The 106,586-nt window shown below is 42.7% G+C and overlaps 1 protein-coding gene across 2 annotated transcripts; it reads left to right on the forward strand.

The window, feature by feature from the left end:
- The first annotated feature begins 20,517 nt into the window (after positions 1-20,517).
- Positions 20,518-62,047, forward strand: LOC147625070 (uncharacterized). 2 transcript variants are annotated; one of them, XM_086818324.1, is made up of 4 exons: positions 20,603-21,054; positions 21,258-22,676; positions 22,838-23,096; positions 61,365-62,047. In XM_086818324.1, the coding sequence occupies exons 2-4, from the start codon at positions 21,616-21,618 to the stop codon at positions 61,521-61,523; spliced, it is 1,479 nt and encodes a 492-aa protein (XP_086674450.1). In that variant the 5' UTR covers positions 20,603-21,054; positions 21,258-21,615; the 3' UTR covers positions 61,524-62,047. The 2 variants fall into 2 exon arrangements, with proteins under 2 accessions (XP_086674449.1, XP_086674450.1); XM_086818323.1 differs by having other exon boundaries at positions 20,518-22,676.
- Positions 62,048-106,586: the final 44,539 nt, after the last annotated feature.

Consider the following 106,586-nt stretch of genomic DNA (forward strand, 5'->3'; position numbering starts at 1 on the left):
ATCGTGTGTTGCACCACCGAGGGTGGAACACCCTTCATATCATGATATGTCCAAGCAAATATGTCCTTGAATTCTTTAAGAAGCTTCGTAAGTGCAGCTTCTTCTGCCTTGGTGAGGTCTTGATGAGCAATAAAAACTAGTTTAGACTCCTCACCCGGATCTGCTAAGTCTATCTCCTTAACTACCCGCAGGGCCATCGTAGACACCGCTACTCCCATTGGTAGGCGTTCGTTGGGCTTTTGTGTAGACCACTTTACGTTCCCCTGTGCTAAAGGATTTGAAATGCTCGGGTGCGGGGTGTAAGTCTATTGGTTCTTGTTGTGCCAGGCTTTTTTCTTTCAATTCCGCTTCCTTTTGTTGTCGAGCCAACTCTTGGTTTTGCTGCCTTCTTGCAGTACGACTTAGTTTTGGCTTCTCTTCGATTTCTAATTGGGCGACGTCATGAGGTTGCGGAATACACCACATGACACTTTGGAGGTATTGTCCCCAATTATCCGCTAACTTTCGATGAGCATCAATGGCTCCTACATAACTAAGCCATTCTGCAGTCGATCTTTCCTTGTTTATTGCAGTGCGTACATTAGCTCGATAGCGTTGGCGCTTATGTCTCGTTTTCTTCTTACCAAGTTTTTGATTTTTGTTTCTATCAGATTCGGACTCACTTGGTCGATCTTCACTTGTGTCCCCCTCACTTTCGGATAAACTGCAAGAGGTCACTGTCCTAGGCCTTGAGCACCTTGCTTCCACATTTGGGTGAATATTTGATTCATCCCCCCCATCAGGCTCAGAGTTAGTTTCTTCTTGAGATTCATACTCAGAGTTGCATTGGTCAAAGTCTTCACTACTTTCAGTGTCAGTGGAGTTTACCACTTTTTCGCCATCAGGAGTCAAGTGCATAACACCTATCATGTTTATTGGCACTAACGGTGGCATATCTTGCCCCTCAGGTGTTACCCAACTTGTGCCTCTATTTCCCCATGTGTCTATGGTTGCCGCTAGGTAATCCACGTTATCTGACTCAGTCATACCCGGTAAGACATCCATATAAGGAGAATCTTTCCCATCATCAGTCTCTTTTTTGCATGTATAGCAATACCTTAATGGGGCGGAGTGAATAGTGGTATCTGATCGATTATCAATGATGACCTTGCTTCCTAAAGGATGTGCACGACCATTCTCAAGATCAACTCGAATGACAGAGTCCTAGAATTGTAGATAGACATGGTTTTTCGACCAGTCATGCACCATTTGTGCTTCCCTCATGAAAGGACGTCCTAAGATCATTTGATACGACATAGGATGCTTGGAGAAATCCATTACAATGAAGGTATGTTTTACCTTGTATCCCAGAACCTTGATCTTAAGGTCCCTTAACATTCCAATAGGTTTAGCAATAGTTCCATTTGCCATCTTAACCACTATGTTCGTGACTTCGAGGTGAGGTCTCCCCATGGATTCCCAACAGTTTTTAGTCACAATGCTCACTCCAGCACCACCATCAAGGATTCCCTTTAAAGTTAATCCCTTGGTAGTAATGGGGAGGGTTGCATTAGACTCGTCACCTTCAAAGTATTGTCCCAACTTGTTCACAGGTATTTCAACGACCGAGTCTTCATCTAGGTTGGGTTGTAGATCCCAATGTTCCCCTTCATCTTGAAGCGTGTCGGGTCTATCCATATTTGCAAATTGTGGTAGCCCTGCCTTTAGTTCTCCATTGAGAAATGCTCGAAGAGCTAAGAATAGCTCAGGATCTCCATATAATTTGGATATGATCGTGGTTCTGATTTCAGAGGACATGAAATCCATTAGCTTAGACACATTCAACAGTACTTTTCAAGACATCGCCCCTTGACTAGAGATTGGTGAAGATGGAATCACTTCCTCTTCAATGGGGTCGGGCATTCCCTCACTAAACATTCTTTCAAGCAAAAAGGGTGTTTGCACACTTCCTGATGTCCTATCCTCACTTTCTTCCCGAATGATACTAGGTATAGCTAACGATTTATGGTTCCTGCGAGGCTGAACTTGCGTAGGAAACACTGAGTCTGGAATTTTGATTTTTCTCGGGTTTGGCTCCAGTTCTTTTTGTGTTTCTTCCACCAAACCCCTTAAGTGTTGCACTTGTTCTCAATCTCCTCAACTGGGTTTGGGTAAGTCCCAATCTTTTTCTTGAGGGTTTTTGGCCCACGTGGCTTGTCTTGGGGAGTCTCAGTCAGTTTGGGTGGTCAAGAGGGCATTAACTGACTTGGTTGTGGGGCCGAGGAAGTTTCCTTCTGTTTCCCCTTATTTATGTACTCGCTTGATTCTCCTTCATTGAGCTCCCGAGTGGGTTCCTCCCTTAAGGTAGTGGCTTTGGTCCCCATGGTTTCTACTGAATCGGAATCATCTTCAGGATCATTCATATACACGGGGTCGTCTCCTATCCCTATGTTAGTCTTTGAACTAGGCTTGGAGCTCGTGGCATTAAGCGATCTCTTCCGCCGTGTTTTCTTTTTCTTTGCCTGAGCGATTGATGCAGTATCTCTCTCTTCAAGAATGTAGTTTTGATTTTGAAGCATTGACCGTGTAACTACATTCGCGGGTACAATGGGTGTGGTTCCTCGTGCTTGGTTGGTGACCTCAACCAAATTCAATGGCGTAATCTTGGGTGCATTAGGATTATGTGGACATTGAGCGATCAAATGATCTATGCCACAACGATTACATGTAAGTACCGGCATTCCCGATGTACTCCCTTGATTTGGTTGCATTTGAGTAGCGATCTTCTGTAGCCTATTAGGGCACTCCGCTACACGATGCGGTCCACCACACTCGTAGCATTGAAGAGGTGGTCTCCTCGCCAAGGCATTAAGGTTTTGCCCTCTTGTGGCGAGAGCAGCCGCTTGGTATACAGGCTTGACTTGCCCGAAATGATCCTCCATGTAGTACTGGGGAATCAAACGTATCAATCCCATATGGAGCAGTGGGGTCTATCTCCTCTTCATAATCCCCACACGCACTATGTGACTCACAACCCATCTGGTTTATAGGGGTAATCATTGGATGTGGAGGTTGTGGTCCTAGCACTGGCGGTGGTAACGGCATAGATTGGACTACATTCGGATTCCTTGGAACTATATGCTGTGAGTGACGGTTGCTCGACAGGTTGTGCAGGCATTAGCGCGGGTACTTGAGGTGTGTTTGACCAGGCCAGTGGTGCCTGATTTGCCAACATTCGCTTAAGTACTAGGCAATCTTTAGATTGATGGCCGTACTTACCACATGCATTACAATTTCCATTGAATTTGACTCTGAATGTGGGACATTCACTCGTCGTGCTATGTGGTCCTAAGCACCATTGTTGCTCTCTCCTTGGGTACATATGGCTATTTTGAGGAGCCCGATTACCTCTAAAGTATTCTTGGAGAGCCTTAGTAAGGTCGGTCTCACAGACATTTCAGATATCTTGGGCTCCTTGGCAATAGGTTTCACTGTCATTGGCTCCTTGGCAATAGGTTTCACTGTCATTGGCTCGTGCCCAGATACTTGCAAACTAACGGATTTTGTCTCCGAAGACACCTTTTTACCTGCAATCATCAAGTTGTCTTCTAACTGGATTGCATTGGCAGTGACTGCTTCCCACGTTGTAAGACCTCTAATGACTAGGCCATTGTAAATGTCCTCGTGGCGCAATCCTCGGATGAATCTATCGAGCATCGGGAGTGCAGCGAGAATTTAGATGCTTCAATCGACTTATAAAGTCTCTCACTGACTCCCCTTCCTCGCGTTCAGCTTTTTGGAGTTGAGATGCTACTCCCCAAAGCACACCCTCACGTATGTATTCTTTCAAGAACAATCTCTTGAGAGTGGGGTAGTGAGTGCGCTCTTCAACCCTTAAGGTTCGATACCAATCTCCGGCCTTTCCACTCAAGGTTAAGCCTAAGGCTTTACACTTATGCAGCTCATTGTGCTCTTCCAAGGAATCACACACGTGCTCAAAGACTTCAATGTGCTTCCTAACATCCTCGTTACCACTGAAGTTTTGAGTGAGCTTAGCCACTTGTACTGCCTTGCTTCTAGGTTCTCTCTCAGCCAGGCATACCCCGCATGTTTTCCGCAATAGATCGTCCGATCGTCTGAGCAAACGCTGCGAGATCACCTAGGTGAGCAGACATAGCTGGTGGAGGCACTTCTGGGATAGCTTGGCTGATAGGAGTTGGCGTTGGTCTGAGTATGTTGGCAAATGACGTAGGATATGATATGTGGCTAGGCCTAGCTCCTCTTGGATAAGGGTTGTGATAAGGCGGTCATGGAGCATACGCCATTGGCATACTAAGAGGCATAGGAGCTACATGAGCATGAGTAGCGATAGGTACATATGGTCGATAGGCACTAGCACGCGCTGTTTGTAGGTACTGTTCCACTAGGTAGCAGCGTCGTACTAACTACAGCGGTAATAACAGGTGCACCTTCCGTCATGCTCATCATTGGGGTAGGCATTGTGGATTCCTTAATGGAAAGTTGAGCCAAGGTTGGAAAACTAAAGTTACTGCTCGTGGGCTCAACCTGCATTGAGACTCCAGGCGAAACAACATAGGAAGGGTCTATGGGACTCACCGACCAATTGTGATAGGGTTAGTTATTTGGCCTTGCCCGTATCCAAAAATCTCATAGGGCCAGTGGAAACTAGATTCACTCCCCTATTTTGCCTCTCAATTTGGATAATTCTATGAATAACCTCACATATCATTTGCTGTTGCTCCTCTAGATTAGTGGAGCTAGATGTAGATCGTAGGACTTCTAACCAACCTACATGGTATGTGTAGCCCGTGTATAGGTCAGTTAGAGTCTCTGTGTGTAGATCATATTTCCAATTTTCATTGAGAAATATCCCATCTAGACTTGGTGTGCCAAACGGTTCTCTTGAAGTGGACGCAATGTCACTTCTTATGGATTGGCTTCTAGGGACCTCTACTTTAGGAAGAGCATCGGAATGTGGTAGCTCAGTAGGGCCCTCATTAAACGAAGTGGGTAGAATATCCACATGGACACTCTGTGGGAGGGTAGGGTCCACATAAGATGTGAATGGCGAATCTACTACCCCTCCTTCCTCATTTACTTCGCTTGTCGTATGTTCAGAGCGTGTAGCTCTACCAAAGGTCTCTATTAAACGACTAAACATGCTAGATCCGGGTTGTGGGGCCCACACTGGCATGTTTTGGCTTGTCTCCTCATGGTTCTTGGTAGGGTGCCCTTCCATGGCTTCTGAGTCAGAGGACGAGTCACTATCCACTATTTGTGGATCTTGGGTTGCACTCCCTTCCAGCCGAAGGCCAAGATGCCAACGTGGACGTGGAGGGATGGTGTGAGCCTGCGTAGACTGAAACGCTTTCTAGTGGCTCAGGCTCTAGCACCCAACCAAAGCGTAGATGCATATGATGTGGGTACCCTACGGGCGTTGGTAACTACCCTTACACACCCACACAAGTGGTTTCTTAGGTATTTCGTACCCCGTTTTCACTTGTTTTTAGATTGTTTTTAACTTGTTTTTAGATTGTTTTTAACTCGTTTTTGACCCCTTACTTACGGTCGAACTTGGACTAGGGCGTGTGATAGCTCGAAACGAGCGTATCGTTTAAAAGGTCCTAGCGTGCTTTACAGCACCGTGTTTGCCTATCCGGAACTCTCGTGGTCCTCAAAACAATCCGCCGTTTCCCTATGGGGGAAGGGGCAAAAGCCTATTTGCTTGTGGAGGAAAGGGTGAGGGCTTTATCCCACATGCTCACTTTACTCCTTGTTGGGGAGTGGGCTACATATAGGGCACAACTTCCCATAAGCTCTCACTTGAAAGAAAGCTATGGAGGCTCACTCTCCTATATATATATATTAAAAGACCGAGGCCGGGGCCGTGGGTCGTGGGTCAATTGGGGTTCTTTCTTTTCAAAATTTTTTTCTCCAATTAGAAAATCTTTCCTCTCCACACGTTTGGTTCTTTCTTTAAAAATAAAATTTAATTTTTTATTTTTTATTTTTTTTATTTTTTTATTTTTTATTTTCTGTTTTTTTTTGGGATAACTTTTCTAGGGTTTCTTCAGTGTTAAGCCTTGGCCGCGGTGCAGTTCGCACACAGCACAGATCTGGGGATTCAAAAATCCCCCTCGCACGCAGATAACCAGATAACAGAACGCACGCTCACACGCGGAGCGGAAAAATAACAAAAGAAACAAAAATGCAGAAGACAAATTGCAGAAACTGATTGCAAAACACAGAAACACCTCAATAACAAACACACAGTCGCTTTCCTACAGTGTAGATTAAACTTCACGCAGCAGCCGAGCTGCAAACTGGAGCTTGGTGCAGGGCAACTCCCCGGTAGCGACGCAAAAAATGTGCGCTTTTGCCGCACAGGTCGTAGAGCTGGGGACTTGCTAGACACCGTATGCGAGCCACGAATGGCTGCAAGCATACAACCACGAAGGCAAGCTCAAAACAGAATGCAAAAGGTGTATCACTCACCGCTTAACTGCCGACTTGAAGGATTCCCGCGTCGCAGCTGTGAAAAGGAGGAGCCACCGTCGCCACTCTACCGCCTCACCGCCTCCGCCGTGCCGCTACACAGTGCGCTCGATCGCTCTTTCACTCTCTCTCTCTCTCTCTCTCACACACACACGCAGGAGAAGGAAAACAAGGAGATAAGGCAAGAGCACTCTTGTCTTCACAACACATGAGAATGAGGATTTTAGGGTTACATTTGACTCTTATAGGTGACTTGGCCGTTCACACTTGGGCGCCCATACATGGCCGGCCGACCCTAACCCTTATCCTACTGATATCCAAGGTGCGCCTCTCATCGACGATCACACCCAATCCCTTCATCCTTAACATATGGTGCCGACAAGCCCGGCCCATGACTCAGAATATTTAAATTAATGACGTAAAACATAGTACGTCTTAATGTCCGTCATAGGTTAACAGAACCAACTGAAACAAACATTGGAGACCCCAAGCATATGTCAATAACCACCAAACGTATTAATATTTATAATGGTATCACCCATGATATTAACATAATTTGGCATGATGCAAAGATAATCCAAGCGTCCCCAAATTATCTAAGAGGGTAGAATAATATTTTTAAGAGGGCTTAAAATATATTCCCATAACAATATTGCAAAGATATAGAAATTATGATCAACCAACTACTACACCATGCTCCAGTACTCAAAGCTAGACCAAGAGACTTAGGCCATTCTCATTTAGCGCCTAGAAAATAGTTGACATGGTATGAAATTTGTAGAAGCAACCACACAACCCATAAACACCCAATCCTTAGAGAGAGAGAGTGAACCAATAGTGTGGATATTGCAAAGATATGAAAAATTGAGAAATAAAATTTCATGTCCACATAGATGCTTTAGATTTTGCGATTGGTTGCGTATTGGCTCAACCCAGAGAACATAAGAGGGATTTTCATGTTAGCTTTTCTAGTCACTAGTTGAAAGAAGTAGAATGAAATCACACCACCACCACAGAGACAGAGAGAGAGAAGGGTGGCCATGGTATATACAGTCAAAAAGTTGTCGTTATCTTTTGGCACAACTAAATTCATTTTCTTTGTAGACCACTAAGCTCTTCTTTACCTTGTGAATAAGCCTTGCATCATGGGCATAATCACAAGATGGCTCTTGATTCTATTAGAGTTTGATTTTACCATCACAGTGCAAAAAGGTTCCCAACATGTGTTGGCTGACCACATGTCATGCATTCCCAATGGAGAACCACTAGTAGGGATCGATGATGACTTTCTAGACACTCCTCTATTCCAACTATGCTTGATTCCAGAATGGGGAGAGGAAGTTACACGTTTCTTGGCTAACGGCCTATCCACCAAAAAGTCAATCAACAAGGTTCAAGAAAGATGCCTTATTAAGAAGGCGCCCCTTATCAATTGATCGTGGGACAATCTTGAGAAAGAGGATTGAGAATGACTATACTGGCGGGATTTACCCAAAAGTTAGCACTTGTTGACACAGGAGCTAATCATAACTTGATGTCCTATGACACGTGGAACTCTCTAGGCCAACCTACTTTACTCCACACCCAGGCCACAATCACCAGAGTCGCTTCAAATTGTGTTCAATGCCTAGATGTTATTTTACAATTCTATTTCACATTGGGAATAACCCCCTAGATGGGAAGTTCTATGTCATGCCCATAGGGACAATTCAAGAATAAATCCTCCTTGGAAGAGGATGCATGGGCCATAATAGGTGTCACATAGACTTGGAAGCAAGGATGGCCACACTACAACTTGCCTCAAGACAGATTACCATCATTATGACAGACGAAGAGCTGCACTTGTGAAAACTACAGTAGGGCATGTCATCCTCATCAACGATCCTAGCCCCCTAGACAAAAAAGAACAAGATAAGACTATACCACCGGCCAATACTCTACTCTGAACCCTACAATGCTCAACCCCTTTTCAATAAAGCCTCATCCCCCGTGTGACAAGATGACTAACTCCACTGAACATCAAGCTTGGTCAATGTCACCTGCCGCTAACTAAGATAACTCTGCTAGCACTACTAACCCACCAGCAAGTAGAGCTTGAAAGGCTCCACTGAACACCAAGCTTGGTCAATGTCACCCGCTAACTAAGATAACTCTGCTAGCACTACTAACCCACTAGCAAGTACAGCCCGAAAGGCTCCAAAAAGGACCCCACAACCAAACCCATACACCTAACACAATACCTAGTGGTGGGTACCAAAGGAGATCCTTGTATCATAGGGATACTATGAGGGTAATAATATAGTGTGGATTCCCAAAAGATCCCAACCCACCTCTCCAACCTGACACCAAAGGCCACGACACGTAGATTCACCGACCATACCACATGGAGCCAACTGTCAAGGCAACCACAAACCTAGGGGGATAGGAAGAACATAATTTGATGAAAAACAACCGCCGATGAGCAACTAAAAAGGGAAACCTAAAGAACTGAAAGCCCAAAAGTTTTATGAGGGAAACATGCACATATGGCTACCAAAGCTACAGATGCCCAACGTACAACACCACATATCCACTACACCGCACAAATTACAATGGTGGCAAAAGACGAAAACATGCATCACCACTCAAAGTCTGTTGGACAAGGGCAAAGAAAAAGCACAAGAGGGAGCCAAGGTGTTGAGTACCACTAGTGATTTCATCGGTGATATACCCTCAACCTTGGCAACCCCACTTGCACCCATAACATGACTACTACCAAGCTCCAGCTCCACAAAGCAAACCATCCCCGTAACACTTACTGTCAAGCCACCCCCAACCAGGTTGCGACATAGTGAGAGGGAGAGTTGAAAGCCTCACCAAAGCCCAATTGGAGCCACGAATTATAGTAATTGTGAATTGGGTTAGGAATTAGTATAAACCCACAAATGGGGTGCTGATCACCTAGTGAAGAGGCACAAAACCTATAAATAGGGTGCCAAGAAAAACTCTAAGGGCTAAGGCACTGCCATTCACTCAGGCCAGCCATAGCGGTTCAGTCAGGCCAACCATGACTATTCACTCAAGCTAGCCCCACCATGTTCACTCAGGCCACGATCATTCACTCAAGTCAGCCACCATGATTGTTCATTTAGGCCGAGCGACCACATCCATTTACTCTTGCTTATGCCATGGCCATATCACTATAAATCCATGACTATTCCTCTTGCCTTTTGTGTAGCCGACCGCACCACTTCCGACCCATGACCATGCCACTTTAGAGCCACAGACATACCTCCTCGGGAAATCTATAAAAGGGCCAACCCCCTCTCATTTTTCTCTCTCTCTCTTGATCTCTAGCCAAACTCTTACCATTTGAACTCTCGAATTTCAGTAGCATCTTGCCCTCACCTCACCTCCTACTCACCCATAACTATGGCTAGTACAAAGAACTCTGACTCTTCTCTCATGGTGGTCACCCACACCCCTGAGAAGGATAATAGACAAGTAGGTCATCACTATAAGGAATATGGCATCCACCCCACCCAGCTCTACCATCATCTAGGTGAAGCACTCCCTCATGAAGCGGGTCAATAGCTATGTGATCCATAGCTTGATGAAGAACACGCACAAATTAGAGCATAAGCTCATGTACTACATCGAGCACTGTTACCGTGCAATAGCTAAACTAGCACTGGTAGCATGCCTAGAGCAAATTCGGCTCAGAGGATTTCCCACAATGGTGCCTTGGGGACCTGACCTCCTCAACTGCCTATACTTCATGTGCAAGCCAAGCTATAGGGTAGGTCATCGATTCAGAAAGAGCCTCCCTCATGATGAACCTCAGTCTGGATGCGATCAGAGAAGCTCAGCAACTCCCCCGGATCAAGCAGCCATACGTTCGCCATAGCCATGTCATGCGACATGTGCATGACACACTCTAGGGACCCACAACCAAAGATGGTGTGGAGTGGCATAACATCACTTAACAAGAGCTCATAATTCTAGCAAGGATGCTTTCTTTCCTTCTTACCACACATTGGGCAAACTGATTCAACCACTGCTACAGTCTCTCCACCCTAGCTTGAGTACATCAGGGAGTGGTAGTAAACTGTGTCGAGTATCTCCACAAGGAGCTCCATGCCATTTACACCAACCCTCAAGGCAAGCTGGGGCAGCTTCCTCTCTTCTCACAAACATATTGTATCATGATGCAAGGTGGGATACATTACCCAACCCCATCCATTTAATAGGTGGAGTCCACCATCCCTCGCCCAATGTCTCAACCTCAACCTCCAACAACGAGTCATGAAAAATGTTCACGAGTCGTGAAGAGTAGTCATTTCCAACAGGCTATCTTGATTTTTCACTAGTCCTAAATATTGATCACTTTTACAATCTTTATTATAGAGAACTTTTTTTATAACTTTTGCAAAATAAGCATAGTTTCAAACTTCTTTTAAAAAATGTACATATTGCTAATTAAAAGGTAAATTATTTTTCACTTTTCATGTCAAATAACAAAATGGAAAAAACAAGGTCAATGAGAAGATCTAATATTCTTTAAAACTACTAATAATTCACGCATGTCTATGTAATCTATAATACATTCTTTACTTAGAATTACAAAAATTTACTTTTTCTTCTACAAAAATTTAACTAGCTTCATCCTAATCATTGCACTTTATCCCAATCATTGAATTAGAGCATATATTTGATATTAAGATAAGAAGGTATATGGAGTCCATGGCTATAGAAGAGGCTTATTGAAAAGAAACGATTTCTCTAGATTCAGATAGAAAACCAACAATCCAAACGGTCAAATTTTGGATAGTTAGTGAGTACTATAATTTATCAGTTTACTTTATTTTAATCTAATAATTCGATTTAGAGTTATATAGTCTTTGCAAAAACACAATTTGTAGTTTATAACATTTACATTTTGAACCATGAAAATGACAACAGTTGTCGTTTTGAAAAATTGATGGAAATTTGGATTCTAGAATCCACTTTGTTGACAAAGTAGATTCTGGAATCCAAAAGATTGACGTTTCTATCATGACAGTGAAATTTTCGTTCGTAAAAGAGAAATTTTGGTCCATAATGAATAAAAATTTCACTTTTATAAAATGAAAAATTTAGTTCGTCACTCACGATAAAAATTTTTGTCAATAAAAAAAAGCCATCTCGATGGGAAAACAAAAATCTGTCAACAACGAGAATTTGGATTCCGGAATTCAAGTGAATTCTGGAATCCAAATTCTCATCAACGAAAATTTCAATCCGATGACGTAAATTTCAATTCGTCGATGAAAATTTGGATTTTAGAATCCAAATTCTCAAGATGTTTAAACAAAGTAAAAAAGGAAAGAAAAGTGCAATTCGTCGTGTGGACATGCTTAATTTATATGATATAGAAATTCTTGTGTATAGATTTAAGTTAAAAAATTATGGACACTTGTGCCAGAAAACAATTGATATTTTTAAGCAAAAGGTCCAATGACTTTTCTAGTTGATTGGAAGAGTTTCTTCTCCTTTGTAATTCTTTTTTCAAATTAGACATTTTTGGGTTAAGAGTAAAATGTAAGTAATGTTTTATGCATTTTTTTCCACAAAAGTAGTGGTTTTTTTTAAATGTTTGACATGAAAGTATGTCTTTTGTCTCCATAAATTTGAAAAAAGGTACTTTTTTTGGTTTTTTTTTTCCAAAAATGGAGTTGAGTGAACGTTTGCATGATTTTGTGAACATTTTTCATGACTCGTTGTTCTCTCTCTCTCTCTCTCTCTCTCTCTCTCTCTCTCTCTCTCTCTCTCTCTCTCTCTCTCTCTCTCTCTCTCTCTCTCCCCCAACACTCCCCCCTCCAAGTGCCAGCACGTCGAAACGCAGGAAGAAGAAGACTAGTGTAGGGTTACAGAGGAGGAGGAGCTCCACAAGACCTCTCAATTCTTGGAGGAAACCCTTTTACACTCATTACTTAGCACCCCTGGAGGCTAGCACTTCCCTCGCCCTCGATAGCCCACCCCAATGAAGGTCCTTTTGCATCACCCTCCCAAGTGGGTGTTTCCATTTCTCACAAGCATTCTCATAAGGCATTTACACCTCCCAAGGGACAATCCCAGATTTTGCCTCAAGTTTCTCAAATCTAGCCAAGGAGTTGGTAACTTCTCCCAATGACCAGGCCATGCTCATCGTGGACATAGTCAACTTTATATAGTGCCAACATGACCTCCAAGCTAAACGCCAACAAGCTATAAGCCTCACTTGCCATAGACCAAAAAACCAACCTATTCGAGGCCCCGAACGCTGTGGATCATCTACAAGCTCAATTACGTAGCAAAGCTAAAGAAGAGTGTGGGTCAGCTAAGGCACTATGCTCTCTAGCTCGGAGGGAAGCCAACAAATTGCATTACTCAAGTCGCATAGGAGATTTAGGAGAGCATCTCTGCCACCTCCTAGGCCTAAAAGCAAGTTACAAAACAAACTCTGGCATAGAAGGAGGAGTAGCTTACAGGTTGTTAAAGAGAGAGCCATGCAAGAGTAACCAACAGCTCCGAGGTAGGCATCAACCATCATAGAATGTAAATTAGATACCTTGATGGATGCTACCATTGAGCATATCCACCCTCACCTACCCACCCCAAAAACCCTACCTCCATCCTCAAACTCCCCTATCGTTCCCTCCAGCTTAACCTCCTCCAACATAACATCTTTTTAGAGGAGCCCATCACCACCTCTTCCCTCTCCTACATTATCACCAAAATCCCTCAATATGCTCGCCACCTTCTTCTTCCAAAGCCAAAATCCCTCTGCCATCCATCAATATGCTTGTCACCTTCTTCTTTCAAATATCTTTTGACACCCCCACTACGCTCTTCACCCTCCCAGTCCATCCTCTTACAACCAACCTTGGGCCCACATCCTAGAACATGGACAAGCCATAGAATTTGATGCCTCGATCGAGCTAATCGTGCCCCATGGCCTCTATCCTTTTTCTTATGCTTCTTCAAAATCTCTTACCACACTGTCTTGGATGGAAGGGAAGGGGTGGAAGGAACTCACATGGCCTACAAAGCCCTTCAGTGTCAAGCATCCAAGGCATACTCCCCCCAGGGCCTCTAGCTAGAGATCCTTGCCGCCCACTACCTTAGGAAAACCATTTTTCTTTTCACAATTTAAGGCTAATAAAATAGCTGAGCTAAGAGAATGCGGTCGAAACATATTCACCTCTGATCAAATTTTAGGCTTCAAACCTGCTATGAACTTTCTTCTTTGATCCTTGGTGCGAACCTTCTTGATTACGTGCATTTGTAAAATAAAGTTTTCCAAAACCTTTCCACATAAGCCGATATATTCTCTTTGTCATCTCATAAGTGGCTCTTGGCACTAGTACCTAGAGTGTATGTGCTTCTGGGATAGGTGATAACCAATAGAAGTGACTCCTAGGATTATTTGTTGGCACTTGTGTTGAGGCAGAGCATCACGGTGGTCTAGAAGTGTTCAGGATCATTGGTGCATATCATCCTAGTCTAAGGATCACGGCCATCATGCAAGGAGATTTATGATGATATGTGCCACTGATGTTTTACTTGGATATTTGATATGTAATATGTGACATGGACATATAATATATGCATGTTATGAAAATTAATTGTATGATGTATGCTTTCTTTTGAAAGGATTGTTTTTACAAAGGCGTGCATGTGTTAACTTGTTTTTAAGTGGGGTGTGTGTGTGTGAGTAAAATGGCAATTTTTAATTACAAGTACGTGAGTTTGCACTAGCTTCATAGGTTTAGTGGTGGTGGGTGAAAGGTTAGACCCATGGGATTCGATGAGGCTAGGTTGAGCCTATGAATTTGGTCGAAGTAGTAAAAATATTAAACACTAGGAAGTGGGCAGTCGGGTTGCGAGTACTTTTTAAATGAAACTAAATTGTGTTATTAGAACAAGAAAAACCTGGGATAAGTAGTTTAGTTAGCAAATAATAATAAGGATAGAAGAGTTTCCTTCATAATCAAGGAGTCCAGACATCTTGTGAGCCTCGACGGGGAGTCACTTGATATGACCTCCTTATGAGATTTATAAAGGGAGAACATGTGGTGGGATCATCCACCTTTCTTGCCTAAGGATTGTTATGGTCAAATTGAGAGGAGTGAATTGAATACCCAAGCATTAGGACATTGTGATGTGAGGCCCACGTGGTGGGATCATTCACCTTTCCTGCATAAGGATTGTTATAGTTAGACTCAGAGGAGTTAACAAAATACCCAAGCATTAGGACATTGTGATATGAGGCCCTGAGTGAGTCGTTCTACCCTTAGTGCAATTTTGCTATCATAGATAGAGAAGTATGGGTCTCATATCAATTGAAGATTAAAGTCGCAAAGTGAATGCAACAACCAACTTTCACACCCTTCTAGATGCTAATGACAAATTTAAGGATTGAAACTTCCTTTCAATACTTCCTCTTAACCTTATTAGCCCATATCTAAATTCTAACAAGAGAACTTGTAAATGAGAGACATTTATAGCAATATATATATTCGTATCCTTAGCACTTGGCTGCTTATTGTTAACATTGATTAATTTAACATTCAAGGTGAAATAGGTTCATTTCTTAAATTTTGATTTTGTCATACCTTTGCATTATAGTAATCAACTAATAAGACTGTTGAGAGATGTGGTGTCATGTAGCACAAGGAAGATAGGGAGTGAGTCACAAGAGAAGGGGAGGAGCATGCACATTAGAAAAGGATAGACTAAAGGTAGATTGGCAAAGGTTGATTTGTATGGTCATTTGTAAAAGGTGAAGTCAAAGGTCAAAAAGGTAGCACATTGAAAGTGAAAGGAGGCACATGTAGTGTGAGCATTTATGGACACATGGTTGGCATAAGGGTGCACACATCTTGTGAGATGGGAGCTCCATGAGAGCTATAAAAGGATGTACTTGGATCAACTCTATGACAATGACACTATTGAGTTTATGTCATTATTGTGTGATTGCTTAACCTCTAGCACAATCTTGTATTAATATTTTTCTTAAACTTAACCATGGATTTGATTGCTGGCTATCTATGAGCCACCCTAGATCAATGCTCTTTCAACATGGTATCAGAGAGCCACCTAGGGGTTGGCCATAGCAAGTGATTAGCCTTCACTTGCAAGTATTATTATTGATTAGGGAATCATTAAGTTCTTCTTTATTTCTCTTGGAAATTAGCGTTCTATTAGGACTTTCCTCATTCTTGTTTTTGTGTGGAAGTAGCATGTTGTTGCATAGACCATAGCTGTGCCCAAGGTTATATTAGCTATCTACAACATTGAGAAAAAAACAAAGCAAAGAAGAGAGGATTGTTGCTCACAACAACAACAAAAGGAGAGAAGTACGACATAATGTGCCACTCAAAAAGAGCGCAGTTAGCAACATAAAGTATCATCAAAGGTTGACCATCTAACTCTCAACAAAGAGAGACAAGAAGGAGCACAACACCCTATTGAGTGGTCACCCACGATCAAAAGCAGAAGATGGAAACAGTTTAAAAGGCAGCTCACAACATATCACCTTGCACATCGAACATCAATCGATGCAGTGGAAAAACATCAATGGCCTCTCTAAGGCATTGCGACCAGCGCCACCCACAATAGCAGAGGCCGAGAAGAAGACCCGAGAAGAAGACCCTAAAGACAACCAAGGTGGAAAGCATCTCATAGGTAAAAAGTATGTAGCAAAGAAGAAGCCTGCTATAGTCGACAAGAGAGAGAAGAACTGCACTGAGCAGTAGGAAATGTTGCATTCTTTTAAGTAGAAGAAGACAAGATTACAACAACGTCCAAGTAATAAGCATAGCAGCAACTTCTTATGAGCACAGTTTGATGCCTACGACAAAGGTCTCCAAAACAACCTTGTGCACCATCACTACCCCCCCTCAAGTGCGTTAGCAAGATCCCCTCTCCCTGGTGGAATTAGGCAATGCCTCGTTGAGATCAATCACAACTCTCGACAGTTGTCATCCACAAAAAGCAAGCATAGGAGTCCTTCACGATAGTAGTGTAAAAGAAAGATAAGGTTTTTTTTTTGAAGCCCTAATAGCTTTGGTACCCCTACACATAATGGAGTCAAAGGCAGGAGCACCTACTACAGAGGTACTCGCGCCATCCCTTTGGTGTAAAGGAGCCTGCATAAGAGGCTATTCACAAGGGCAATAAAAGCCTTGTCTCCATGGACTTCTTTCACATAGGATCATCAGTTCTAGGTTACCCTTTGCCTTTAACAAAATGGGCTTCAATGATTTCTTCAGTAACTTGTGCATCATCACCAAAATAAAAAAAAGCTTGGGCATCTACAACATCATCGACAAAATGTTTTTACCAAAAATTTATAACATTTGTAAATGCCACCAATATGAGCAGGCAAAGTCTCAACCATGAGTTGGAAAAACAAAAAAAAGCATGTAACCTTTTATGTAAAGCAGCCAAATGAGCACGTAAAAAAAATTCCTCACTACCCAAACCAAAATGTTGTAACACTCAACCACCAGAGAGTAGCCAAAGTAGCACCCTCAGCAGGGAGTGAAAATCAACCTGACTACCTTTAAAATAATCTATGAGCTAACTAAGACAAAAGAGCCTTTGAGTTACCCAACCAAGTTAGAAATGAGGGGGGGGGGTGATGATATGTTGTAAACCTCACATCCAACCACCTTGTAGTAGCCTAAAAATATGGCACCAAGGGGGGGTGTTGAGAGATGTGGTGCCATGGAGCACAAGGAGGATAAGGAGTGAGTCACAAGAGAAAGGGGAGGAGCATGCACATTAGAAAAAAGGATAGAGTAAGGGTATATTAGCAAAGGTTGATTTGTATGGTCATTTGTAAAAGGTGAAGTCAAAGGTCAAAAAGGTAGCACATGGAAAGTGCAAGGAGGCACATGGAAAGTGCAAGGAGGCACATGTAGTGTGAGGCTTTTATGGACACATGGTTGGCACAAGGGTGCACACATCTTGTGAGATGGGAGCTCTATGAGAATTATAAAAGGATGTACTTGGATCAACTCTATGACAATGAGATTATTGAGTTTATGTCCTTATTATTGTGTGATTGACTAACCTCTAGCATAATTTTGTATTAGTATTTCTCTTAAACTTCACCATGGATTTAATTGCTTGCTATGAGCCGCCCTAGATCAAAGCTCTTTCAACAAAGACTAGAACTTAGATATATAACATCATAATCCTTTACATTGTGGAAATCAACTCATAAGGCTAGAGCTTAGATATGTAACATCACAATCTCTTTTTTATAGAAGGTGATTAGTAGTATGGTTTCACATAGCATTAATGGGGCATAGTGTCATTTTGTCACCTTCCTTTAGGATGAACAATACAGGAGCTTTGTTATGATATATCATTTATTTAATTTTCTTATTTACAATACTTTTTTACTAATCATGAGCTTCGATGGTGATTTTATCCTTTGTTTATTTAATTTTGAGATTATAGGCACATAAAGATAAGGCACAAAGCATACATCATAGATTGCATTTGATCAAGAACTAAATCTTGACAATTTTATTTATTGGATATGCAAAAAGTGAAATGGTAATTTATATAAGATCCCTTGTTGGAGCAAAGAGATCAATGTCACTAGGGGATGAGCCTTTGTATAGTCAATGTCTTGATTATAGAAAGTGATGTGCACAAATACAAAAACTCTCTCTCTCTCTCTCTCTTGTCAGAATGTTTCATATCACAAGCATGCATATAAGAGGGTTTTTATGTAGCTCCACTAACAATGCATGCACAAAATAAAAATAAAAAACTCTCTCTCTCTCTCTCTCTCTCTCTCTCTCTTGTCACTCAAAAGAATGTTTCATATCACAAGCATGCATATAAGAGGGTTTTTATGTAGCTCCACTAACAATGCATGCACAAAATAAAAATAATATATATATATATATATATTGGTCTTTAGTGTATTTGATTTGAATTTAGGTGTTAGATTGCACCTTGATGTGGGGAGAGATGATTTGAATCTGGGTGTAAGCTTGCATCCTTTATGTGGTGCTAGATTTATGTATACCTATGAGAGATGATAATGTTAATTATGAAACATGCTTTAACAAATTGTTCTTTTCTATCACCCTTTACATGCAAGTAGGCTCTTCCACTCCTTCTTTTTCATTCTCTCTATTGCTTTGTCCCCCCTCACTCTTTCACTCCTTCTTTATTCTCTCTATTTCTTTGTCCCCCCACTCTCCTTTGCTCCCTCACTCCCCCCTCCTTGTTCATATGTGGGGTGTGTGTGTGCACGTAGTTGCATATACATGCTTTGATTATTAATATCATTTTGGCTTTTGTAAGGGGGACATGACAACTAGAATTCTTGATATTCCATAATTCAAAGTAATCGTTTACGTTTGGATAATGAACAAACAATTCTTTCTTGAGTAGTGTGAGGAGTTTTTAAGCCTAACTTTTGGATATTAAGTGCCTTAAAACTTTAAAGTCACAAAATAAGGAATGCCAAACTTAGACTTGACTTATCATGTAATTGAAAACAACTTGAAAGTTTCTTAAAACTTTAAAGTCACAAAATAAGGAATGCCAAACTTAGACTTGACTTATCATGTAATTGAAAACAACTTGAATTCTTCTCAAAACCACAAAAATTAATAAAGATTCATAATTAAGAAAATATGGTGTCATGTTTATCTAAGTTTGGGCTATGAATATGTTTAACAATGGCAATTGATTATCAAATCTATACCTAACCTTCACCTTACTTCTCACATTGTGTTACATTTAATGAGAGGATTGATACATCTACGAAGGTTTTGTGCTTCACGCAAAATAGTGGTTTCCTTTTATCACTTAATGCTTAGGGTTAGGGATGAACTGTTTGAAATCTCTTTGAAATGCATTACCACTCTTTCCTTCTTATGCAATCCACTTCACAACCTAGCAACAAATTCAAGCTATTCATGTGGACCAGTTGTGTTGGTGGACCAGTTGGTAGTGGTTTGATGCCTAAAATTGTGGCCGTGGTGGTTGACTTCATCAACAAACCACCTTGAAGATGCATGATCGCATGGACCACCAAAGTTGATATTACACCATGGTCATACTTTTGTTACCTCCATCTAATTGGAGCTCCACTTTTAAGTTGCATGTGGAAATGTAGAAAATTTTGAAGTCAGTTTCCAAACATATTCCTTGTGTGAACATGCCCTAAGAAGTGGAGCATGGAGGCACAATTGTATGGGAATTTGTATGGAGTCAGCATTGAATAAGCAACCTCCCTTCAACATGAGAGCCTTAGGATATTAGAAGGTTTTGCACCTTGGATTTTTTAAAAATATCATAAGGTTCTCCACCTCCTTGGCTTTTTTAAAAAAGTCAAAAAACAAGAAGTGAGTGTTTTAGGAGATCCCTCTGCATGCACTCTCTCTCTCTCTCTCTCTCTCTCTCTCTCTCTCTCTCTCTTTGCTTGAACTTTCCTTTCTTTCACCTATACAATGTATCATGGCCCTCTCTCATCGAAGGAAGAGGGGGGGGGGATAGTATTGGAGAGGAAAGCCATAGGAAGGTGACTCGATGGTGTAATAAAGGTGGCCTATGATTAAAGGAGGAGTAACGAAGGATTAGGGATGATCTCCCTCGAAGGATCAACATTTGGTGAGAGTGAGATGTGATCTTAGATAGTTTCATTAAGTAAATTGAGGAATGTACTATGATAACTTTGTGAATATGAGAGGTTGTCACACATACAAGATTACTCTTCCTCTTTTTAAAAGAGCACGTGAATATGAACGAACGTCACGCATGCAAGATTTCTTGCCACAAGCCACTCTTCCTCTTTTTGAAAGAGCATGTGATTATTAATTAAATTAAGAGAAGACTCAAAAAGTGATGTTGGATATGTACTATGAAAGATGAGATCAAATGGGCCATGTCATTATCCTAGTGGTATGATTGGAAGTTTTTTGAAAGTACAACACATACAATTATCTCGATATACATTATCTATCTTTCTTTGCCTAATTTTGAAATACATTAATTCTTTAGGCATGTTACTATGCTTTCTCACAGCCTAATTAACTGGGCTGTGCACATTTAAGGCCACCTTTTCCCACACCTTTGAAGTGAGGTTGGATGATATGCATTGCCAAGTTATAAAAACAAAAGTTAGTTGTGCTGATTTTAGCCTATTTAGCATTTGGCTTGGTGAAGTTTAGTGACAAGGTTGCCATAGCAGGAGCAGGAGAAGGAGAAGGAGCAGGAGCAGGAGCAGGAGCAGGAGCAAGAGCAAGGGAAAATGGCTTTACACGAACATGTTTTCTAGGGCATTGGTATGGTAGGGAGATGGCCTCATAAGTCAATGTGCTGCCTTAAATGGATTTTATATGAAGGGGATCTATACCAAATGATAGGTGTGATTTGAAAAAGAGGGTCGTGGCAAGGAACGCTGAAATGGGTGTAATGAAACATTATATGGGCTGCTCTTATGCTTATCTGATATATGGGGGGCGGGGTTTTGCCGTACACCTGAAGGCCGGGAATCCGGGATTCTGGTGCGTTTCTCACCAGGTGCTATTTTTAGGGTGCATGCGTGAGTGCTGGGAGCCTGCGTGGGAAGGGGTTTTGTTTGCCCTAATCACAAGTGGGTTGGCTTTTAATCTTCGTCTTATCGCTAGATTACGAATTACCCGCCCTTAACCTCTGGCTTTCAGCGAAATTTGATGTGGGTTTTGCCTAATGTATAGTGGGTTGTCCCCTAATTTCCTTTTCAGGGCCTAATCCATTACGTGAATCGGATCTTAATCTCCGTCTATTAATTAATCGGTTTACAATGTGGGTTTTAAAGAAGCAAAGATGGGCATTGGGAATCGCCGTCTTAGAGCCTAATTAAAGGTTAAATCTGCTTTTTCTGTGTCTCTGTCTGTCATCGCATCGGTGCTCGGTGATGAGGGCAAGATCACAAGAGTCTGCGCGAGGGTGGAGTGAGTTGTACCCCAAATTTTGATATCGATAAATTCTAGTTTCTGGGCATGGGCATTAGGGCAGGGGAGCCAGCCCAGGAAGAGAGCTTTCTCTGCTGGTGGGAGACCCTCTTTGCGCCAAGATAAATAAGGTGGTTTTGTGCGCTTCATGGCCACATTCAAGCTGACCCGCACCTCCTCTTCATCTCTCTCACGATCGCCCACTATCCTATCCGGCATCGACAGCCTCTCTTGCTTGGAAGAAGGAGTCTCTCCAGGCAGCTCCCGCACTGACAGAATCTGGCAGCAGGAGCTGGCTCGGAAACACTCTGCAGAAAGCCCCCTCATCCGTACAGAAAGCCCCCATTCCCACCACCATGGCCGTACAGACAGCCTTCCCCACTACCATCGTCCCCGCAACGACAGCCGCCATCACAATGCCCTTGCAGAGAGCCCTCGCCACACCCCCGCCTGCTCAAAGGGGCTTAAACTCCGCCTCTTACTGCCCCCTGTGGTGGTGGTCACCTTCCCCTGTGTCTACTTTTATGCAAGGGGCTTGCCCCATCATCATGGTCCACGCCTGCCTTTCCCCCCTGATGCAGATGGTTTTGACTACATTGCCCTGGTTTTCTTTTTCAGTGCAGTGCTCATATCCATCAGAATTGCCTATCCTCGCTTCAACCTTCTCTACAGGTTCAGGGCCGTGTTTAGTCAAAGCCGAGGTTGCGTCACTTTTTCATGCTTGAAGCGGTTCACTGATTTGCTGACTGCTGATAAATCAGATCAGAAGATGTTTAGCAGAGCCTCTTCTGTGACTTGGACAATTGGGTCCAAGGTCAGGACTGAAAAGTTGAGGAATGCAAGGGAGGGTGTGCAAATCTACAGCAATGGTGATGTCTATGAAGGAGAATTTCATCAGGGCCACTATTCGGGAAGTGGCGTATACTACTTTTACATGAGTGGGAGGTATGAAGGGGATTGGGTAGATGGCAAATATGATGGCTATGGAGTCGAGACGTGGGCTCGGGGGAGCCGATACAGGGGTCACTACAGGCAAGGTTTGCGAGAAGGGTATGGAGTTTACAGGTTTTATACAGGGGATGTTTACTCTGGAGAGTGGTCCAATGGGCAAAGCCATGGCTGTGGTGTGCAGACATGTGAAGATGGAAGCCGGTATGTGGGTGAGTTCAAATGGGGGGTGAAGCATGGCTTTGGCTACTATCATTTCCGGTAAGTGCATTTGAAAGGGTAGCTGATTGTGTTGTATTCCTATGTTTCCTATGCCGCTTTATCATTCCTATGCCATCATCACTCTGCATAAACTGTATCAGGGCAATGTGCTTTGAAGTCTACTTTTACGTTTGCTCTCATTACACAGGACAATTTCGCAGGAATGGGGATACCTATGCTGGAGAGTATTTTGCCGACAAGATGCATGGATATGGTGTATACCAATTTGCTAATGGTCATCGATATGAAGGTGCATGGCATGAAGGAAAGAGGCAGGGATTGGGAATGTACACTTTCAGAAATGGGGAATTACAAGCAGGATATTGGCATGCTGGAATGCTGCAAACTCCTAGCACACAGAATCTTGTGTCAGGTGCAACTGTTGCTGTCAGCCACTCCAAGGTGTTACATGTTGTGCAGGTACACTAATCTTATCCCCGCCTTTCCTTTTTGTAGATGTGTGAGAGGGTGTGAAACCGGCCTTTGGTAGAAACCAAAGTGCGGTAGACTAGCAGTCACCCAAAACAGTTGTAGTCCAGCAAATAAAACAAATATATGGGAGCTAGAGTGCTCCAACACGAAAAGAAGAACGACACTTGTTGGCCCCAAAGCTTGGCGCCCCTTTCGGTATTTCTTTATTCAAATTCAATGGAAAAGTTTAAATGAGTACATGGCCATTCATGGCTTGTATGTCTGCATGTCCAATCTGCCAGTCCTCTGGACCTCTTAACATAGAGGTTACACATAGCTTTGTGTCCCAAAAACACCACAATGTTATCTCCTCTAATCTGCCAAGACAATGCATCCATGAGGCCTTGAATATGCAGCTAACTGGCCCATGCACATAGCCACAAACTTAGCCATAAAAACAGTCCACAACCTCTTCCAAATCTGTCCAAAAACTTGCCCTATTTCCACCCTCCAAATTGCCAAACCCTTCCTCTCACAAAGAGCCAAAGAAACGTCTCCGAAACAGTCACGAGCCAATGAAAAGAGAGACTTAGTTTGACACTTCCTGCAGTCCCACTTGCTCACAAAGAGAGAGAGAAACTTACAGTCCTTGTGTCGCTTTTCACAAGAGAGGTGTGTGAGAAAAGCCCTGTTCTGTCCTGCCCTCTTGTCTTGCAGCCGCCTGTCTAGCACCTAATTCAACGTGAGAGAGAGAAAACTTGTGGGTGAACCTGCTGTCCAGTCCTGCACTCCCTTGTACAGTCCACGCCTCTCTGTCCAGCTCTGCCTGTATGTACAACAGTGCAGTCCGACAGCCAACCTCTTGCCAAAAGCGGGGGAGAGAGATATTTGGTCTGCACATGTATGTATGGCAGCGCAGCAGCCAGCCAACCTTCCCTCCCCAAAAAGCAAGCGTGAGAGAGAACGATTCAGTCTGCGCTTGTATTATCTATAGCAGAGCCCGCCAGCCCTCCTTTCAAAAAGCAAGAGTGATAGAGAGAGAGAAAAGGTGCTGACCCGACTCTCTTAAAAAAAAAACGTAGGCCCCCAAAATAGCCTAGGGGCCACGATGCTAAAAAAAAAGGGTTTTATAAAGGTTATAAACCTTGAACTTTTGTTTCTTTTTGTCCCCTCCACACATGGGGTTATAAACCTTAGTTCCCTTTTGTCCCCAAGTATGAACCTTAAACATATATCTTGCTCACCGACCACCATGCTCACACTTATGCGGCACAATTTCATAGGGTCATGACATACCCCCCTCTTGAAAAATGGCAAGCGTCCTCGATTGCATTCTGGTGATAAAGCGGAATCACACTGATAAAACGAAGGCTGCCCAATACAGTAAGATATCAACCATGTGATCCAACTAAAAGTGAAAAGTACAATATGGCAAGATCAACGTCCTGATCTCTCTGAGCCATGTATATGTAGCAACATTCACTGCAAGCCAATGGTGTAGTAATAGTCCAAGTTGTATACCACTGTGAACCATACATAACCACAACATCCAATGTGACTAGTACACATATATCATAGAAGTCACATAAGCAGATTTACTGTCAACTATCAATACCTTTGGGCGAGACAAAAGCTGCACCAAGCGACCTCTAGATGACATCTCAGCTTGTCTATATCAAGGGAGCGGAGGTGCTACCCCCTCTTGAGCATCAGGCAATGCTCCAAACCTATGCTCTGCTGAACCTAAATGAGCCGTAGCAAGAGTCGGCTCCAACTCAAAGGCATCAAGATAAAACTGCAATACTTGAGGTGAATCTGCCAAGTCGCCCTCCTCCATCCACTTCGCATCCATCGATGAATAGTTCTTGAACTTCACAAGATAGCGACGGGAAACTTTACCTCATACCTTTCTTTCCTTATGTGCCAGTATCTGTATCTGCTCGGGAATAAGAACCTCATCAAGTTCCTCAATCTCTGGTTGAACCTCATTTGATACATCTTGAGGCACATCTTGTTAGAAGTCATCTCCTGTCTAGTTTTATACACCAGGGCCTTTGTTGTGGGTGTGCCCGCCCTTATGAGGTGTTTTATCATTTTTCCCCACTCTTCGTATTTTTCCCCTATTTTTTTCCCATTTTTCCAGTGGTGGTTGGGAGGGTTGCCAGAGGATGCCAGGAGCACTCCAGTGCTGGCTGACTGCATGTTTCTCAGTCGTGGGCTACTGGACTGCTGGCCGACTGTACTTGCTCAGTCGTGGGCACTTTTTTTCTGGCCGACTGCATTTATGTAGTCGTGGATATTTTTCAGCAGTCGTGGGCACTTCCTATGCTGGCCGACTGCTCTCCCAGGGGCATATATATAGGCCCCCAGCCCCCATACCATATTTGTATCATATTCGGGATCTTGTGTATATCAGAGCAGAGTTACACGCCTACATCTCTCTCTCTCTTGTGCTGTTTTTCTGCCTGCGTTTTTGCTCTTGTGTTCCCAGATCTGGTCATCATCTCCGCTGCGTATTCTGACATGGTATCAGAGCCCTAGGCTCTAGATAGGTCTTGGGATTTGTGTGAGCAAGAGGGGGACTGTTTTGTGGGTGATTGGTGGACTGTTTTGGGCTGTTCGGGAAGAGGAGAAGTAAGAGGAAGGCGGGCTGATCTGCTGGACAGCCACTTGCAGGTTTTAGTTCTTCTTTGTTCCCACCCACCCACCCTTTTCAGCGTACATCCCCGCTATGGCAGATCTGTTTGAGATGGCCGAGACACATTTGAAGATCCCGACACTCCCCACGTTCCCGGTGGACCGTCAGTTGGACGGGAGCAACTACGGCATATGGAAGGTGATGATGGAATCCGTTTTGGAGTCTTGCGACCTCGCCGATTTTGTCGTTGTTGGTGTTCCACGGCCGGAAGTAGAGGAAGGGGAGTTACCGTCAACCCGAAAGGACCGGGAGGCCCAGACACAGATGTGGGATCGTGTCAACGCCAGGGTCCGTTCGTTTATTTTCCTCAACTGCACACTACAGGTAATCAATCATGTAAAGCACATGACGTTGGCCAGAGGTATATGGCAGCATTTGGCCTCACTTTACAACAGGGTATCGCCCATGAAGAGGATTTCCTTGGAAGTACAGATGCGGGTTATGAGCCCTGCAAAGTCGTCGACGATGCGGGAGCATATTAACAAGCTGCAGGCTCTTCAGCAGGAAGTTCTCCAGGCTGGGAAGGAGATATCGTCAGAGGACATGGCCATCACGTTGCTGTCACATTTGCCCTCTTCGTACTCAGCATTTTACTCGTCTTTGATTACCAGTGGCAGGCTCAGCACCATCACGTGGGAGGAGCTTGTGCCCATGGTCTTGGACCAGGAGGAACGATTCACGAACCCTCCTCAGGGTGGAGGTTTGGAGGCCTTTACTGGCCAACGGTCGAAAGGCTGTAACTCGGGCAAAGGGAAGGCTTCCTCAGAGAAGTCTTCTGAGAAGAAGTCCGACACTGACCGGGAGAAATTGAAGGCAGAGAGGACCTGTAATGATTGTGGCGAGAAAGGCCACTACTGGAGGTAGTGTTCCAAGCGGAAGACCGAGAAGGGTGAAGATTCCTGAGCAGCAATCATGAAGACTCCGGCTTTTGTGCACCTGGAGGTGATGGACACCGATGTTTCATTTTCTTCAGGCAGGGAGGAGATTGGAGGATTCTCCGCAACGGATACTCGGGAGTGGATTCTCGATAGTGGTGCTTCCAGGCACATGACTCCTTCCCGTTCCGGTTTACAGGATCTCTGCAGGTTTTCCGGTCATATTCTTACTGGGGATACGTCCACTATCCCAGTTCACAGTGAGGGCAGGATGAAGATAGTTCCCGATGGCAGAGGGGGGAAGCATTCCTCCCAGGTGTTGTATGTTCCGGCACTTGGTTTCCATCTGTTGTCAGTGCATTAGGCTTGCAAGACTGGCGTATGGGTGGAGTTTGATGAGCATTTTGTTGCTCTCCGGGACAAAGCAACAGGCCAAGTGGTTTGGGAAGGCAGAGTGGAGAATGGAGTTTACAGGCTTTCAACACTCTCTCTCCCAGGTCCTCGGGTTTGTGATGAGTGGCAGTCTGGTAATGGCTACTCAAGTGTGGATACGCTGCAGGTACGGGCTTTCCGGGACCAGATGGTGGATAGCTTACCAGGAGAAGGCAGCACTTGGCAAGAACTTTCCAGTACTGATGTTGGTAGTTCTTGTGTTCGTGAGTGAGAGGAAGCTGAACAGGTCACTTATGCTCTGATGTCTCGTAGTGTTCGGGACATAGAACTTCCAGTAGTTGAGGATGTTCTTTCCACGGGGACCTTTCGGAAAGCCAGGCAGGTGGCAGGTGATTACTTGCGGAAGGAGGTAGTTTCTCCAGGCTTTGTGGTTCCAGATTCAGAGGGGGTGGTTGACAGGTTTCATCAGGTTTCCAGGACTTATTTGTGCACCGTAACAGGTGTTGATCCTTGTGAGCAGTGTGATGTCTCTGTGACTCAGAAGCTGTATGGTTCATTGATCTGGTTGATGGACACCAGATTGGACGGGAGCTTCCTAATGAGGCGGTTGAGCTCATGGTTGCGGATGACTCTTTGGGAGGCAGGATTGCGTTTCCTGTGGTTTTTGCGGCATGCGAAGGATCAGCGACTCTTGTACACAGGAGGGGGATTGTTGGATGGAGTCCGACTCCACGGTTGGAGTGACTCGGTTTGGGGAGGAGATCCGGACATGAGGAGATCTACTTATGGCCTAGGAGCAGTTTTACGGAGCAGCAGGAGGTTGCATTGCAGGTTTGGGCTTCCACTGGAGGAACCCATGGTCATCCAGAGGCATGTTGTTCGTGAACAGATCGTTGCTGATGACATCTTGCTGGAGTTCTGTTCGACAGAGGACAGTACGGTGGACCTCTTTACGAAGTCGCTCTCTCAGGATTTGCTCAGGCGGCACCCCAGCTCCCAGTGGTTGGTTTCATAGCCAGGAGCTGAGAGGGGGTGTTAGAAGTCATCTCCTGTCCAGTTTTATACACTAGGGCCTTTGTTGTGGGTGTGCCCGCCCTTATGAGGTGTTTTATCATTTTCCCCCGCTCTCCGTATTTTTCTCCTATTTTTTTTCCATTTTTCCAGTGGTTGGAAGGGTTGCCAGAGGATGCCAAGAGCACTCCAGTGCTGGCCGACTGCATGTTTCTCAGTCGTGGGCTACTGGACTGCTGGCCGACTGTACTTGCTCAGTCGTGGGCGGCACTTTTCTGCTGGCTGACTGCATTTATGCAGTCGTGGACATTTTTCAGCAGTCATTCCTCAGCCTTAGTGGGTCAGTCAGTCAGTCAAGTCCATTAACCCACTTGGAGAGAATCATTCATGCATGTAGAGTCAGTAGAAGCCTTAGGGTTTGCATTAGAAAGCACTCTGCATCCTGCATAATATGCATTCATATGCTTGTGCATCATTTAGAACATCCCAGAAACCTTAGGGAATTTACTAGGATTTATCAGGTATTTTTTCCATATTTTATGGTATTTATTTAGCATTTATTGTCATTTATAAATATAAACTTTATTAAATAAATGACCAGCCAACTTGACTAGCCCCTAGTTAGTATAAATAGGCTTGTATAGGCCTTAGTTCAGCATTCAGTCTTCAGTGTGCTAAGAGCTTTCCTCCTCAGCCCTAGGAGTACCCTTGCCTTCAGCCTTAGACTAGTCTCATCCAGCCCTTGTAGTACTTGAATTTTGCTTCAGCCAGCCCTGGTTCTCCAACATAGTAGTTCAGCAATCCCTACAGCCATAGGTCAGCCATACAGCACATCCACAGGCCCAAAACAGCAAGCACCTCTGCGTTTCTGCATAGAACACAGCCGCCTGCAGTTCAGTCCTCTACAGCCCTGCGTTTACAGTTCTATAGCAGCCCAGCCCTGCGTCTACAGTCCCACAACACGGGTGAAGAATGCTTTTTCTTCTCCTGCTGTTGAGTCGAGCCATTTCTTCTCTTTACCTCTGCTCTCTTGCTCTAGTAGAGCTCCTTCTATCTCGTGTAGCTTCAATTCAGGTACATTCTTTAGTGTTGCTACAATGTTTTCATATTCACCTTTGTCCACTCTTCAGAAGCACAGCTAGTGCCTCATTATCTTCTACCTTTTTGCCAATAGCTGCCAGTTGTTGCTTAATGCTTAATATTCAGCCCTACAGACCTGCGTTTGCAGATTCCCAGCAGTTTCAGCCTTGATTCATCAGTCTACATCAGTATCCAGCATTCAGTGCATCATCCAGGCATACACCAGTCATCTGGTAAAGGTATTCTATCATTCATAAGCATTTACAGCATGCTAACATAGCTTAGAACAGGCCACCGCCTTCTTTTCTCAGCCTCAGGTGTGCAGCCTTTCCTCATGCCCTTGGGAAGAGTGCATAGGCTCGAGATCAGTTCATCGAGGTGTTTCTACAGCCGTGTACAGTTCAGCCAGGCTTCCGATCCTCCGAGATCTTGCGATTGGCTTATCTACTGTCCACGGTCATTCTCTCTAAAGTAATAAAGCAAATACTATCTCGTTATTAGGATAGGGGACCCTTCAGTGGGTAATTCGGGACCCAATCTGGTGTACAGTTCTCATATATCTCTGTCTCATCTCTTTAAAGTTTGAAGTATTAAAGTGGATTGCTAAACTCACGAAACTCAGGATACAGAAGACGGTGTGAGCATTTGTGTGACAGGATCTTCCAATACAAAGACTTCCGCTGTATATCACATTGGTATCAGATTCAGATTTTCCACACACCGTATCCTAGCGTGGGGGCATCCTTGGATGGTTAGATTGCGTTCCGGCACGACCACCGACTTCAGCATCATGTCTTCAGAAGAGAGTCCGAAGGAGACCATGTTCTTCCGCCTATAGCAGACACCATAGCTCTTCTGAGAGCTTAGAACCAGCTGCTCATGTAGCATCTCCAACTCTTGGAGGCAGCAACAGCACGTCCTTCTCCGCCTCCAGTAGCACCCGACTACATCTCCCTCTTCTTTCAGATGGAACAACAAAGGAGAGAGGATGAGGCCCGAAGGAAAGAAGAAAAAGCAGAAAGACGGGACTATGAGGAAGCCCAACGCAGGATCAACGAAGACCGGCGTCAGGCTGAACTCGCCGCTCAAGAACACCAACGTGAGCTTGATCGAGAACGTATGTTATTGGAGCACCAACGGGAAAAGGAGGCCATACACTTGAGGTATTAGCAGCTCTCCTCAGTCTCCCTAGTCATAGGTGTCACCAGCCCGCAGTTCGCAGCAGCATCAACCACCGTCATTCGCTGTCAACCAAACTTCAGTAAGTATGATGGTAAGTGTGATCACTCATCAGTTAATCAATTTATTCATCAGTTTAATGCTCATTTTCCATTAGCTAGGATCACAGACCCACAAGATAAAGTCCACTTAGCGGCTCCCCATCTCACTGGTGAGGCAGTCACTTGGTGGCAACATTGGTCTAGTATTCATACAAACTAGGCCACAGGTGTCAGAGTCTTTGACTTGGACATCTTTGTCCATGACCTGAAGACCAGATTTCTTCCGTCCTAGTACATGACCGGTCTGAAAGATGAGTTCTATGGACTCAGACAGAACGGATCCCCAGCGTTCAGTTTTCCGGTAAGGTTATTACTTTAGCACAGTAGTTAGGGTTATCTGCGCAGGCTAAGATGGAGCAATTCATTCGCCTCGCTCAGAATGAAGAAATGAAGTTGAACGGGGGCAAGCCCAAGCAGTCATCTCAGTCCAGTACCAAACCCCAGCAGCAGCAATCAGCTGCACAGACAGGGAAAGGTAACGCTTCTTCTAAAGATGCTAAGAAGGACGGCAGTAATAGCTCCAGTTCAGGGGGTAAGAAAGATAAAGAATCTAAACCTAAGAAAACCCCGTGATGAAAAGGCTAAAGCAGGCATTACTGGAGGTTATCTTCCTCCAGAGGAGCAAATGAAGTACCAGTCAAAAAATAGATGTTTTTTCTGTCATATTATAGGGCATGGTAAGAAGGATTGCCACAAATGGCAAGTGGCACAAGCCGCCAAAGCTCCTTCTGCCACAGTTGCCACAGCCTCCCCAGCTCCTCCAGTCCCGCCTACTACCTCAAATGCAGTTCAACTTTTACCTTCTATGCATCCTATGCCATCCGTGGTATTTGATGCTAAGCAAGAGGGTGAGAGCGATGCTGCTCAGAAGAGCCTCATCCAAGCTTATGGCTTTGCCCAGGGCCGGCCCAGGGCCGACAGTTTGTAGTCCTTTTCGATATGGGTAGTTCTGAAGACGCCATCTCTCCCCAGTTGGCTAATAAATTGAACTGCACAACATTAGTCCCATATCATCTAGATGTGGACGGGTTTACACGTGGTCTTCGCACCCACATTTCCCAGAAGGCACTTCAATTTGCCTTTGAAGTTCAGAAGGCCTCATTTCAACGAGATTTCATCGTCTCACCTCTGTTGGGGCGTGACATGATCTTAGGAATTCAGTGGTTTCGTCAGTATGAGCCTATTCCCGTTTGGGAGCAGGACACTTTTACTATTTGTAAAGGTTTTCCTGAGCCTGTCATGATTCGTGGGGATAGAAGCATTCTTGGCATCCCATTGATTTCGCATCTCCAGGCCGGACGAGCTATCCGCAAGGGAGTAGAAGGAGCACTCCTTTATGTTCGTGCTCAAACAGCCTCTCCCTCATTAGTAGCATCCGTTACATCTTCAGTTCCTCAGTTAGCAGACCTCCTATCCAGACATCAAGACATTATGCTTAGGGACGATCTCCCGCCCAGTCTCCCACCCCCTCGCCTTGAGGACCATCACATTGATTTGGTCCCTGGATCAGATCCTCCTAGCAGGTTTCCCCATCGTCTTTCCAAGACTTTAGAGGGCGAGTTAGAAAAGCAGTTATCTCAGCTTCTCCGAGCCGGATTCATTCGGCCTTCTTCCTCCCCATTTGCTGCACCTATCCTATTTGTCCAAAAGAAGGACAAGTTTGCATGCCTTTGTGTAGACTATATGGCATTAAACAAACTCACTATCAAGAATAAGTTTCCTATGCCAAGGATAGAGTACATTTTGGAGCGTTTAGACGGTGCTAAATTTTTCACTAAGATCGACCTCAAGAGTGGCTACCATCAGGTCCGCATTTTTGAAGCTGACATTCCAAAAACAGCTTTTCGGACAGAGCGTGGTCACTACGAGTTCGTAGTCATGCCTTTTGGGCTTACAAATGCACCCGCAACCTTCAATAAGATGATGTCTAGGATTTTCGCAGTCCACATTGGGAAGTGTGTTTTCATATTCCTTGATGACATGCTAGTCTTCTCAGCCGCTGCAGAGCAGCATGAGAAAGATGTGGAGAAAGTCTTGCAACTTTTGCGAGATAATCAGCTCTACATAAACGCCAAAAAGTCTGTCTTTGGTGTTAAGGAAGTTTAGTATTTGGGCTACATCATCGATTCCGATGGGATTAGATTGGATCCATCAAAGGTTCAGGAGATCTTAGATTGGGACATTCCTAAGACCGCCCAAGAAATCCGTTCATTCGTAGGTCTTTGTCAGGCCTATAGTACCCATGTCCATCAGTTTTCCAACCTTGCAGCGCCTCTTACCGACTTGCTCAAGGGGTGAAGACTCGCAAGCAGAAAGCCTCAATTACAGGCAAGGCGCTTGTTGATGCATTCCGTGCACTCCAGAAAGCTGCCTCAGAAGCACCTGTATTAAAGTTAGCATCATGGGACGAACCTTTCGAGGTCATCACCGATGTGAGCAATGTAGCCATAGGTGCAGTCCTCTAGCAGGACAATAGACCCGTGGCATATTACAGTAGAAAGTTGGATGTCGTTGAAAAGAATAATTCGGTATATGACAAAGAGCTTTTGGGTGTGATCACAGCGTGTAATATGCGGAAGCTTCGGAGAAGGATCGGTACTTCAAAACTCAGAAATCAGCACTCTTTTCGCGACGGATTTAACGCACAAACTGAAAGGAGATGTGCAGAAAATAGAGAGAGAAAGGGGAGATGGAGAGGACACAGTATTGGGTCCCAATTACCCTCTGTAGGGCCCCCACCATGGATGGTGTATTTGCTTTATTAGAATGATGTAAATCTGAAAACAAATACAGAAACTTGACCTTTTCTTGGCTGGAAAACCTGCCCTTGACCTTCAGTCCTTCACCCCTTTGCGTTAGCAACCTCTTGGCTGTCCTGGCCCTTGTTTGCTTGTTGCACTTGGTGAATTATGAGATGAGATCAATGAATATTGGCTGGAGTATTTATACTCCCTCTTGCCTCCAGTCGGCTGGCTTCAGGAAGCTCCACGACTGTGTCTTATTAATAAAATGCTTTCACACTCTATTAAATGCTGTCCAGCCTGCGCATGCTTTCTGGGACAGCTCCTGGCTGCTGGGCATGCTGCGCAGAGGTGTGGGACTGCCCCTACACCTGGCCTACCTGCTGATTAGGGTTTCTGACCCAGTCGGCTGCATGTCCAGCAACAGTACAGCTGGCCGACAGCCCCTCCAGCCCATGCCTTGGCTGGTGGGCAAAGCTTGGGCCCTCCTGGCCCCTTGGGGGTGGTTCTACACCTCCCCCATGCCCATACTAAGAGTGCAAGTGCAAACCTTCGCACTGGGGTAGCCCTATGGGCTGGCCCCATCTCTACATGCAAACCTACATGCCTACAGAGGCCTGGCATCCAGTTGCAAACCAGATACACAGAACATCTGACATCATTCCAGAGGGAGACTCACAGCGCGGACTGGCACTGCTTCATGTGCAGGACAGTGCACACCTGACCTTGGACTCATGTGCAGGACAATGCACACCTGACCTCGGACGACTGAGATGGATCCCTGGCTGACTCGTCCCGGACTGGGCTCACATGGGACCAGTTCACCATCCCAGGTCCTGCACCTTCTGTACAGAAATGTCTACGTGGCACCCAAGTGCGGGATGCACGTGACATCCCCTTCTGCTTAACTTGACGGAAGCTGCATAGCCTCCAAATAATCTGTCAATAAAGCCGGATAGTCTTCAAAAAATTCTTTGTCGAGCCATACCGCTTCATGAGTTCCTCGGTCCTGAAACTTCGTAAGAAACTGTCGTAGTCTTCGGCTTGAGCCATGCTTGAAACGGTGCAGAAGGATCTGTTCTGGAACCATTACTTCAGCTTCATCAATGATGTCTGGTTCCGCTTCGTCTTTGACCTCTAAAGGGGGTGGACCTGCATATGGCTTTAACCAACTGACATGAAATACATCGTGCATAGTCCAACTCGGAGGTAGCTTTAACTGCATAGACACCTCATTAATCTTTTTCCGGATGGGAAATGGTCCGAAGCTCCTGAAAGACAACTTTGGGCATCGCTTGCCAGTGTAAAACCGGTCTATGGACACATAAAGCGGTAATTCATTCATAAATAACCTGGACTTACTCAGACACACAATCACAGAATCCTCGCTCCCTCGCTCAACAACACATTGGCCCCGAAGTCCGGCGCCCCTTGCGGTATTTCTTTATTGTTAAAAAGTTGGAAAATACAAAGCACGAGTGCAACAGAGCACTCTACTTGCACCAGTTGAGTTTTACAAATTCTGGGAGAAATTTGCCAGCATAACTGTACTAAAATTGTTCCATAACATCTCAGAATGAGTCCCAACTGACAGGCTCACTTCCATAGGCATCAGACTATCCAATGGAGTCCAAAACATCACAATTCAGCTTGCTGTAATTTTTTGCACAGACCTGTTTTCAGCTGTGTTTTCAGCCCAAATCAACCCTTGTACTGTCCTGGAGGACTTTAGCAAAGTCCTACTGCATTCTGGCATCAACCGGGCAACATAACAGCCCAAAAACAGCACCTAAACAATGCTGAAACAGCGTTGTATTGAAGAGGTTATCCTCTTCCGTCCCTGCTTTGGTGTAGGAACTAACTACACCGGTTCCTGTTCAAGGAGGCAACTAGCCTCTGCATATAAGCATGAAATTCACACAATTGTACCTGATTTTATCTGATGAGAGCATTACCATAGTCTGCAACAAGAGAGAGAAAGAGAGAGAGAGGCTGTGGGGAGCAAGCTCAATCCTTAGTACATGAGTTGCAGGGCAAGGGAGTGCACCACAATAGCTCTTAACCTGCAAACAATCCACCATAATGGCTGCAAATGAGCCTCATTCAGCCCAAAATCCCACGCTTCCCTCTTCCCAATGTGGAAAATGCACATAAATTTGACACTTGGCACATTTTTAAGCCTTTTCCACATGCAATCTTCCAAGCTAAAAATCTCCTGACTGGTTCACATTCTCACAACAGTCCTTTGCCAGCTTTTGGTCCCCTTGACATTCTGCACAAACTGACGCAAACACTTTTCAATTTTGACACTGCCCAAAATAGCAGTTTCCTAGATTTTAGGGATAATGTCATCTGCATTCCTTCTGGTCTCCTGACCATCCTTGACCACTATGGTCACTTCAGAATTTGCTTAGAATTCAAGATACATTCACATTTCGGTGGCGGCCACTTACTAGTGTAAACCGGCCTATGCCCTCATTCAGTGGCCATGTCCTGGACACTGTCATTCATCTTTCAGTGCCCATGTCCTGGACATTGTCATTCATCTTTCAGTGCAGTTCTCAGGCTTAGCCAACCACTGGTCCAAAGTCCCACTGGCTGACCCATTCTGACATTGCAATGGCCCAAGCTCTTCCAAGAGATCCCGGGGGAAAACAACAACAACCAAAGAGAAAGAAAAGAAAAATATATATTTATAAAGAAATGTAAATAAAGAAAACAACTGCAAAAAGTTTCACCTCCTGGTGACACAGTGTTTTACCATTGAGGATCGCTGTAGTAAATTCTGCATGCTCATTCCATGCAAGCATACGGCCATAGCTGAGGACGTAGCCCGTCTGTTTCTCAAGCATTGGTATCCAGTTTGTGGTTTGTCTACCACCATAACATCAGATAGAGATTCCAAGTTTACCTCGCATTTCTGGAGGGCATTATTTGAAAACTTTGGGACTAATTGCAGTTGTCTAGTGCATTCCATCCGTAGACAGATGGCCAAATAGAAATTTATAACCAGTTGGCCTTTGATGTTCTCAAGTCATACTGTCATGACCGGCAGTCCAAATGGGAACATTATCTTCCATTGGTCCAAGCTATCTTAAACGACACTCATTCATCCAGTGTTGAACGGACTCCATAAGAAGCAGCCTTTGGTCGTCGTTTTTCTTCTCTTTTGACGAGAATGGTGTCTCCATCTTTAGAGGCTAATAAAACCACGGAAGCATTTTCCGAGATCATTGAGTCAGTCAAGGACCGCTTGACCAAAGCTCAGGATAGCAGACATGCAAATAAGTCTAGACGAGATGTCCATTTCAAGGAAGGGGATTGGGTCTATTTGTGTATCATGAAACAGAGATTGAAACAAGTGGGCAAACGTTGTGCCAAGCTTTCATTCCATAGTTTTGGCCCTTTTTAAATAGTTAAGAAGTTAAGTGATGTCTCCATGAAATTAAAGTTGTCTACCAGTTGGACAATGCATGATGTTTTCCATGTTTCTTGGCTAAAACCATATTTTGGTCCAGAAGTGTTTGATGTTTCAGATGAACAGCAGCCAGACGTGGTAGACGAAGTAGAAGTTATTGAGCCTGAGCAGATCCTTCTTCATCGATGGAAGCATGGTTCCGGTCGACGGATATGTCAGTTCTATACGAAATTTCGAGTTCGAGGTACCCACGAAGCCGTATGGCTCGACGAGGAGTTCTTCCAAGAGTACCCCCAGTTGTTGGCAGACTACTTGGAAGCCATGAACCTGCCGCCAAGCTAAGCAGGAGGGAATGTCACATGCACTCTGCACTTAGTGCATGGTGACAAACTGGCTCATCATCAGCAATGCAACATTTGTACATTATTAGAACCCAGTATGATGATACTTGTCGTACGCCGTGATCACATTGTACATCCTTAGTCCAAGATAAGTCAGGCACGAGCTACGTAGGTCATTCCTCAGCCTTAGCGGGTCAGTCAATCAATCAAGTCCCTTAACCCACTTGGAAAGAATCATTCATGCATGTAGAGTCAGTAGAAGCCTTTGGGTTTGCATTAGAAAGCACTCTGCATCCTGCATAATATGCATTCATATGCTTGTGCATCATTTAGAACATCCCAGAAACCTTAGGGAATTTACTAGGATTTATCTGGTATTTTTTCCATATTTTATGGTATTTATTAGCATTTAATATCATTTATAAATATAAACTTTATTAAATAAATGACCAGCCAACTTGACTAGCCCCTAGTTAGTATAAATAGGCTTGCATAGGGCTTAGTTCAGCATTCAGTCTTCAGTGTGCTAAGAGCTTTCCTCCTCAGCCCTAGGAGTACCCTTGCCTTTAGTCCTAGACTAGTCTCATCCAGCCCTTGGAGTACTTAAGTTTTGCTTCAGCCAGCCCTGGTTCTCCAACGCAGCAGTTCAGCAGTCCCTACAGCCATAGGTGCAGCCATATAGCACATCCACAGGCCCAAAACAGTAAGCACCTCTGCGTTTTTGCATAGAACACAGCCGCTTGCAGTTCAGTCCTCTACAGCTCCGCGTTTACAGTTCTACAGCAGCCCAGCCCTGCGTCTATAGTCCCGCAGCAGCCCTACAGTTTGCGTTTCAGTCCAGCAGCAGCCCTACAGTCTGCGTTTAAGTCCAACATCAGTACTACACCAGTATTCAGCCCTATAGACCTGCGTTTGTAGATTCCCAGCAGTTTCAGCCTTGATTCATTAGTCTACATCAGTATCCAACATTCAGTGCATCATCCAGGCATACACCAATCATCTGGTAAAGGTATTCTATCATTCATAAGCATTTACAGCATTCTAACATAGCTTAGAACAGTCCACCGCCTTCTTTTCTCAGCCTGAGGTGTAGGTGTGCAGCCCTTCCTCATGCCCTTGGGAAGAGTGCATATGCTCGAGATCAGTTCATCGAGGTGTTTCTACAGCCGTGTACAGTTCAGCCAGGCTTCCGATCCTCCGAGATCTTGCGTTTGGCTTATCTACAGTCCACAGTCATTCTCTCTAAAGTAATAAAGCAAATACTATCTTGTTATCGAGATAGGGGGCCCTTCAGTGGGTAATTCGGGACCCAATCTAGTGTACAGCTCTCATATATCTCTCTCTCATCTCTTTAAAGTTTGAAGTATTAAAGTGGATTGCTAAACTCATGAAACTCAGGATACAGAAGACGGTGTAAGCATTTGTGTGACAGGATCTTCCAATACAAAGACTTCCGCTGCATATCACACCATAGTAGCGCATGCTCAACTTAGGGAATAAGCACTCTTTATTCTTCATCTTTTTGAGCCTAGCTTTCTCAAATCGCAAAAGAACCTAGTCACCCAATGCAAACTGTAATGCACGCCTGTGATGGTCTACTGCCTTCTTTTGCTTTTGTTGAATTTTTTGGAGTGCCAACTTAACTCTCCTATAAGTTTCATCCATGTTCTCCACATACTGGTCAGCCTCAAAGATCTTATCCTTTGTATGCAAAATGGGTGATACCTTCTTCCCTCCTTCCACAATCTCAAAAGGCGCCTTGCTCGTCGAGGTATGGATGGTGTTGTTATAAGCAAACTCCACCAAAGGAAGATACTTTTCCCATTGTTGCTTGTGCTCTGACACATAGCACTTGAGAAGATCTAACACTGTGGAATTAGTCTCTTTCGACTGCCCATCTGTCTGTGGATGAAACGATGATGAAAACTTGAGAGTTGTATCCATGTTGTCAAACAACCCTCTCCAAAATAAACTCGTCATCCGTGGATCACGGTCACTAATGATAGATGAAGGCATGCCATGATACTTGAAGATGTTCGCCACCATGAACAACTTCACCATGTGAGCAACTTTGTTCTTCTTACACATGGGAATGAAATGAGCCTGCTTACTGTACCTGCATATGATAGTCCAAATGCCATCATTCTCTGTTTGTGTCCTTGGAAGATCAAATATAAAATCCATGGCAATGCTCTCCCATGGTCTATCGGAAATAGGTAAAGGTTAAGGTTGAAGTAACCCTGGTGTCTTCTGATGGTCAAACTTCACCTTCTGACATATGATTCATTGCCTAACAAAAGCATCAACATCTCTTCTCAAGGTCGGCCAATAAAAGAAAGCCTCAACTGCCTTTACTGTGGCCTCAATGCCCCTATGACCTGCATACGGTGGAGCATGAATTTCAATTATAACCTTGAGTCGTAACTGCCTGGTAACACACAGACTACCATGCATCAACAAATAGCTAACCCTGAGAGTATAATGATCATGCCGCTGACCCTCAGACATCTGATCATAGGCCCTGCCAAAATCCTCATCCTGGACATACTACTTTTTCATCTCATCAATTTCATGATGATAAGCAAGTGAAACTGCTGAGACCTGTGGCTTGCGTGACAAATCATTTGCCACAACATTCTTTTTGCCTTCCACATGTACAATCTGAAAGTGGAACATAGACAAAAAGTTGGCCCATCTCATATGCTTCTCAGAAAGTTTAGTTTGCATGAGGAAATAACGCAAGGTCTGATGATCTGTCTGCATAGTGAAATCAACCCCAAGCAAATAGTGTTTCCATGTAGAAAGAGCATGAATTACAGCCATCTCTTTCTCATGGATCTGTGAATGCTTCTCGGCATTCTGTAATATATGACTCTCATAGGCTATCACATGTCCTTCCTGCATGAGAACTACCCCAATGTTGTTCCCACATGCATCACAGTGGACAACAAAAGCCTTTTGGAGATCTGGTAGTACCAATACGGGATCCAAAGTAAACTTTTCTTTAAGCTTTTTAAAGGCTGCAATTTCCCGATCAGCCCATCGAAACGGAGTTCCCTTCTTTGTTAAAGCATGAAGGGGCGAAGCAATCTGAGTAAAATACCGTATGTACCGTCTGTAGTAGGAACACAATCCCAAAAAGCTGCGTATATCATGCACGGTCCTTAAATCTGGCCAATTGAGAATTACTTCCACTTTCGAAGGATCTCTACGGACTCCATCTTTAGACATGATATGCCCCAAGAAGTGTATTTCTTTCAAGAAGAACTCACTCTTCTTGCCATTTATGACCAACCTATGCTTTCGGAGTTCTTCAAACAATGTGGCCAAATGCTTCCTATGCTCCTCCTCTGAGCGTGAATGCACAATTATGTCATTAAAGAATGTGCCCACAAATGCTCTATGAGGCCGGAAAATCGTGTTCATAGTCCTGTTAAAGGTGGCGGGAGCATTTGTCAAGCCAAAGGGCATGACCAATAACTGATATAGCCCAAAGATGGTCTGAAATGCTATCTTATGCACATCCTCGGGTCTAATGCATATTTGATGATACCCGCTTTTCAAGTCTATCCGACTAAAGACTGTGGAACCTTGTAAGCGGTCCAATATGTCATCGATCCTCGGAATAGGGAATCGATTCTTGATGGTGTTCTTGTTTAGCGCCCTATAATCTATACACATGCGCCAGCACAGGTGAGCAAAAGGCTGATGAGCTAGGTTGAATCAACCCCTTTTTCAACAACTCCTGTACCTGGCTCATAATTTTCTCTTGTTGGGCTGCACTAACGCGGTACGGCGGTCTATTTGGTGAGGTACTTTCCGGAATAAGATCAATAGCATGATCTTCTGGCCTTTTCGGATGAAGTTCTCCTGGCAATGACTCGGAAAAGCAATCTTGGTACTCACGTAGGAAATCAGTCCTGTCTTTATCTAACATAGACAAATTAGATTGAGATTTATCATCTTTTGCATCCTTTACAAAAACCAAGTACGTGGAAAGATGGTTTTTCATTACTGATGAAATGGCCGAAGCCGATACAATAGGAACAGATTTTCCTTTAAGCTTTATATCCACAATATACTCTTTCCCTCTATGAGTCAAAGTAATCTTCCTGTTGTACGTATCCACCACCGCATGTACTCTATGACACCATGGCATACCCAACAAAACATCACAGCCATCAAGTGGCATGATATAGAATTTCTCGCTGTCCACATAACCTTGCACATGAAGCCTCAGCTTCCCAATAATAGGGGTAACGGGTTCTGCATATCCAGGACAAGCCATATTAGTCTCATACAAAGGCCCCATCTCCTTTGCACGGATCCCCAATTTGCCAACCAAATCTGGTGAGATAAAGTTGGCTCTAGCACCTGTGTCAAAGAAAATCAAAGCATTCTGATCTCTAACTTTGCTCCATGCTCTCCACAACTCAGTCTCCTCACCACTTGGCTGTTCCCCAACAAGATCAAGAACTAACCCTGCAGATTGCTTTGCTTTTAGACTTGGGCTCCCCTTTAGTGTCAGAGTCCTTGTTGGACTTACGCTTGGGACAAGTGAAAGACATATGTCCCTCTTCGGTACAAAAAAAGCATTTCTTGGCATCCAACAAAGCATGTTTCTCCTCAGGAGTTCTCTGGGGCATTGGTAACATCTTACGCCGCTTCTCTGCAGGCACTGTTGCATCACGCGATGCATGCCCTGACTTCTCAGTTTTCTTGCCAATGCTTTTGTTGCTCTTAAATCCAGTTGAAACCCCAGTGAGTAATGCATTTGCCGTCATGGCATTCTCTATCACCTGCGGCATATTTGTTACTTGAGTCTTAATGCAGTAGTCACGCACTTTCTTGGGCAACCCACAACAATACTTCTCAACCCGCTCTGGCAGTGGCACTGCACAATAAGAAGTAACTGGGAGTAAAGCTTCCCAAAACTTCTTGTTGTAATTCTCAAGATTTTCACATTTCGATGCATCCAACGTATGCCATGTTGTCATTACATCCACCTCAAATGTAGATGTGAGCCACATGGAAGAGAACACCTGTTTAAATTGTACCCAAGTACATAGTGCCATGCCTTGCAAAAGAAAAGTGGACCTAACACTATTTGGTCCATCTCCATTTCTAGAGCCACTTCTATGGGACTGTCACTCCATGAGCGGCCAGATTTGTGCCATGTTCACATGGGGCCAGGCTAGTGTCCCATGTGAAAGGGCCAGTTTTTTGGTGTGTGACTTGCTCCGTGCTGTATGGACGGGAGCTTGTTGGTGCCACCTGTGTATGGCCAGGATGGCATCTTACCTATGGGACTGTCACTCCATAGGAAGACTAGGACATATCTTTATATTTTTGTCGCGCCAGTTTTGTGCTTGACAGGAAGCTCTTGTACAAGTTTCATGAAAGAGAGATTTCATCCATTATATGTGCACATGCATTTATGCCTGCATGCATAAAATTTGTATTTGCATGACTTGTTTGCGTGTGTCTGCCTGTTATGCCGTGCTTGTACACTGGACGGGGACGCCCCTAGTGTATCATGGAGTGCTGTTTGCTGTCTTGGTGGTGTGGCGTGTGAACAAGTGGTAAGTATTTTCATTTTGGCCTTTTTAAAAGGTAAAATCCATAAACTAGAGTAAACCTTAATATTTATAAGGTATTGTGTTCACACTCATTTTAAATAGGGACTGGACATTTGCTTTTGAGGGTGCCCAAAGTGTTAATTTGATTTAAGGTTTTATAACCTTTAAAAATAAAGGCTTTTGCATGGAACCTTTTTGGAAATTATCCACGTGTAGGGTTGGTGGCTTTTCCTTCCTCCTTCACGCTTGGTATTGCCCTGCTGTACCCGCCTCCCTATACGAGCTATACCTGCCCACTTGAATGTGTTGTATTTGCTGGCTACCTACGTGTACCTGCAAAGTAGTGTTGCTGCCTTCTTGTGCCGGATGTGCTGGTTGCCCACGTGTACTTGCAAACTCTGCTAGCTGCCACATTTGTACCGGTTGGTTGCCCTGTTCACATCAGCTGATTGCACCCATTTGGAGTACAACAAAAAGGGAAATGGTCTTCTTTGCTGAGATTTGAATTAAAACTTATGCTAGATATTTGTTTGAATATTTTATTTTAAATTCAGATAACAATTAAAGTTAAATGTTGTTATTTCAAGCTTTGTGTAGGCAAGTTTCTTCTCCAGTTGCATACACCTTAGAAGGTCATTGGGTAGTGGTTTTTCCCATGATTGCGCTGATCGTGCCCTCACCTATAGAGGAGCCAGTGAAGGCCATGTGGATATGAGGAAAAACCAGGTACAAAGCTTATCTGGGAGAACCAGGATACGTTCTCTCTGCGGTGTATCACTGTTGCCTGCGTTAGTATGGGCGTGCCTGTTTGTGCACGGTCTCGGAAGACCAGTGAAAGGCAAGTGTGCACCCAGTGAAGGTGGGAATGAGCCTGTGATTTGAGGCTACTCCGACCAATACCTCTTCATTAACTTGAACCAGTTATATTTGGTTGTTTTTACTCCTTGGTGGAGAAATCAGGCCTATCGGGCCCGTGACACTTGTACAAATATAAATATTCCAAGAAATACAAAAGTATTGAGAGAGGGGCCGGCCCTTTCCGGCCCCAGTGTTGGTGTCATTTGTATTTTTTCAGTATTTCCAGTGTTTGTTGCTGATGTTGTTCCATTGTTTAATATCAGTTAAATTAAGTGTTCTAAATATGTGTATCTTGTCTTCTGATCTGAAGGCCTCTTGTAGGGAACGGTCACATTGATATTAGAGCCCGGTCGTCTTTCTTTCTTCTTAAGAGAAGACACGAAGTTTTGAGATCTAAAGCAAGTTCGAACACTTGATTCAATGGACAGCCAGGATAATCCGTTGGAAGTGCCGAATTCGAGGGGCCAATCAAGTGCTTCACGGAATTCCGATGCATTGCATGGAAGGCATAAGCCTCTTGAGAGAGTCTATGACAGTGCATTCATGGGACAGACATCACGTGGTAAAGAACCCATGCATGAGGAAGAGCCCAATGCATTGAGGGCTGAGTTGGAGCACATGAAGAGGCTCTTGCAGGCAAAAGAGCAAGAGCTGAAATTCTTGCATGAAGACCCCCATGTACAAAGTGTCATAGAAGCCAAGAAAGCTGATGCTATGGTGGACATGACTTTTGAGTCTATGGCTCGAGAAGTGGGCAAGAAGCCAAGGGAGTTGGCACTCTCTTATTTTATCCGAAAGGGTGACCTTAGAGAGGGAGAGGATGGACAGCTTATGTTCAAGAATACACCCCGTTTGCAGCATCATGGAGACCCAGCCTCTCAAAGGTTGAGATCATATTTGCATAAAGAAGAAGTATCGGTCACCTCTCGCCATGCATCCACTCCTCATGGCATAGGAGGAAACAGATTTATGCATGCTGAAGGCCATTTGGATTCCAAGTATGTACATCATGGGGACAGTGGTCGGCATGCAAGCCAAAAGACCTTGCCTATTGAGTTGTCTCGTGGCGAGACAAGGCATCTTTCAGCGAGGTCACATGCAGTGGGGCCACAAGAACCAAAGACCTGGCTAGTGGAACACCTAAGATTGCCCATGAAGCTCATGCAGAGAGAGCTGCCCCGTTGGACAAGGGCAAGAGAAAGAAGCAAGAACTTGAGCCTCATGCCAAAAATCTCAAGGAGTTCAAGGCAGGGGACAAGTCAGTGAAGTTTGATGCCTATCATGGGGAGTCTGATGCCTCTAAGGTGCTTGCTTTTGTGACTTAGTTTGATATTGCATTTAGTGAAGAGGACTTCACTGAGAGGTCCAAGATCCGTCATGCAAGCATGTTTTTGAAGGGGACAGTTGTCCATTGGTGGATCATTGAAAAGACCACCAAAAACCCCATTTGCACTTGGAAAGAGTTTAAGGACAGATTTTATGCCCAATTCTTGCCACCCAATGTAGAGCATACACTCACATTAAAGTGGGATAGACTTCATTAAAAGGATAATGAGAGTGTGTAGCAATATGTGAGCAAATTTTGGAATGTTTTGCTCGAGGTTACTTCTTTCATGCAACTTTCCGAGGATGAAAAGAAAAGAAAGTTTCGTTTCGGGTTGTATCGTTCAGGCATTGAATTGCACCCAAAACACACTCTATAGCAGCTTATAGCATCTCCTCTTGCTACTGAGCAATTGGTGCTCAAAATCAAGCAAGATCAAGGTGGTTCCAAGGACAAAGAGAAGGCTTTCCCAAACCTGCAAAAAGGTGGACAGCCACCTAAAAAGAGCTTTCGGGATGTCGAGAAGAACAAATTTGGCTTGACTCTCGAGCAAAGGGAGCAATATGCAAAGGAGGGGAAATGCTTTTCTTGTGGCAGTAAAGAGTATATGTTTAGACAATGCTCCAACCGCAAACAAAAGCATGAGGACAAGCAACCCAAGGCAAATGTGCATGCAGTTCTCGATGTGCAAGGAAACATGTAGCATGATGGAAAAGAGAGGATGGTATGCAAAGCATGGGGTCAAATCAGGGATCAATCCGCTCTATTTATGTTTGATGATTGTGCAACAGATAATTTCATCTCTACCCAGATGGCAACCGCCTTGGGCATTGAGGTTGAGGACATGGGGCCTCAAATTGAAGTAGAAGTTGTCTTTGTTGGTAAAGAGGTGCAGGTTACCCCACTTATTGGAAAGTTACGCATACATATTCAGGGTTATCTTGATCATGAGCATTTCTTGGTTGCGTCACTTAATGGATGTGAAGTATTGCTTGGCAAGCCATGGCATCATAGGCTTGAGCCCCGCAAAGAGTACAAGACAAACAGAATTTCCTTTATGCATAGAGGCCGCATGCATGTTATTGATGCTGGCAAGGAAGGGGATTCTATCCCAGTTGTATCTCACATCCAGAATTTCCTTTATGCATAGAGGCCGCATGCATGTTATTGATGCTGGCAAGGAAGGGGATTCTATCCCAGTTGTATCTCACATCCAAATTAATAAAGCAATGAAAAAGAGTCTTTCAGCGTACTTGGTTTTTGTTCGTGATAACATTGAACCGAGTCATGAAAATGTGGATGTTTTGACTCAGGATAGGCTGAATTTTCTTCATGTATACAAAGATTGTTTTGCTGATGCATTGCCAGGTGAACTACCTCCTCAAAGGCCCGAGGATCATCGCATAGATCTTGTGCCAGGTAGTTCTTCACCTAACAAACCCACATATTGTGTGAGTGCTGCACAACAAGAAGAGATTATGAAGCAGGTTAATGAGCTTTTGGAGAAAGGTTTGGTTCAGCCAAGTTCCTCGCCTTTTTGCTTTCCCGGGCTTCTTGTACAAAAGAAAGATGGGTCATTCCGCATGTGTGTGGATTATAGAGCTCTAAATAAGCTCACCATCAAGAACAGATTTCCAATCCCGCGCATTGATGACATTTTGGATAAGCTTGATGGCTCGACTTGTTTCAGCCGTCTTGATTTGAAGAGTGGTTATCACCAGATACGAGTGGTGCCAGAGGATGTCCACAAAACTGCATTCAAGATAGCTTTTGGATTGTATGAGTTTTTGGTGATGCCTTTTGGTCTCACCAATGCCCCAGCCACATTCAATCGTATGATGGATAGGATATTCCGACCCCATCGAAAATTCACAGGTGTATTCTTTGATGACATCTTGGTTCTCTCCAAGAATGAGCAAGAGCATAGGATTCATTTGGCCACAGTGTTTGAAGAGTTGCGGAAGCATAAACTCTTCATTAATGCCAAGAAAAGTGAGTTCTTTCTTTCAGAGATACACTATTTGGCCACATTGTATCCAAGGATGGTGTAAGAATGGATTCTGTCAAGATTGAAACCATTTGAAATTGGCCTGAGTTGCAAAATGTACATCAAGTACGTAGCTTTCTGGGATTATGTTCATATTAGAGGCGCTTCATAAGGCATTTTGCTATGATTGCCACGCCTCTACATGATCTCACGAAGCAGAAAGCCACTTTTAAATGGACTTCTAAGGAGCAGGATGCTTTCTTGCAACTCAAGAATGCTATCATATGTGGATCCGTATTGATTGTTCCTGGCTTGCAAAAGCCATTCATGGTGGAATGTGATGCGTGTGGGAATTGTATAGGGGCTGTCCTAAATCAAGAAGGTCATGCAGTTACATATGAGAGCCGTTGATTGCATGATGCCGAGCTTCATATGGACATTCATGAGAAAGAGCTCTTGGCTGTAATTCATGCCTTAAAGATATGGAAACATTATCTTCTTGGGGCTGAATTTGTTGTAGACATATCATCAAAGCCTGAGATATTTTCTATCTCAAACAAAGCTCTCGGAGAAGCAGATGAGAATGGCAAACTTTTTTTCCATGTTTCATTTTCAGATTGTACATACTCTGGGAAAGAAAAATGTAGTGGTAGATGCATTATCCAGGAGGCCTTATGTGGCTGCAGTTTCAGTGGCCTCTCATGGGGACTTATCTACCATGCGAGATTTGTATCATTTGGATGTTTATTTTTGCCATATATGGACTGATTTGATGGCTGGTCACTCACATGCCTCTTATGTGATCAAAGAGGGTTATCTTATGAAGGATAACTGTTTATGTGTGGTGAAGGATATGCGTCCAAAGGTTATGGAGGAATTTCACGCTCCACCTTATGCTGGTCATAGAGGTATCATGCCTACTACACGCATGATTGAGAGATATTTCTTTTGGCCAAGCATGCGTAAAGACATTGAGGCATATAGACCATAGTTACCGGGGAACGGCGTTCCGCCTTCCTAGAACGTCGGAACGCCGCTCCGAAGCGCAAGGCGTGCCCGGAACGTGGAAACGGGAGCCGGAACGGCGCACTTGCCGGGGAACGTGGCGGAACGCCGGAACGCTAGGGCGGAACTACACACTCTCCCTACCTCCTCTTGGCCCCTCCTCTAGGCTCTTGGGCCTTGGCAAGTTGGCCCCTTCTTTTGCTCGGGTGGCACTCGAGTCTTGAGCAGGTAAGATTTAAAATTTACGCAATGAACATTGGATTTTGGAGATTCTAGTTTGCTGCGTTTTTTTCCACTTTGTGGACACTTTACTTATGTCTCATGCAAGGGCATTTTGCATGTTTTTTTTTAATTTTCAGCCATTTATCAATTTCAATGGCACCTCCTCGTGGCATAGATGCAGAAAACAGATCCCCTTGGTGGAATGAGGTGGATCTTGTGTCCAGATATGATAGTGCAAGAGGAGGAGGGTCACGCAAGTGGAAGTGCCACTTTTGTGGATCCATTAAGACTGGAGGCACGGATCGTGTGCGAGCCCATTTGTTGGGGGTTAGAGGCAAAGGCATTTCTGTTTGCCCTACAGTGTCAGGAGCAGATATCATACGATTGCAGGCACTTGCAGATAGACTTGATGCAGCAGGGAGTCGGCCCTCTGTTCTTGATCCTCGAGGTACATCATCATCAGCTACACCTGCAGGCGTGGCATCTTCAGCGAGTGTATCTACCCCATTATTTGGGGCTGCTCCACAGCCATCCGCACATGGAACAAATGCTTCCGAGACCCAGGCTTCACGAGGTCCAGTGCAGGCTAGTCTTGTGGCATCATGGCACCCTGGGAGGAGGGCACAAGTAGATGCATCAGTGGCACGGTTTTTTTATGCTGCAGATGTTCCTTTGGTAAAGGCCCGCAACCCATACTTTGCAGATATGGTGAAGGAGATTGCTTCTTTCGGACCTGGCTATGCTCCACCCTCATCCGAGGCATTGCGCACTACACTTCTAGCCACAGAGAGGACGGCCATAGAGGATGCCTCGGGACCCATTCAGGATGTATGGCGTAGATGTGGCGTCACTATCATGGGTGATGGTTGGAGTGACACCAGGAGCCGCTCCATTCAGGGTATCCTTGCGTACTCTAGAGGATGTAGCTTTTTTATTAAAGCTATTGACAATTCAGAGGCGGGCAAAACTGCAGAGAGATTGGCAAATATTTGGAGTGAAGCCATTGATTACGTGGGTCCCAATAATGTCATCCAGTTTGTTTCTGATGGAGAGAACTCAAACAGGGCAGCAGGGAGGATCATTGAGGATAGGTACCCACATATTTGCTTCACTCCTTGCATGTCACATGGGCTCAACAATCTCCTCAAAGATATTGGTAAGATGCAGTGGGTGGAGCCTTCTATTGAAATGGGCAATCACATTGTTTCATTTATCACTCGCCACCACTACATTTTGGCTGTATTTCGACAGAGATGCCCAAAGGATCTCTTAAAGTATTGAGATACACGCTTTGCATATAATTTCCTTATGCTAAAGCGTCTTTTTGAAGTGGAGAATCATTTGAGGCAGCTTGTAGTTTGTGAGGAGTGGGATGCATGGCGAGAGCGTACCTCAGTGGCAGGTATTCGATGCAGGTCCATTGTTCTTGATGACACTTTTTGGGACACTGTTGAGGTATTGTTGCAGGTTGTGCGGCCAATCATTCTTATGTTGAGGCTTCTTGATGGAGATGAGCCTTGCATTGGCAAGGTGTATGAGGGGATGGACAGGATGATTGAGAGAATCCTATCTCTACAGACTTTGGATGGGGGTAGGAGACGGGAGCTATCTCGTCTTGCGAGCGACAGGCAGGTGGACAGAGTATCACTCTGCATTAGAGGCTGCTGCATTTGTGGTGGATCCAGAATTTCAAGGCAAAGGACAAGAGACAGATGCAGAGGTTGTGCAGGGTTGGGAGGATATCTTGAGGAAGCTTGTACCCAGTGCAGATGATAGGAGGAGGGTTCGTGAAGACCTTTCCTTCTATCGACAAAAGAGAGGCCTCTTCGCTTTGCAGGATGCACAGAATGATAGGTTCAAGATATCCAGTGCACGGTGGTGGGAGGATTATGGGGAAGATACACCATTGCTGCAAAGATTGGCCATTCGAGTGCTTAGCCAGGGTGCTAGCTCCTCGCCATGTGAGCGCTTATGGAGCAGTTTTGGGAACATTGCAAGCAAGAAGAGAAACAGGCTTGGTGTCCAGAAGGCAAATGACCTTGTATTTGTTAATGCAAACTTGCGTTTGCTTAACAAGTTCAGGGCTGAGTGTACTCCAGAGCCATTTATTGGATTTTGCCTTGATCTTGATGACAATGATGGTGAGGATCAGCCAGAGGGAGAGGATGATGTGGAGCAGCATGAGGATGAGCAGATTAAGGGACATCCTGGATAGGAGGATGAGATCCCACTTGCTGATGACTAGTCTTTGACTCACCAGTTACCTTGGCCCTTGAGGCTAGTTTTGTACTTGTCATGTGATGTACTTTCTTTTTCAGTTTCTATATATCCACATGCGATGTACTTTCTTTTCAGTTTCTATTTGGAGTCTGGACTCTTCAAATTTTTAATGTTTAAGACTTTAAAGTTTAATCTTGGATATTTTAAATGTTTTGTCATTTTATGTCATATGCTGACATGTCATATGATGTGGCGTTCCGCGACGTTCCCGATCCGCTCCCGTTCCCATTCCCGCTCCTGTTCCAGCATCTGACGTTCCTGGAACGTTCCCGTTCCGTGGTAACTATGATATAGACGTGCATGTCTTACTTGCCAAAAGGTGAAATTTGATAGGCAAAAGCCTCCAGGTTTGCTTTAGCCATTGCCTATTCCCTCGCAGCCATGGGAAAGCATTACTATGGACTTCATTATGGATTTGCCTAGATCCCAGCATGGGAATGATGCTATTTGGACCATTATGGACAGGTTTAGCAAGCAAGCTCACTTCTTGCCCGTCAAGAAAACCATTAAAGTTGATCATATGGTGAAGCTTTTTCTTGCTCACATCTTCAAGCATCATGGTATGCCTAAGTTCATTGTTGGGGATAGAGATCCCAGGACTACGAGTCTCTTCTGGAGGGCTTTATTTGATAACATGGGCACTAAACTTGAGTTTTCATCAGCTTATCACCCCCTAACGGATGGCAAAAGTGAAGTTGCAAATTCAGCCGTGTTGGATTTGTTGAAGTGTTATGTGGCAGATCAAAAGACTGCGTGGGAGAAGTATCTTCCACTTGTAGAGTTTGCCTACAACAACACAGTTCATGCCTCCACGGGGAAGGCCCCGTTCGAGATTATTTATGGCAGAGTGGTCTTGCCATCCATCCTTCGTACAAAGGATGGCATTTTTGCAGCTGATGAGTATGTGCGTGACTTGGATGTAGCCTTTGCTCAAGTGCGGACAGCCATTGCAAGGTCACAAGACAAGCATAAAAGGTCTGCTGATAAGCATAGAAGGGACATGCAAGTCAAGGAAGGTGATTGGGTATTGCTGAAATTTGAGAAATCTAGGCTTCGGAAGAGGCCAGGACGAGAGGGATCATATCTAAAGCTTTCTACTCGATATTATGGACCCTTCAAAGTGATTGACAACATCAAGTGTTCTTCAGGCTTGCTTTACCCAGCCATTGGAAGATTCACAATGCTTTTCATGTGAGTCTTTTGCGGAAGTATGTGGGGCCAGATCCAGAGGAGCCTGTCACAGAAGATCCGCCAGAAGTTGATGAGCTGGAGGAGATCCTTCAGCTAGAGCAGATTGTATTTTACAAGGAGGGGAAGTTACCACATGGGAAGTTTTCTAGGAGATACCTTGTGAAATTTAAAAATTATTTGCCAATTGATGCAAAGTGGGTAGGTGAGGATTATTTTGTTGACTACCCTCAGCTTTTGCAGGCATATCTTGAGGCTTTTCAGTTGAGGACAACTGTTTAGAAGCCCGAGGGGATGTCACCATTTGGTCCATCTCCATTTCTGGAGTCACTTCTATGGGACTGTCACTCCATGGAGTGGCCAGATTTGTGCCATGTTCACACGGGGCCAGGCCAGTGTCCCATGTAGTTTTTTGGTGTCACATGGATGGGAGCCAGATTAGTGCCATCCACGTGTGACCAGTGCTGCGTCACATGGACGGGAACCAGTTTCGTGCCACCCGTGTGACTTGCTCCGTGCTGTATGGACGGGAGCCTGTTGGTGCCACCCGTGTATGGCCAGGATGGCGTCTTACCTATGGGACTGTCACTCCATAGGAAGACCAAGACATATCTTTATATTTCTGTCGGGCCAGTTTTGTGCCCGATAAGAACCTCTTGTACAAGTTTCATGAAAGGGAGATTTCGTCCATTATATGTGTGCATGCATTTATGCATGCATAAATTTGTATTTGCATGACTTATTTGTGTGTGTCTGTCTGTTATGCCGTGCTAGTACATTGGACGGGGACGCCCCCAGTGTACCGTGGAGTGCTGTTTGCTGACTTGGTGGTGTGGCATGTGAACAGGTGGTAAGTATTTTCATTTTGGCCTTTTTAAAAGGTAAAATCCATAAACTAGAGTAAACCTTAATATTTATAAGGTATTGTGTTCAAACTTCACACCCATTTTAAATAGGGGTTGGACATTTGCTTTTGAGGGTGCCCAAAGTGTTAATTTGATTTAAGGTTTTATAATCTTAAAAAATAAAGGCTTTTGCATGGAACTTTTTTGGAAATTATCCACGTGTGGGGTTGATGGCTTTTCCTTCCTCCTTCACGCTTGGTATTGCCCTGCTGTACCGCCTCCTTGTACGAGCTCTACCCGCCCACCTGAATGTGTTGTACATGCTGGCTTCCTACGTGTACCTGCAAAACAGTGTTGCTACCTTCTTGTGCCGGATGTGCTGGCTGTCCACGTGCACCTGCAAACTGTGCTGGCTGCCACATTTGTACCGGCTGGTTGTCCTGTTCACATCAGCTGATTGCACCCATTTGGAGTACAACAAAAAGGAAAATGGTCTTCTTTGCTGAGATTTGAATTAAAACTTATGTCAGGTATTTGTTTTAATATTTTATTTCAGATTCAGATAACAATTAAAGTTAAATGTTGTTATTTCAAGCTTTGTGTAAGCAAGTTTCTTCTCCAGCTGCATACACCTTAGAAGGTCATTGGGTAGTGGTTTTTCCCATGAACCGCGCCCTCACCTATAGAGGAGCCAGTGAAGGTCATGTGGGTATGAGAAAAACTAGGTACAAAGCTTATCTGGGAGAACTGGGATACGTTTCCTCTGCGGTGTATCACTGTTGTCTGCGTTAGTACGGGCGTGCTTGTTTGTGCACGGTCCCGGAAGACCAGTGAAAGGCAAGTGTGCACCCAGTGAAGGTGGGAATGAGCCTGTGATTTGAGGCTACTCCGACCAATACCTCTTCATCGATTTGAACCAGTTATATTTGGTCGTTAGCTTGGGGGCATTCGACTGTGTGCAGGACCTCACCTTTCTCTGGCCAACAGGCGGCTGCGCATAGACACGCCACACTTTGGCCAGCAGGCGACTGTGCCCAGACGCCCTCCTCTCCACTTTGCTGGCGCGGCTGCGCACAAACTTCGCACCTCTCCACTTTGCTGGCGGCTGCGCACAAACTTCGCACCTCTCCACTTTGCAGGCGGCTGTGCCCAGACACAGGCGGCTGCGCTGGACACCTCTCCACTTGCTGACGGCTGCGCTCAGACGCTCTCCTCTCCACCTAACAGGCGGCTGCGCACATAACTCTTCTCTCTTGCCAGCAGGCGGCTGCGTCCTGGTGTCCTTCTCTAGCCTTTATGCAGCTGCACTTAGGCATCTCTGGTATTTGTCTTCCACTAGCAAGCTACAGGTAAGTGGATTGAGATTTAAGTAAAGGACTTTGATGTAAATCTGATAAGGGATACTCTCTGCTACTAACACCCGTTCGGTGCCGGGTAGTCCAAGCTTCTGGAGAACCACGGTCCATGGGTGCCGAGATCGGGAGAGCCAGGCGTTAGTACGGGAGTGCTTGTTTGTGCGTGGTTCTGGAACACCAGTGGGGCGCTCTCTGTGGATTCCAGTGAAGGCACAGGACCGTAGAGACTAGACTTCTCAAGTGGATCGCTCTCCTTCGAACGTCTACTTCGAGTCTCTTGTTTGGTAACTGTATTCATCCCAGTTGTACATGGACATCATCTGGTTCATTGAACCCATGGAGCATTGTGTTTTTTTAAATACTCCCAATAATATATCATATATTGAGGGGGGGGTCGGCCTGTTCCAGCCCCAGTGCTGGTGTCCATTGATCAACATTTCATTTCATTTCAGTTGTTATTGAGTTGTTCATTTATATTGTGAAATTTAAGTTGTGCTATTATGCATGTGGGTGTCCAACGGAGTCTATTCCCACTTGACGGGATCGATTTCATTGGTATCAGAGCACGGTTATTTTCCTCTTCTTAGTGGGGAAACGAACCTGTGTATTGGACACCCCGCTTCTAGCACACTTAACACAATGGACAGCCAAGGCAACCCTTTGGAAGTGCCTAATTCGAGGGGCCCATAAAGTGCCTCGCGTGGTTCCGATGCTTTACAGGGAAGGTACAAGCCCCTTGAGAGGGTGAATGATGGTGATTCGAGGGGACAACTGTCTGGAGGAAAGGCAGTTATGCAAGAAGAAGAGCCTGATGCAATGAGGGCTGAATTGGAGCATATGAGAAAGCTTTTGCAGGCACAAGAGCAAGAGTTGAAATTTTTGCATGAAGATCCCCATTTGCAAAGTGCCATTGAAGCAAGGAAAGCCAATGCAATGGTGGACATGACTTTTGAGTCCATGGCACGAGAAGTGGGCAAGAAGCCAAGGGAGTTGGCACTTTCCTAACTTCTCCGCAAAGGTGACATCAAAGAGGGGGAAGATGGAGAGCTGAAATTCAGAAATCCACCTCGCTTGAAGCATGGAGATCTCGCATCTCAAAGGTTGAGGTCTTTTATGCAAAGGGAAGAGGTGATAGTCACCTCTCGTCATGCATCTTCTCCACAAGGCACAAAGGCTGACAGGTATATGTATGCTAGTGCTCATGGAGGGCATGATGGTCACATTATCTGATTTTCAGGTTCGTGGAGCACATGCCACCGTGCTTCATGAAACTTCAATGATGGCCCATGGAGCCCATGCAGATAGGGTTGCCCCGTTGGAAAAGGGGAAAAGAAAAAGAGAGGACCATGAGCCTCATGCCAGAAAGCTCAAGGAATTTAAAGTAGGTGACAAGTCCGTTAAGTTTGATGTTTTTCATGGAGAGTATGATGCTTCCAAAGTGTTAGCATTTGTGGCACAGTTTGACATTGCTTTTAGCGATGAGGACTTCACTGAGAAGTCTAAAGTACGCCATGCTAGCATGTTCTTGAAGGGGACCGCTGCTCATTGGTGGATCACTGAAAAGATAACCAAAGACCCCATTTGCACCTAGAAAGAGTTTAAGGACAGATTTTATGCTCAGTTCTTGCCACCTAATGCGGAGCAAACTCTCACCCAAAAGTGGGATAGACTTGAGCAAAGAGATAATGAAAGTGTGTAATAGTATTTTAATAAGTTTTGGAAAGTGTTGCTTGAGGTAACTCCTTTTATGCAAGTCACTGAGGATGAAAGAGGAAGTTTCACTCCGGATTGCAACCAGCTTAATGTTCGGGCATTGAATTGCACCCGAAACACACTTTGCAACAGCTTATAGCCTTTGCTCTTGCTACAGAGCAATAGGTGCTCAAAATTAAGCAAGATCAAGGCGGTTCAAAAAGCAAAGATAAGGCTGTCCCAAATCTGCAAAAAGGTGGACAGCCACCTAAAAAGAACTTCCGGGAGACCCAGAAGGGAGGTAAAGCTGAAAATACCTCATCTAAAGATCATGGGCCAAAGAAGAACAAATTTGGCTTGACCCTTGAGCAAAGGGAGCAATATGCCAAGGAGGGGAAATGTTTTTCTTGTGGCAGCAAAGAGCACATGTTTCGACAATGCCCTGATAGCAAACCAAAGCATGAGGACAAGCAAACCAAGGCTAATGTGCATGCAGTTCCCGACGTGCAGGGAAACACAAAACATGATGCAAAAGAGCAGATGGTATGCAAAGCATGGGGTCAAATCAAGGATCAGCCCGTTAGATGGGTTCAAAGATAGGCAATAAAGTCTGCACATCATTCAAATACCTTTTGTAAATAGGATAAATGCTCCTTCCATGATGAATGAGTGCATAGATCATCTAAGAAAGCTTTAAGAAACATCCTTAGAAAATCTTTAAAGATCGTGCTCATAAGCCATTGGAATGTGGATGATACTTTTGTCAAGCCAAATGGCATAACTCTATAAGCATAAACTATGTGTTCTGTTTACAAAAGAATTTTTAGCTTGATCCTCCGAAGCAATGCAAATTTGGTTATATCCTAAATACCCATCTAAGAAGCTGTATGCTTTGTTGCCAGATATTTATTCGAGTACATGTTCTAAATACGGAAAGGGGTAATGATCTCATCTTGTTCTTGTGTTGACCTTTTTGAGATCGACACATACTCTCAATTTTTCATTCTTTTTGGCACCACCATAATGGGTGAAACCCAGTCCAAATGTTCAATCTCATAGATGAATCCACATTTGATGAGCTTGTCTATCTCTTTCTTAACAATGTTAGCATACTTTAGATTCATAAGATAAGGCTGCAAGTTTAGTATTTAGTACCATCAGGATTAGGGGATTCCATCCCACTTGTATCTCACATACAGATTAATAAAGCAATGAAAAAGAGTCTTTCTGCGTACTTGGTTTTTGTTTGTGATAGCATTGTACCAAGTCATCAAAATGTGGATGCTATGACTTACGATAGGCTGAATTTTCTTCATGAATTCAACGATTGTTTTGCTGATGCATTGCCAGGTGAATTACCTGCCCAAAGGCTCGAGGATCATCGCATAGATCTTGTGCCAGGCAGTTCTCCACCTAACAAACCGGCATACCGTGAGTGCTCTACAACAAGAAGAGATCATGAAGCGGGTAAATGAGCTTTTAGAGAAAGGTTTGGTTCAGCCAAGCTCCTCACCTTATTGCTCTCCCGTGCTTCTTGTTCAAAAGAAAGACGGGTCATTCCGCATGTGTGTGGACTATAGAGCTTTAAATAAGCTTACCATCAAGAATAGATTCCCAATCCCGCGTATTGATGACATTTTGGATAAGCTTGATGGCTCGGCTTGTTTCAGTCGTCTTGGTTTGAAGAGTGGTTATCACCAAATACGAGTGGTACCACAAGATGTCCACAAAATTGCATTCAGGACAGCTTTTGGATTGTATGAATTTTTGGTGATGCCTTTTGGTCTCACCAATGTCCCGGCCACATTTAATCGTATGATGGATAGGATATTCCGATCCCATCGCAAATTCACAGGTGTATTCTTTGATGACATCTTGGTTTTCTCCAAGTCTCAAACAAAGCTTTCGGAGAAGCAGATGTGAATGGCAAACTTTCTTTCCATGTTTCATTTTTAGATTGTGCATACTCCGGGAAAGAAAAATGTGGTGGCAGATGCATTATCCAAGAGGCCTTATGTGGCTACAGTTTCAATGGCCTCTCATGGGGACTTATCTGCTATGCGAGATTTGTATCATTTGGATGCTGATTTTTGCCATATATGGACTGATTTGATGGCTGGTCATTCACATGCCTCTTATGTAATCAACGAGGGTTATCTTATGAAGGATAACTGCCTATGTGTGGTGAAGGATTTGCGTCCAAAGGTTATGGAGGAACGTCACGCTTGTGCTGGTCATAGAGGTATCATGCCCACTACACGCATGATTGAGAGATATTTCTTTTGGCCAAGCATGCGCAAAGACATTGAGGCATTTGTACGTGCATGTATTACTTGCCAAAAGGTGAAATTTGATAGGCAAAAACCTCCAGGTTTGCTTCAGCCATTGCCTATTTCCTCGCAACCTTGGGAAAGTATTACTATGGATTTTATTATGGACTTGCCTAGATCCTAGCATGGGAATGATGCTATTTGGACCATTGTGGACAGGTTTAGCAAGCAAGCTCATTTCTTGCCCGTCAAGAAAACCATTAAAGTTGATTGTATGGTAAAGCTTTTTCTTGCTAATATTTTCAAACATCATGGTATGCCTAAATCCATTGTTAGGGATAGAGATCCCACGACTACGAGCCTCTTCTGGAGGGCTTTATTTGATAACATGGACACTAAACTTGAGTTTTCATCAGCTTATCATCCCCAAACGGATGGCCAAAGTGAAGCTGCAAATTCAGCCGTGTTGGATTTGTTGAAGTGTTATGTGGCAGATCAAAAGACTACATGGGAGAACTATCTTTCACTGAGTTTGCCTACAACAATACGATCCATGCCTCCATGGAAAAGGCCCCGTTTGAGATTATTTATGGCAGAGTGGTCTTGCCACCCATCCTTCGTATAAAGGATGAGATTTTTGCAGCTGATGAGTATGTTCGTGACTTGGATGTAGCCTTTGCTCAGGTACGGACAGTCATTGCAAGGTCACAAGATAAGCATAAAATGGCTGTTGACAAACATAGAAGGGACATGGAAGTCAAAGAAGGTGATTGGGTTTTGTTGAAATTTGAGAAAGCTAGGCTTCGGAAGAGTCCAAGACGAGAAGGATCATATCCTAAGCTTTCTCCTTGCTATTATGGACCCTTCAATGTGATTCAAAGGATCAATGAAGTGTCATACAGGCTTGCTTTACCTAGTCATTGGAAGATTCACAATGCATTTCATGTGAGTCTTTTGCGGAAGTATGTTGGGCCAGATGTTGAAGAGCCTGTCACAGAAGATCCGCTAGAGATTGATGAGCTTGAGGAGATCCTCCAGCCAGAACAGATTGTCTTTCACAAGGAGAGGAAGCTACCTACAGGAAAGCTTTCCAGGAGATACCTTGTGAAGTTCAAGAATTATTTGCCCATTGATGCAAAGTGGGTAAACGAGGTTTATTTTGTTGATTACCCACAGCTATTGCAGGCATATCTTGAGGCTTTTCAGTTGAGGACAACTCTTTAGGAGCCCGGGGGGATGCCACCAATTGGCCGACCATTCGGTCCATCTCCAGATTTGTGTCTTGTTCACTTGAGGCCAGTATTTTTGCATAACATGGACGGGAGCCAGACTGGTGCCACCCGTGTGTTAGCAAGATGGTGTCGTATGGACGGGAGCCAGACTGGTGCCACCCGTGTATGACTTGGATTGTGTTCTGTCCATGGGATTGTCACGCCATGGAAGGGCGAGTATTTACCGTGTCTTGCCTATGGGACTGTCACTCCATAGGAAGACCGAGATTTATGCTTTCTGTCGTGCCATTATTGTGCCCGACAGGAATGTTTAGTACTTGTTCCATGAACGGGAGATATGTCCATGATACTGTTTGCACATGCATTCATGTTTGCATGCTTGAAACTGTCTTCGCGTGACTTGTTTTTTTGTGTTTGCCTGTTTGACGTGCCACTTACTGAGTGGGGACGCCTGCCAGTGAGTTGTGAAGTTTTTGCTGTCTTCTGACAAGTTTTGTTGCATGTGAACAGGTGGTAAGTGTATTGCACTTGTTCATTTTATAGCATTCTTTTTAACCTTTGTTTTTATAAGGTTGCAGGTTCACAGTGGACACCCTCCCCAAATATTTCTTGGTGTCTTTGATAGGGTGGGCACCCATTTTTGGGCACCCACGTTTGGGTCATGGAGGGTAAAAGGGAACCCCTCGTGTGTGGGGGTGGGTGCATGGCCACCTACCCACCCCCCACCTTGGAACTGGCTGCCTCCATGCAAGCTAGGGGGGGCCGGCCAACTGTTGGACGTGTGCCCTCTCCAACAATTAAATATAGGCGACCACTTCATCAGCTTGGGGGCATTTGACTGTGTGCAGGACCTCACCTTTCTCTGGCCAACAGGCGGCTGCGCCCAGACACAGGCGGCTGTGCACAGACACGCCACACTCTGGCCAGCAGGCGGCTGCGCCCAGGCCCCAGACGCCCTCCACTTTGCTGGCGGCTACGCACAAACTTCGCACCTCTTCACTTTGCTGGCGGCGGCGCACAAACTTCGCACCTCTCCACTTTGTAGGCGGCTGCGCCCAGACACAGGCGGCTGCGCCGGACACCTCTTCACTTGCTGATGGCTGCGCTCAGACGCTCTCCTCATCACCTAACAGGCGGCTGCGCACAGAACTCCTCTCTTGCCAGCAGGCGGCTGCGCCCTGGTGTCCTTCTGTAGCCTTTATGCAGCTGCACTTAGGCGCCTCTGGTATTTGTCTTCCACTAGCAAGCTACATGTAAGTGGATTGAGATTTAAGCAAAGGACTTTGATGTAAATTTGATAAGGGATACTCTCTGTTGCTAACACCCGTTCGGTGCCGTTATTCAAATTCAATGGAAAAGTTTAAATGAGTACAACATGGCCATTCATGGCTTGTATGTCTGCATGTCCAATCTGCCAATCCTTTGGACCTCTTAGCATAGAGGTTACACACAGCTCTGTGTCCCCAAAACACCACACTGTTATCTCCTCTAATCTGCCAAGACAGTGTATCCATGAGGCCTTGAATATGCATCTAAATGGCCCATGCACATAGCCACAAACTCAGCCATGAAAACAGTCCACAAACTCTTCCAAATCCGTCCAAAAACTTGCCTTGTTTCCACCCTCCAAACTGCCAAACCCTTCCTCTCACAAAGGGCCAGAGAAAGGTCTCCGAAACAGTCACCCCACGAGCCAGTGAAAAGAGAGACTTAGTTTGACACTTCCTGCAGTCCCACCTGCTCACAAAGAGAGAGGGAAACTTACAGTCCTTGTGTCGCTTTTCACAAGAGAGGAGGCGTGAGAAAAGCCCTGTTCTGTCCTGCCCTCTTGTCTTGCAGCCACCTGCAGTCCAGCATCTGATTCAACGTGAGAGAGAGAGAGAGAGAAAACTTGTGGGTGAACCTGCTGTCCAGCCCTGCACTCCCTCCTACAGTCCACGCCTCTCTGTCCAGCTCTGCCTGTGTACAGCAGTGCAGCCCGACAGCCAGCCTCTTGCCAAAAGCGCGGGAGAGAGATATTTGGTCTGCACCTGTATGTACAGCAGCGCAGCAGCCAGCCAACCTTCCCTCCCCAAAAAGCAAGCGTGAAAGAGAACGATTCAGTCTGCGCCTGTATTATCTGTAGCGCAGCCCGCCAGCCCTCCTTTCAAAAAGCAAGAGTGATAGAGAGAGAGAAAAGGTGCTGACCACGATGCTAAAAAAAAGGTTTTTATAAAGGTTATAAACCTTTGAACTTTTGTTCCTTTTTGTCCCCTCCACACATGGGGTTGTAAACCTTAGTTCCCTTTTGTCCCCAAGTCTGAACCTTAAACATATATCTTACTCACCAACCACCATGCTCACACTTATGCTGCACAAATTCACAGGGTCATGACAGGGTGTGCTGTTGCTTGAACTTTAGATGCTTTGTTCAATCCCTTAAGCTTGTCTTTGCATGTTTATGCTTCTATGTTTATGCATACTTTATGACTTATCCTTGTGGTTTTGTTAGTGGGTTTCTATTGGGTTCTATTTGGAAGCTTCAAGGGCATGCTTTGTGACAGTAAATATAAAGTCTATTTAAGAGTGAAAATGGCATGATGGGCACGTGATTGTGTGTACAGGAGGCTCGTCGGGCAGCAGCTAAATCGTTTGAGGTACCTCATGTTGATGAGAGAGTGAACAAGGCAGTGGCTGCTGCAAACCGAGCAGCAAACGCTGCAAGGGTTGCCGCTGTGAAAGCTGTGCAAAATAAGATGCCTGATACCTCTCCTCCTCCTTAATATGATGTTTCCATCACAGCATACAAACAGTGTCTTCACACGAATTGGTGGCTGTCAAGCCTTTGGAAGAGTTTTGCCAGCACTAATGAGCATGTCTGCAATGGTGCATACAAACTGCCACTTCAAAGGGCTTCCAGGCTGACTTCAAAAGGCAGTATGTCAAGTAGTGAAAGCTTTTGGCTACTCCAATGAGCCTTTTATGAGTCTGGTGGGCACAAATATAGAGTCAAAAATTTTAGGCTGTTGTGGTGACACCTTGTTTGGGAGCTTGTTATATATTGTGTTGCTTTTTTGTAGATATATATGTACACCAAAACCCCCCTCGGCATCAGAATCAGCTGATTGCTCTTTACATGCAGCTCACATCTGTAATAGAAACAGGACTGTATAGAAAATGGGCATTGTTGTTTTTATTTGGGGGAGGTCGAGGTTGAATTAATGAAGCTTCAAAGGAGGGGAAACCCACTTTGAATTCGGTTTTTGCTCCTGCTTTAAAAGTAGAAATCATTGATTGATTTTCAGCCTTTTCAAAATCATAATGTCAGTTTTATTCCTGCTTCTCCTACCATTTTCTGGATGATTAGTGACATATTATTGGATCAGTTGCAAGTACAGTTCATTCAATTGACATGGTGCATCATTGTTTTGTGGTTTATCGCAACGTCAGCTTGGTCTGAATCAGGTATCTTTAGAACTTTTGGATGGCTCTGTGCATCACTGCGTTGCTGCTGTTTGGTTAGAATCGAGGGTCTATTAGAATAATTGAATGGTTTGTATCCATGTGAAAGGGAGGGGAAGGTTGTTTTCTTGTCATATAGTCAACGAGGACCTTTCAATGGTTTGCTTGATACAATCTAATATGATGGCAACGAGTGCATGTTGAACGTGAGATCTCTCAATCAGGAGCCTCAACACGAGAAAGAGATTGTGAGCGTGTTCTTACATTGTTGTTCCCTATTGAATCTTAAAATGTTCCAATGTGATAAATCTTTCGAAGTTGATGATTAAGAGAAATGTTTCTTTTGGGTATGCCTGCATAGATATGATAAGCATGCGTCACAGCACCTCTGAGTATTTCTGATATGGCTAAACATGGAGCAATCCCAGTTTCATAGATTTCTCATCTGTGCACAAGCAGAAATACTTTTGTTACAGAATTGATTCTTCTACTGCGTTTGCAAAATCGATTTGTGTTAAAACCTTTACATAGGCTTCAAGGCTCTTCGTTTCCTTGAGGTTTCAACCCTTTTATGAAAAAAATATGGATTTTCATTTTTCTTTGCTGGTGATAAGTCAAGCTATACAAGGGGTCTCTATGTTAAGCATTGGGGTGAGAGAGAGAGAGAGAGAGAGAGAGAGAGAGAGAGAGAGAGAAGAAGAAGAAGAAGAAGAAGAGACTGCATTATTGTCTTTTGGGGGCTAAATTGGCCAAGGGGACCTAGAAAACAAGGAAACTTCCTCATGGGAAGGATACTATCATGTGTAAGATGCATTTGTATAAAAAAATTATCTTTTGGGTTACTGACTAGTTTCAAAAAAAAAAAGGTCCCTTTATCTTTTTTAGGGTTGTAAACTAGCTATCTCCATGTGTGTGTGTGTGTGCGTGCGTGCGTAAACGTGCAGGTATGTGCATGTGTGCATGTTTGTGAATCCTTCGTCTAGTCCCTTATCTTATTTAGGGTTGTAACTAGTTATCTCCATGTGTGTGCAAACGTGCAGGTGTGTGTGCATGTGTGCACGTTTGTGAATCCTTCGTCTAAATTAATCTTGCTCCTCTTTACTTGATTGAGTGACCAATTGGTTCTCTCTATCCACTAATGCATGTAGGTAAGCTTGAAGTGAAAGGGATGCTGATATGCATTGTGGCTAGAAAGTGCAAGATTTGCGTGTGTGAAAAATAAGAGAGTAGGAGGAGAATACTACCTTGTGCCAAACTTGCAAGGGCATGGGCACTACACACAATTAGGAGGAGGGTACCAAACTTGCAAGGGCTCAAGCACTACATACAAGGGAGGAGGGCACTGGGTTGAGGCAGTGCACGAAATGAGATAAACCATGTCTGGTGTATGCAAGCAACATTCAAAAGAAGTAGGATCTTTTAAAGCATAAAATCTAAACTTAAATTGTAAAATAATAAAGATGGAGAACAATATCAAATCATTGAAGTGATATAGTAGATGGCTAGAGCTTCTATATCTTCGTGGTCTTGTGAAGATAATTTTGATGAATGGTCTAGAACTATTGAGGTGAGAGACGAAATGGCTAGGATTCAAAATATAGGGAGGCATATAACTTGAGAGTGGATGGGCTAGAGTGTGATTATGTTAATAACTTGCATGGACTATGTTTGGTCTGGATGGCCTTTTACTATCACCATGTGATAGGTGTAGATTGGGTCCATATGATTATTTCTTGTTCACCATACAATAATGTTGGTCACCACAGATTTAAGATTCTTGTCATGTCTTCTAGGCGCATCCAAAACCATTGGGATTCTTGTTTGGCCTCTTAACCTCAAGACAAGAAGTCCAAGAATAATGTCTACCTACTTCATGTGTGGATTATTATGGGGATAATGCATGTATGGGTTTGCGTTTTACTGATTTAGTAATCTAAATTAAAAGAAAAATAACAACGTATCTAGTGTTTCACTTGCCCAATCTGAATTATAGAAGCTACTAAGGAGCTTGTCCATAGCATAGGTGATGGTGTACTCATGGATACCTTTGAGGTATACCTTTGATGTATAGCTCAACATCCACATAGTTGCTTTTCAATGGTTCTCACAAGGCTCATTAAAAACCTTGCTCAAAACAATAACAACAAAATTGATGTCATCCACAACGTGTAAAGAGTTTTGATAGAAAACTTTAGATCACCTGCATCTCATAGTGATAAAAATGTTACCTAGCTTGGGATAGATCTCAATTTCCTAAAAAATATTGCATAAGCTTAAGCTTAAAAATCACGAGCTCAACACTAAGAATATGCTATGTTTGTGAGATCTTTTTTTGGTGATAAGTCATTCACATGTATACCCTACTCACAAAAACATAAAGTTTACATGTGAAGGGATACAAGAGAGATAAGTTTACTATAGGAGCATGGAAGGCCTATCAAGTTGTAGCTAACAACTAATAACCCAAATACATGGTGGGACTACATTCTTCATGGTAAGGCCTACCTTTAATTTTGTACAAGTAGTAGAAGAAACAGAACAACAACAACAAGAAGAATATTATATGTGGCCATTTTGTACCTACTTCTGCTCAACCTCCTAATGGTGGAAGCTATTTGCAAAAAAACTCCCACTCCATTGTCACTCCATAGGGATCCTTAATATTGATTGCATATAGCTTGTGAGCATGTGATATTAAATTCTCACAATCATCATCCTCTTATTTGCAATATAAGTACATGTATCCCTATATTTCTTTCCAAGGCAACATTCTAGTGCAGACATATAGTAGATTAATAGGTTTAATTCTGTATAGCCTAGAGACAACAGTAGAATATCTTTAAAAAAAACTTGGTGCAGGCATTTGTAAACGTAGGTACTTGAGGGGAAATCTATGCTCCTATAGTTTACTTGGACACTCCTTTGATTCTTCTGCATCCTCACCCCTCCATGCTTCCTTGATGGTCTTTCTATGTTAACTTCAATGGGTGCAGTAGCAGCTACCTGTTCTTTGACTTGCGTCTCTCCTTTTGAAACTTCTTCTACCCTTGGGAGGTCTTCCTGTGGCACCACTTGCTTTGGTACTATTGCCTTTGGTGCCACTTCCTCGACTGTGTTGGTATCCTCCTCCTCCCGTGCTGCTTCTGCTTTACCTTCTGTTGGCTGTTCTTGGTGTTGTAGGGAAGGAGCCTAGGGTTTTCAGAGGATATCTGGTTGCACGAGCTCCTCAAGGGGCTTCTCGATGGGTTCCAGATGGTATGGACTCCCATGCTTCTTCTGCCTTCCCTTCTGTTGGCTGTTCTTGGTGTTGTAGGGAAGGAGCCTAGGGTTTTCAGAGGATATCTGGTTGCACGAGCTCCCTAAGGGGCTTCTCGATGGGTTCCAGATGTTATGGAGAGCTTCTGTACTAAACAATAAGGGTTCATGTTGTTGTACTGCTGAGGTGCTCTAATAGGTGGTGTTGTACAAGTAATAATCAAATCTGGGTGGAAGGGAGACTCTACAATTCCTTTCCCTATGTAAAAAGAAAAAGAAAAAAGAGAGTTAGTATGTTAGTGTTCCAATCTTTTGTTAGTGAAGTTATATCTATACTTGGTGATGATGTGGATGAGTTTCCTCATGCATGAAAAATCAGTTTGGTTTTTCACGATCGAGAATACCTTAAGATATTCACATCAAAAAAATGTTAGTATTTGAAGTTAAAAAGATGTTAGAAGGGTTTAGTAAGTCATACGAAGATGCAATTAAGGGTAAAAAGTCATTCTTGAATAATTTTTCTAACGTGAAGAACCTGCCTGATTTTTCATGGTACACACCGAGAAAATTTCTTTGTTTTGATAAGTTTAATGCATGTTAGTATTACATACTATTTAGATGATGAGATGAAGTTAGTAAATCATGTAATTTTGTAAATTTTTGTGGTGTGAAAAAAAAGGGTAGTTTCTCACGTGTGACTTGCTGCTGGGAGATAATTATGTCAACTAAAAGTTAGATTTATGATACAAAATGATGTTCGATGATGGGGGTGGAATGAGGTTAGAGGCGATGAAAGCTAAGATAAATGACTATTTCTTGAGAATTTCACTTGGCGTGAAAAACCAGCCTGGTTTTTCATGGCTGTGTGAATATCTTGAGATATTCAAACCAAACTTTTTATCACATAGGCATAGAAAGTGTATGGCTGCACTTAGGAAAGTGGGAATGTTAAGAGTTGGTATTTTACCCTTGATTAGATCAAGTCATTTTAGCGTGAAAAAACAGTTTGGTTTTTGATGGCATGAAAACCAGATTGGTTTTTCACGATGATTTAGAAATCTCAATTTGCAATTTTTAGGGGAGGTTGAGGAGAGTATAAAAGCATGACAGAGTAGGAATGTTTTTAGACATGAACTCGCAGGATTTTCTTCCCTTTGGGGGTGTACGACCGAGAAATTCATAGTGGGGTTAGAGTCAGATAGAGAAAACATGAACATGTTCATGGCATACACTAGAGAGGAAGACATGTGAGACATTGACTATGTGAGAGAGAGTATTATGTTCATGTTCTTGTGACAACTCAACCACAAGTAAATCATGGAATACATAAAGAAAATAAGAAGCAGGAGTTCTCCTATCTTGGTGTTGCAAGCGATGACGATCGACTATCAACATGGGAGAGCACAAGTGTAGCATAAGAAAAAAAGAAAGAGAAAAAGCAAAAATCAAGCAAGGAACAAGGACAAAAATAGCTTACATGTGCACGATAAGTGAGAGATATGGGGCGATTGACTCATTAGTAGGGTATGCCATAATCTGATTGAGCCAATTTTTCGCGCATGAATTAGATATTCATGTCCAAAAAAGATTTGTTGTTTTGTTATTTTGACTAGATATAGGCCCTTCTTACACCCTGTGTAGAAGCTTGATGTCACCCTAGTTAGTAGACTTGAAGCACTTTTTAGGGCATGAAAAACTTGAGATATTCAAGTTGTGAACATCTACTAGTTTTTCATGTTGAAAAAACTTTTGATTTTCATGTTTTTGAGCTGAGTTTATGAATCCCATGATCATTGTGAAGACCTTGGTATGATTTACACTACTTTTGAGCCACCTTTCTTAGACATGAAAAACTCAAGATACTCACGGTTGTGAACTTCCATTGGTTTTTCACGTCAACTGATCTTCTGATATTCATTCTTTTGAGGTGATTTCGTGGTTCATGTGATTCTTTGGACATGTTGGAACTACTTTTTTGGACACGAAAAACTCGAGATACTCACGACTGTGAGTAAGTAATGTTTTTTCATACCAACTAAACTTTTGAGTGTCATGCTTTTGGGTTGACATTCTGATTGCTTTGACCATTGTGGAATGCTAGGCATGATTTTTGACTCTTTTAGAGTTACTTTTTTTTGGGCATAAAAACTTGAGTTTTCATGGTATAGCTATATGTTGGAAAGTCACACATGAACATTCCCACATGTATTCTCATCTCACTGGTTTCAGGGCTATAGGGGACTCTCTTTCCTTCACTTTCTTAGAGTCTTTATTTTCCCTCTACCTTTAGGCCGCTAGCCTCCACTGTCTTCTTTTGCCATTGCTGACAAAGATGCTTTAGTTCCTTCTTTTTGAGTGTTGCATCTCCTTCTCTGTCTAGCCATTGGTGGATGAAGCCCATTATTGGTTAGTTTTAGGCTCTTTCTCCACCTTTTCATTTCCTTTATCATTCATTGGGCTTATCCTTGATGTATTTGGCTCTTTCGGCCCCTGAATTGGTTGCACCAATCCATGCTCTTCCCATCAATACCTTCTCATCCATAACACCTCTGCAGGCATAACAAATACCTCTCTCACCACAAGGTTATTGTTGACAATAAATTAAAATTTTAAACTACCTTCAACTTTTACCGTACTTGCATGTCCCATTGATGTACCCATTATTCTCTATGCCATCTCAATTCTCAATTATGATCTTGAAGGGTCCCATTCCCCAGTTTTATTCTTTTTGTTTATTGCTCCCCCCGTTCCAAACAACAGCACTAGGTTGCCCTCTTTAAGATCCTTACCTTTAATATTTTGGGCAAACCATTTTTCGTTGGAGCTTTTCTACCATTAGCTCATGCATGGCTAAGAGTCTAGTTTCTTCCAATTTCTCTAGGTGAATTACTCTCTTAGCCATCGTGTTTTTAGTCAATCTTTTGTTGAATACTATTCGTAAATTGGAAACTATGTAATCTATGGGCATTATAGCATCATCTCTCAACCAAAATGGGGCAAACCTAGTTTTTGCCGGTATGCCCATAGTGTACCTACTATAAATCCGTTCTACTGGATTGCACGACCTTTGTTAAAATGCCACATAGGATTTTGTTGATGCTTTCTGCATGACCATGCAAGACCCCTACCCTTGCCCTATCATTCTACTAATACAAATGTTCAGCAGAAGGCTTATGTATCTTCACTTAGGGTTTCACCTTGATGATATCCTAGGTAAGTGACTAACCTCAATGACTCCTCTTAGCGGCATGTATGTATGTCGATAAAGGTGAGCCTTGTGAAACCATGGGAGACGCCACCTTGGCTGATTCTATGTGGTGCCCTAAGCATATAAATGATATTTTAAGGGTCACCTATGAAGCCAACCCCCCTTAAGTGAATGATCTTTTAAGGGAAATGTAAATCCATCTCTTAACTTGTCGAGCCGCACCACATGCAAACAAACCACCCTCCACTGTTTTCCTTTCTATAAAAATCAGACCAAACACCACCCGCCTGCAAAAAATGCTCGAAGAAGCAAAAATGCAGCCAAGTAGGCTTGCACTTAGACGCCGTGCAGTTTTAACGCAAGGGCCGGAGCACCGCCAGAAGAACACTGGTGAAGAAGAGGCTCTTAATGAAGGTTGTAGTGCTGTCACCTTAACCTCGAGCCTTCTGATTCTTTTGTACTTTGCATCCAAATGAGACTTCATGCTCGCATTTGTGCTATCAAGAGCTCTTTGCACACTTTCCAACTAAATGTTCAGCCCTACCACCACCACAACACCCTTGGCTTATTTAGCTCTATGTTAAGATTCAGTTGGTCTCCTCCTTTTGTTTGAGGTACATGTTGACTTTGTCTAGGTGGCTCTATATGGTGCGGCTTTGTGTGTTTTTTCAAACAGTGTGGCCTGCTCTTGGATGTAAGAGTTCAACAACTACTCATATTTTTGCCTCCAATAGCAAGTTCTGCAAGCCTTGAATTTGCTGACTATCCATTTGCTCATCGTAGAGGTTTACGGTGGATAGGGATGTTGGGATTTTGTGCAGAGCTGAAGAAGAGGGTAGTTTTTGGATTCGCTTCTAATTCTTGCTCTTCCATAGCCCATGTGTGCTCTATCTTAGCTTTCCCCTTATCTTACTTTTTAGGCATCCATACTACTTTGATGTGACATGTCGATGCAGGTCCTTGAGCATGATGATGATTTTGTTAACATTTGTTTTCTCGACATAAAACCACTGGCAGATCTCTTGTCTGTAACACTACCAACCCAATCAGCATCTGTGTACCCATGTAGCTGTATCTCTATACCAGCCTCATAGAAAAGTCACTATGGACTTTATGTACCTGACAATCCGTCTAGCTGCATTGAAGTGTGGCTTCCTAGGGTCCTACATAAATTGACTCACAAGTCCAATAGCATAACTCAAGTATGGCCTAGTAATGGTCATGTAGATCAAGCTAGCCACCACTATGTGCCTATATGTAGTGGGGTCCTCCAAAAGCTCACTTGTATATGCAAAAAGCTTTGGATTCTGCTCCAATGGCACTGAAATAGGCTTATAGCCTATCATAACATACTTGGACAACATTTCCAAGCCATATTGCCTCTGCAATAACAAAATGCCATGAGGTGATCTCGCCACCTCTATGCCCAAAAATATCGCAGCTCACCCAAATCCTTCATCTCCAACTTTTGCTTAAAAATCCTCCTAACATCATGTATGTCAACATCACTATCTCCAATGAGAATCAAGTCATCCACACAGATGATTAATAGCATGATCCCTCTGTTTGTCTTTTTCAAATAAAGTGAAAAAATTTGCATTGGATATCTGAAATCCAATGGTAACAAGAAACTCCCCGATCTTGTTTGACCATGCTCTAGGTGCATGCTTCAAGCCATACAAGGCTTTGCGTAACCTACACATAAAATTTGGGTGTGCATCACTTTCATAACCTGGTGGCTTCATCATGTAAACTTATTCTTTGCAAATCACCATGCAAGAAGGTATTCTTTACATCCATCTGATGTAAAGACCAACCCTTTGCTACAGCCATAACAATGACAGCTCTCATGGTTGCCATTCTTGCAAAACTAGGCTGTATGTCTCTTCATAGTCAAGGCCATAAGTCTACGCATAGCCTTTGGCTACCAATCTTGCCTTATAGCTCACTGAACCATCAATGTTATGCTTGACTTTATACACCCACTTACATCCAATTGCCTTATTTTTCTTAGGCAAAGGCACTAACTCCCATGTTGCATTTGAATCCAATGCTGTCATCTCCTCATTCATGGCATCTTCCCATTTCTTATTTCCAAGTGCCTGCCCAAAACAAGTGGGCTCCAATTCCTATATTTCTTTAACCATGTAAGCATAATGATGGGTTGTATATCCATCATATCTCAACCTGTCGCTCGTCGACAAGGTACCTAAGCCTCGTAGACCTGCATACACCTGGATCACTGCCATCATGTATCCTCAAAATAGTCCTCGTTCTCCTTACACCAAGAGTGACCACAGATGGAATGCCAAGCTCCTCATCAAGGCTTTGCTTATTAGAGCCACTAGAGTCACCATCCACATATGAGTGACATGCTGATAGATTAGGCACAAAAGGTTGATCTACCTTTTCCTTCCCTCTGCATGATACATGTGTACCTACATCTGTCCTCAACCTGCCAGACCATGGGCTAACATTGGATCCACCGCTAGAGGACACTCTAGGTCCACTAAGCACCTGTGATTGTGCTGCTCTACATGTGGTGCAGCATCAGCACTTCTTACATCTTCATCTTCTATTGCCTTCACTACTGGTGCATACCGGATACTCATCTCATCAAAGATATCTTTGCTTACTTGCATCTCACAAGTGGTATGGTTATAACATCTATAACCTTTTTTCTCCACAACATAACCAATAAAGATGCATTTCTTTGCCTTAGGATCCAACTTTATTCTCACTTCATTTGGAACATGCACATATGCAATACACCCATACACTTTCAAGTGAGACACATTTGGTCTTATGCTTGTAAACTTCTGTTCAGGCATCATACCATGAACAACTGCAGTGGGCATCCTGTTCATAATGTACACAACAGTTGTTACTACTTTTGCCCAAAAATAATGTGGTATATTCTTTTCAACCATCAAGGCACGTGCCACTTCTGCAATGTGCCTATTTTTTCTTTCTGCACCATTCTGTTTGTGGAGTGTACCTACACGTAAATTGTCTCTTGATTCCTTGTTTGTGGAGTGTACCTACATGTAAATTGTCTCTTGATTCCTTGTTTCCTCAGGCAATCGCTGAACTTATTAGAGAAATATTCTTCCCCACCATATGATCTCAGGCATTTTATTTGCCATTGCCTTTTTCCTTCTCGACCAAGGCTTTAAATCTCTGAAAGTGAGAAAACACCTAACTTTTCTTCTTCATGAAGTAAACCCACACTTTCCTAGTGTGGTCATCAATGAATGTAACATAATACCTGCAACCTGCAATTGTTGTAGTCTTGGTCAGTCCCCATACATCTGAATGTATGACATCTAATGGCCTTGCACTAACATACTTTTCATGTGAGAAATCATGTTTGGCCTGCTTATCAAGCTGGCATGCTTTACATATTTTGTGCATACCATCAACCTTAAACTTTGGCAAACATGCAATAATATTTTGGGCCTGCATAGACTTCAGTCATTGTACATTCACCTGACCAATGCGCTTGTGCCATATGTTAATGTCTACAATGACACTTGCTCTATGTGTAAACATGGCGGCCTTTAACATGTTCACATCATCCAAAGGAAACATCCCGCCATTTCTGTTACCCTTTGCAACCAAGCGACACTTATTTTTAAAGTCTTTCACAAAACATCCTTGAGGATTAAACCTCACTTGCAGACCTTACTCAACCATGTACTCCAAAGTGGCTGTCACACAGCCTATCATCCATTGGCGACATATCAACCATAATCACACCAACTGTGCCAATGACATGAGTGCAGAAGCTATCACCCAGGCGGGTCATCAATATCTATCGTAGCACTAATTGAGCTCGATATCTCTACAGATCATTGATAGTGACAAACATTTCTCTCCTCGTTTTCTTTCATCTCTCTAATTCTTGCTAGCCTTTATGTTCTCTCTTCTAGATAGGCTTCTGCTCATCAATGGTGAGGGATTATGTATGATTTTTTTCTTTATTTAAATTTGAGGCGGTCGGCATTTACAACAATGGAGGGGGAAAACCTCTTTGTGGCTTTATGCCATGATAGAGAATTATAGTTATAATAGAGGTGCAATTCCAAGGTATGGCTTTTGGGGGTTCTTCGGCTTCCATATGCTCAATAATTCATAGTAAATGAGTCTGTTGCCATATATATATAGGCAGTGATGTGTGTGAACACACTTAGGACCGCCGGGGTACTTTTTCCCTCTTTAGGAGGTTTTTTCTCCCGGCTTGTATATACGCCCATCCTTCTAGGGCTAACTTATCTTTTGTACATTGACACAATCTAATACACTTTGTGTTGTGTGCATTCTTGCTTCTTCTTCTCCAAGCTTTGTGTGCTTTCCTGCAACCCTAATTCCAACAATTGGTATCAGAGCAGGCATCGGCTCCCAGGGCTACGCCAGCACCTCCGACTCACGTTCTCCGATTGAGGTGAGTTTTCATGCAGGTCCCTACACTCTGCAAATATGCCCTTAGGGCTTTGCGTTCTCAGAATTTGCATCTGAGGTCGTTTTGGGTTCCGTTTTTGCATTTCAAGTTCTGCACAGGTGTTTTCGTTATTTTTTGCAGAAATTTCAATAGTGTAGTTTTCTGCAAAATAGTCATACGTGTTCTATTGTGGACCGTGCTACATAGCACAAGTTGTCTTCCGTTCAGTCTTTGCTTCATTACAGGTAGCTTTTGCATCAGTTTCAGTCAGTGGCCATGGCTGATAACAGCAATGATGTATTTCGCATGTTGTCTGTTGAAGACAAACTGGATGGAGACAGCAACTACCCACTTTGGGCATACATGATGCAGCATGTTTTGGTTACAAAAGGAGTGTGGAACGATGTGCAGGGTACGGATGTACGTCCAAGTTCTGTGGATGTAGGATCTGTTGAGGATGTTGCAGGTTCTAGCAGCTCTACTGTTGCTGCTGTTTTACCCACTGCTGAACAAGCTCGTTGGGATGGTAAAGATGCACAGGCTCATGCCTTGATTGCACTTTTTGTCAAACGTAACATCACCCCACATATTCGTTCAGCTAAAACAGCAAAACAGGCTTGGGATATTCTAGCTGGTTTGTATACAGGTCGTAACAAGGCAAAAATCGCTTACCTGCGTAAAGAGCTAGAATTGAAGATTGATGATGACATGAATGTTTTTCTTGCTGAGATTAAAGATCTCAATGAACAGTTGATTTCTGCAGGTGAGATTATTCCTGATCATTCTCTTGTGCAGACTGTTCTTGATGCTTTACCTGAGACATATCAGACTTTTGCTTCCACGTGGAGACTTCTTAATGAGGACAGACCTGATGCTGTCAAGTATGATACTTTAGTCAACAAGCTCTTGCAAGAAGCGCAGTCCAGGCAAAACAGGGCCAGGCAGCATGCAGTTGATCAAGCATTTATTGCTGCCCAGCAGCAGAGAAGAAGTGGTAAGGCAGTCCCTTCCACTGTTTCTTCTCCTATTAGTAGGTCTGCAACTTCTTCTCCTTCCACCACAGGTAGCAACAATAAGTCTGAGAAGGCTCTTATAAAGGCAATAAAAAGACCAGGTGCAATTATTGTAAAGCAAATGATCATGTCATTAAGAATTGCCCTAAGCTAAAGGCTAAAGAGGCAAAGAAGAAAGAGTCAAATGCAGCCACAATAGCGGATGCTTCTACAAATACAGATTCTGCAAATGTTGTGTAGGATACAGAATGGGCGTTTAGCGTGTATTGCCAGTATGACCCATCTGTACATGATGCATGTTTGGCAGTTTCTGTTGACTCTCATGTATGGTATTTTGACAGTGGTGCTACAAAGCACATTACCTCACATCGTGATATGTTCACTTCTCTTGAGGCTGTCCCTAATGGGAATACTGTCACATGTGCCAATAATGCTTCTTACCCAGTGAAGGGCGTTGGTAAAATTATGCTTACTGCTGCTGCAAATGGCAGCGCTTTCACACTTTCAGCTGCTTTGTATGTGCCAGGGATAAAGAAGAATCTATTGTCTGTCTCTGCGCTTGCTAGACTTGGATTTGTAGTCAAATTTGTGGATGACAGATGTACTGTTCATGATTTGACTTCTGGTGATACGATTATTGTATCTGGCACCTTGTTTCGTGGGCTGTATAGGCTCAATTCTTATGACAAGTGTGTGGAAGATTCAGCAAATGCAGTTTCTGATGAAAAGGCAGTTTCAAATGCAAAACTATGGCATTCTCGTTTTGGTCATCTGAACTTTGCTAGTTTGTTGCGTTTGCAGAAATTTGATATGGTTGCTTCATTGCCCCCTCTTGAGGCACCATTGAAACATGTTTGTGAAGGCTGTATTTTGGGCAAAATGCAGCGTTCTGCGTTTCCAAAGGATGGTTCTGTGCGGGCCACTCGCAAATTGCAACTTGTATATAGTGATGTATGTGGGCCTATGCAAACTCCGTCATTTGGTAAACACTTGTACTTCGTGACTTTCATTGATGATTACTCAAGGCATGCATGGGTATATCCACTGAAGGCAAAGTCCGAAGTGTTTTTGTGCTTCAAACAGTTTATGCTTATGGTTGAAAATGTATCCAATTGTACTGTGGGCACCCTCCGTTCTGATCGAGGGGGGGAGTACATGTCTAAAGAGTTTGATGCATTTCTGGCTAGTCGTGGGATAAAACACCAATGTACAGTGCCGTATACCCCTCAGCAAAATGGTGTTGCTGAGAGGAAGAATAGGTCACTTATGGAGATGGCACAATGTATGGTCAAGAGCCAAGCTTTGCCACATGAGTTTTGGCTTGAGGCTGTCATGTGTGCTGCATATGTACTCAACAGGTGTCCCACTAAGGCCTTGCAGTCTATTACTCCATACGAAGCTTGGCATGGCAGGAAGCCTTCTATTGGTCACTTGCGTGTCTTAGGTTGCTTGGCCTATGCTTTAGTGCCTGTGCAACAACACAGAAAATTGGATGATAAGGCTATCAAATGCATTTTTGTTGGTTACAGTGCTGAAAGCAAGGGTTACAGATTGTATCATCGCAGTCAAAGCGTATCTTGATTAGTCGAGATGTTGTTTTTGTGGAAGATGCTGTGCAGCCCTTGTTATCATGTACCAAAGAGACAGGTGTGAGCTCACGGGATGTATTTGATACGTTGTTGCCTCTCTTTACAGGTGGGAATTCAAATGTAAGTCCTAATGAGGCAAATATTCAGCCTATGCAGATTTCAAACGACACCATAGATCAGCCTATTTCTGATGCAGATTTACAGGATGTAATTCATGAGGATAGGGCTGAAAATGAGCAGGCTAGAAGTATGCCTAAATGGCTGGTGCAAACCTTGTGTGATAGTAAGATTGATGCACCTATGACTAGTCGTACTCGTTCAGGTTTTCAGCATGCCTCTTATACATCAGATTGTTATGCTTTGGCTGTGTCTAGTATGTGTGAAGAGGAAGAACCTCTTTCATTTGATGAGGCACAAAATTCAAAAAATTGGTTGGTTGCAATGCAAAGTGAATATGATGCTATAATGAAGAATAGTACATGGTCTTTGTGTGATTTGCCTATTGGTAAAAAGGCCATTGGATGTAAGTGGGTTTTTAAGTTGAAACGAAAGCCAGATGGCAGTGTTGATCGCTATAAGGCTAGACTTGTTGCAAAGGGTTATGCTCAAGAAAAGGGCATTGATTTTGATGAGACCTTTGATCCCACTTGTCGTATGACTACCATTCGTAGCATTTGTGCATTGGCAGCTCATAATGGTTGGAATGTACATCTAATCATTGCTCTCTATGTCGATGACATGCTGCTCACAGGACCAAATGAGAGTCATATTGTTGATTTTAAGGCTAATTTGAATGCCTCTTTTGAGATGTCAGATTTGGGGCATTTGCATCATTATTTGGGGATACAATTTAAGCAGTGTGATGGAGGTATTGCTTTGTGCCAGACAAAGTATATTGAGACATTGTTGCGGAGATTTGGCCTTGAAGACTGCAAGCCTATTGCTACTCCAATGGAGACAGGTTTGAAGACTGCAAGCCTATTGCTACTCCAATGGAGACAGGTTTGAAGTTGAGTCTTCATGATGCTGGAGATCACTTTAATGTCACACTCTATCAGACAGCTGTTGGTTGCCTCATTTATGTATGCATTACGAGGCCGGACATTCAGTTTGCAGTCTCACAGGTGAGCAAGTTTATGCACAGCCCAGGGTCTCAGCATTGGAAAGCAGTTAAACGCATCTTTCGCTACTTGAGTGGCACCATACATCTTGGGTTGTTTTATCCCAAGGGGGATCATTGCCGCCAGATTTATATGCTTTTTCGGACTCAGATTGGGCTGGTTGCTATGACACAAGAGTGTCCACAAGTGGTTTTTGTTTCATGCTCGGTAGTTCATGCATATCTTGGTTGAGCAAGAAGCAACCTACTGTGGCCACTTCTAGTTATGAAGCTGAGTATAGGGCAGCTTTCACAGCTACGGTTGAGTATGTGTGGCTCAGACGGCTTATGGGGCTGACTTGGGTGTTGGACAGGAGTCTGCCACCTCTATCTTCACTGACAGTCAGAGTGCATTGGCAGTTGCGAGGAACCCAATTTTTCATGCTCGCACAAAGCACATTGAGGTGCATTATCACTATGTCAGGGAGAGACTCTCAGTAGGAGAGATCAGCCTCGCCGATCTTTTCACAAAGGCGCTTCCTCGTGAGAAGTTCGAAGCTTTCCGCAAAGCTTTGGGCTTGTTGCTCCCCTTTGTGGACTGATCTACTTCGGGCATGGCACTCCCCTATACATGAGTGCCAGCTCTCGTTCACACCATCACTCCCAGGGGGGATTTGTTGCCATATATATATAGGCAGTGATGTGTGTGAACACACTTAGGACCGCCGGGGCACTTTTTCCCTCTTTAGGAGGTTTTTTCCCCCGGCTTGTATATACGCCCATCCTTCTAGGGCTAACTTATCTTTTGTACATTGACACAATCTAATACACTTTGTGTTGTGTGCATTCTTGCTTCTTCTTCTCCAAGCTTTGTGTGCTTTCCCGCAACCCTAATTCCAACAGAGTCTTGCAAAGTTTTCCTTTACCTATGCTGGGGGTTCTAGCATTTCAATGCCTTGTTGATTCTTCTCCAAGGTATGGCTCTTTGGGGTTTTTAGCTTACATACCCTCACTACCTCATAGTAAATGAGTCTTGTAAAGTTTTCCTTTGTGCCTATGCTAGGGGTTCTAGCATTTCAATGCCTTGTTGAATCCTTTGTAATGGAGGGGGAAACCCCTTTATGGCCTTCATACCATGATAGATAATTCTAGTTAATAGAGGTGCAATTCCAAGGTATGGCTCTTTGGGGTTCTTCAATTTACACACATACCCTCACTACCTCATAGTAATAAATGAGTCCCGCAAAGTTTCCCTTTGCCTATGCTAGGGGTTCTAGCATTTCAATGCCTTCTTGAATCTTGTCAATATGCTCACATCAGCTTGATTTGATATTATGTACAATTTTTAAAATGACAAATATGCATAGTACAATTTGTAGGGCATCACCACTAGACTATGGCAATATTCTCTAGTAGGACTTTTATTGTGAGTGGTCTTGAAGCACTCACTCTTTTTTAGCTGAGGTGCTAATCTTTTTGTCCTAGTCCTTGTTTACTGTTGGCAAATTAAGTTCTTTCCAGATTAGGTATGGTGTGATCTTGATAATGTGCTTCTCTACTTAATTCTCACAAGAGATTACTACCATATATTATGTTTTCTGGTTGTAGGTGTGGCAAACTTACGTTGTAGCACCTTTGAAGGTCCATGCCCCATTGTGGAAACTCTATGATGGGAAGAATTCCAATATTATCTAAAGCTTGCTTGTCCTCCTACTACTGGTTCTCTAGTTCAAATTTCCTATAACCTGGTGTAGGCATGCATCATCCCAAAAATCTAAGGATGTTGTCACCACGCTTGTAAGCTCTCCTTGTCAATGTAGCTCTCTTTGATCTCACTGCTAAGATCCATGATGGTCTAGGGTTCTAAACAAGGGTAGGTTTCCTAGTTTTCCTAGTGAGACCCAAGTCTTGTATGACATTAAGTTTCTTTTTGCGTCTATATCCAATAAAGAAAGTTTAGCTATGTTTTTTTTCTTCCATAGTGTGAGAGGTGCCCAAAGCTCAAAACAAAAATGAAGTATATAATAAATAAATGATGAATGTGTGTAGAGAGTCCAAAGTGGTAGAGATAGCATGGCAGCGGCGGCGGGGAGGACAAGATCAGGTGCAAAAAATAAAAAATAGAAAGCGTATGGGGGATGGAAGGAGAAGGCACAATTTTTCCAGAAAGGCGGCGATGGGAAAAAAAGGGAAATTGAGATAATCTACGGTAATTTTAGACGAAGAGATAGAAGAGAAGCGGGAGGTGAAAGAGTGAGGGATGTGTGTGAAGAATCTACAGTGAAGCAAGCTAACTGCAGATAGAGGGACTTCTAGTTTTAAAAAATTAAAGAGGTGGAGATTAGTGCAGTGGGGGTGGAATTGGGAAAATTAGAGAGCAAAGAAGATGTAAGGTCCAGAGAATCTAGGAGAAGAGTCCTTGGTGATTTCTGTGAGGCGACTTTGTTAGAACTTGGTTTAGTTCAATTCATCTTCATCTATAACTATCATTGGTCAGTTGAGAGCTAAATTGAGTCTGCTGTCTAGGGAAGGCCTGCAGTCTCTGTATTAGTGAATTCACTGTAGTTTGAAAAGTAGCTAAAGTCTACAAGTGGAGAAACCCCAAGTTTTTTAGTGTGTTTTTTCTGATATGTTATGGACCCATTGTCTCAGGGGTGTTGAGACTGTTTGTCTTAGTTTTTATGAAGAAAACCTAGAGTTTGAAGCTTGTATCTAAGTCGTGATATTAATGAGAATTTGTGATATGGAGCTTGGTTTGAGTTGTTTTGATTGTCTTTGTTGAGATAGAGCAACTATGAGGATATATTTTGGTGTTCTAGGAGGTCTGAGTTGCCTCATAATTGAAAAAGTCATCTTCTGTTTGAGAGAATGTTGTTAGATAGGGTTTGTGAAGAGTGTCAGCTACATGCAACTCTGCGTCTAAGGGGTCAGTGAGATGAGATAAAAAAGTTGTTTTGATCTTTTTAGATTCAAGGGAGGTCATTCTTCTGAGTTGAGTTTGGCTGAATTCAAACAGGTTTATGGGCAAATTAGTCATTTTGGATCAACTGTAACTTGATTGTAATCACAGCTAGGTGCCTATAGAATTATATCTATGTATGGTTTGATTGTTTAGAGGGTATAGAGGTGTTAGAGGACTCAAAGTTGAGAAATTTTTCCCCAGTTGAGAAATTTTTCCCCAGTTGAGTCAGTCTCGTCAGCAAAATAAAAAATCAAACGTCAGATCAGTTCAATAGAATGGCAGGTGTGGACAACACAAGGTCTAGGAAGTCATATCCTCATGAGATTACGGAAGCCTAAGGGCTAGGTGGATACGGCGGACATAAAAGAGAATTCCTGATCTAGGTAGGGCTTCTGAGTCGGTTGGCTCTATCTTTGCGAAAGCAAAATTGGTAACACTTAAGGTCAGTTGGATCAATGTTAGTTTTGGGGTTTATAGATTGAGGCTAGCTCATCGAGGAGGACAATAGGAGAGCAAGGAGGATGCATATTGGGGCAAGTTCTGCGTCAGACATCCGAGCCATTTTACAGGCAACTTGGGTAGATTAGTGTCGTCAAGGTGTTAGTAAAGGGGACTCAATAGGTTCTAAGAAGTTTAGGATAAAGTGTTTGTGGTTGGTTGTCACTAGAGGACATACTGGAGGACATGTTTTTGTCTGGAATCTCCTGCAAACATCTATTCTAAACTATGATCAAAATTTGTTCATTTTTGCATATCAGTCATCTAAAATAGTTTTTAGTCAGTTTTTTTGTCACACCAGGATATTAGAAGAGGGTCGGCCAAAAGTTTCATAAGCCCCTAGGGTTGCAGCTATAAGAATAGCTGAAGCTAGAGGATTGTAGAGGATCCAGGAGGACTCATCTTGGATAGAAAACAAAAGGAGGATTTTGGAGGTAATTTTTTGTAATTTCTATGTCAGCTAAAGTGAATTAAGGTCAACAAAGGAGTGTTAGCAAGTGTTCTGGAGTTCTGAAGTAAGGTTTTGAAGTGTGCTGATATTGGCCTACATGGGATCATCAGCTAGTGTCTGATTCAGGTGACAATTAATATCCGATCTATCTTGGGAAGCTAGGAGAGATTTAGGTCAACTACTTGTCACCTGGGGTTAGTTGAGGCTTTTAGACTTAAGATATGAGGTCTTGGAGATTTGATCTGACCGCTTGGTGATGAGGAGACATCCTAGAGGTGTCCATTTGTGTCAACCGGAGGTTAAGGGGATAGAGCTTGAGTTGATTTGTGCCATTAAAGTTGGATCCTAGTGTCCCCAAGTTTTGATCCCTATATATTTTCCTCTTGTGTGTGTTTGTTGGTGGTGTTATAGAGGTCATACTCAACACACATGCTTTGGTGCCCCCTAATAAGGAGTAGAAAGCTCTTGCTTAAGGCTTTGATTTTCAGGTTGGAGATCACTTGTAGATCAATTGACGACTTTGGTTAATTCTACATATGATATCTTCAGAGGTGAGAGAGGTGAAGGTGTCCCTTTGTTCTTAAGAAGGGCTGAGTTGACTGCCTTGAGAAATAACAGGGATGATGATGTATATAAGGCTTGGATGATGGGGTTACTTTTGGAAGGGGCAGCCAGAGAATGGTATGAAGATGTGATGAGAGAGGAACAAAGGGGTAATTAGGATTATCTAAGAAATGCATTAAGGAGGAAGTATGGGAGGACTAATATTCCAGAGAAGCTTTGGAAGGAGCTCAGAAGGCTATACCAAGGGGAGGAAGAGGAAATTGCTACCTTTGTAAACAGATTTGAAGGAGTTTGGAGGAAGATAGTGAGGGTGTTGGGGGAAAATCAGGTATCTCCTAATTTTTTAAAAGAAAGATAGGTTCATAGGGTTGTTGCATCGAGTTATAAAGGAGAAGGTGGAGCTCAAAGACCTAAATTCCTATGTTGAGGTAGTCAGACTGGCAAACAAAATAGTGGAAGAAGAGGGTGCGAAGGTAGGAGCTGGCTCCTCGTAAAGAAAGAGAGTCAGGTCTGTCAGCCAGATATGAACATGGTACTTGTGGACCTGTTGTTGAGCCATTGCTGGTTGAAGTTCCTATAGAAAGAGGTCGTCGTGCTGTGATTCCTAGGGCTGCTGAGGTTGGAGACAGAAGTCAGGAAGGATTGCATCAAGAAATCTAGAGGTTGATAGAGCAAATTGGGAATTTGAACCCTTGTGTAGGGCATCCAGAATCAGGTTAGAAGAGTGACAGGGGGACAGACCATTGAGAAAGAGAATGGAGAACTTTCAATGTTTTAACTATAGTGTACCCAACCAAGGAGGGAGCCAAGAGGAGTATACCCAATAATTCAAAGGCCTGAAGGAAATATAGGAGTGGGAAATAGGGAGATGAATAATGGGAACCAAGGGCCAATACAAGGGTAGGTACCACCTCAAGGCCCTTTAGGAAATGTACATATGCTTGAGAATATTGAAGAAGAGGAGGAGGAAGATGAGGTAGACATGCTAGCTAACAAGAGTACTAGGTTATAGAGATCTGAGTTAGAGGGAGCTGGTAAGGAAATAAGGGCAAAAAAAGAAAAGAGAAAAAGGGAAGGCACCAATATAGAAACCTGAGTCTAGTAAAATAAGGGGAGAGTTAGAGCCAGAAGGAGGAAAATTTGGATGGATGACTTTCAGCTAGGAGAAGGGGAATCCCCTTATAGTCTCTTATCAGATGTTAAGAATAAGAAGGTTGACATTACTTATGGCCAGCTACTACTACAAAACTAAACTCAAGTATAAGAAGACAATGGCATAACCTGGCCACCAGTGTCAGAAGGGTCAAATTAAGACACCTCAAGCAAATGTCGTACAACTGAGCAGGGTGTCTGACATTTTGCCAATAGTAGATTTCTAGATACAGGGTGGCATAAAAGTAATTAAAGTGCAAATAGATGGTGGATCCCGAGTGTGTGTTATGATAGAGGAAGTAGTTCATGACTTGGGTTTGAAAGTGTCAGGGAAATCCATTTTTGGTGTTAAGATGGCCACCAATAGTTCTAAAGTCAACAGTTCTAAAGTCAAATGTCTAGGTGTGATTGAAGCCATGGAGATGAATGTATTGGGACAGTAGAAAGTAGTGATTGACATGCATATAATGTCAGCTGGGGTTGGGGCATATCCTATCATACTAGGAAGGCCCTCACTTATAGCAATGAAGTCTAGACAAGATTGGTATAGAGGGCGTATAGACTTGTTGTTGACAGACCCAAAGGTAAAAGGATAAGGTATGATCTGAAAACAAGTAAAATTTTGGAGACTCGAGAGAAGTTGGAGACATAGAGGGAAGTCAAATGAGATGAAGACCTGGTTTTTCAATGTGAGCAAGCTCTTAAATTGTTTACAGGCCTTCCAAATATGGCATGTATCCAGGGAAGACAATATGAGAGCCCATGAGTTAGGAGAGCAGGTTTTCTCTAAGGATTTGCATGCTGTGGTGGCAGTCCAAGAACCACTATATCAAGATAGAGAGACCCTTTATGAAGAAGAGTAGGTTTTGTTGAGACAGGTTTTGCTAGAAGAGAGCTGGATGCTTCAAAGAGGAGAGCAGTTGTCAGAAGAGCCCTGCAATATGTATTGCTTGGAGAAACATTGTATCATAAGGGGAATGATGATGTTTTGAGAAGAGTTTTGTACCAAGAGGAAATTTTGTTGTTGTAGGTTTGGAGTTACCTTAGAACTGGTTAGTGATCAAGGGAGGGAGTTCAGAGAAGATTTAGTCAAATATCTAACCAAGAAGTTGGGAATTAAATACAGGTTTACCACACCATATCATCCCCCCAATGCAATGGGTTGGTAGAAAGCTTTAATGGAGTATTGCATAGGTTGTTATTCAAACTTGTGGAAGATCATCCCAGTGATTAGGATATGTACCTGGACAGATCAGTTTGGGCATTTAGGGTATCTAAAAAGAATGCTACTGGGTATACCCCATATCACTTTGGTGTATGAAGAAGACTGTGTGTTGCCAGTGAATGTGATGTTACCATCACTTGAATTTTTATTTTACAACATAACATGACCCAAGAAGAGCAAGAGAAGAAGAGGTTAACCAATTTATATTCTTTACTGTTGGACAGAGAGGAAGCAATTAAGTGGTATGAATGGTTAGTTAGAAGAGAATTGAAGCTTTTAACGACGATATGCTAGGAGAAGCAAAGACTTGAAGAAGGGGATGTTGGTCCTTAGATATAATAATGCTTTAGATACTACATTTTAGACTAAATTTAGAGTCAGATGGGAAGCACCATTTATTATACATGAAGTTTCTTCCGATGGATCTTACCAGTTATTTACAGGACTTGGAGAACAGATACATGCTAATAGGGTGAATGGCCTAAGACTGAGGCCATATCATATCAGGACTTGGAGAACAGATACATGCTAATAGGGTGAATGGCCTAAGACTGAGGCCATATCATATCAGGGTTATGTGACACCAGAGAGAAGAGAGTGACACACTTGAAAGTGTTTCACTGTAGGGTTGGGGAAATATGTGAGAGGTGCCCAAAGCTCAAAACAAAAATGAAGTGTGGAAATATATAATAAATAAATGATGATGTGTAGAGAGTCCAAGGTGGTAGAGACAACGTGGTAGTCAGGGAGGATAAGAACAGGTGCAAAAGAAAGAAAGAAAGTGTATGGGTGATGGAAGGAGAAGGCGCAATTGTTCCAGAAAGGCGGTGAGGTGGCGATGGGAAAAAAGGGGGAATTGAGATAATCTACAATAGTTTTAGATGAGGAGACAAAAGAGAAGCGAGAGGTGCAAGAGTGAGGGATGTGTGTGAAGAATCTACAGTGAAGCGAGCTAGCTACAGATAGAGGGACTTCTAGTTTTCAAAAATTACAAAGGTAGAGATTAGTGCAATGGGGGTGGAATTGGGGAAATTAGAGCAGAGAAGATGCAAGGTCTAGAGAATCACATTTAGGAGAAGAGTCCCCAATGATTTTTGCAAGGCGACTCTGTTAGAACTTGGTTTAGTTCAATTCATCTTCATTTGTAGGCCATTGGTAGTTAGTTGAGCTGAATTGAGTCTGTCCACAAAAGGCTTACAGTTTGTATTAGTGAATTCACTGTAGTTTGAAAAGTAGCTAGAGTCTAAAAGTGGAGAAACCCCAAGTTTTTTAGTGTGGTTTTTCTGATATGTTATGGACCCATTGTCTCTCAGGGGTGTTGAGACTATCTGTCTTAGTTTTTATGAAGAAAACCTAGAGTTTGAAGCTTGTACCTGAGTTGTGATTAATGAGAATCTATGATGTGGAGCTTGGTTTGAGTTTTTTTTTTGTCTTTTTTGAGATAGAGCAAATGTGAAGATATGTCTGGCATTTTAGGAGGTCTAAGCTACCTCATAATTGAAAAAGTCATCTTCTGTTGAGAGAATGCTGTCAGCAAAATAGGGTCAGCTACAAGCAGCCGTGTGACTAAGGGGTCAGTTGATGAGATAAAAAAGTTGTTTTGATCTTTTTGGATTCAAGGGAGGTCATTCTGAGTTGAGTCTGACCCTCGTCAGAAGTCTAGATAGGTTTATGGGCAAATTGGTCATTTTGGATCATCTGTAACTTGATTATGATCAGATAGGTGTCTATAGAGTACATCTATGTGTGGTTTAAGTTTTTAGAGGGTATAGAGGTGTTAGAGGACTCAGAGTTGAGAAAGTATGCTCCAGTTTGTCGGTCATCATAAAAAATTAGAGGTTAGATCAATCAATAGAATGGCAGCAGCTATGGATAGCGGAGAGTCTAGAACGTCATATCCTCATGAGATTAGGGAAGCCTAAGGACTAGGAGGATTCGGCAGACATAAAAGAATGATAGTTGTGGACATTAGAGAATCTATAAAGTCATATCCTCTCATGAGATTAGGGAAGCCTATAAGGGCTAGGAGGATTTGGCAAACATAAAAGATAATTCCTCATCTCCAAGTAGGGCTTTTGAGTCGCTTGGCTCTGTCTTTGAAATCAAAATTGGTAACAATTGAGGTCAGTTGGGATCAATGCCAGCTGAAGGTCTGCAGAATATAAGGGGATGTCTGGGGTTTATAGATTGAGGCTAGCTCATCGGGGAGGACAATGGGAGATCGAGGAGAACACGTATTGGTGTCGGGTTTTGTGTCAGACATCCGAGCCAGTTTACAGGCAACTTGGGCAGATTAGTGTCGTTAGGGTGTCAACAACAAAGGGGAGTTGACAAGTTCTAAGAAGTTCATGATAAATTGTTTGTGGTTGCTATCACTAGAGGAGGGCAGGAGGACGTGTTTCTATCTGGAATCTACTACAGATATCTGTTCTAAACTACGATCAGAATTTGTTCATTTCCAATTAAGGTTCCTATGGACCAATAAGATTAATCCAAGTGTTGGGATGAGATAAATCCATTGAATAAAATAAAATACCCAAAAATGAGTAAATGCCCACATAAGATGAAGAGTTCACTGAGTACAAGATTTATTAGTTAAAAATTATGAAATATTACTAAAAAAATGAGATATTTTAGAGTAATCATACCATTTTGACACCTTGGTAAGGAAAGGCGGAGCCTTCAAGGAGGTGCCTATTTCACACATGTGAAGGAGTTTTAAACTCAAAAATATTCAGATATTTTTATCTCTCCTCTCTCCTGGATCAAACCAAATAAAAAAGGGAGCCAAACTGGTCCAAATCTTGTCCAAATTCAGCCAAACTGAAGTTGTAAAATTCTAGAACTTAGTTGGACTCAGTTAGTGGCCTCCCTCACCTATAAATGGACCCTCACTCTTTTGTATTCTCATCTGTGAACTAGACCATGCCAGTATTACTCTAAAATAAGCATATTTTCTATTATCCTCTAAAAATCCTCTACAATTTGGAGAGATTGGAGATTCTCTCTCTCTTCAACCTTCTTTGGAGCTTTCCTCAACATACTAACCAATTGATTGATTGGGGGCCTCTCCTAAGACTAAACAATCGGTTCTTCAATGCATATGAAGCTCTCTAATGAATTTTAATGATTAATCACATAAAGTTTACATTTATGCTTAAATTAAAATATTTTTTTAAGCATATCTCTCTCTCTCCCCCAAAGAATGGTCATTCCTATGACCAATTCTATATTCAAATGATGCTTCTCATGAAGTAATTCTTAATTCTAAAAGTAAACTCTATGCTAGTCAAGTTAGAGGTCAAATAAGTGGCTTTTTAATGCTTTTATGTTACTTAAATTATGATAAACTTAAGGATTAAATCCATAAATTGGATATTGATCCAAATGATAGTTATTCTATCATATTGTATTACTAAACCTTATGCTTTTCAAAATTATTAAAATGATAGTTATTCTATCATATTGTATTACTAAACCTTATGCTTTTCAAAATTATCAGTAATAGCAGCAGCGGAGCTATGGCAAAATTTTTGGAAAATTAACACAAATTATTTTCATGCATAATGTGAAAAGAGGACTTCTTACCATATTCTAGGATTAGTCATCCTATGTTAAATGAATAATTCTCATCATATCCATGGAAAATTGATTTTAATGTTTATTCATAAATAGTTAATTAGAGAAAAATAGGAATTTCTAGTAATTTTATTTTTATGATAAAAGAGGAATTCCCATGATAATGGAGATTCATGTATTCCAATGGAGAAAGAGAAAAATTGAAATATCAAAATAATGGATATTTTAATTAAAATTAAAGAAGAATTTCAGTTAAATTTATTTTTATGCATAAATAAATTTAAATGATGAAAGAGAAATTCCCACCATATTTGGAATTCAATCATTTAAATGGAAAAAGTGGAATTCTTGTCATATTAGGATTAATGGATATTTTTATGTAATTTTTAAGAGAAATTTTATTAAAATTATTCTATGCATGTCTAAATTTAAATGATGAAAGAGGAATTCCCACCATAATTGGAATTCAATCATTTAAATGGAAAAAGTGGAATTCTTGTCATATTAGGATTAATGGATATTTTTATGTAATTTTTAAGAGAAATTCTAGTTAAAATTATTCTATGCATGTATAAGTTTAAATGATGAAAGAGGAATTCCCATCATAATTGGAATTCAATCATTTAAATGGAAAAAGAGAATTCTTGGTATATTTGGAATATTGAATATTTTTATTTAATTTAAAGAGAAATTTTAAATAGATTTAATTTATGATAAAAGAGGAATTTCCATGATATTTGGATTGCACTCATTAAATGAGAAAAAGAGGGATTTCAAGGTTATTTCAAAAAAATAGATATTGGTATTTAGTTAAAAGAAAAAAATTTATGATATTTAAGAAAAGAAAGATTTGAATTAATTTTTAGTGTCAAAAGATGAATTTCCACCATAATTCTACCTAGGGAATTAAGGTCGAGAAATTAAGTGGCAGAAAGAATATCTTTAGATATTTTAATTGGTTAAATCACTAAATTGGTATTTACCCAAAATAGATGTTTATCTAAAGGGAATCCTTGTTAGAACTAAACCGAATAAAATTGGTTAGACTACGAGAGGGACAGACAGTAAACCTACTTGTCCATCTCTCGATCTGAATCAAGCAAAAACTTCGTGACCAATTCCAGTTCCTAAATACAAAGAATAAACCACTGTTGAATTAAACTAGTTTTCCTTTAGCTAAACTCACCAAGAATCTAGTTGGACAATCAGTCAAATGATGGGTAGATTACCCTGATGAGAGATCAAGGATCCTCATTATGAAACTGGGAATTATGGAAAAAGGGGTTTTGTGGAACCAATCTCAAACTGGGAATTTTACCTTTATTAGAACCTTTGTTTTTTATTTGAAGGATTTTTTTACGCCGCCAAAATGCTAGAGGAAACATTTGGCATGTGTTTTACTAAGAGAAGGTTTGTTTCAACAGCTGGGTGGCGGGGAGTCATCGAGGGACGTTAATTTCTTAAGGACCGTGATAGAAATACGTAGGGGGTGGCAAGGGAGTTGGGAACTGCTCAAGTTCATGCCCCAAGGCAAAACACCATGAAGCCATACCATATTGAAAAATGTATGCAAATCTTCAATGAAGATGGTGACCCCATCTAACACATGGAAATCTTTGAGTCCATTTGTGAAACATGTGGACCCATTAATGAGCTCACAAAGATCCATTAGCACTTTTTTATACGTGAAATTTGCTGTTGGGGTCAGTTCACTACTACAGAGACTATTGACCTATTTTTGGACAAGAAAAAATGCTATTTATTAGATTTAAATGCTGCACATCATTTCCATGCTTGTCCCGCATGTTGGCCGACTGGCTGAAGCTGGCTGAAGGTCCCTCCATCTAGTTATGTACCTGGATTTTGATATCGAGGCTTTTAACCTATTAGTGTAAGAATACAGCCTGTCGAGGTCTTGACCAGCCTCAGTACACGGTTAAAATGGTGCGCTTTCGGTACGATGGGTGAGGACCGACGAAGCGGTCCCTGAGTGAAGTGCTAGGACACCTAAGGAGGATCCTAGAGGGTTCTGACCAGGTGATGCATGGGCTCGCAGTTGCTAGGACACCCATGCGTGCGTCGAGGAAGATTCGGATGGACTAAAGAGAAATATTTTTGTGAATCAAATTTTGGATATTGGATCTCGTTGGTTGGCCAGCTGGTCTTCAACGGAGAGTCCAGATGATCTATTTTGTAACACAATGGACTCGAAATTTTGGAGAATGATGTGATCAGTAAAATTATGATTTCTATTGAAGGATTGTTTTAAAGCCAACCGAATCTGTTATAAATGGCAATTTCATATTGGGTGTGTACGTGGTATGCCTACCTTAATTTTTGCATGAATCGCCCGGCTAGGGGGCGGGGGAAATCTTTTCCTCGGTACCCGGGCAAAACATAACCAAATCTTTATAAAGGAATCCCATCGATACATACAGTGGTCGGGTGGTTGGCTAACCCATGGGCCAGTTGGGGTTAGGTTGGATCGGAGGATTCCTATGAAACAATTAAGATGCGATTAGTTACGTTAGTTAGATTAAGTCCTGAGAAGACCTTGTTCTGTGGGAGGGGATCAGCACGGCTGTGCCTTGTTAAAGGAGGAAAAAAGTGGTGATTCCATGGACTAAGTGCAAGTCTCTTCTTGATCTGACCATGTGACTTCAAGTTCGATCAGATCAGTTTAACTAGTTAAGACTTTGACTCGTTAGAGTAATTCCCCCGTTAGAAGATTTTCCCATGGCGGAATCGCCCATGCCTTCCGGGCGAGGGGAGTTTTTCCGGGCTTGATTTTGGAGGAACCGTCGGGCTAGCCTCTCGTCCGGACATCCGCGGGCGAGGCCCGGAGTGTGGATCTCCCGCCCCGTGCGGGAGGCCGATGCTGCTTCCACCATCGGAGCCCCGGAGAGGGGGATCTCACACTTGTGGTGTCTGAGGAGTTGGTGTTGCTTTTCAACCTCTATTTCAGACCCCTTATCACTATTGGTGCTTGAGCTTGAGTCACCCCACGTGGACTCAAGTTCACTATAATCTATTCCCTTAGTATCAGAAGGTAGATCACGAATCATTTGTAGGGGCACGATCTTAGGGAGCTCCTTACCATCATGTGTAACCCATGTAGATCCTCTAGCTCCCCATCTATTGATTGTAGCCATCATATGTGTCCAATTTAGATCATCTCCGAGCTAAATAGCTTGTTTGTTAGCATCCTTGTGGGATGAATCCTTCCCTACCTTGGCCTCTTCTCTACATATTGCAATGGGGCTAAATGAGTGGTGGTGTCTGAACAGTTTTCAAAAGTCCTCCACTACCCATAGGATGTACGTAGCTAGTCTCACAAGATCAACCTTGATGATGGAATCATCGAATTGGAGGTAGACATGGTTCTTAGACTAGTCATGTACCATCTTTATTTCTCTCATGAATGAGCATCCCAAGATAATTTCATATGATTCTTGTTATCTAGAAAAGTCCATAACAATGAAGGTATGTTTGACCCAATGTTTAAGAACCTTAATCTTTAAATCTCATAGTATTCCAATAGGTTTGGTGACGAGACAATCCCATCAGCCATCTTGACAATGATGTCTGAGACTTCTAGATGTGGCTTGGTCATCTTATCAAAGAATTTCTTGGTTATTATGCTCACTCCCGCACCACCATCTAGGACTCCTATTACTGTGATGCCCTTGGCCATAATTGGTAGTAGTGCATTAAATTCATCACCTTTGAAATATTGTCCCAGCTTATTACGTGGAATTTTAACTAAGGATTTGGTATTTTCTTCTTCCACTAGGACTATCAATTTAGGTACAACTCAAGGCATCTCCATTGTATATTGGGGACATGCCCTATGCATGTCAAAAAATAGTGGTAATCCGACATTGAGTTCTCCATTAAGGAGAGCTCTCATCACTTCAAATAATTCAGGATCTCCACTCAATCAGGTTGTTATAGTTAAACTAGTTTGTGCAGATAACAATTTGGGGATATTTAGAGGTGTGTTCATGACCTCCTTTCCATAAGTAGGCACCGATGAGAGTGCAAAATCCATTTCTCAGATGGGCTCAAGGTTTTCATATGGTAGTTGTCCCTTTGAACCAATCAGGTATCAAACTATGGGAGGTGGAGGCCTCAGTCTCTTCCATGATGACACTTGGCATATCTAGAGGTTTGCAAATCTCAGTAGTAGTAGGCATTAAGATACTAGGGTGTACAATATCTGAGACTCTCACTTGCTTTGGTTTTGGTTCAAGCTTCTCTTGGGTTTTTGTAACTAAATCACCAAATTCTTGGAGTTGCTCAATTTTCTTCTGAGGATTAGGATAAGAGCCAAGTTTTGTCATGTGTAATCTAGTTTTAGGAACTGCATGTTCCCGTGGGGTCTCCTTCCCCGTGATCTTGGTTTTGGAGGGTATTTCCCTACCCTATTTAAAATTAGCCCCCTCATGTCCAAGGAGTCTGAGTCCTCATCTAGGTCCCTAATGAAGACTGGCTCTTGAGGCATCCCAAGATTTATCTTTTTGTTTTCCTTTATTTTCTCATTCTTAACCGACTTTTTTCTCCTATTTTTCTTCTTCTTCTTGGATTCCACTACTGAGGACATAGATTGTTGCTTGAGTGTTGGTTTTGGGCTTGTAGTTGTTGTAATTAGGGTTAGGGTTGCAACAATGCACACACACAAGATAGAGAATCTTGAGAGCACACAAACTCACTAGATTAGAATCAACAAATGTGTGCTAGATACAAAAGTTGTACACACCCCAAAATGAGTAGATAAGAGGGTGTACATATTCACGAGGGAAAAAACTCCTAGTAAGGGAAAAAGTGCCCCGGCAGTCCTAAGTGTGTTCACACACATCACTACCATATAATGTTAGAAATCCCCCCTGGAGTGATAATGTGAACATGTACAGGGTATGGCCGATCAATCTTGAAAAGGCAGTAAGCCCAAAGCTTTAAGAAAAGCTTTGAACTTTTCATGAGGAAGAGCCTTCGTGTGAATAAATTTGCTATGTTGTCATGTGTAGGCACATAGACCAAGCGAGCTGATCTCTGCTATACAGAGAGTCGTTCTCTAACAAAGTGGTAATGCACCTCAATGTGCTTAGTGAGAGCATGAAACACTAGGTTCCTCGCAACTGCTAATGTGCTCTGGCTCTATCAATGAAAATCATAGTGTTAGATGACTATCCAACACCCAAATTAGCCATAAGACATCTGAGCCACACACACTCACCTGTAGCTGTAAAAGCTGCCTGTACTCAGCTTCACAACTAGAAGTGGCTACTATAGGCTGCTTCTTACTGAGCCATGATATACATGAATCACCAAGGCGAAAGCAAAACCCACTAGTGGACACTCGTGTGTGTCATAACATCCAGCCCAATCTAAATCACTAGAAGAATGCAGCTGTGACTCACCCCCCTTTAAATAAAATAATCCAAAATACTGAGTGCCCTACAAATAACGAAAAACTCCCTTGACAGCCTGCCAATGCTTCGTACGTGGGCTATGCATAAATCTATTCAATTGTTGTGAGACTGCATACTATATATCTAGCCTCGTGTTGCATACATAAAGAAGGGATCCAATAGCCTGCTGATACAAACTAGCATCAAAAGAGTCTCCTATATCTTGAAGACTAAGTCGAGTATCTATCTCCATAGGTGTAGCCACCCACCACAGGTTTACAGTCTTCAAGATTAAACCTCTTCAATCGATTCTGTATATATTTAGACTGGAGCATAATATTTCCATCATTGCGTTGCATAAACTTAATCCCCAAATAATAATGCAAGAGTCCCAAATCTGACATCTCAAATGAGGACTGCAAATTAGCCCCCTTAAAGACTGAAATCTGATATATATCGGGTCCCGTGTGAGCAGCATGTCATCAATGTATAGAACGATGACCAAAAATGTGTCCTTACTCCTCTTCACATAGAGGGTACTCTCTGTTGGATTGTTGCAAAAATCATTTGCAACCAAGTATGCATAAATCTTCTCATACCATGCTCTAGGAGCCTCCGGCCATAAAGAGCCTTATTTAACATGCATACTTTAGACTCTTCTCCTTTCACATCAAAACCAAGAGGCTGCAATACATACACCTCCTCATGTAAATCACCATTCAAGAATGCAATCTTAATGTTTAATTGATGTATATTCCACCCATGATAGGTTGCCAAAGCAATGAGACACCTAATGGTAGTCATACGAGATGTGGGTGAAAAGGTCTTAGCATAATCAGTGCCCTTTTGCTGGGCATACTCCTTTGCAACAAGTATAGCCTTGTAGCGATCAATGCTACCATGTGCTTTGCGTTTAACTTGTAAACCCACTTAGTACCAATGGCCTTCTTGCCATGAGGGAGATCTGTCAAATACTAGGTGGTGTCATTCTTGAGTATACTGCATAGCATGCATCCAATGATCATCATCATGTGCTTCCTCCTCATTACATAAAGTAGAAATGAGAGCATGATCCACACGAGAATAATCTGCATGATGAGAACCTGCTAGGTAAAGGAGCTGCCAACTTGCTATCCCTTATTGTCTGCGCACAAGCCATCTTGGCGTATGCCTAGATTCTTCTATGGCAGCTCTCTCCTCATCCACTACATCTTGCCTCATCAAAAGGCTGATTTTGCACTTGCAAAGACTGATTTTAGCACTTGGTTGAGCATTCAATTGCTCTACATATGGCTGCCCTCCATTAAACAAAGGTAGGAGCGAATCAAACATGTCGTGTGAGCACACATTCTAATGTTTTTTGCATGAAAGCATGAAAGCATGGGCTGAACTAAGTTTTTGACAAAAACAACATCTCTACTTTACCAAAATTTGCTTTGAGGCTGGATGGTAGAGTCTATATCCCTTGCTTTCTGAACTGTATCCCACAAATATTCATTTCACTATCTTATCAACAAGCTTACTACGTTGTTGCTCATCAGGAGTATAAGCAAGACAACCAAAAATGCACAAATGAGCCACTGAAGGCTTCCTACCATGCCAAGCTTCATAAAGAGTTTTAGACTGCAAGGCCTTGGTAAGGCATTTGTTCAACACATAGTTTGCGCACATAGTTGCCTCTAACCAAAAACCATGAGGTAAATCTTGGGCTTTCACCATACATCGTGTCATCTCCATGAGAGACCTGTTCTTCCTCTCAGCCACACCATTTTTTTGAGGTGTGTATGGCACTGTACATTGATGCCTTATGCCTTTTTCAGCCATATATGCATGAAATTCCTTGGACATATACTCCCCCCCTCGATCTGAATGAAGGGTGCCAACTTTACATTCACATGCATTTTCAGCCATGGATATGAAGTGCTTAAAGCATATAGAAACCTCTGACTTCTACTTTAATGGATACAACCTAGCAATATCTGGAGTAATGATCAATAAAAGTGACAAAGTAGAGATATCCCCCAATAGATGGTGTCCTCATAGGAGCACATACATCACTATGTATAAGTTGTAATTTCTTAATAGCTCTCACTAATCTATCCTTTGAAAATGATGACCGATGCATTTTACCAAGAATACACCCCTCACATATATGTCTAGTAGGGGTCTCAAGAGTTGGCAACTTAGACACCATATCATACCTTTGAAGGCATAACAAGCTGCCATAATTCAGATGGCCAAATTGTGCATGCCATAATTCTACATCGCTCATAGCACTAGTTGTAGAGACTGAGCAAGCATCATGCTGCAACTTCTCAAATACATACATACATCTTGTATAGGCCATGAAACAAGGTACCTGAGGCAATGATAGAATAACCATGATTTCTATCCTGAACTGTACATCTGTCATCCACAAATTTCACCGTCAATCCTGACAAGGCTGAGGCTGAAACTGACAGCAAGTTCTTCTTAATGCCTGGCACATATAAAACTTTCGAAAGAGTAAATGCGCCCCCATTTGTAGCAGTGAGAACAACTCTACCAACTCCTTAGTGCTTTCATGAAATTTGTGAAATTCATCTCCGCTAAAGTGTTGCCTTTAGCAAGGAGTTTAACTATGGAAGTGCTATGTGTCGTGACTCCGAAGGCAATAGATTTGGAATCTGATGCTTTTGCTCCCTTGACCATGAGATTATCTTCTAGTTGGTGGCATTTGTTGTGACTTCATCCCATGTAGTGATCCCTCTAAATGACTAAGCCATTATAGATCGCTTCATGGTTAAGCCCATGGATGAATCTATCTAACAATTGATTATTCAAATAGTGCTCATGCCGAAGGCAACGAGAGTTCAAATGCTTGAGATGGCTAATAAAATCTCTAACCGACTCCTCTTCCTCTCTCTCGGTTTTGTGTAGCTTGGAAGCTATACCCCATAAGACTCCTTTACGCACAAATTGCTTCAAGAAAAATCTCCTAAGAGCGGTGAAGTTCAAGTGTTCCTCAACCCTAAGAGTTTTATACCAATCCCCAGCCTTGTCGTCTAATGTTAGACTAAAGGCATTGGTCTTGGAAACCTCATTTCATTCTCCTAGGGTCTCACACACTTGATTAAATACTTCTAGGTGTCTCACAGGATCACCATCATCACCAGTGAATTTGTGGTTAACTTGGATATCTGGGCAGCCTTCCCATGGCTCTATCAACCACCATCTCTCACAGGTGCTATACTTTCTGCTACCACTCTTCCCAAGGCCTCTATAAAAGCAACTAACTCTGTGGGTAGAGTTGGCATAGTTGGAGCAATGATAGGAGTAGGTGGAGGTGCAACATGTGGCACTGCATGAGGATCCATTGGTCTAAACCCTGGTAGGGATAGATATGTGACATAAGGCATGTGCCCTATTGGCGCCCCAATAGGTGCTCTAGTCATGCGGTCTCACAATAGGAGTTGGTAGCACACTCACTCTAGGGAGGGGATGTTTCATGGGTGGGTGCACTAGAATAAGACGTGACCCCTCTAGGAATGGTAATACTAGATATGCTAGGTGCAGGGGGCTTCATGTGTGAAGTGGTGTTGGCTACCATGGTGGTAACCATTAGCATGTGGCTCAAAAGCAATTATGCATCACTCAACATAAGTGCCATAGTTGATGTAATGCCATCCACTAGAGGAGATAGTTAGTGAATTAGCATTATCTTGCGCGGGGGCAGCTTTGGGATCTAAGAAAGTGAAGCTTATGCTGGTCTACCCTTCATCAATCCCTATAGAGCATGGCCTTGTGGATTAGAGGATTGTTAAATTTGCAGCAATGTGATGAGCTATGGTGGATCAAATTCTAGAATCAACATCATTAAAAAAGAGATTAGATAATAATTAAGATGTGATTAGTGAGAAATTAATTGATAGATTAATAGGCATGGATAATCAAAAACCAGTAAATTCTCATTAGGCCAATGCCTCAATTTATAGGGTTTACATCCAAGCATCTAATCCCACTGATTTCTCCTTGATTCACTCCACCTCTTTTGCTTGATTCTCACCACCTCTTCCCAGAATATCTCCACACCTCCTAAATCTCCTCATGCTACTCTTTATTCTCTCCCAGTAGATAGTTCTCACCTTTTCACAGCTTCTCTCACATTTACAGATTCTCTTTTATAGCCTCTTGCTAATAAGGGCTTCTTCCCGCACACACCCTATTCACTTGTATATTCCTCAAGTGAATACTCCTAGCACACTTGGACCCTATACCAAGTTTCCCTCTTACTTGATAGTCCGTGACCAGTGCTCAAGTCCCTAAACTCATAGTCCTTGACACTCTCTCTCTCTATGTGTCCAAGGCTACTACAAGTGCCCCTGACCTTGACTAAAGTGCTCACACATACATCTACCACATGGCCTACATCATCGGTGGCTTAGAGGTGGTTTTACTCTGTTGGGGTAGGTTACATTGGGTCGTGGGGTTTCTCTCTCTCTCTCTCTCTCTCTCTCTCTCTCTCTCTCTCTCTCTCTCTCTCTCTCTCTCTCTCTCTCAGAAAAGATGATCTGACTCCACTTTCTTGCCTCCATGAAGTTTGTCGATGTCGTTCCTTCTCTAGTGGGTTTGCTGTAGCAGTCTCTTGCCATGTGTCCTGGCTTTCCACAGTTGTGGTAAGTGAAGGTCCTTCCTCCTACTCTGCCTCTTCCTCGTCCTCGTCCTCGAGAGAATCCTCCTCAGGTGAAGAATGCTTTTTCTTCTCCAGTTGTTGAGTCCAGCCATTTCTTCTCTTTGACCTTGGTCTCTTGCTCTAGTAGAGCTCCTTCTATCTCGTTCAGCTTCAATTCAAGTACATTCTTTAATGTTGCTACAATGTTTTCATATTCACCTTTGTCCACACTCTTCACATAAGCACTCCTAGTGCCTCATCATCTTCTACCTTTTTGCCAATGTGGCTGACAGTTGTTGCTTAATGCTTTTATATTTGTTCAAGTGTGTGATTAAAGGTTCACTTTCCTTCATATCTAGTTTGTATAATTTCATTAATAGATTTATCTTTGATTTTTTTTGCTTGAGTGCCACATAATTTATTAAGTTCATCCCATGAATCTTTTGCCCATTGTATCCCTGTGATGTGGTGAATGATTTCATCATTTAAACTCACTGAGATAAGTCCTAATGCTTTCTCATTCCTAATCTTACACTCATTTTCCCCTCTCACCTCTGGGCATTCATCTCTTCCCTCAACTAGCCCCCACAGATTTTTCCTCATGAGCAAATACATGGTTTTTGTCTGCCATGTATAAAACTGCTCCCCATTATATTTGGCTATCTCTTGTGCCGTACTCATGATAATGTGAAGGGGGTCTTACCTCTTGATCCAATTTCAAGATTCAAGGGCAGTGTCTACCCTTTTACAACTCAATCTAGTGTTTAGGTGATGATTATAACAACAGATTTATCAGCATAAATTTACCAGAAATTACATTAAACCAAGGGTAACAAATCTATCAGAATGGTTGGAGTATCAAACCATCTCTGAATTGCAATCTGAAGTTATAAGAATCTGTATTAGATACCCAATGGTTAATTTGAACCTCAATTACACCAAAATATAATGATTAGTATTGATTAATCATTGATTAGCAAATTAATCCTCTATTTTGTGTGTAAAAAACAGAGTATGCGGGGAGTCCAGATCTAGGGCCTTAGAGTTCAAATGAGCTCAAATCCTTCCAAGGCCATCAATAGCAATTAGTCTAGTAGAGGATTAAGCCAAGAAACACAAGAGTTGACCAAACATTGAATGCTTAATCTCTATTTTACCAAAGTCAACCAAAGTCACCTGCAGATTTGATGAAGAGCTTGGATCTCACAGTAGACTTGATCAAATCAAAAACTGTCTTCACCAGCTTGTAGAGCACCCTTGAAAAAACCCCTAGGGCTAAGAGGAATTAGAGCCATTGTACCTGGTGTAGACAAGATCTCAATTTTCTTTAGAAAAACAGGAGCAGGAAAAAATGTGATTTTCTGTTGCTTGCGTTTTGCTTGTTTGTCTTGATGGGCTAAAGCACAAGGCTTGTGGCTATTATGTGTGGCTAAAGTGGTTTGGGCTAATTTTATGTATGAAGGGAGAGAGAGCTCCCTCCACCAGCTGGGGGTACAGAGGCTACTTGAAAAAGAGGTTAAAACTTAATTATCTACTAATCCTAATTAGCTAAGTGATTAGCAAGGTAATGGGCTCATAAGATTGATGGATTCTAGGTAGGTTTTGATACCATGTTAAATTTGCAGCAATGTGATAAGCTATGGTGGATCAAATGCTAGAATCAACATCATTAAAAATAAGATTAGATGATAATTAAGATGTGATTAGTGATGATGAGCAATTAATTGATAGCTTAATGTAGGCATGGATAATCAAAAACTAGCAAATTCTCATTAGGCCAATGCCTCAATTTATAGGGTTTACATCCAAGCATCTAATCCCACTGATTTCTCCTTGATTCACTCCACCTCTTTTGCTTGATTCTCTCCACCTCTTCCCAGAATATCTCCACAACTCCTAAATCTCTGCATGCTACCCTTTATTCTCTCCCAGTAGATACTTCTCACCTTTTCACAGCTTCTCTCACATTTACAGATTCTCTTTTACAGCCTCTTGCTAAGGGCTTGTTCCCGCACACACCCTATTCACTTGTATATTTCAACACCTCCCCTCAAGTGAATCCTCCTAGCACAGCTGGACCCTATACCAAGTTTCCCTCTTACTTGATAGTCCGCAACCAGTGCCTCAAGTCCCTAAACTCATAGTCCTTGACACTCTCTCTCTCTATGTGTCCAAGGCTACTACAAGTGCCCCTAACCTTGACTAAAGTGCTCAAACATACATCTACCACATGGCCTACATCATCTGTGGCTCAGAGGTGGTTTTACTCTGTTGGGGCAAGTTACATTGGGTCATGGGGTTTCTCTCTCTCTCTCTCTCTCTCTCTCTCTCTCTCTCTCTCTCTCTCAAAAGATGATCTGACTCCACTTCCTTAGGAGCCTCCATGAAGTTTACCGATGTCGTTCCTCCTCCACTGGGTTTGCTGTAGCAGTCTCTTGCCATGTGTCCTGGCTTTCCACAGTTGTGGCAAGTGAAGGTCCTTCCTCCTACTCTGCCTCTTCCTCGTCCTCATCCTCGAGAGAATCCTCCTTGGGTGCGAAGAATGCTTTTTCTTCTCCAGTTGTTGAGTCCAGCCATTTCTTCTCTTTGACCCTGGTCTCTTGCTCTCTAGTAGAGCTCCTTCTATCTCGTGGAACTTCAATTCAGGTACATTCTTTAATGTTGCTACAATGTTTTCATATTCACCTTTGTCCACACTCTTCAGAAGCACTGCTAGTGCCTCATCATCTTCTACCTTTTTGCCAATGGGACTGACAGTTGTTGCTTAATGCTTTTATATTTGTTCAAGTGTGTGATTAAAGGTTCACTTTCCTTCATATCCAGTTTGTAGAATTGCATTAACAGATTTTTCTTTGAATTTTTTGCTTGAGTGCCAAATAATTTATTGAGTTCATCCAATGCATCTTTTGCCCATTGTATCCCTGTGATGTGATGAATGATTTCATCATTTAAACTGAGTGCGATAAGTCCTAATGCTTTCTCATTCCTAATCTTACACTCATTTTCCCCTCTCACCTCTGGGCATTCATCTCTTCCCTCAACTAGCCCCCACAGATTTTTCCTCATGAGCAAATATATGGTCTTTGTCTGCCATGTATAAAATTGCTCCCCATTAAATTTGGCTATCTCTTGTGCCATACTCATGATGATGTGAAGGGGGTCTTACCTCTTGATCCAAGGGCAGTGTCTACCCTTTTACAACTCAATCTCGTGTTTAGGTGATGATTACAACAGATTTATTAGCATAAATTTACCAAAAATTACATTAAACCAAGGATAACAAATCTGTACGGAATGGTTGGAGTATCAAACCATCTCCAAATTGCAATCTGAAGTTATAAGGATCTGTATAAGATACCCAATGGTTAATTTGAACCCTCAATTGTACCAAAATATAGTGATTAGTACTTATTAATCATTGATTAGCAAATTAATTCTTTATTTTGTGTGCAAAAAATAGAGTATGCGGGGAGTCCAGATCTGGGGCCTTAGAGTTCAAATGAGCTCAAATCCTTTCAAGGCCATCAATAGCAATTATTCTAGTAGAGGATTAAGCCAAGAAACATAAGATTTGACCAAACATTGAATGCTTAATCTCTGTTTTACCAAAGTCACCTGCAGATTTGATAAAGAGCTTGGATCTCATAGTAGACTTGATCAAATCAAAAACTGTCTTCACCAGCTTGTAGAGCACCCTTGAAAACCCCTAGGACCAAGAGGAATTAGAGCCGTTGTACCTGGTGTAGACAAGATCTCAATTTTCTTTAGAAAAACAGGAGCTAGAAAAAATGCGATTTTCTGTTGCTTGCGTTGGCAGTTTGCTTGTTTGTCTTGATGGGCTGAAGCACAAGGCTTGTGGCTATGTGTGGCTAAAGTGGTTTGGGCTAATTTTATGTATGAAGGGAGAGAGAGCTCCTCCACCAGTTGGGGGTACAGAGGCTACTTGAAAAAGAGATTAAAAACTTAATTATCTACTAATCCTAATTAGCTAAGTGATTAGCAAGGTAATGGGCTCATAAGATTGATGGATTCTAGGCTAGGCTCTAATACCATGTTAAATTTGCAGCAATGTGATGAGCTATGGTGGATCAAATGCTAGAATAAATATCATTAGAAAAGATATTAGACGATAATTAAGATATGATTAGTGAGCAATTAACTGATAGCTTAATGTAGGCATGGATAATCAAAAACAAGCAAATTCTCATTAGGCCAATGCCTTAATTTATAGGGTTTACATCCAAGCATCTAATCCCACTGATTTCTCCTTGATTCACTCCACCTCTTTTGCTTGATTCTCTCCACCTCTTCCCAGAATATCTCCACACCTCCTAAATCTCCTCATGCTACCCTTTATTCTCTCCCAGTAGATACTTCTCACCTTTTCATGACTTCTCTCACATTTACAAATTCTCTTTTAGAGCTTCTTGCTAAGGGCTTGTTCCCGCACACACCCTATTCACTGGTATATTTCAACAAGGATGTGGGCTGGTCCATGGTATAGCCAAGTGATTCTACAAAAGTAGGATCCGCGCTCACAGGAGGTGTTACCATTTCGCTCATTGTGGCCATTCTTGATTTGGACATCCCAACTTGCGCCATGGGTCTTTGGATCCTTTCATGTTCAATGACCTTATATATACAATCGTAGATACCCTATAATCATTCCTACTCTGTTGTGGCCCCAGATATGGATTGGAAAATCCTTTCCCAACTAACACCATATGCTTGGCCTGTGGGGGCGAAATCCACAAGAGTCTCTGTTGATGCGTCATACTTCTAATGATTTGTGAGACGTTGATCCATGATTTACATGCAATGTTATTGCTTGTATCGAGACCATCGGGCACTACTTGCGTAGTCTTGGCATGGGACTCGTATTGGGCTAATTGGGCTACTAATCATTATTGTGCCAATTGCAAGGTCTCTTTTTCCTTTACTCTAGCAGCTTAGATCAATGCCTCTACCGCCTGCACTTCTTTTAATGTCATACCATCGGGCATAAGCACTTGTGCAGGGGGTTGTTCGATGGTCACAAATGCAAGTGCAACAGGATTTGTATAGACAGAGATATCAACACGAACACTCCCTACTTGCAACGATGAGAGTACACCAGGTGTCTCTGTAGAGTTAACCCCAACTCCTTCATTATATGGCCTATAGGTTGTAAGGTTTAGCTCAAAGGTAGTGGTGGACCCCTGGGGTAGCTAGCTACGCGACCTAAAAGACTGGTAGAGCTGGCTTGGTTGGTGAGACCTAGTTAGAGTTCTCACTTCTTAGGGCTGGGGATCCTTCCATTGAGTCAAAATCTAATGATGTACCACTGGTCCCTAATATAGGTCCTTGTACAATGCTAAAATGGGTTCCAACCAAAGGTCTTGAGCCCAATGTACACTGGTATGTACCTAGTTCGATAAATGCACTGTCATCTAGTTCAGCCTCTAATACACACCCAAATCGTAGGTGCATGTGATTATAGGGTGCAGGAAGCTCCTACAGATACCCTGTCTGGAAATTTTTTAAAAATAAAAATTTTCAAAAAAAAATTAGAATTGCCAAAGTTTTTCCGAAACACATTGTGATATCTCTTTGAAGTGTGAGCAACCTGAGAGCCAGGGAGAGTCAGAGGACACATGGGAGAAGGTTTCTAATTTAGTTGAGTCAGCTGGGTCTATTTTTGAGTAGCTGAGTTAGTTTCATTTGGATTCAGTTAGGCAACTGTCTACCTCTACAGAAGGTCCACAGAGGGTTAACAAAGTTTCTAGTAAGCTTTTGGGGTTGTGGATTTCAGGTTAGCTGATGTTGGAGGATTATAGAAGAGCCTGGAGGACTCATTTCAGACTAGGGTCAGCATCAGCCATTTGATTTGATTTACAATCAGCTGTCTGTCGGCAGTTGGGGAGGATTCAGGTCAGTTGGTTGTTAGAGAAGGTCAGTTGGTTGTTAGAGAAGGTCAACTGGACTATATGGGTGGAAGATTAGAGGTGTTGGAGGTCAGTGCTGTCTTGGGAGGACAGTTAGAGGAGTCACCTAAGTTGGATTGGAAGGTGTGGAGGTGTCTAATTGTGTCAGGCAGCTGAAGAGCAGAGGATAGGTGCAAATTTGATTAGTGCCCTTAGAGCTAGGATCTTAGTGTCCCCTAGTTCTGATCCATTAACATTCTCTTCTTGTGTGTCTGTTGGTGGTGTTATAGAGGCCATCACCCAACAACCTCACGTCTTTTGTGTTTCTTAACACATCTGGCACTAGAAATAGTATATTTTTTTTATTGAGTCAAGTGCTGCAGCACTGGCTCCCATAGTTCAGGAAGCTCAACTATGTAAAATTATAATTTTTTCAGGTGTCACACAAGTTGTGTCAATGTGATCACAACAACCTAAAACATATATTAGGCAAGTTTAAGAGGGCACTTTCTGAAAAATTTATATACTCCCCTCCCCCGACCTTTTTCCTTTTACCTTTTCATTTTCACTTTTTTATTTTTTACTTTTTACTTTTCACTTTTTATGTTTACTGTTTACGGTTTCACTTTTTAATTTCACTTTTCGGTTTCACCAAAAAGGGGTGGCTATGCGGTAGGGTTGTTCCTTGGCATAGCGGTGCCATTTATGGGAAGCCCTTGCACTATAGAAAGAGTGTAGGAACTAGCCAATGTCATGGGGCCTTGCCTCACCTCACTCGGGAGCATAAACAGCTCAAACCGAGAGGTTAATCTACCATAACCTAGCCTACAACTGCATAAACAAGATGAGTCACTCACCTCATTGATTGTTTATGCTCGGATTCTCATAGAAGACCTTGTTGTTGTGTAGCCACACTCCAAGCTCGACCCTCCTCCCTCACTCAATCACACACACTCACTCTCTCACACACATGCAAGCAAGCACACAAGAGCTCAAACAAGCAAGAGGCAAGCAAGAGGCAAGCAAGAAAGCAATAGCATAGGAGAGTAGAGAAGAAGAGCACTCTATTGAATTAGCATGAAAGAATGAAGGGTGAGTATCCACAATGACCCTTATCTTGGTCCATAGCCTTCACACCTTGGGCAGCCATAATTTAAAAATAGGTCCATGGCTATCCACGGCCGCCTAGGCTTATGCAAACACTTAATCTAAGAATACAATCTCCATTATTAATCCTATGGCGCATCTTTCATATACAAGCAACAATCGCACATGTAAAATATACAGTGATGCTGGAGAGGTGTCTGATGAGGGTTAACAGTAGTCCTTAAAACTATGCACATAAGTCACTAAAATGTTATGGTAGAATTGGAAACTAAGATGTATTATTGATGCCCAAACGCTACATTTATAGAGCGCCAACATTGTGCTCTTGACTCTTCTTATGTGTCCTTTCATTCATTAGTTGTGCCTATTCAGTTTTATATGTTTATTTAATTTAAGTTAATTGATTTGTTTTCACACACTCAAGTTATGTGAAACATTCTTCACGCTTGACCTTAGGTTTTTCCTTTGTTCCCACATGAACTATGTGGACGTGTAGTCCACTTCAAGTTTTCCTTCTTTGGCCAAATCCCAAACGAAGTGGTATTTGAAGCCAACGTACTTTGGCTTCTCATGATGGTGAGGATTTTTAGATATGGTGATGCAAGATTGGTTGTCGATGAAAAGGGTAAATGGTGTTGCGGTGGTGGCTGAGCCACTCCCAACACATTTCAAAAACTCCTTCAAGATTTCATAGTGTGTTTAAGGTAACAAAGGACCTATTTCAATGCCATCTAGTGTGTTTAAGGTAACAAAGGACCCATTTCAATGCCATCTAGTGTGCTTGGCCCAGATTTTACATAAATCTAGAGAGGAATCTGATGATGAAGAATAAATGTGGGCAAGTGCAGGTAACAAGATAGCAGAGGCTACCAAGGATCTATAAGTAAGAAACATCCAGCATTGTTGCTATAGCAACATTGGTGTTGGTGTGGGGGTGATTAATCATTAGATAGCTTCTCTACAATTGGGTTTTAGGGAGGAAAACCATTCTTCAAGTGAGTGTTTTTTAGCAAAGAGAAAAGCTGAGCAAAACGCGCTAAACACTCTATAAAAAAAGGAAATAGGTACACTTTCTAAACATGTACTTGCAAGTATAACACTATAGTTAACATACAAATTAGAGCATGTAATTGAAGAAATAACACTATCCATCAGCCCAAAAAAAACATTAAAACATTGGTTTTCGTGCACGCTATTAAAACACAGTGAGAGTAAACTTCAAGGTACTATATTTCAGACAAAAAGCTCCACCATATGTCAAGGTGATAGATTTCAAATAGTGACATTAAAAAATTTAGCCCCTCATGTAGGCACATTGCATCTTCTACCAAACTGAGGGCCTAAAACAACTCCACCTTGGTGAGTGCTTCCTAATGCATAAATGCATGAGCCAATGAATCCAAGCCCAGAACTTGCAAAAGTACACGAAGTATAAGGCATGTACATGCTAGGCACTTGCTCTCTCCTTTTTGAAACCCTTCACATGTGCATTATGGAAAGTTTGCTACTATTAACACAAAGTAGGTCACACCATTTGCTCAGAACCCTTCAGTACTGACATAAAAGATGTGGGATTCATTGCATAAAATAATGGCCTTACCGAATAACCTGTGCACCTGAGGTCCTTCCCTTCTCTATGCTCTCATGGAATTCTTTAGTCAATCGGGCTCTCCACTTAACAATCTAGCCATTCCTCTATTTTGGACGAGAAGCACTAGGAACTTTTGTAGTTGCGTTTGCTTAAGCCGAATGCAGAGGTGGACCCCCATTTTAAAGCACAAATCCATTTGCTCTTGAAGCATTTATATCTCATGTGGTTGCAGACATGTCCTATCATATCCACTGGTCACACCACCACTGGTCACACCCCAGCAGGTGCAAGGATAGGTGTTCCAATCACGTTGTTTTCATCAACATCCCAAGAATGAGTGGGAACTAAGTTATAGAACCAAATAAACCCCCCACAACACCACCAAGATATTTACACGACGACCCCAGTAGCCTGGTCCTAGACACTCCGTGATTTATGTCTCCATCTCCCGTGTTGATGTATATCCCACTTCCACTTTGCCTAGTTAATCACCTAAAACAAGTCATTTTATTTATTGACTCTATTCTTCAAATAGCTCGCACTATTTTGGGTAACTTTGTCATGATACATGCCTCAGTTTTCCATCCTTATGCACCATTTGGGGTAATGCCTATTGTTCACTATAACAATCACACATTCAGGCCTATGGCTGTCCTCCTCCAAGATCACGCCTAGATCTGCAACA

Source organism: Cibotium barometz, chromosome 24, assembly GCF_041138505.1.
Source record: "Cibotium barometz isolate CiBa-2024 chromosome 24, ASM4113850v1, whole genome shotgun sequence".
NCBI lineage: Eukaryota > Viridiplantae > Streptophyta > Polypodiopsida > Cyatheales > Cibotiaceae > Cibotium > Cibotium barometz.

Bases quoted from the DNA above. Each gene is read 5' to 3' on its own strand.
- LOC147625070 (XM_086818323.1), top strand. From the start codon at position 21,616: ATGGCCACATTCAAGCTGACCCGCACCTCCTCTTCATCTCTCTCACGA. The intron at 22,677-22,837 runs GTAAGTGCATTT...ACAATTTCGCAG, and splicing joins TTTGGCTACTATCATTTCCG to GAATGGGGATACCTATGCTG. The intron at 23,097-61,364 runs GTACACTAATCT...TTGTGTGTACAG, and splicing joins AGGTGTTACATGTTGTGCAG to GAGGCTCGTCGGGCAGCAGC.